The following is a 144179-nucleotide window of genomic DNA, read 5'->3' on the forward strand; positions in this document are numbered from 1 at the left end:
GGGGTACAGCAAGGACATAAATGTAAAACAGAGAGTCAGCAAATGTCTTCTGCAAGGGCCAATAGTAAATATTTTAGGCTTTGTGGGCCATATATGGTCTCTTTTGCATATTCTTCTTTATTTTTATTTGTTGCTTTTGTTCTTTTTCCAACACTTTAAATATTTAAAATTAATTTTTAGCTTCTAGGCCCTAAAAAATAGGCCATGGGCCAGTTTTGTCTTGGGTGTTGTTTGCTGAGCCATGCAGATAGCACAAGGGAGTCTGGGGTGGGTTATGTGGTATCATTGTTCTGTATCCTAACTGTGGTGGTGGTTACACAAATCTATAGTTGTGTTAGAACTCACAGAAGTGCATGAATACAAAATGTCAATAATACTGTAGATTAATTAAGAAAAAACAGTTACTTATCAGACCAATTCATCTGTCACAAGAGAGATCAATGATTGACTTTTCCCTAACATACAGAGATCAAGAAATCTTTTTAAAAGATATGACTTCTATCTATTCTACTTACAAATTATTTACTGTAGTAATTCCCTCAATGAAAATGACACCCTTGTGTGACATAATGAATTCAATGAATTCAGTTATGATGATGACAACTGTTTCTTTGAGGACAGGAAAAGTATGTATTATTCTCTGTCACAGAGAGATTAATATATTTATTTATCAATTACAATAATGTCCAGTTTATTAGCAGAGCAATGAACATTTAAGCTCGAAGTGGTATGAGTGTCAGTCTTTAAACAGCAATTTAAGCTGAACTGTTTTAGAATAAGGTGCTCTTGTCTCAGAAGTTATAATTTGTGTTATAGAGAATATGGTCTTTCTTAAGTTTTCCAAACTAGAGAAGAGAACCTCGCATTTACTTAAATGCTCTCTGGACAAGAGGCTCACTGTCCCACAGCAGTAGCACTTTTCCCCAGACCTCGGTTACTGTCACAGAGAATACTCAGCATACAGTATTTAAAGACTGAGAGTACTGACTTCTGTGGCTGGCCAAATAAATGAATTTTAAATGCTTCCTTAAAAATGGTCTTTAAGAAAATAAAAATATTTAATCTTTAGTAGTGATCCTCATGTGGTGGGTGTGGGTACTTCAGGGTTGGGGATGCTTTAGGAAATTATATGGCCTAATTCCAGAATCAGTGACCTGGTAGGCCCTAGATGAAAGGTTCTACCCAGATGAAAGGTTTTGCCTTTCATTTAGGTAGTCCTTCAAACTATATTTTTAAAGTATGCACTTTAAGTAATCATGATAGAGGATGGAAAGTTTTCCCTGCATTTTACTCTGGATGCAAAAAAAAAAAACTAACCATAAAACCTGAAGCAAAGAAGAACAATGGATTTGTGTCCCCATAGGATAGTATGATAACTAATGGTTGAATTGCCATTTCTCTCTGCATTTAATCTGGCACCATCTCTTCCCATCATCCCCAAGTACTGCCCCACACTCCAAGTGCTTATGCTTATGTGACAGACCTTCTACTCCTCTATGCCCATAAAAGTGTTTATGCAGCAAGAATTTTGGGGGCACCTACTATGTTCCAGGTAATAGTTTGTGCTTTGCATACATAAGCAAACAAAAGTCTCTGCCCTCATAGAGCTTGCATTTTAGTGGTAGGAGGTAGGAACACATACAATAAAGTAAACAAGTAAATTACATAGTATGTTAGATACCTTTGGATTTCTTAAGAAGACTGGTTAGCTAGGTATCTTTACTAAGTTGCTGGTAAGTTATAATTCTCTATTCTCTTTTATATAATCAATTTCCCCCTCTTTATAGACTATTCCACTAGTATGCTTGTAAAGAAGCCATCATTTCTCTAATCTTAAAAGTAAAACTTCCCTTTAGTCATTCTGTTCTTACTATAGCAGTCAGAGTGATCCTAGTAAAACAAAAGTCAGATGATTCCCCTCCTCCAAACCTTCAGTACCTCTACAGCTCACTCAGAGTCAAGTTCTAAGACCTCACGGTGGGCTTGACATGCGCTGCCCTCAAGTATACCTCTGTGGCCTCCTTCCTCTCTCTCTCTCTCCTTCAATGCCTTTCCATAAGGTCGATTTTATTTTTTTTTATTTTTAAGAGTTTTTAAATTTATTTTTTAGAGATAGGGGGAGGGAGAAAGAGAGGGAGAGAAACATTGACTGGTTGGCTCTTGCATGCCCCCAACAGGGGACCTAGCCCACAACCCAGGCATGTACCCTGACTGGGGATCAAACCAGTGACCTTTCAGTTTGCAAGCCAGTGCTCAATCCACTGAGCCACAACAGCCATGGCTGTTGGATTTTTTAATTATATTTTTTAACTTTTTACTCTGAAATAATTATATACAGATTCTCAAGAAGCTGCAGGTACACTTCACTCATTTCCCCCCAATAGTTATATTCTCTCTAATTGTAGAATAGGATCAAAACCAGCAAACTGACATTGGTACAATGTGTGTACAGTTCTATGTCAGTTAATCAAGTGTGCAGATTATTGATTAACTGACACAAGTGTGTCAGCTAATCAGTGTAGCCATCACTACAATCAAGATACAGAACACTTTTATCACCATAAAGAACTCCCTTTTACTATCCCTTTATAGACACACCCACCTATCCTCCCCACCCTACCCCCCACCAACTCTAGTCCCTGGCAACCACTAATTTGTTTTCCATGTTTATAATTTTGTCACTAAAGAATGTTATATTAATAGAATCATGCAATATGTTAGCTCTTGAAATTGGCTCTTGTTCAGTGTAATGCCTTCAGAATTCATCCAAGCAGTTGCATGTATCATTCGTCACTTCGTTTTATTGCTGAGTAGTATTCCATGGCACAGATGTGCCACACTTGTTTAACCATTCACCTGTGAAAGACATCTAAGCTGTTTCCAATTTTAGATTATTACAAATAAAACTGCTATGAATGATCATGTACAGATTTTGGTGTGGATATAAGTATTTATTTCTCTAGGATAAATGTCCAGGAGACAAATGCCCATTTATTTCTCTAGGATAAATGCAATTGCTGGGCCACATGGTAGGTGTATGTTTAGTTTTTAAAGAAACTGCAAAACTGTTTTCCCGAGTAGCTGTACCATTTTAGATTCCACCAGCAATGTATGAAAGATCCAATTTCTTCACATCCTTGCCCACACTTAGTGTTGTCATTATTTTTTCCAGCTTTATTGAGATATAATTGACACATAACACAGTATATGCTTAAGGTGTACAACATAATGATTTCATATATGTATATATTGCCAAATGATAACCACCATGAGTTTAGTTAACATTCATCATTTATTCATTGGTCAGACCACAGAAGTCAGTTCAGTGTATACTGTATACTATATACTGTATTATCTTACTTATATGTGGCATCTAAAATACCAAACTAATATAAACAGAGATCATATTTGCAGTTGCCAGAGGCAGGGGATGGAGGGTAGAAGAACTGAGTGAAAGTGGTGAAAAAGTACGGAATTCCAGTTATAAGATAAATTCTGGGGATGTAATATACAACATGATTACTACAGTTTATAAAACTGTATAGTATATTTGAAAGTTGCTGTAAGAGATCTTGAAAGTTCTTAGCACAAGAGGAAAAAAATGTAACTATAAGAGGTGACCTCATCTCTTATTTCTCTTCTGTTAGCACTAACTCTGCTCCAGCCACACTGGCCTTGTAATTCATCTAACACATCAGATAACCTCCTGTCTCAACATCTTGGCATTTGGTTTTCTGTTTGTCTGAAGTTTTTCCACAGATACCTGACATCCTTTGGATATTATTTAATTTCACATTCTAATTCATCTCCACATCACCGCCATAACCTCTGCCCAAGATGTCTCATCCCCCTTCCTAGCTTTATTTTTCCTCTTTTGAATCTAGCAGTATTGATACAGCTCTCTTCCCCTTTCTAAAGGTTTACACGTTTTGTATTATGACATTATAAAAATGTTGTAGACACATTTCCAGCCAAGACAGAGGTGTAGGTAGATACACCTTGCTCTTCACACAACCAAAAGAAGGACAACAACAAATTTAAAAATAAAGACCAACCAGAACTTCTGGAAAACTGAACTATATGGAAGTCCGACAACCAAGGAGTTAAAGAAGAAACATTCATCCAGGCTGGTAGGAGGGGTGGAAACAGGCAGCAGGGGCACAAAGGACACACAGAAAGGTGGTGGCTGGCAGTCCCACATTTGCAAATGGATAAACAAGGAGGAACAATTACAGAGCAAGACAGACCATGCAACCTAGGGTTCCGGAATGGAAAAAGAAAGCCTCAAAACCTGTGGCTGTAAAAATCTGGGGGGTTACAGTGGTGGGGGAAACTTCCAGCCTCACAGGAGAGCTCATTGGAGAGACCCACAGGGTCCAAGAAAATATACAAAACCACCCACCCAGGAATCAGCACCAGAAGTGCCCAGTTTGCTTGTGAGTAGCGGGGGAAATGACTGAAAGCCAGCAGAGAGCCAAGTAAGCAGCACTGTTCCCTCTCTGACCCCTCCCCCACAGGCAGCACCACAACACAGCAAAGAAGGTTGCCCTGCCCTGGCAAATACCTAAGGGTCCATAGTCCCTTAAAACATAATGGATGAGTTGAGACAACAAAATATGGCCCAAATGAAAGAACAGATCAAAGCTCCAAAAAGAGAAGTAAGCTATGAAGAGATAGCCAACCTATCAGATGAAGAGTTCAAAACACTGCTAATCAGGATGCTCACAGAAATGGCTGAGTATGGTCACAAAATAGAGGAAAAAGTGAAGGCTATGAAAAGTGAAATAAAGAAAAATATACAGGAACCAACAGTAAAGAGAAGGAAACTGGAACCCAAATCAATGATTTGGACCAGAAGGAAAAAATAAACATTCAACTAGAACAGAATGAAGAAACAAAAATTTTAAAAAATGAGGAGAGGTTTAGGAACCTCTGGGACAACATTAAGCACTTCAACATCCGAAACATAGGGTACCAGAAGGAGAAGAGGAAGAAATTGAAAACTTATTTGAAAAAATAATGAAGGAGATCTTCCCCAACCTGATGAAGGAAATAGACTTCCAGGAAGTCCAGGAAGCTCAGAGAGTCTCAAAGAAGTTGGACCCAAGGAAGCACTCACCAAGGCACATCATAATTACATTACCTAAGATTAAAGATAAGGAACCTTAAAAGTGGTAAGAGAAAAGGAGGCAGTTACCTACTAAGGAGTTCCCATAAGACCATCAGCTGATTTCTCAAAAGAAACCTTGCAAGCAAAAAAGGGCTGAAAAGAAGTATTCAAAGTCAAGAAAGGCAAGGACCCACATCCAAGATTACTCTATCCAGCAAAGTTGACATTCAGAATGGGAGGGCATAAAAAGTGCTTCCCAGATAAAATCAAGTTAAAGGAGTTCATCATCACCAAGCTCTTATTATATGAAATGTTAAAGGGGCTTATCTAAGAACAAGATGATAAAGAACTATGAACAGTAAAATGACAACAAACTCAAAACTATCAACAACTGAGCCTAGAAACAAAAACAAAATCAAACTAAGTAAACAACTAGAACAGGAACACAATCACAGAAATGGAGATCACATGGAGGGTTATCAGCAGGGAGGGGGAGGGGTAAGAATGGGGGAAAAGGTAGAGGAAATAAGAAGCATATATGGTAGGTACAAAATAGACAGAGGGAGGTTAACAATAGAATGGGAAATGGAGAAGCCAAAGAACTTATATGTATGACCCATGGACATGAACTAAGGGGGAGGAATGCTGATGGGAGGTGTGGTGCAGGGCAGGGGGAATAAAGGGGAGAAATAAATGGGACAACAGTAATAGCATAATCAATAAAATATATTAAAAAGTAAAAACAAAAATGTTATAGATACAGATAAGAAGTAAATAAATTATTGTTAATCAAAGGCAATAACTGTTATTATTTAGGTATCAGTGCAGATTTTTTAAACAATATTATAGTATACACTGTTTTTAACTTGCTGTTTTTACTAATATACATTCTACATTTTTATATAATTTCATATTCCATAAAATTATTTTTATAACTGTGATTTATATTTATTAGACTTAATTTATTCAGATAATTTTTTTCATGGACATTTTCCATTTTCTAGTATGGCAAGCAATGTAGCTAGGGCATCATGGTGATTTTAAAAATGTTCCTTTTAGCCCTGGTTGGTATAGCTCAGTGGATTGAGCGTGGGCCTGCGAACCACATGATTGTGGTTCGATTCCCAGTCAGGGCACATGCCTGGGTTGCAGGCCAGTTCCCAGCAGGGGACTTATGAGAGGCAACCATACATTGATATTTCTCTCCTTCCCTTCCTCTCTAAAGATAAATACATAAAATCTTTAAAAATGATTAATTAAAAAAATGTCCCTTTTATATCTGTATCTATAACTTTACTTATTCATCCTACTTTTGTTTTCTCAACCAGAATTCAATCTTATGAAGGTATGAATTTTTGTTTCATTTTTTTCTTTAGTCTCAGTGGTTAGAACCATCTTGGCATGTAGTAGGTGTTCAGTAAGTATTTTAAATGAATCATGTTGCCTGCTCCAATTAAGTGCATTTCAACAGGGAATTATTGGCTGAATATTGTGCTTCACAAACTATAATACTGGTCATTTGACAGATATTTTCTATAGCTATTTCTTTCTCTTTTTTAAAAAAAGATTTTATTTATTTATCTTTAGAGAGGAAAGGAAGGAGAGGAGAGAAACATCAATGTACGGTTGCCTCTCGTGAGTCCTCTGCTGGGAACTGGCCCACAACCCAGGCATGTGCCCTAACTGGGAATTGAACCGCGATCGTGTGGTTCGCAGGCCCACGCTCAATCCACTGAGCTACACCAGCCAGGGCTATAGCTATTTCTTCCACATCCTCCAATCACAACATTTAGACTACATCAATAGTTATAGTTTTAAATAATAAAAGGTAATACTGTCTATGAGGTCCCCATTCAATGTATTCATGAGCTGTGAATGTGGGCTCCTCCTTCAGAATTGATAGATCTTAATAAGCCAGGGTTTTGTTTTGCTCTTAGGAATGTATTCTTTCTTTTCTTAGCTCTCTTTATGATCTCTTTATGATCTCTTTCTTTCCACGTATAATTCATCTTATTCCACCACCTCCCTACCCTAAAGTATTTGGGAGATGGGTTTACATTCAGGAAAACCTTTCACTTTTTACCTTAATCTTTTTCATGTTATCTCAATTTTGAACAGGTTTAAATGAAATAAATTAAGTATTTCTTAGATACAGATACTATTACATATACAGTTTTATTCATCAAGCTCTGCTTACTGTAAATGTCCCTCCATTGACAACACATGTAAATTGCATTATTAAAATGAAGAAGGAAGCAGGGATGTCTTCTCGAAATAGCATTTGTGTTCTTCAAATATCAGAATCACTTGATGGAGTTTAATGAGGCACTTGCCCATTAATTTTAAGTTGGATTTTCAGATTACTTGAAAATTATTATATTTCAATTATTACCATCACTCTGTAGTGTCTTTTAATTTTCCTGAGTAAAACCTTAAACTGTTCTTCCTATTCTTTTATTTTTTAATATTTTATTTATTTATTTTTAGAGAGGAGGAGGGAGGGAGAAAGACAGGGAGAGAAGCATGAATTGGCTGCCTCTCTTAGCTGCCTCTCAAATGCCCCCAACTGGGGACCTGGTCTGCAGCCCTGACATATATAAGCCCTGACTTGGAATCGAACTGGTGACTTTTTGGTTTGCAGGCTGGCACTGAATCCACTGAACCACACCAGTCAGGGCTCCTCCTATAATTTCAAAGTATAGCCAGTTATTAGGATGTTTAATTGGAATATACTAGGCAGTCAGAAAAATACTTGAAATTAGATGGATTTAAAAATTAAGATATGCTGTACAACACAGGGAAAATAGTCAATATTGTAATAACGTTGTACAGTGACAGATGGTTACTAAACTTATTGTGGTAATCACTTCATAAGGTATACAAATGTAGAATCACTATGTTGTACACCTGAAACAAATATAATATTGCATATCAACTATACTTTAATAATAAATAAAATTTAATTAAGATTTACTTTCAAATGTATGTTTATTAAAAATATTTTACAAGTCTGTGAATTGCCTTCTATGGACCCTACACAAAGTGTATTAACTAGAGAAGTATATCCCCTACTTTTTATTATGAAGGTTCAATATTCAAGACAAATGCTTTTTGTTAGTCTGTACTTTTTTGATTATTTGTAATTTTTAAAAAGTTACTTTCAACTAATGAATGGAGTTATACTTCTTCACTTGGACACCATTAAATTACTAAGTGTAGTAGGGACTTTTTTTTAAGGTTGAAAATGTATAATTTTAAGCATTTGGGGAATTTAAGACAAAAATAAAAAAGTTATTTGTGGAAAAACTTTAAATGTTACATGATGGCTGAAATAAAATTCTTAGGGTGAGAACAGTGTGTGTGGAGGTGGAATTGAAATATCCAAAAGATCAACATTTTACTTTTTAAAAATGGTAATTTCCTATTTTAGTAACTGAGAACTCTAATCATATAGCATGTCAGATTTTTAAATATTTATTTTTAAAATTGAATCTGTGTGCTTACCTTCTGATAAATCATTTTAGGGCACAATCAAAGTTGTTTGGTTTAGCCCTGGCTGGTGTGGCTCAATGGATTGAGCCACACTTCCCAATCAGGGCACATGCCTGGGTTGCAGGCCAGGTCCCCAGCAGAAGGTGAAAAGAGGCAACCACATATTCATATTTCTCTCCCTCTCTCTCTTCTTTCCCGTCTCCAAAAATAAATAAAATCTTTAAACAAAACAAAACAAACAAACAAAAAAGTTGTTTGGTTTAAAATTATCCACCCAGAACCTCTAGAATACTTTTATTGATTTCACATTTTTTTCACTTTAACTTCATTGAGTAATCATATATACTTAAATCCTGCTTGTTTTACTTGTCCACTGATGGCAATTGGGAGTAAAATCCACTCTCAAGGTCTCCTTCCTTGTACAGAGAATACACTGTAATAAGAGATCTCATTATCATACTGATAAAAATCTCAAAGATCTTTACTTGAAGTGTTCAAATTACATCTTTTGCAACACAAAACCACTAGCTCATTAATCACCTTTCTTCTCCACTCATAACTACATGCATAAAATATAGTTCTAGGTTCCATAATATAATTTAATTTTTCATTAAGTTGCTTGTTTTGTTGTTTACTCCCTGTCCATTCCCAATTATGTTTGCCACTTGGTGCATAGAAGATGTGCTTCAACCAAATGGATTATCACACACACATATGTACACACCTATCACAGTCCTGGTCCCAGGAGTTGACATACTTCACTTTTGTTATTTGGTTTCCCATTATCATGTTCAAGTTATTCAGCTGTTAGTTTTCTTTTTAACTAGGAGTAGTTTGTGTAATAAAACTAGGTGATAAATTATCTCCCCACAAAAAAACTCCACAAAATATGAGCAAGTAGGGACTTGACTAATGACAGCTACAGTACCTACAATATCAGCTTTTGTGCAGAAGGAACATAGGAAGAAATAGGGCCTCTCACTGACCTGAGAACAACAAAATAAACAACAGGTACTCATTGAAAGCTCATAGAATCAATGTGAAGACAAGAGCTAAAACTGCAAGGAGTTTAACATTCCAGAGGCAAGTGAGTAACATGGGTCTGAAATAAGGTCTAAGAAGGCTAAAACATATGAGCTCTTGGAATTAGCCAGCTAAAGCATCATCTGAGGATAAAGATCCACAGTGAGGAAATCTGCTGTTTATATAAATTGAACAGGATAGTGACAATTGAGACAAAGGAAAGACAGGTCCAGAAAAAGTATGGGAGGGGAACAAAGGCTGGAGATCTCAGAAATAAAGGCACTATAGTTTTGGACACTTCAAAAAAACAACAGGAGAGAGCTCTAGCCATAAAGTTATAAAGTCCATATCTCCCTTCTAAAAGTTCAGGAAAGTTAAATTCAGTTGAAAATGAACAACATAATATAAAGAAATCATCTGATCATCTTGGCAGACCCAGAAAAAAGGATTTCTGGCATTCATAAGAAAAATTCTCAACAAACCTAGAAGGGAAATTTCTCAACCTCATAAAGACATGTACAAAGGCCCTGCAGTTAACACCACACTTAGTGATAAAATACTGAATGATTGGAAACAAAACAGGGACACCCATTCTTAGCACTTCACTGTTGCCACTTCAACATTGTATGGAAGATTCTGGCCAGTGCAATCAGGTAAGAAAAATGAAAGGCATCCAGATTGTAAAAGGAATACAACTATTTTTATTTGCAGATGACATGATTCTATATGGAGAAATTCCATATAGGAATCATGCACAAAAACTATTGACTAATAAGTATGTTCAGCAAAATTACAAGATACATAATCAGTATACAAAAATCAATTGTGTTACTATTTATAAGCAATGACCCATCTAAATATTAAGAAAATAATTCCATTCAAAAGAGCATTAAAAAGAATAAAAATACTTAGGAATAAATTTAACAAAATAAGTACCAGACAATAAGTACAGTAAGTACACTGAAATTTTTAAAACGCTGATGAGAGAAATTAAAGAAGTTCTAAATAAATAAAGATATCTTTTTATGTTATTCTTTTCTAATATATTTTATTGATTATGCTATTACAGTTGTCCCATTCCTTCCCTTCATTCCCCTCCACCCTGCACGCCCCTCCCCCCACTCCCCCCTTTAGTTCATGCCCATGTGTCACAAGTTCTTATGCTTCTACATTTCCCATACTATTCTTGCCCTTCCCCCTGTCTACTTTCTACCTACCATCTATGCTACTTATTCTCTGTACCTTCTCCCCCTTCTCCTCCTCAAACTCCCCTGTTGCTAAACCTCCATGTGATCTCCATTTCTATGATTCTTCTCCTGATCTACCTGTCCTTTTAGTTTGCTTTTGTTTTACGTGTGGTTGTTAATAACTGCGAGTTTGCTGTCCTTTCACTGTTCGTATTTTTTATCTTCTTTTTCTTACATAAGTCCCTTTAACATTCCATACAATAAGGGCTTAGTGATGATGAATTCCTTGAATTTAACCTTATCTGAGAAGCACTTTATCTGCCCTTCCATTCTAAATGAAAATTTGCTGGACAGAGCAATCTTGGATGTAGGTCCTTGCCTTTCATGAGTTGGAATAGTTCTTTCCAGCCCCTTCTTGCCTGTAAGGTCTCTTTTGAGAAATCAGCTGACAGTCTGACCGGAACTCCTTTGTAGGTGACTGTCCCCTTATATCCTGCTGCTTCTAGAATTCTCTCCTTCATTTTAGTCTTGGCTAATGTAATTATGATGTGCCTTGGTGCATTCCTTCTTGGGTCCACCTTCTTTGGGACTCTCTGAGCTTCCTAGATTTCCTGGAAGTCTATTTCCTTTGCCAGATTGGGGAAGTTCCCCTTTATTAGATAAGTTTTCCACTTGTTGGTCTTCCTCTTCCCCTTCTGGTACCCCTATAATTCGGATGTTGGAACATTTAAAGATGTCCCCAAGGTTCCTAAGCCTCTCATTTTTTTGAATTCTTATTTCTTCATTCTTTTCTGTTTGGTTCTTTCTTTCTTCTGGTCCACTCCACTAATTTGAGTCCCTGTTTTTTTCCATCACTATTGGTTCCTGTGCATTTCACTCCATTTCACTAGTGTAGCCTTCATTTTTTCATCTAATTTGCAACTAAAATCAACAAGTTCTATGAGCATTCTGATACCCAGTGTTTTGAACTGTGCATCTGATAAGTTGGCTATCTCTTTGTTGCTTAGAAATATTGGCTCTGGGGCTTTGAGCTTTTCTTCTGCTTGAGCCATAATGTTTTGATTAGGCCGTGCCTGTTACATATGTGGGGCAAAAGCTTAGGTGTTCTCCAGGATAGGGCAACCCAGTCATTGGGCAAGGTCAGAGAGGGAGCAATGACATTTGTTCTGCTCTCTCGCAGATTTTGGTCCCCTCTGCCGCTTCCCACAAGCAAATTGGGCCCTTCTGGTGCTGGTTCCCAGGTGGGTGGACTTGTATAAGTTCTTGGACCCTGTGGGTCTCTCCAACAAACTCTCCTGTGAGGCTGGGAGCCTGTCCTGGCACCTCAACCCCTGAAAGTTTTTCCAATAGGTGCTTTTAGGCTTTAATTCCTGTTGCTGGGGCCCTGGGTTGTGTGGTCCAACTGTCTGTTTTTTGTCTGGTTTATCTGCGTGTGAATGTGTGACTGTGGTCAGCCAGCCACCTTGTGCCCTCACTGGGTCTGCCCATTGCCACCGCACACCTGGGATCTGCCAACTGCTGCCTGTGTGCCTGGGTTGGTCCGGCAGCCACTGCTTTTTTCTGCCACAACCCCTCTCCACTGGCTGCCGACTTGGTCCCTCTTACTGGTCTGGATGAGTGGTTTGTTGTTGCTGGACTTTGGTATAGTTCAATTTTCTGTCTACTTTGGCTGTGTTTTTGTTTCTAAATCTTTTGTTGTCCTTAAATTTGGTTGTGCAAGGAGGTACAGTGCTTCCACCTATGCCTGCATCTTGGCTGGAAGTCCTCTGGAAAGATATCTTATATCCATGGATTATAAGAGTCAATATTATTAATATGTCAGTTCTCCCCAAATTGATTTATAGGTTAACACAATCCCTACAAAAATTCCAACAGATTTTCATTTGCAAAATCTCACAAGCTTCTAGTTGGTAGGCAATTCTCCATGAATATTTCACAATTCTGCACAACCTAGGTCTTCTGAGTAAAGTACATGTTTGAAAAAAAAAAGGCCATGGAAACTAGAGATTTAGAGATAGAGATAGGTCTCCCTTAGAGATATTTGTTTAAAGTTCAAGGTGATGCCTAAAACAAAAGCAAACTAAGCAGACAGCTAGATCAGGAGCAGAACCATAGAAATGGAGATCACATGGAGGGTTAGCAACAGGGGAGTGAGAGGAGGAGAATAGGGACAAGTTATAGAGAATAAGTAGCATAGATGGTATGTAGAAAATAGATAGGCGGAGGGCAAGAATAGTTTGGGAAATATAGAATCTAAAGAACTTGTGACACGTGGACATAAACTAAAGGGGGGAATGGTGGGGGAGGGAGTGTGCTGGGTGGAGGGGAATGAAGGGGGGAAATAGGACAACTGTAATGACATAATCAGTAAAATATATTTTTAAAAAATTGCAAGGTGATGAATCTACAGACCTTTCCCAAGAAGATTTCTTTATATTCTAAAGATGAAGTCATTATATCTCTCCCTAAAGGGTAGAATGGGCAGATGTTCTAGAAAACTTTATAAAAGCTTAGAGTCTCATAATTTGGGGGGGGGTCCTTTCCTGCAGTGAAACCCACTGCATATTCAGGTAAATATCTGACCCACACATGTGCTGCACTGTGGAGAACTGCCGCATAGGGAACTGATGCAAGATGCTACTCTGGATGTTGCTTTTACCATGAATAACAAACCACGTGTGTCCCTGATATTTTCTGTTAGTACATGCATGTGAAACTGACAAACTTAGTTTGAAACTAGGGTAAAATCTCAGACACTCACAGTTGCTGACTTAATATTGATCTTAAATTAAATGGAATAGACCCAGAATACACAAAATAATTTTGAAAATGAAAACCAAAATTGGAGGACTTCTGTCTCAATTTTAAAAGTTTTTATAAACTATAGCTATGAATACAGTATGGTGTTGGCATAAAAATAGACATAGATATATAATTGAGAATCTAGAAACACACTTTGTATTTATGGTCAACTGATTTTTGACAAAGGTTCTAAGGCATTTCAGTGGGGAGAAGGATAGTTTTTTCAACAAATGGTGCTGGGAAAATTGAATATCCACTTGTATGCTTCTATCAAAAATTAACTTGAAATGAATCAGAGACCTAAAAGTAAAAGTTAACATTATAAAACCTGTAATAAAAAAACACTGTGGTAATTTCTGGGGACAGGGGATATAAGGGGACTAAAGACTAATGAAAAAAGATAATAAAGATTAAAATTTTTTAAAAAAGGAGAAAATTGAGACTTCTGGCCAAGATGGAGGCATAGGTGGAAACACTGTGCCTCCTTGCACAACCAAGTTTAAAGGCAACAGCGGGGTGGAAATGGGAGGGAGGTGGGGAGCACTGGGGGGGCAGGGCTGGGAATACAAGATAGAAAACTGTACTTGAACAAGAATTAAATTAAAAAATTAAAAAATCAAGGCAATGAACATTTTAAAAAAATAAAAAAATAAAGGCAACAAAGTTTTAGTAACAAAAACGCAATGCAAACACAGAAAATTCAACTGTACGGAAGTCCAACAACAACGAACCATTCAGCCAGACGGGTAAGAGGGGCGGGGCCAGTGGCTGGCAGAGCAGGGCTGCACAGGAAAAAGCAGCTGGACCAACCACAGGCACACAGGCAGCAGTTGGCAGATCCCAGGTGCGGGGTGGCAACAGGCAGACCCAGTGAGGCCGCAAGGTGGGTGGCTGACCACAGTCACACATTTGCACGCAGATAAACCAGGCAGAGGAGTGAGCCGTGGGATAGACAGCGCAAACCAGGGCCCCAGCGCTGGGAAATAAAGTCTAAAAGCACCAATTGGAAAAATTTTGGGGGCCGAGTGCCGGGAGAAGCTCCCAGGCTCACAGAGAGTTTGATTAAGAGACCCACAGGGTCCTGGAGGGTGCACAGGCCCACACACCCGGGAGCTGGCACCAGGGGGGCCTGGTTTGCTTGCGGGAAGCAGCAGAGGGGACTAAAATCTGAGAGAGAGCAGAACAAATGCCATTGCCCCTCTCTGACCCCGCCCCCGTATACATCATCACAACCCAGCAACTGGTCACCCTGCCCTGGTGAACACCTAAGGCTCCACCCCTCATATGTAACAGGTGTGAACAGACCAAAACATTATGGCTGAAGAAGAACAGCTCAGAGCCCCAGAGCCAATTCTTCTAAGCAACAAAGAGATAGACAACCTATCAGATGCACAGTTCAAAATACTAGCAATCAGGATGCTCACAGAACTGGTTGATTTTAGTCACAAATTAGAGGAACAAATGAAGGCTAAACTATTTGAAATGAAAGGAAATGCGCAGGAAACCAATAGTGATGAAAAGGAAACTGGGACTCAAATCAAGGGAGTAGACCAGAAGGAAGAAAAAATGACCAAACAGAAAAGAATGAAGAAACAAGAATTCAAAAAAATGAGGCGAGGCTTAGGAACCTTGGGGACATCTTTAAATGTTCCAACATCCGAATTATAGGGGTACCAGAAGGGGAAGAGGAAGACCAACAAGTGGAAAACTTATCTAATAAAGGGGAACTTCCCCAATCTGGCAAAGGAAATAGACTTCCAGGAAATCTAGGAAGCTCAGAGAGTCCCAAAGAAGGTGGACCCAAGAAGGAATGCACCAAGGCACATCATAATTACATTAGCCAAGACTAAAATGAAGGAGAGAATTCTAGAAGCAGCAGGATATAAGGGGACAGTCACCTACAAAGGAGTTCCGGTCAGACTGTCAGCTGATTTCTCAAAAGAGACCTTACAGGCAAGAAGGGGCTGGAAAGAACTATTCCAACTCATGAAAGGCAAGGACCTACATCCAAGATTGCTCTGTCCAGCAAATTTTCATTTAGAATGGAAGGGCAGATAAAGTGCTTCTCAGATAAGGTTAAATTCAAGGAATTCATCATCACTAAGCCCTTATTGTATGGAATGTTAAAGGGACTTATGTAAGAAAAAGAAGATAAAAAATACGAACAGTGAAAGGACAGCAAACTCGCAGTTATTAACAACCACACGTAAAACAAAAGCAAACTAAAAGGACAGGTAGATCAGGAGAAGAATCATAGAAATGGAGATCACATGGAGGTTTAGCAACAGGGGAGTTTGAGGAGGAGAAGGGGGAGAAGGTACAGAGAATAAGTAGCATAGATGGTAGGTAGAAAGTAGACAGGGGGAAGGGCAAGAATAGTATGGGAAATGTAGAATCTAAAGAACTTGTGACACATGGGCATGAACTAAAGGCGGGAAGGTGGGTGGGAGGGGGTGTGCAGGGTGGAGAGGAATGAAGGGGGGAAATGGGACAACTGTAATGGCATAATCAATAAAATATATTTGTAAAAGGAGAAAATCTTAAGGACCTTGATTGGGAAGATTTGTTAGATTTGACCCCAAAAGCATGATTCATAAAATAATAAATTAATAAATCAAATATTATCAAAATTCAAACGTTTTACCCTGGCATGTATTGCTTAGTGGATTGAGCACCAGCCTGCAAACCAAAGAGTTGCTCGTTTGATTCCCAGTCAGGGCACATGCCTGGGTTGTAGGCCAGGCCCCCAGTCGGGGGTACATGGGAAACAACCACACATTGATGTTTCTCTCTTTCTATTTCTCCCTCCCTTCCCCTCTCTCTAAAAATGAATAAATAAAATATTTTAAAAACTTTTGAATTTTAAAAAGATCACTAAGGAAATGAAAAGCCATAGACTGGGAGAAAATACTTGTAAGTCACATATCCAGATAAAGAACTTGTGTATTCAAAATATACAAAGAATGTTTATAACTCAATAAGAAAGCAACCAAGCCAATTTTATGAAAGAAAAAAAACTGGACTTCTTCCCTACACCTAAACAGGATTGTCTGTTAAGAATGATTAAGTAGGATCCAGAATCTCACAACATAATACCCAAAATATCCAGGATACAAATGAAGATAACTCATCATACCAAAAACCAGGTCTACTGCAACAGTTGTCAACACTAAGATGATTCAGATGTTGGAATTATCTGACAAGAATATTAAAACATCAATCATAAAAATACTCCAATGAGCAATCATAAACACTCCTGAAACAAATGAAAAATGAGAAATTCTCAAAAAAGAAAACAAATAGAAGATACTTTAAAAGAACCAAAGAAATTGTAGAACTAGAAAATACAATTACTTAAATAAAGAAATCTCATTGGATGGGTTCAATAGTAGATTGGAGAGGATGGAGGAAATAATCAGTGAACTCAAAGACAAATAAATGGGGAAAAAGGTGAGACAACTGTAACTGAACAACAATAACATAAATTTTTTAAAAAGGACAAATCAATAGAATTTCCATAATCTGAACAACAGAGAGCTCTTACATTTAGGTCTTTGGTACTCCAGAATTAATTTTTGTATGTGGTGTGAGATTGGTCCAGATTCATTCTTCTGCATGTAGATATGCAGCTTTCCCAGAATCAATTGTTGAAATGGCCAGTTGATTTTTTGACAGAGGTGCAAAAGCAATTCAGTGAATGACAGTCTTTTCAACAAATTGTCCTGGAACAACTGGTCATCATAGAGAAAGAAAAGAAAAAAGTGAGCCTTAACGTAAAAATCACACCATGTACAAAAATTATTCAAAATATATCATGGATTTAAATGTAAAACGTAAAACTATGAAACTTTTAAAAGAAAACATAGAAGAACTTTCAGGACCCAGGACTAAATGAAGAGTTCTTAGAAATGACACTAAAATCATGTTCATAAAAGAAAATCATGTTCATAAAAGAAAAACATTAAATTTGACTTCAGATTTTTGAACTTTTGTGCTGTGAAATACTCTATTAAAAGGATGAAAAGGCAAGCTACAGTATAGTTGAAAATATTTGCAAACCACATATCTGTTAAAGAGCTTTCTTTGTGGAATAAGTAACTTAGGAAAAATCCAATTATAAAGTGAACAAAATATATGAACAGACATTTCACCAAGGAAGAGATACAGATGACAAATAAGTACATGAGATGTTCAACACCATTAGTCATCAGGGAAATGCAATTTAAACTACAATGAATTATTATTATAAACTTATTAGAACAAGGGGGAGTTCCGGCCAAGATGGAAGTGTAAGTAGAAATGCTTTGCTTCCTTGCACGATCAAAAGAAGGATAACAACCAATTTAAAAACAAAGTAAACCACCAGAACTGCCAGAAAAGCAAACTGAATGGAACTCTGACAACCAAGGATTTAAACATTCATCCAGACCAGTAGGAGTGTGGAGACAGGCAGCTGGGTGGATGGAGAGGACCTGTGGCAAGGTGGGCGAGGAGGGGCTGGTGTATTAAAAAACCAAAGACTCAAAACCTTTAGCTATAAAATACTGTGGGGGTTGTGAAAGCAGGAAAAACACCCGGTCTCACAGGAGAGTTCATTGGAAAGTGGGGTTATAGTGGAATGAGGCAGCGGCATTGTTACCTCTCTGACCCCTCCCCCACAGATAGCACCACAGTGCAGCAAAGAGGGTTGTCCTGCTCTGGCAAATACCTAAGGCTCCATTGTCCCTCAAAACATAACAGGTGAGCTGAGACAAATAAATGGCCCAAATAAAACAACAGATCGTAACTCCAGAAAACGCTAAGTGATGAGGAGACAGACAATCTACCTAATGCAGAGTTCAAAACACTGGTAATCAGGATGCTCACAGAATTGATTGAGCTTGGTCACAAAATGAAGGAAGAAATGAAGGCTACACAAAATGAAATAAATCAAAATACACAAGGAACCAACAGTGAAGGGAAGGAAACCAGGACTCAAATCAACAATTTAGAACAAAAGGAAGAAACAAACATCCAACTGGAACAGAATGAAGAAACAAGAATTCAAAAAAAAAAAATGAGGAGAGGCTTAGGAACCTCTGGAACAACTTCAAGTGCTTCAACATCTGAATTATAGGGCTACCAGAAGGAGAAGAGGAAGAGCAAGAAATTGAAAACTTATTTGAACAAATAATGAAGGAAAACTTCCCAACTTGCCAAAGGAAATAGACTTCCAGGAAGTTCAGGAAGCCCAGAGAGTCCCAAACAAGTTGGAACCAAGGAAGCCCTCACCAAGGCACAACATAATTAAGTTACCCAAAATTAAAGATAAAGAGAGAACCTTAAAAGTAGCCTGAGGAAAGGAGAGAGTTATCTACAAAGGAGTTCCCATAAGACTAACATGATTTCTCAAAAGAAACCTTATAGGCAATAAGGGGCTGGAAAGAAGTATTTGAAGTCATGAAAAGCAAGGACCTACACCTGAGATTACTCTATAAAGCAAAGCTATCATTTAGAATGGAAGGGCAGTTGAAGTGCTTCCCAAATAAGGTCAAGTTAAAGGAGTTCATCAGCACCAAGCCCTTATTATATGAAATGTTAAAGGGACTTATCTAAAAACAGAAGAAGATAAAAAAAACTATGAACAATAAAATGACAACAAATACAAAACTATCAACAACTGAACCTAAAAAATGAACAAAGAAAACTAAGCCAACAACTAGAAGAGGAACAGAATCACAGAAATGGAAATCACATTAAGGATTATCAATGGGGAGAGGGAGAATGTGGGGGGAAATGTACAGGGAATAAGAAGCATAATTGGTAGGTATAAAATAGACAGGAGGGGGTTAAGAATAGTATAGGAAATAGAGAAACCAAAGAACTTCTACATACAACCCATGGACATGAACTAAGTGTGGGAGGAATGCTGGACAGCAGGGTGGTACAGAGTGGAGGGGGGATAATGGGGAGAAAAAAATTAAGACAACTGTAATAGCATAATCAATAAAATATACTTAAAAAATAAAAAGTTTTAAGAAAAAATAAACTTATTAGGACAGCTAAACAAAATATAACAATAACACCAAATGCTGGTGAGGATGCAGATAAACTGGATCGCTCATATCCTTGTGGTAGAATGTAAACTGGTACAGCCTCTCCAGAAAACAGTTTGGCAGTATATTAGTTTCCTAGTGCTGCCATAGCAAATAACCATACACTCGTTAACTTAAACAGCAGAAATTTATTCTCTCACAGTTTTGAAGGCTAGAACTCCAAAATCAAGATGTCAGCAGGGCGGTGCTCTTTCTGAAGACTGTAAAGAAGAATCTTTCCTTGCTTCTTCCAAGCTTTTGGAGGCTCCTGGCAATTGTTAATGTTCCTTGGATTGTATCTGCATCATTCCAGTCTCTGCCTCCATCATCACTTGGCCTTCTTCCCTCTGTGTATCTCTCTATCTAAATCTCCTCCTCCTATCTTTTATTAATCAAATCTAGTCATTAGATTTAGGACCCACTCTAATCCAGTAATCTAATCTAATCTAATCTAATCATTTCAACTATACTACATCCTGATTAATGAATGAACCTTAAAATACTCTACCTCCAATACCCCCTTCCAATTTTAGATGTCATTGCCCATATTCTAATTTTATCTTGTTTTTAATACACTCAAATTAATCATTATTGTATCTTTGTTTTTAGTAGTCAATGCCTATTCATATTCATCTGCACATTTACCCATTTCTTTCCCACATATTTACAACTTTATTTGTTTACTTCCTGCATCCTATACTGTCCTTTATGACTAAAAATATTTCTTTCCAAAGTGAAACCTTCAGAGGTTCTTAGGGTGGCAGTCTGTGAGTGGTAAGCTCCTTCTTTGTCTAGAAAATGTCTTTATCCTTCTTTGAATACAAAATTTAATCACATGGTGTGGCGGCCATAAAAACATGCCATTCAGATCTCTTGCTATGGGAGTGTAATTGACAGATGGCCTCAGCTGCTGCACTCTGAGTCTACCACCACATTAGCATGGAGGCCATCAAGGCCACACTTCACACAGGCTGCTCTCAATCAATGATTAAGCATAGCAAGGATATTCAGACAGACCCGTTCCTGCAAGACACGTGATGCTTCTGAATGGCTGCTTTGGCTGGAGGACTCCTCATCAGCCTGGCTGAATCTTTCTTAGAACTGCACTGATATCTTTAAATCTGCCTATGCAACCCTTCCTCATTGCCACCTGTCAGATCTGCACTGTGATCTGAAGACTGTTCCTGCCTTCTGGGATTTCCTCCCCTTTTACACTCCCAGGCATTTCCTCCAATCAGTCTCTTGCATGTCCAGTCCCATCTTAACTGTACTTCTCAGAGGACCTGGATGAACGTACATGATTTACAAATTTACATATTTGCAAATGAAAACAATATAAAATATATACAGTAATAAAAGTGTAAGTCCCACCTTTGCCCACATCTACTGTTTTTTGCACCACAACCACATTCACACAGATGCATTACTTTTTTATAAAATTTTCAAGTATCATATATTGTTTGACTTTTTAATGAAAATATTATAAAAGATGAATACAATCTTATTTTCCTTTTTCTTACACAAAAGGTAGCATACTATACATACTGCTCTGAGTCTTGTATATTTTATCTTTCAGATCTCTTAAACGTCTTTAAATATTTTCAATCTCAGTGTCACAGAATTCTGAAACATTTCCTTAAATGTCTATAGTTCATTTACTCTTTTTCTTTGTGTCTAATTTGATTTTTAACTTATCCATTGAGTTGCTTTTCAGTACCTGTATTTTTTAATGTGATGATTCATCTTTATTTTGTTTTTTACATTTTTTAATTTTAGTTGTTGTTCAAGTACAGTTTTCTGCCTTTCACTCCCATCCCAGCCCACCCCCATCACTTCTTGGCCTTTTGGCTAAGCTCAAGTGTAGTATTTTTTTAATCTTTATGTTTCTATGGTAATTTTTCCTAATCTATCTGTTTTTTTCATAGTGTCTTGTTCTTAGTGTTTTGAACCTTATTTTAGGTTTCTAACTATCTAAAATATATTGATTTCATATTCTCTTTCAAATGTTATTGTATTCTCTCTTGTTTGAGGAGCTCTAATCTTTCTACTTAATATGTCTGCTGATTTCTGTTTGTTGTAAGTTATTTCTTCCTTGTAAGGCCTTACAATTTTTTATTGTAAGTTCAACAATGGATATTTTATTTTTCTACGTGTATCTGATTCTTTGCACTTTTCCCAGGTGTATCAATTAGGGTCCAGTCAGCAGTCAGAGATGATACCAATAATTTGAACACAATTAATAAAAGAATTAATAAGGAGTTAAAGACGATTACTAAAGGGATAAAACTCTGAAGAACACAGAAATAGCATTAGAGGGAGCAGCTACCATCTCTAAGTTGAGGGAGAGGATCCAAGGATGCCAAAACACTTTAAAAAGCACTGCTCCTCAGGGCCCTCCCCCCAAGGCTTCGACTTAGGCCTCATCAGAGAGGGTAGGTTGCAGCCCACTGGATGGTGGAAAAGTCTAAGGTGTAACAGAGCAGAGCTGGTCCACAACTGGCTGTCCAAGGCTGGTGATCAAGGAGCTTCTCACCAGGGTGCTGGTGAGTTGGGGCTGGTGAGTTGGGGCTAGTGAGCTAGGACTGGAGAGCAGGGAGCTGCCTGTTTGAATACCAGGGAAACTCATTATGTGCGTGTGTTTGTGTGTGTGTGTGTGGGGGGGGGTGACACTTGCACACTACTGGCAAAGATGCTGCCTGCTAGGAATCTGGTCGAAACTACTGAATGGTAGGCACTACTATTTGGTCTCCTGCACACCAATGACCATTGCATCATAGATTCAGGGAAAAAAACACAAAATCACCAGACCAGAAAGAGGAGCTCCTGCCTCTGCCATGCTTTGCACTGTTCCTCTAGCACCCTCACCTGACAAAGCCTGACATTACACCATCTGGCAAAACAAAAATGTTTAGAGGGCCAGTATTACAAAGCAGGGCAAAGAAAGGCAGATTTAGAGCTGAGAGGCAGCAAACTGGTAACTGGTACATCAGGTTCTTGAGGAGGTATCATAGGATCAGGACCAATATTTATGTTACTTTTATAATGTTAGATTACCGAACATGTGGGTAGTATAAATTTGGACTTCAAATGCAAAAGAGGCATATCCCTTCCATTTTGACTTTTGAGGGAGATCCTCTCCCCTCAAAACCTCCCATATAGCATTGTCTGCTTGTAAAGGTAGCCTCACTCCTATGTGGCACATAATAATCATATAGTCATCGCAATGTCCACGCAAAAGTACTTATGTATTTTAGTACTGAAAGAATTACATTACAGATTAATTCAGATAACTGAAACCTATCTAAAATCTCTCATTGCTCACAATGCCAAATTCATTACAGGAGCAAAAACCCATAGAGAGAATAATAAAGTACCTCAAAGAAATATAAGCACAAAACCAAGAACAATCATAAAAGAAAGTTAGCACACTCCCCACATGAAAGAAACAGTTAACAAAGAAGACTTTAAAATTAGGTATAATATCCCCAGACACATTCTACAGGAAAGTGGATGAGGGAAAAGATGTAACTAGATCTTTTAGAAACAAAATATATGACTATTGAAATTTTAAAAACTCAAGAGATATGCTAAAAGAATAACAAATATACCCTAATGATATTAAAAATATTTATTGACTACTATGGCACAAGTATCAAACAATCAGAATGTACCCAGTAAGACTTAGAACAATATGCCCTAACACTGTATGCTGGCTTAACTTCAGCCTTAAACACAGATGAAGACTGAGCCAGGAGATTTTTCCAGAATACAGTACATAGGAAGAAAGAAATGAAAAGTATAAAGAGACACATCAAAAGGCATGCAATATGGATCCAGAAAAATAAATATCCACATGATAGTGATTCTTCGTGAGTAAAACAAGATAGTGGAAAGGAAGGAACAAAGAGTAAATGTTATCAGACCTCAAAAGAGACACCAGTCTTTAGGCCACTAGGTATCACCAAGTACACAGATGGATTTATTTCTACAAAATCCTTTACCTACATACGTTAAGGTGAAAATTTGATCTTATCATTTAGAGAAAATCCCAAAAGCACTCAGAGAAAAAACAGACTGGGTACCCACAAAGAAATGAGATTAAGGCCCTGGCTGGTGTAGCTCAGTGGATTAAGCGCAGGCCTGCAAACCAAAGTGTTGCAGGTTTGATTCCCAGTCAGGGTACATGCATGGGTTGCACACCAGGTCCCCAGTAGGGGACACACGAGAGGCAACCACACATTGACGTTTCACTCCCCCTCTTTCTCCCTCCCTTCCCCTCTCTAAAAATAAATTTAAAAATATATATATTAAGAAAATAAATGAGATTAAATGTGCAACAATGGATATTGCAAGGCAGTATATTGAAAGTTCTGAGGGAAAATTGTTTTTTTTTAATTTATTGATTTGAGAGAGAGGGAGAAACATCGATTTGTTGTTCCACTTATTTATGCACTCATTGATTCTTTCTTGTATGTGCCCTGCCTGCAGATCAAAACCGCAACCTTGGCATATCAGGATGAAGCTCTAACCAACCCGCCAGGGCAAGTGAGGAAAAAAAAAAATTTTTAAGATTTTATTTATTTATCTTTAGAGGGGAAGGGAAGGAGAGAGGGAGAGAAATATCAATGTATGATTGCCTCTGGTACGTCCCCTGCTGGGAACTGGCCTGCAACCCAGGCATGTGCCCTGACTGGGAATTGAACCATGATCCTTTGGTTCGCAGGCCCGTGCTCAATCCACTGAGCTACACCAGCCAGGGCTGGAAAAATTGTTTTGATACTAGAATTTTATACCAACCCTCACTAGCATTCAACCTTGAGGGCTAAATAAAACACTTTTGCTTACTACCTCTAAATTGTTTTTCCCAGACCCCAACAACTGCAAAATTTCTCAGTGTCTAGATATGTAAACTATTTTTTAAAGAATTATTTGAAGATGTACTATGGCAAAATAAAAACTGGTCAAGAAGGAAGAAAAAAGAAAACAAATCTAAGGAAACATTGCTGGAAAAAAACAACAGTCCCATTGAATACCCAGGTGATCTCAACATGTGAGGAACACAGGTAGAAAACTAAATGCATGTTAAGGTTCTTTTTAAAAAATTCTTATTCAAGTACAGTTTTCTGTTTTATATTCCCTGCCCTGCCCCCCCCAGTGCTCCCCACATCCCTCCCATTTCCGCCCCCCACCTTAATTATTGTCCATGTGTCCTTTATACTTATTCATGTGAGTCCCTCCCCTTTTCCCCTATGACATGTTAAGGTTCTTATTTTGGTGGGATAGGGCGTGGAGTTAGAGAAAAAGATGCAGATATTTACTAATGTTACATGCTTTTGAAATATACATTTAAATAAAATAACAAGAACAATTGTATGAAACACACAGAATTATTCAGATTTGTAGCACTATATTCACATTATGGCTAGTTAGGTAGGGCCGTCAGAAAATGGTCCTTCTATTTTTAGGATCTTTAATCTCAATTTGAAAAAGGGCTATTGGAAAAGTAAATAATAGCTAACATTTATTAAATAGTTATTTTTGTGCCAAATTCTGTTTTAAGTATAATTGTCTTCCTCTTCTTTATCTCACCAGAAGCAGGAGACACAGATGGGTGTTTCTAGACATAATGGGATGTGAAAACACAATATACAAAAAATGCTGGCAACATAGTACACTGCAGAGCAGCAATTTTCAACTGGTGTGCTACAAGAATTTTTAAAACATGCAACACCTGACCATTTTTTCAGGGCTACTGACCTCTTTTCCCTTAGATTTTCAAATTAAAAAGTGACAATAGCTACTACAACAGCCATCTTGTGTGAATGAATCAAAATTATACCTATTTTTGTCAGATAGGCAAAAATGTACTTTTTGATGTGCTGCATGAGTAATTAGTTTATGTGTGTCATGAGATGAAAATGGTTGAAAATCACTACTCTAGAGTATTGGTTGTTTACTCTCTTGATCATGTGTCTGGCATATCACTAACCCAGGAAAAGAACAAAATTCAAAATTCGAAGTATAGTTTCTACTGAATATATATATATATATCATTTCGCACCATCATCAAGTTGAAAAATTGTACTTGAACCATTGTAAGTTGGGGACTGCCCATATTTTATATGTATTATTTCATTTAAACCTAATAAAATTACAAGAGAGAGAAAGGGTCCTTATTCCTATTTCACTGGTGAGAAAATTGTGGGATAGGGTATGTATATAATGTGCTCTGATAAGTCAGTATTTGAACCCAGCCAGCCTGACTTCTAATCTTGTACACTATTTTGCTGCCATATTGACAAAGCCTTCAGCTTTACTAATTTATTTAATAACTTTTTGAGCACCTCTGAATTCTAAGGCAGTGGGTGAGTAAATGAGGGGAGGCTACTAGAGGTAAATAAGACACTGCCCTCTTGCAGTTAGTGGGTATATAGAGAAAGCAGTATGATACAGTGTTAAGAGAATGGATTTTGGCATCAGACAGAGCTGAGATTGATTCTTCACTCTAGCACTTACAAGCTGTGTGCTCTTAACTAGTTACTTAATTTTCCTAAGCTGCCATTTCAACAACTATAGAATGAGAATAATAATAGTACCTACCTCATCAGGTGGTTGTGAGGTTTGAGATATCCTACGTTAAAGTATTCAAGTTATTGCTATTTAAGACAATAATACCATATTTTGCCATGTATAATGTGCACCGCGTTTTTGGCCCAAACTTTCAGGAAAATAATCTTGTTTTAATTTTTAATTCAATTACTTATGTATTTTTAGATACTTGTTTTTTTGTATTATAAAGAAATTTTAGCATTTATTTCTGAACATATTATGGTACAAGAAATTTAATAAATAATTACAAAAGACAAGAACAGGTACAAGGTATTTCAGGTACTACCCATGTATAATGAGCATCCTTTTATCCCTCGAAAATGTGGGCAAAAAGTGTGCATTATACATGGCAAAATATAGTAATGTGTCTTGGGAGTTCACAGATAATTTTCAGTTGGGGAGATTAGGGAGCAGTTCATGGGAGAGATTATATTTGAACTAGGTTGTGAAGAACAAATAAAATGTTTAATATGTAGAAATGGGAAAAGAGGTCTATTCAGGCTGAGCTAACAGCATGAGCAAATGCATGGAGGCAGGAAATTAAATTGAGTCAGCTCATACAGTACACTAAAAGAAATATTAGCAAATAAAGCTTGAACGTGGCTTTGATTTGTATTTTGGTAAAATAAATGAAAAAAAAAGGAATCCTGGCAGACAGAATTTCTTTTACTACCTCCTTAATTTTGCTACCCCATGTCTCACTGAATAGAACAGAAGTTACACACGTGTTTCACATGTGTTGGTAGGCTAACCCAATTTTTGTACCCATTTGCTTTGTGCTTGCCTTGTCTGCATTCTAGAGGCTACAAAAAGCCTTGGTTTCCCAGTCTCCCTCACAAATAACGGCCATGCTTCACAGTCTGACTAATGAATGAACTGTAAGAGGAAATTTGTTGAAGGGCTTCTGAGAAAGTTTTGTTTAATAATAAAAAGGACAAAGATCCTGGTAGCATTTCTTTTTCTCTACTTCATGCCATGTCTGGAATTGCAGCAACCATCTTGTGACCACGAAGTTATGAAGCAAAGGATCTTAATCTCCAGATACCTTCTCTGTTCTTGCAGCCAAAATCATTCCTAGCCCATACAATGGGAGATAGGAGGTCTGTCCAGAAGGTATCCAGCCATGTAATATGAAAAATAGAGAAATTTATTGAAGAAGACACAAGATAGAAGAGACACTGTACACAGGACAATAACGCATCAGTCCCCTTCAAAGTAGGTACCTTGGGACCTCACATAGTTCTCCCAATCACCATCAGCTTCCCTGTTGTATTTTCCTGAATCTCATCAATGGTCTGAAATCTCTCCTCTTTCAAAGGAGAGATTTGAAAGATGCAGAAGTCACAGGGTGCCAAGTATGTGCTGTAGGGCGGCTGAGTCATATGGGTGATTTGATGTTTTGCCAAAAAACTCTGCACAAGATGTGATGCATGAGTGGGCATGTTGTTGTGATGAAGCTGCCAATCACCAGTTGCTCACAGCTGTGGCCTTCTGAATCCTCCAAATAGTTTCCAAAGAGGAATGATCAGGCTTAATGCAAAATCTTATGCAGATTCACTGTTCTACTTACTCAGTCATGTTGAATGCAGTGGCCACAAGTACACATGCTCATTCAACAGCATCTACTACCCCCATTGACTAGTACAATGAAGTTGTCATTGTTCATGCATGTGCATTCCAGTCCACTCTCCTTGGCTGTCGGGTTGCATCGATGTTGCACAAACCATTCTCATTATATTAATAATGGCTGGAATTTTTCCGGACAGACCTCTTATTCTAGCTTTGAGTTTTTAAAAATAAAATAGAACATCCTGGCTGGTATCTCAGTTGATTACAGCATCATCCTGATATGCCACGGCTGCAGGTTCTATTCCTGGTCAGTATACATGCAAGAATCAATGAATGTATAAATAAGTGGAACAAATCAATGTTTCTCTGTTTTTTCCTTCCTCTCTCTCTCTCTAAAATCAAGACATTAAAAAAAACCTAGCTTTTACTCAGGCAGAGTTTCATTTATTCGTTTTTCACAACAGTGCACAGTCCCAATGAATTTGAAACCTAATCTAGTATTTGGCTGAGGTCAGTCTAGAACTGGAAACGTCTGTAAATGGGCTGTGACAATTATATACCAGAAACAGATGAATTTAGTGTTCGGTGTCACTATTCATCAATACAGGTTTCTGCATGGTCTCTTAAACCTACTTATTATGTGTTCTATCTGGAAAAGTGTTCTGTTGTCAAAGAGAAAAGGCTTTGACATAAATAATAACCTATAATATCAGAATAATTGAATGCAACATTCATAAGGAGGAAATAACTGACTGATATTGAAATTCAGCATGACATAACTGTTACTTTGCTGCCAAATAAAAGGCAATGTAGGATAAATTTTCTGCTGTGAAAAAAATGGTTATACAATGATTCCAGGAAATGACAAAAGGTTACCCTAACGCCAGATTTCAAGATATAGATTCATCCACATGTATTTTTATATCTTGGTGGCCCTAAAAGTCAAATAGTTTGGATTCAATATAGTCTAGGTCCTAACACAACAACTATATTTCCAGTTCTTTGGTTTGGCAAAAAGAGATAACTCTGAAAAATTGAGAAAGCGTATATAAATGAAATTACTGAGGAATTAACAACCTTCTAATTTTTGGCAATCTTATTTTGGACCATGACTTAGTGAATATTCTGCAAACCATTACCTATCCCTTAACAGTACCTAATTCAGCAATCTTTTGATAACATTCACAAGAAAGAGTTTTGGCAAATATAAAATAAAAACCAAAGTTGTAATCCACATTTCCTTGAGGAGCATTGTTTTCTTCCCAACTTTGCTCTTAGCTTAGAATTGGGAGTTTCCTTCCCTTTTGGCTCACTGTATCTTATTTAAAAATCTCTAGAAATAATGCACTAAATTTTTCAAAGTAAGATTAATTTTATACAAATCTTTCCATTGGTTTATGGGAGAAGTGGTCCACCACAGTCTCAAGCATCCTTGCATGGCATTGCTAAGTGTGCCACTCTAAGACCTAACCATCCCCTGATACTAAATAGTTCTTAATAGAGTCACAGATAAACAAGTTGGTCAAGGTGACCAACAGATGACTGTGATGCAGTCATCCCCCCCACAAAAAGGGGACTGACTTATTTGATGCTTGCTACAAAACATGCTGAGCCCTTTGCCCTGGGGTTCTCAGCTGTAACACAATCCACTATGTGTGTAGCCTATCACAGCCTCCTGAGATTTGGGGGCATAAAAAGTGGCACCACCATGCTGATGCTCCTACTAGTTTGTATGCTGTAATAAAACGTTTATTCTGATTGATTGAATCTCGCTGTCTACTTTTACAGCATCGGTGGAAACAGGAATTTTATACTGTGTTAACCCAATCACACTACAAGGATAAACCTGTACTGCAACAAAATCAGGTTCTTTGACCCACTGCAATTTGGAAGATCACCATGAGGCACCATGGGGCATTTCATCAAATGAAGGAAAACACAGAGAATTTTGGGAGGAAGAGTAGAGTTTACATGAAAATTAAATGAAACCATGTTTTCATAGCCCAAAGCAAGGTTGTGTGTAAAGGGATCAAGATCAGCTCTAAGTGGCAATGTAAACTCTTGGATTCCTTAGAATCTACAGAGTTAAAATATATGTAGAATATTGAACCCAGAATCCCTACCTGAAGCTCTGTACCCAGGGCAAAAATTACAGCTGCTTCTGTAAGTCAGAGTGACTTATGTCATTCAGGTAAGGGAGGGATGTTTTAGTTTTAAAGATATCTTTTTAGATAGTGAAATTTCTGCTTTTAGAGAATAAAATTTCTCAGTGAGTATCAAAGCAGTAGTCACCCAAAGAAGGTAGTTATTATGACATTTTACATCTGCAAAATGTCCTTGGGAGAAATATTGTTTCCTGTTAACTGTGTAGTCACAATTTTTAAACCCCAAACCCAGCTATATACATATTAAAACCACGGTAATGATTAAAAGTGATTTTTAGGAACTTAAAAAAAAGAGAAACTTTTGTCAAAATTATTCAAGAGTTTTACTCTTTGTACTTAGGAGTACAAAGACTAAAAAGAATATTTTTGGTCTTAACAAAATAAGTCATGATTTTTAAATAGGTCATATCAGAAACCTCTGTTATCTAGGTAGAGAATTACTTGGTTGTTTTACAAAAGAGAAAACTGAAATCTAATTTTGCTTGTTTTGTATATCATCTATATAATAATTTTCAAGGTACTTATATACCTTTTGAAATAACTAAATCTATCAACATTTACTAAACCCTTAATAATTTTTACCTTTCATATGCCCTTTAAAATTAAACTTAGTATACTTTCATAACAAGATAAAATTCATATAACATAAAATTAATGATTTTAAAGTGTACAATTCAATGTCATTTAGTACATTCACACAGGTGTGTCCTAGTCCCACAGATGTGTCTTCCTCACATGAGGAGACTGTGGCCATACCTTTAAGGGCCATTGTAGCACCCTCTCCTAGAAGGAAACCCTGACACTTGTGACAACATGAACAAAACTTTGAGGACAATATGCTAAATAAAATAAGTCAGATATAGAAAGGCAAATACTGTATGATCTCGTAAGTGGAATCTAAAAAAACCAAACTCATTGAAACGAAGAGTACATTGGTACTTGCCAGGAGCTGGGGGCGGGGGAAATGGAGAGATGTTATGATACAAATGATGGCCAAAATGATACAAACTTCCTGTTATAAAATTAGTAAGTTTTAGGGATCTGATATATAGCATGATAACTATAACTAACACGTGATGTATACTTGAATGTTGCTAAGAGAGTAGATCTTAAATGTTCTCACCACAAAATTTTTAACAAGGTAACTATGTGAACAAAAACATACTGAATTTTAGCATAGTTAGAAATTTTTTAGATTATAAATTTGTATGTTTTTTAGACATTCTTATTTCAAAGCCTGAAAGCAAAATTATTAAAATATTTGATGCTTCTCTTTTATAAGCAGTTATAATTCAATTTTCCTTGTGTGCGAACAATGCCTGCCCCTCCACCTGAGGACATGCTCACTGATGCTAGAGAGGGCGAGGAAGGGAAAGAGGGAGAGAAACATCTATGTGAGAGAAAAACATCAACTGGTTGCCTCTTGCACTTGCCTGGACTGGAACTGGGAACAAACCCACAACCTAGGCATACGCCCTGATAGGGAATCAAACCTACACCATTTTGGTTTATGGGATGATACTCTAATCAACTGAGCCACACCAGCTAGGGCTGTAGTTTTCTTTATAAAATTTCATATTTAAAAAATTTTTTATTTACTTATTTATAGAGAGATAGGAAGGGAAAGAGAATGAGAGGGAGAGAAACATCTATGTATAAGAGGTATATGGACTGGTTGCCTCTCACATGCCCCCAATCAGGGACCTGGCCCACAATCCAGACATGTACCCCGAATGGGAATCAAACCAGTGACCCTTTAGTTCGCAGGCTGGCACTCAATCCACTGAGCTACACCAGTCAGGGCAGTTTTCTTTTTTTTAATGTAGGTTTTTAACACTCTATAAATTACAAAAATGTTTTTAAAATATGAAAGATTGAGTAGATATATCTTAAAGGCCGTTCATTAGGAAAGAAAAAAAGATCTGGGCCTTTAGCTGATTATCCAACCTCAATTTTAAAACTTTGTTTTATGTATATTCTCACACAGAGAAAAGAAGAGAAAAAACAAAGTATAGTGAACTCCTATCTGTCCATCATCAGGTTTAACAATTGTCCACATTCTGCCAAACTTACTTCATCTACATTGCCCAACTATTTTTCTGAAGTATTTTAAAAGAAATCCTAGTCACTTTATTTCACATGTAAATATACAAAGCCATTAAAGTGTTCTAATTTTTTCTAGGTTGGTCAAACCATACTTACAATATTGTGAGTTTCTTCCTTCAACTTCATTAAAGGAGCATCTGTACAATGAATGCAGCTTTTGGGTTTGTTCTCCATTTTAAAGGAATTGATTTTAATCTTCTAAGAAGAAATAAGAAACTACATTCCAATTCCTCTCCCTCTCTTCTGTGTCTGAGGTGTAGTTGTATGTTCCAAAATAAACTATATGTATCATAATTTCATTTTTCCATCAAAAGGGCTTAAAAGGAAATGTATTTTGCTGTCAATTTGTTCCTTTATTTCCCCACTCCAAAAATCTTTAAACCTTTTTTAAAGGTTTAAAGGTTATTTATTTACTTATTTTTAGACAGAGGAGAAGGAAGGAAGAAAGAGGGAGAGAAACATCAATGTGTGCTTTCTTTTCCCATGCCCTCTACTGGGGACCTGGCCTGCAGCCCAGGAATGTGCCTTGACTGTGACTAGAACCAGCAACCCTTTGGTTTGCAGGAGGGAGCTCAATCCACTGAGCCACATCAGCCAGGGTTCCAAAAATCTCTATACTATGTAACAAGGGAGGTTGAAACTTATCTCTGAAACATACAGATTACATATAGTAAAAACCTAATAAACCTGGTCAAAATTAATTGATTAAATTTGTATTTTTAATTGAAATCAGATTGACTGCATGACAGATCTAAAGTGTTTAGGTCAATTTAAGAGTTGAGAACAAAATAATATTCAATGTAAACTGTAATTGAAAAAAATTTTTTAAATAGCTGAAGAAATATCATGCTACACTGATAGCGTCTAGTGATGACCAAATAGAGGAACAATTGAAAAGTGTGAGGGCAAGAAGTATGTACATATACTACAGTACCAAATGTTGTACTGTATGCTTTAAAATTATAAATTACAGGGACTTCCACCAAGATGGAGGCGTAGGTGGAAACACTGTGCCTTCTCCTACAACCAAGTTTGAATACAACAAAGGTTTGGAGAACAAAGACACAGCCAAAAGAACAGGAAATTGAACTATATGGAAGTCCAACAACAACGAACCGTTCTACTGGACGGGTAAGAGGGGCGGAGCCAGCAGCGGAGCAAAAACAGGCAGGAAGGATCCCCTGACCCCAGGCACCCAGGCATCCGGTGTAGCGCCGGTGGACCCAGTGAGGGCTTGGGGCGGTGGGAGTGAGAAGTGAGACGGACCGTGCAGCCCCCAGCAACGAACCCAGCAGTGGCTGACCTTGGTCGCACATTGGAGAGCAGTGGGACAAATCGCACGGCCCAATCGCACACAGTGGGATGGGTCTCGTGGCCCATTCAAGAGCAGTGGGGCAAACTGCGTGGCCCGCAGTGACAGTGGGAGGAAGCAGGGGGTGCTTGCCATTGCCTTCCTTTGGCCCCGCCACCACATACAGCATCACAACCCAGCGACTGGGTTGTCCGGCCCTGGTGAACACATAGGGCTCTGCTCCTCATACGTAACAGGCACAAACAATCCAAAATATGGCTCAAGAACAACTCAAAGCCCCAGAGCCGATAACTCTAAGTGACCAGGAAATAGTGAAACTCTCAGATGCACAATTCAAGACACTGTTTATCAGGATGCTCACAGAACTGGTTGATTATAGTCACAAATTAGAGGAACATATGAAGGCTAAACTAATTGAAATGAAGGGAAATGCACAGGAAACCAATAGTGATGGAAAGGAAACTGGGACTCAAATCAAGGGGGTGGACCAGAAGGAAGAAAGAAATGACCAAACAGGAAAAAGTAAAGTTACAAGAATTCAAAAAAATGAGGAGAGGATTAGGAACCTCCAGGACATATTTAAACATTACAACATCCGAATTAAAGGGGTACCAGAAGGGGGAAAGAAACAGCCACGAGTGGAAAATTTATTTGAACAAATAATAAAGGAGAACGTCCCCAGTCTGGCAAAGGAAATAGACTTCCAGGAAATCCAGGAAGCTCAGAGAGTGCCAAAGAAGTTGGACCCATGAAGGAACACACCAAGGCACATCATAATTACATTAGTCAAGATTAAAATGAAGGAGAGAATCCTAGAAGCAGCAAGAGAAAAGGGGACCGTCACCTACAAAGGAGTTCCCATCAGACTGTCAGTGGATTTCTCAAAAGAGACCTTACAGGCAAGAAGGAGCTGGAAGGAAGTATTCCAAGTCATGAAATCCAAAGACCTACATCCAAGACTGCTCTACCCAGCAAAGCTTTCATTTAGAATGGAAGGGCAGATGAAGTGCTTCTCAGATAAGATCAAATTCAAGGAGTTCATCATCACCAAGCCCTTATTATATGAAATGTTAAAGGGACTTATCTAAGAAAAAGAAGATAAAAAATAGGAACAGTGAAAGGACAGCAAACTCACAGTTACTAACAACCACACCTAAAACAAAAGCAAACCAAGAGGACAGCTAGATCAGGAGTGGAACCATAGAAATGAAGAACACATGGAGGGTTAGCAACAGGGGAGTGGGAGGAGAAGGTGGGAGAAGAGACAGAAAATAAGTAGCATAGATGGTAGGTAAAAAATAGATAGGGGGGAGGGCAAGAATAGTAGGGGAAATATAGAATCCAAAGAACTTGAGACAGGTGGGCATAAATTAAAGGGGGGAGGGTGGGGGATGGAGTGTGTAGGGTGGAGGGGAATGAAGGGAGGAATAGAACAACTATAATGGTATAATCAATAAAATATATTTAAAAAAATATAAATAAATAAAATAAAATTATAAATTACATTATTTTCTAAAGTGTTTTGTGTGTGAGTCATTCTTTAGTAACTCAGCCAAACATTCTACCATTTTCTTTCCTCCACTCATTTCTTTAAAATTTTTTTTATTTATTCATTTTTAGAGAGAGGGGAAGGGAGAAAGCCAGAGAGGGAGAGAAACATCAATGAGCAGCTGCCTCTGGTGCACCCCCCATCAGGGATCTGGTGGGAAATTCAGGCATGTGCTCTGACTGGGAACCAAACTGGCAACCCTTTGGTTCGCAGGCCAGCACTCAATCCACTGAGCCACACCAACCAGGGCACCTCTATTCATTTCTTTTACTAGCACTTACTGTATTTTCCTGGTGGCTATACTCTTACATGACATTTCACTTATGTTAGCTGCCCAATTTCCAATTCAAGCATATCAAGTCTCACAGTCCTATTCCCATATTTTCACCTTATTTTCTTTTAGAACATCCTTTTAAGTAACTAGTTTTCAATTTTTAAAGATATCTATTCAAATTCAGAAATCTCAATGAAATCTAATCTGATGGGAGTGAGAGACTTTTTCTTTCCTAAAACAACCCACCCACCCATTCTTTTTTTCTATTGTTTGCAAGGTGGTTGTACTCTCTGTAAGTAGAATCTTACTGCCAAACAGAATGAACACCAAAAGGGATGGTGTACATGTTTAATATATGTGATCAGACAGAATTAAAATCCAATCAATATCACACAGAATCAGAATCTGAGTGTTAGAACAAACCTTAAGGACCATGTTGTAAAATCCCATCTTTTGTGTGTATGTGACCACCAGCTTTTTTTTCCCCCAAGAGGGCAAAAGCCTTCAATAAAACAAATCAAAACAACCGCACAAGAAATGATAATTCTAGTTAACTTGTAAAAAAAAAGTGTTTGTTCCCTTGAGGTAGCCTGTATAGGATGAATGAGTCTCTGTTCTGCAACAACTGCACCTGTTAGAGTTATATGTAATCCTAATGGTTTTCGACAAGTACCACGGTGACACTCTGTGGTAAATGTGCTTTAGGACCCCAAACAGGAGGAAGTAAGCAATTTCACTCCGTAGAAAACCAGGGAATGACCTTCAAGAATGACTACACAGGTAGAGACCAATGAGAGTATTTTAACTCTAGGGACAGCAACAGCGTGTCTGATACCTGAGTGTTACCGATAGGAATCTGCAAAAAGCTGTTTGAAAGGGGTCGCAGCAATGAATGTTTTTTAACAGTGGATTTCAACTTAAGCTGCACATTAGAATGACCTAGGAAGCTTGGAAAATATGACACCTGCCAGACTTCTCACATCAAACCAATTAAAATCCAATCTGTGGAACCAGCATAGTATTTTTTAAAGCACCCTCCCTCCAGTCCAACGTGCAGGTGAGGTTGAGATCACCATTTTAAAGCAGAAAGCAAAATATGAAACGTGGATTTTGAGAGGGAAAAAGTGGCTGTGGGGCATACAAGACGAACTGAAAGCCCGTGTAGGGCAGGGCAGCTATTGCAAACAGCAGGGAAAGTCAGCAGGAGAGGATTTAAAGGCTGTTTTCTGTGTACACTTGCCGGGATTTGGGGGTCGGTAATAAGATCTGTAAGCATCCAACTCCATTAAAGTGGAGTTATTCTGCCATTGGAAGTAGAAGCATACTTCCAATCATATTTTCTCACATCTTTTCCCACAGTTAAAAAAAAATGACGGAAACGTTTTCTATCCCACGAAAGGCGCATGAGCAGACTGTGGGAGGTGCAAGACCTGAGAAGTCACAAGTACGCAGCCGTTACAATTCTTTCGCGATTCCGGAACGACAACTCACGAACGTCCAGGAGACAAGCTCCCCTGCTGCATTCGCATCTCACTGGGGAACGCGGATAGTTACCTTAAGGGAAATTGGAGCCTTTTAAACCCTGAAAGCCTCAAGGGCAAGGGTGGGGCAACTACTAACGTCTGCGGTGACGAAGCCGGCTCCTCCCACACAGCCGCTTCCGGTGGCGCGCAGCCGCGCTTCCGTTATCCTAGCCCGCGCGCCGGCCCCGCCCTACTCAAAGCACCCTTGCGCGTTCGGGTGCCCCAGTCTTTGGTTGAGACGGTTAGGTTGGTGTCGGAAGTCCCCCTGCAGGTTCCCCTTCCGTTCTGCCTATCGACTTCCGCTTTAGGCCGTCAATGTGGATGCTGCGGCTGCCTGCAGAAACGGACTCTGATCCTAGGCGTAGGCGCACCTTCTCTGCGCCAGCCGTCCCGCTTCCCCGCCCTCCCCCGCCCCCCCCTCCTGCTGTTCGCTCCAGTCCCTGGGGCTGGCGGGCTCCTCACTACATGGGGGCGGGCCTCCGCGTCCGGCGCTGGGCTTCCTGTACAGAGGCTGTCTGGCGGTAGGCGGCAGACTCGGTCGGTGCCTACTTCGGCGCGGTGAGCGAGCGCTCCGGAGGCTCTAGGGCCGCTGCGCCAAGCCCGACCCTGCTCCGCCATGGCACCAGTACAGCTGGAGAACCACCAGCTGGTCCCGCCCGGAGGCGGTGGCGGAGGCAGCGGCGGCCCCGCGTCAGCCCCAGCGCCTCCTCCTCCTGGAGCCGCCGTGGCGGCGGCTGCTGCCGCTGCGGCTAGCCCTGGCTACCGGCTGAGCACTCTCATCGAATTTCTGCTGCACCGGGCCTACTCGGAGCTTATGGTGTTGACGGATCTGTAAGTGCCGCGAAACCCCATGTCTGCTCCCCAGCTTCCCCCTTCCCGCCCAAGCTGCTGACTACTCCTCCCTATCCCCTAGAGGCTGCTGTTTTCGCTTCTCTGCGGGGCTGCTTACTCGACAATATCTGAGCTCCTGGGGTTAGGCGGAGGTGGAGAAGCGTTGCATTTGTAGTCTTTCTGGAGAAGCAACCTAGACTAGTTAATTATATATGTTGTTAGTCTAGCCTTGAAAATCTTATCTTTGGGATTTTTGCTCAAGTTGCCCATAGAACTCTATTGATTTCTTGGCTGGAAGCTTTTTAGTTCAAAGCTCAAAATTAGGGTTTAGGAATACCTAATACTCGAGCTTTTAAAAAAAATCCCGAAGATGGGAAATCTGTTTTACAGCATCTTGATGGTACATTTGAATGTGGATTGTAATTGCTTTTAAGTTTGAACTCGGGAGATGTATATAAAATAATCCAGAATTTTGGACTTCGTTTTTTTTCTGGAACATTTGGAATCTTAATGCATTTAGTGTAAGTAAAAGATTTTGGGACATGATTAGAGTGTAATCCCTTCAGAATAGGATCAGAATACACTAATGATTTTTAGTGTGTGAAGAAGAGGCACCATAAAATTTGGGATATATATACTTTAATTGCCGTCATATGTGTTTTACTCCAGGTTCAGAAAGAGTAAGAATTATTACTTTTTTTGGTTTTTGTGTTGCTAGACTCCAGATCAGTGTTTTCAATGGAAATAATAGTATATAGATAGTAGGCTGTAAAGTGTCATAGTAATTTGTTACTAGAGACTGTTAAAATATTTGTTTGCAGATGACTAAAAGAATTTGAAAAGATTCCTCTTATTTCTTTAAAACGTCATTCTCACTCAATTTTAATACACTGTACTTTATTGAATGGGACAGAAAAAAGTCAACCCCTGTCTGATGAGAAGCTTAAGTAGTTGTCATGACTAGGGATTATTGTAGTAATATACTTCTCTGCATCATTTATCATTGGATTTCATAAAAATCCAAGAGTGTCCATGAGAAAATTGCATATATGTGAAGGTTACATTTCCTATGTTTAACTATGTAAATGTGTTAGAAACTATTGTTATCAGTGAGGGTGTAATTTGTATATTTTTTCCATAGGGATTTGTAGAAATTCATTGAACACATTGTGGTGTTCTTACTATTTTAGGGCTTAGGTATGAAGAGAGAAACATTTATTTTATCACTGTAGAATAAGTGTATAATTTTAATCCCCTACCCTTTATATGATGATGATTCCCACACTTATGTCTCTAATATAGACCTCTCTACAGAATTCCAAACTCTATAGCCAGATGCCTACATTTAAATCCCTAATAGGCTTTTAAGTGTACCAAGTCCAGAAGCAAATTCCTGCTTCCACTCAATCCCCCAAACCTTTCCCATCTCACTAAATAGTATCTCCATTGTTTCTGTGATTACTTAGGTCAAAACTAATGGAATCATTACTGGCTCCTCTTTTTTCTAGCCCCACACCCAGTATGAAAGCCAAGTCATCTCTGACTTCAGAATCTGACCAGTTTTCAACATTTCCATCATGTGTTATTCCTTTGCCAGTGTTACTGCAGTAGTCTACTAACTGGTATCTGTACTGCTTCCCTTTCCCTCTACAGTTTTTCCTCAAAAAAAAAAAAAGCCAGGGTGGTCTTTTAAACCTGCTCACAGCCCTCCAGTGGTTCTCCATCTCACTTGGAGTAAGAGTTTTTATAGTCATCTATTTGTTGGGTGACCATAAAATTTGTGGTCAAAATCGGAACACTTTTTTAAAAAATGGATTTATTGGGGTGACATTGGTTTGCAAAACCATACAGGTTGCAAGTGTACACCTCAATAAAACATCTGCACACTGACTGCATCATGTGCCCACCTCCCCAATCAAAGTCTTTTTTCATCCTCCATTTTCCCTCACTTTGCCCACCTCCACCTAGTCCCCCACCTCCTTTTCCCTTTGGCTATCACCACACTGTTTGTGTCTATGTGTTATGTATATACAGTTTTTGGTTAATCCCTTTATCTTCTTTCATTCAGTCCCCCATCCCCCTCCCCACTGACAGCTGTCAGTCTGTTCCATGTGTCCATGCCTCTGTTTCTATTTTTGTCAGTTACTTTATTTTGTTCATAAGATTCCACATATAAGTGAAATCATATGGTATTTGTCTTTCTCTGTCTGGCTTATTTCACTTAGCATAATAATCTCCAGGTCCATCCATGCTGTCACAAAAGGTAAGATTTCCTTCTTTTTTATGCTGTGTAGTTTTCTGTTGTGTAAATGTACTGCAACTTTTTTATCCACTCATCTACTGATGGACACTTGGGCTGATTCCAAATCTTGGCTATTGTAAATAATGCTGCAATGAACATGAAGTGTATATAGTCTTTTGAATTAGTTTATGGATTTCTTAGGATATATTCCCAGAAGTGGGATTGCTGGGTCAAAAGGCAGTTTTAGCTTTAATTTTCTGAGGTAATTCCATACTGCTTTCCATTGGCTGCACCAATTTGCATCCCCCTCCCCCCAACAGTGCAAAAGGGTCCCCTTTTCTCAACATCTTGGCCAATACCTGTTTGTTGATTCATTGATGATAGCCATCTGACAGGTGTAAGGTGGCATCTCATTGTGGTTTTAGTTTGCATCTCTCTGGTGATAGTGATGTTGAACATTTTTCATATCTATTGGCCATCTCTATGTCATCTTTGGAGATGTATCTATTCAGGTCCTTTGCCCATTTTGTAAATGTGTTGTTTGTCTTCTTGGTGTTGAAGTGTGTAAGTTCTTTATATATTTTAGAAATTAACCCCTTATCAGGTATATCATTGGCAAATAATGTTCTCCCATTCAGTGGATTCCCTTTTTGTTTTGGTGATGGTTTGTTTTGCTGCACACCAAAAAAAAGCTTTTTAGTTTGATGTAGTCCCATTTGTTTATTTTTTTCTTTGTTTCCTTTGCCCAGGGAGATATATAAATTTTTGGAATATTTGTTTTAGATCTGTGAAATACATCATTGGTGTTTTAATAGGAATTGCTTTGACTCTATAGGTTGCTTTGGATAATATGGACATTTTAATGATGTTAATTCTTCCAGTCCATGAACAAAGTATATGCTTCCACTTCTTTGTATCTTCCTCAGTTTCTTTCTTCAGTGTCCTGTAACTTTCCAAGTACAGGTTTTTTACGTCCTTGGTTAAAATATTGCTGGGTATCTTGCTATTTTTTGTTGTTGTTGCAACACTAAATGGAATTGTTTTCTTAATTTCTCTTTCTAATAGCTCATTATTGGTATATAAGCATGCCACTGATTTCAAAATACTAATTTTGTATTCTGCCACTTTGCCAAATTCATTTATTAGATCTAGTAGTGGGTGTTTTTTTTGTGGAGTCTTAGGGTTTCCTATGTACAATATCATGTCATCTGTGAATAATGACAGTTTTACTTTCTCCTTTCCAATTTGGGTGCCTTTTATTTCTACTCGGAAATCGGGGCACTTTTCAGCGTGAAAGATGGGTGATGTTAGTGATAATATCGAAGCAACAGTCATAAACTGAAAGTACCTTGGGCAAACCAGGACATGTGGGTCACCTTAGCTTTAAGGCCTTACACGATCTGTGTCTTCTCTCCCTTATCTCTTTAACGTCATTTCCCAATACTCTCCTCTTAATTAATTAATTAATACTCTGCTTAATTCTTTTTCGACCCTCTTGATGTTTCTGGATAGTGCCAGGCACACTTCTCCCTTAGAGCATTTGCTCTTCTAGAACTCTGTGTGGTTTGCTTTCTCATTTCTTTTAGGTCTTTGTTCAGATATAACTTACGAGAAAGACTTTCCCTGACTATCCATGAAAAGCCCTCTGCCTCTTCCTTCTAGCCTTCTTGACTCACTGCTTTGTTTTTCTGTAAGCACTTACTGCCACCAGACATTATTTATTGCTTGTCTCCTCCCCACCGGAAACTCGGTGAGGACAGGGATTTTTATTTGCTTGCTACTTTAAACAGGGGGTAGAACAATGCCTGGCACGTAGTCGGGATTTAACTAATTATTCATTGATTTACTACATCAATGAATTACTTTTTAGAATTGTCATTGTAGACCATAGAAAATTTTATAGGGACATTCACTGTTGCTCTTGATAGGTATATACAAAGTAACTTTTTTCTCTTTTGATTTGTGGTAACCAAAATTAGTTTAGGGACCTACCTTGGAAGTTCCTAAATTATGTTTTTCCTTATTCCGGGTATAAACTGTCAGGATAAATGTATTAATAATGTAAAAGCCGTATTCTTATTCTTAATAAGACACTTTATAAGAGTTTTATTTCTGCCACATTTGATGCTTGTCTGTGAACTATCAACAGAAAAAAGGACAACCTTGGCATTTTAGGTAGTTTGGTTTTGGCCCCAGATTTTTTTTCTTTCCTTATACACTGCCTGCTTCTGCCACACTCCCTCCCCCAATATAAGTGCTCTCATCTTGGAGTTTACACTCTGCCTTGACTTAAAAAAAAAGATTTTATTCATTCATTTTTAGAGAGGTGGGGAAGGGAGGGAGAAAGAAGGAGAGTAGCATTGATCAGTTGCCTCTCACACTCCGCCATCAGGGGACCGCCATCAGGGGACCAGCCGGCAACCCTGGCGAGCTCCAACCAATCAAACTGGCGACCTTCTGGTTAACTGGCTGGTGCTCAATCCACTGAGCCACACCAACCAGGGCTGCCTTGACTTCTTAGGGCCTTAGCATCTGTTCTTTTTAGAAATCTCTTTAAATTAAAATCAGAAAATGCTGGAATTTCAGTCATGTACACCTAACCACCCTTACATTAGAAATAAGTTTCTGTGACTTACCATTTCCAAAAATTAGCATTTTAAGGCTTTTGCCCTAAATGGTAGATTTGTTTTCAATAAAGGAATTTTTAAATCGATTAGGAAGAATTTGGGGAAAAGGGATACAGACCACAAAGCCTGTTTTTTTGTCCCTGAAATGGCATCACCTCTGACATGAGATGACCCTTTCAGGGCCCCTGGGGCAGGTGGGAAGAGCTGGAACAATGGTTCCTGTTTTTTCTGTCCCCAAAGGCTCTACTCTATTTCTCTCTCTCTCTTACACCTATGGTTCTTACTCTCTCTGTCCCTTGAGGAGAAAGATTGTGGCTTCTCAAGGAGTGATCTGAGGAACTTGACAGCTGCTTTTACTTCCAATCTCACAGTAAAGCCTTTATTTCTGCTTCATCCTCTAGTCTTGCTGGTCCTTCCAGCTCCTACCTGATTTCCTTTATTATTTGGATATCTTTAGCATCCATCCCACTGTCTACCATGAGGATTGTAGGTAACTATAAGCCAGAACTCATTTTAATAGTTTTCCCTCCTTGTACCTTGAATCTTTGGAGTTGGTCTTATTTTTTCTGCGCCTGTGGCATATGGGTAAGAGAAGAGGATCTAAGGGTCTTGTTGTGTATTCTTCAGGAACAATTAAATGCTAGGGGAGGTTTTAGTAGAGTTGAGTCTTCAAGCATGGGATAGAGGTTTACGGAATAGGACGATTCAGGAGGCAGATCAGGACCTTTGTAAAAGCACAGCAGATGTGTGAGTACCATATGCCATTATTTGTCAGGGGAAATGATGACATTGGTTGCTAGCTATTATCAGTTCTGGAGAACTAGCAAAAAAAAAAAAACTGTCCTGGAGCTGTTTAAAGGTAATAGAAATCATTTACGTCTAACCATGTGCAACATTGTAAATACTGTGAAACCTTTGCTGACACTGGCCCTTTCGTGTGCTCAGCTTCCACTTTTGCCCACTGTAACAAAAGAGGGAAGGGTTACGGCTTGAAAGCAAGGTTCCACTGGATATGGGGAGACTAGCGACTAAGTAGTATTCCACATCTGTGACCATTTTGGTCTTAAAAGAATATTTTCTCTGACTCCCTGCTATAGTGTGCTGATGTGAGACTCAGGCATTTTAAATGCCTAAGGTTCATGAGTACCTTTTGAAGCATTTCAAATGGAGATAAATGTTCCTTTGTTGGTTTTTCCCTTATAGCCATATTGCTGGAAACTCATAAAAGTAAAAAAAAAAAAAAAGAGAGAGTTGGTAGCCACACAAACCTGCAGTGGCTATTTTTCTGAAACACTAAGGTCAAAGTCAATAGAGTCAAAGTAAAGACTTATGTTTTGATGAAGGTATACATATATTTAGTCAATTTCTTTTGTTTTATTTCTTTTTAGACTGCCAAGGAAATCTGATGTGGAAAGGTGAGTATGAAAAATCCTTAAATCTGTGTCTCTGTTGATATATCTATAAGAGTGTGTGTGTGTGTGTGTGTGTGTATGTGTGTATGAGAGAGAGACAGAGACAGAAAGTGTGTGAGAGTGGGTGTGGGTGTGGGTGTGGGTGGTGGGCTGTAGGTCAGAAACCTAGGTCCAGAACGCCTAGGGTGATTTTTTTCCCACATTGTTTGTTTGTAATTTCCTCATCCTTGACAATTCTTGATGTGTGACCAGCTTTGGACCCGAGGTTCTAGAAAGCTTTATTTAGTCACTGACTAAGTCCAGTCCCTAGGAGCATAGGAAGATGTGCGAGTAGAAATACAGAACTTAATGAAAGAAACTGAGGAGTAAGTAGACTGATTGTGGCAAGTTGGCTGCTGATTTACCATTTGCTAGAACGATGCTATTAGATTTCTTTAGAGAATTAACATTTGCCTAGTGCAATTACTGTTTTATAAATGAGAGAGTTTTGATTCAGTTGGAGTTTGGGGCTTAGGATATAATTAAACACTATTGTGTTTCCATAGGCCAGATGAGGAATACAAATTAAGGTTTCAAAGAAATTGTATAATTAAGATTTAAATTATGGCTACAGCATAGGCTACTTAACTATATCTTTGACACTACTTATGCTCCTTGGTTGATTTTTTCTCTTTTTCTTGAAAGCTGCTAATCTAGAATTCTATATCCAGTGAAATCAATTCTTTTTTTTAATCCTCACCCAAGGACATGTTTATTGATTTTGGAGAAGGGGGAAAGAGGGAGAGAAGGGGAGAAACACCCCTGTGAGAGAGAAACATCGATTGGCTGCCTCTTGTACGTGCCCCGACAGGGACTGAACCACAACCTAGGGGTGTATCCTGACTGGGAATCGAACCTGTGACCTTCTACTTCACAGGATGATGCTCTAGCCAAGTGAAGCTCACCTGCCAGGGCTGATTTTTTTTTTTAAATACCAAGTCACTAGGGAGGATTTTAGCATTTATTAATGACAGTGCTCCACCCCTACCCCCAACTGACCTTTCTGACAGGATTAGACATAGATCAAAAAGGTGGAGGTGGAAGAAACAATTGAAGCATGCCTGTGTTATGGTTTGGTTGGTCAATTTTAAAGGAAGAAAATAAAAAAGTCAGGGTTTGTGCTGTTGACTCTCAGGTAAGAAGGGAAACTGGGCTCTGGAAAACCTATCACTTGAGATAGCATGGTGTCAACAAACAAACAAACATCTTACAATAGTTTGCAAAGCGGGGTGTCTTCTTTCCAGTAGAGGATCTCATTTGGGAAATTGAATTAATAACATACAAATATAATTCTTCTGGAAGAGAAGCAGAGACCTCTCGTCCTCTGTAAACCGTCCCTGAGTTAGAGTAACAGTAATGAGGCTCCTGGCACTCAGGTGGCTGCCAGATCATAATTCACATTTAATATTTCTATTGTGTCCCCTTCTTGCCTTGAGGCTCTACTTATTTTATCTCTTAGGATCCTTCACAGACACTGGCAAAGAGTCATAACTGTCTCTGTCTTCTTGATGATGTTACTGGCTGATCCTGAAGGAAGACTGTCAGGTTGTTTGTGGGCTATGTATGCTGTCGGTAGGAGCTAGATTCTGTAGTCTCCAGTCAGGATTATACTTCAGCAAAAATTTTATTTTGGTACCATGATATCGGTGTTGTCGAGATGCAGAGATGTGCACTGGATCTGTAGATCATTGAACAGGAGTACTAAGATTAATAGGTCAAAAGCCACTTGGAGGGAGGTTGGTGTCCTGTTCAGTCCCTGCCATTGTCACAGTGTATTGAGAGTTTTTTTCAGTGTCTTAAGGTGAGCCATGAAAGGTATGATTATCAGTTTTTTAGATGACAAGAAGTTGAGCGGTCTAGCTAACACATTGTTTGATAAGGTAAAGACTTTAAAAGGAGATAATAAAAATAGTGATGAATAAGTATTGGGAGTAAAAGCATTTCGAGTATAGAATAAAAATAAATATGGACAGACCTTCTAGTTTTTACTCTTAGTACTTAACTTACCTTCTTTGCTTGGCTAATTTAATATCTAAGTTTATCATTTAAATTAGTTTGATAAAGAGTTACATAGTTAAGTTCTTTCATTACCTAGTTTTTAAAATCATGCCCTTGCAAGATGTGAATTGTGCCCTTGCTTTTGTAGAAATAGTACAATTTCAAGCTCTATTTTAATTCTTTTCTTTTACCAAAAAGGTTACTGATTCATAACTCATAATTTCAGTGATGAAATTTATAAATTCTTATTTGGTCCTCTATGTGACCCTGTTAACTTCTGTATAGTAACTTTATATCTGTGAATTTAGTATACTTTAGCAAGCAACTTTTATTACAATATAAAATTAATTGTTAATATGTGATTTATTGCTAAAACATTCTTTTGGATTAATTGCTGTGAGATGAAAAACAGCATATGCAGATGATATACGAAATTTGACTATATAAGTAGTTAGATAAATATTGTAGGTGGTTCATTTTATTGTAATGCTTTTAAACAAAAAATGAGTCATACTTTAGCTCAGATGAAATAAACTGTGAAATGCTCTTTTAAATCTGTTGGTTCATTAACAATTGTTTTATTTTATAGGAAAATAGAAATAGTGCAGTTTGCTAGCCGGACACGTCAACTCTTTGTTCGATTACTAGCTTTAGTAAAATGGGCTAATAATGCTGGCAAAGTGGAAAAATGTGCGGTGAGTTGAACTTTTGATTTTATTTTGTATAAAATAACTTTGTGGAATGTTAACTTGCAATAGACACAGTTTCTAATTCTAGCTTTAACTTCTATCTGGTGATTTGTTTTGGGAGACATTACTTATATGAGTAATCATGTTTCTTGTGATAATGTATATTTCTTTAGAAGCTTAGTATTTGTTATGGACAGAAAGAAGAGTGGGCAATATGGGAAGACATCATTACACTAGAAGGCATTAATTAGGAGACTTGAACTAAGGGGAAAGTAGTTAATTTACATTTGTATGATCCCTTAGAGTTTACAAAGTATTCCCTTAAATTTTGCCTATTGATTCTGGACAACCCTGTATGAAAAAGTCGGTGTTTTGTTGTTTCATACATGAGGAAACAGTAAGATTCCTAGAGATTAAATGGGTTCTTCATGGTCATAGAGCAAATAACAATGTTTATCTGTTTTTTTATTTGTTTATTCATCTGCTCATTCTACAAACATTTATTGAGCACAGGTTATGGGATGTGGTGGGTGGAGACTTGAATAATATTAGGCACAGCTCCTGCTGTCAAGAAACTCATAGTTTTTTGCCCTGGCTGGTGTAGCTCTGTGGATTGAGCATGAGCCTGTGAAGCAAAGGGTCGCCGGTATGATTCCCACTCAGGGCACATGCCTGGGTTGCAGGCCAGTTCCCCAGTAGGGGACACATGAGAGGCAACCACACATTGATGTTTCTCTCTCACTCTTTCTCCTTCTTGTCCCCTTTCTCTAAAAATAAATAAATAAAATATATTTTTAAAAAAGAAACTCATAGTTCTTTGACTGTTGAATCACTCTTTTGAATTCAAAGGAGTGGCATAGAGTGAAGCATACCAAAGATGCTTTAACAAAGATGCTAAAACCTGCCCCCCTCCTTCCAAAAAAAGTCTTAAGCTATTTTCAAGAAATGTTCAGAGGAAAAATACCAGTAGAGATCTTGTGTTAGCCTATTGAGCTCATAACTTGGGGGAGAATGGTGTGGTGTTAACACATGAGATGCACAATTATTCCTTCCTATTTTGCTTCAGTCACTTCTAATGAGAGAAATGGGAGTTCATATTGAAAAGGGTAGAGTAACTGTCATAAAAAAAATAAAGTCCTAATATAATGAGAGCATTTACCCACTTTAATTGAGGTCAGCTCTCCAGGCCCATGTTTCAACAGGCAAGTGGCCTCCTAGTCACTGTTTCTTATATTTGGAAAGTGGGGGATGGGGTAGATTCTCTAAGTAAATTTGACATTGATGCTAAAAATTCTTTTTTTATTTGGTTATGTAATGACATTAAAATTTTTTTATTTTTATATGTGAAATCAGAAAAACTTTATTTTGGTTAGATTATATCCAAGTCATTTAAAAATTCTTTTAAGTTTATCAGGCTTCCTGGATAATTAAAATTAGCAGCTACCCATTATAGAGATACCATAATAAATTTATTTTTGGCACCCTGAGACACTAAATTAGAAATACTTTTATAGAATTTTATATTTGCAAATCTGTTGGGGTTTGCATATGCCATAAAATTGCACTTCAGAAAGAAATCTACAACCCAGTTATGTTCCTCTTTTTTTGTTTAAAAAATCGATTTTAGAGAAAGGGAGAAACATTAATTTGTTGTTTTACTTATTTATGCATTCATCGATTGCATCTTGTATGTGCCCTGACCAGGGATCCAACCGCAAACTTGGTTTATCAGGATGATGCTCTAACCAACTGAGCTATTGGGACAGGGATGGGATAATCTTTTCTTAAAGATGTTCAAACTTTCAGTGAAAAGTTAGGTATTACTAAAGTATATCAAGTCCAAGTCTGCAGTTTTTCAAATCTGGTGTTAAATCCCAGATTATACCATGGGTATTTAAGTTACCTATTTGATACTGAGTTGCGCTTCAGTGACATTATATCAAACAAAAACCAGAACTCTTGGTTTTGATATTGAGCTGTATTGCATTCATCTCTTATTAATTCATAGCACAGTGTTAGTTTTTTGAATTGGCTATTCAAGTAAGTGATATTCTGATGAAGTCTTACTAAATTTATATAAAGTTTTAGTATTTATGTTTTGTGAATGCAGGTACAGATGTGTTTATGTCAAAGATAAAGTTCATCAGCTGGAGAATTAGAGGATTATTCATGTTTTGACACTTCTGTTCTCAACCTAATGATTATTTAACTCAGCAGGTGGCAGACACAACATTTGCGTGCCCAAATCGGCCTTCCACCTTGTTTTATCCAGCCCGGCACTGTGTTTCTACCCTGTGGCGCTGAGCTCTCACTGAACTGTTAAGGAATAGTTACATTTACATTTTGCCCTTTGAAGGCAACCATGAGGCTGATGTGACCCCCGGTGAAAATGAGTTTGACACCCCTGATTTAACTGATATTTTTAGAGGTGCTTAATAGATAATGATCTTTAGCCATGCCAGACATAGCACATGTTTAGCTGAGTGTATAAATACACAGTTTATAGAACTCTGACTAATGACTTTTGTCTGGATAATGTTTTATTTAAGAAAAAGAAAATGTCTCTCACATTCTCGTGGAGCTTTTTAGAAAACAGCTTTATTGAGATGTAGTTTACATACCATCCCATCCACCTTTTTAAAGTGCACAATTCAGTGGTGTTTAGTGTATTCACCGATATGTTACAACCATCACCACAGTCAATTCTAGAATGTTTTCATCACCTCAAAAATTAAACCTTCACCCTATTAACTATTCCTAAGGAAGCAGCAATCTGTCTATAGATTTGTCTATTCTGAACATTTCATATAAATGGAATCATGTGGTCTTTGTAACCAGCTTCTTTTACTTAGAATGTTTTCAAGGTTCATTTACATCGTAACATGTAGTAGTACTTTGTTTTTACACCTGAATTGTATGGATTTTGTTTATTCATTCTTCAGTTAATGGCTATTTAGGTTATTTCCAGTTTTTGACTTTTATGAGTAGTGTTGCTGTAAACATTCTTATACAAGTTTCTGTGCGGACATATGTTTTTATTTCTCTTGGGTAGATACCTAACAGTGGAATTGCTGGGTTATATAGCAAGTCTATGTTTATTCATTTGAGGAACTGCCAACCTATTTTCCAAAATGACTGTCCCATTTTATATTCCCACCAGCAGTGTGTGAAGGTTCCAATTTCTCCCTATCAGTATTTGTCTGACATTTTGATTCCGGCTGTTCTACTAGGTGTGATGGGCATCTCATTGTAGTTTTTTGCATTTCTCTCATGACCAATGATGTTGAACATCTTTTCATGTGCTTTTGATCATTTGTAAATATTTCTTAGAGAAATGTCTATTTGTTGCTCAGTTAGATTGTACAGGAATCGGGGGAACACTTTGTAAAGTATGATTGTCAAGTACAGCTGAAACTAATAGGATATTCCGTAGTAGTACTGGATATAAACTGTAATTGAGAAATAAAATTTAAATTAAAAAATGTAAAGAAGATTACTAGTCATATTAACTGCTGTACTTAAAAGGAAATAAAGAACATTCTGATCATTAGGGACCTATATGGATTCACTAATGAGTTACTCAAAACTAAAGGTTTTTTTATTTTTTAATTTAATTATTGTTCAAGTACAGTTTTCCATCCCCCACTCCCATCCCAGACCCCCCCCCCGTGCTCAAAACTAAAGTTTTAATCTTTATTTATTTAATTTCTAACTCAAAGGAATATAGCTGAAGCTAGTATATTTTGAGTTGAGCAAGGTGGTTTAGAGTGTTTCATTGATTACCCATGTTTAAGGCAGAGGGCCTTGGGATGCATAAACTGTGGCACCCTGCTAGGGCTAATGAATGTTTTCCTTGAGGGCGGTCTTTACTACTGTTTGGCCTTGGCTTTATTAGTTTGATAAGTATTTTTGCAGTGTCTTGAGTGAAGGGAGGTTTGGGATAACCTAACTCCGAGTAAAAACCAGTTCAGAAGTTCAGAGAAGTGGGATTCAGGAAGGTATATAAATATGTTGAAATCAGATTCCAGTCCTGCTTTAAGTTAGGATGGGGAAGTGGATCTTGCCTGTTAGAGAATCATGAACAAGAGATCAAGGCCTTTTAGTTGCGTCCATGCTTACTATGTGTTAGCTGTGGCTTCTAATAAGAAGTTAGTGTTGGTGGCAGTGATAAAAATCCATTTTATTAGTGTGGGGGTGCAAAAAATGCCCCTCCCAGATTTCTAAGTTCTTCTGATTAAGGTAAAATAATCAGAGTAACATGAGAGATTAATAGGTGAAAATATCCAAATTTATTACATATGCACACATGGAAGTTTCATAAGAATATGAGACTTGAGAGTGCACCTTATATGCCATTTCTGACTGAAGAGAGGGGCCGGGGGTCTGGTATTTCAGAGTGAAAGCAGGCAATTCACAGGTAGCAGAGAAAGAGCAAACATGGTAAACAAATTCTTACCTCACCACTCAGAAACAATGGGACACAGAGGGGAGTCCTGCTAATGGCCCCTACCTAATTTTACCCTGTCTGCCACATTTAGTTTATATTATTATGCTAAGGTGATGCTCCCTTCCTTTAAACCGGTTTTTCTGTGTGAATTCTTTCAGGTACGTAAGGAGGAGGAGCAAAGATTTTTTGGCATCTTTGTATCTTAAAAATAACCAGCTTAAAATATCCCAGAAAATATATTTCAGAGTGGCAAAACTTTGGCCCCCTTTACTAGTCATGGAAGGGTAACACTTGCACTGGGCTTTGTTGGTCTAACGAAGAGTTAGAGGAAACATTTTTTGGTTCCAGCTTCTCTGATAATTAATTTTCTTTGGGCAAGTGTCTTAACCTAAGCCTCAATTTTCTTATCTCTATGGTGATGGTAATTATCTGGTTTTTGCCTACTTCTTTGTGAAAATCAGATAGTAAAATGAGTATTGAAATGTGAGAAAATGTAGGGCATTTTGTGTGCATGATGTAGTATTAATTCTGGATACCATATTTTAAGTTGGCCACTGGTGCAGGAGCATTTCTAGGCCCTGGGACAAGGATGACAAGTCAGGAATTTGGAGATGGAAAGACTAACTAAGGTGATGTGGAATGTTTAGCTTGCAGATTGGTTGGGCATCCCCTTTTTGAAGGGCATGAGAGACTAATTATTGTTCCAGAATAGAAGTAGAGGATAAAAGTTTCAAGGAAATACAAGGTCTGTCCAGAAGGTATCCAGCCATGTAATATGAAAAATAGAGACGTTTATTGAAGAAGATACAAGACACAAGAAATATTGTACATAGGACAATGACACCTCAGTCCTGTTCAAAGTAGGCACCTTGGGATCTCATACAGTTCTCCCATTTGCCATCAGCTGCCCTGTCGTGTTTTCCTGAATCATATCAACTATCTGTGATCTCTTTCCTTTCAAAGGTGATTTTACTTTTGGGAAAAGCCAGAAGTTGCAGGGTGCCAAGTTTGGGCTGTAGGGAGGTCAAGTCACCTGGGTGGTCTGATGATTTGCCAAAAATCTCTTCATGAGACATGATGCATGAGCAGGCACATTCTCATGATGAAGCTGCCCATCACCAGTTGCCCATAGCTGAGGCCTTCTGAATCATCCTAATAGTTTCCATGGAAGAATGTTCAAATGTACAAAATTTGATGCAGATTCGTTGCTCTACTTGTTCAGCCATTTTGAATGCAGTGGCCACACAGTACACATACTCACTCAGTGGCATCTACCACCCCCACTGACTAGTAACAGTGAAGTTATCATTGTTCACACATGTGCATTTTAGTTCACTCTCCTTGGCTGCCAGGTTACATCGATGTTGTACAAACAGTTCCCATTATATTAACAATGGCTGGACTTTTTCCAGACAGACCTCACAGATTTCAGATCTGTGAAGAGCTCTACTAGTTCACATGCCCTTATGAAATGCACTAAGTCAGGAAATTGGTGGGAAGGATCTCCATGTTGGGCATGAAGTTGACCTAGATCTTATAAGAGGCAATGTTTATTGAATGTTTCCTTGTTCTAGGCATTGTTCCAATTCTCAGAACAACCTATGAGGTTGGAAATCATCTCTGTTTTACAGTTGAAAAAAACTGAGGCACAGAGGGATTAAGTAACTTACCCAAAGTTATAGGGTTAGTAAATTGCAGAGCTGAAATGGAGACCAAGGCAGTCTGGGTTCAGGAATCCACACTTCATTACCAGCTATTAAACAAAAATTTTAATTGAAGGTCTCTTTAAAAGAAAGGGCTCATTAGGCCATTGCCAGCAGAAAAAAAAAGATGATGACTGGTCTTGGGGCATGGAATCTAAATCACCATGGCTTGGTAGAAAAGACAGGTATGTCCATCCTTGTAGCGTTTTGCAAGTATTTTCATACATCAAGTGTGTGTGTTGTGAGTCAACGTAAGCCCTGCTGAGAGGACTTACGTTAGCTCTAGACAAAAGGGGTGGGAGAAGGAAAATGGGGGCTAGTTCTGGGATAGGTGCAAAGCTTATATGTAAACAAGAAGCTGAGGCTCCTGGGGTTCAATTGTACCAGGATCTTCTCTTTTTAGATAATCTCAGAAATAGCCACCTGGGAGTTAATTTAATAATTCCAACCTACACTAAGGAGTGTGAGCAGTCTTTTGTTGGTTTTGCACTGCATTTAACAGATTGACCCATTTTGTCTCTTCCTTCCACCCTCTGCCTGCTGTAATTTGATTTAGGACTTCTCACAATTTACTCTTTGTCACCAACTAACTTGAGGAGTCTGTAAGAGTAGTTAAAAGCATTTTATTTTATTTATTTTTTTCTTTTTTCAAGTTATTTTTTTATTGTTGTTCAATTATAGTTATCCCTATTTTCCCCCCATTACTCTCCCCTGCCCTGTCTACCCCCCTATTTATTTTTTCCAACTCATGATATTGTGTATCTGTAATGTTAAGAATGAAGAAACGAATTAGAAAATATTTTCGTGAAATTGATAGAAAAATTATTGTTTTTAAAAATATTTCTTCAAATAACTGGGAATTTTTTTGAAGAAATATTTTGCAATATGGAACACCTGTATTAATTCCCCTTGAAATTTACTTTGAAATGAATCAATGATATTTGAAGTGAAAAGTGGCTAGTTTTCAAGGAAACTTATTTAATACATTTATCCTTTGCTTTAAAGATGATCTCGAGCTTTTTAGATCAACAAGCCATCTTGTTTGTGGACACTGCTGATCGCCTTGCTTCGTTAGCTAGAGATGCTCTGGTTCATGCGCGCCTGCCTAGTTTTGCTATCCCATATGCCATTGATGTGCTGACTACTGGGTCTTACCCACGGCTGCCAACCTGCATTAGAGTAAGTACATTCTCCTCTACCCACCCTCGTCTTAAAAGTTGAAGGCTTTGGCACTGAATCTACTATATTAGTAAGTAGACCAGCAAAAACTTTTATATTTTTAAAACAAATATTTTGTGTAGTTTGTTTTTCCCTCTGTAACTAAAATTGTGTATTGTTTCGTTTGTTTGTTTTTTAAATCAATTGGGGTCGGAATGTGAGTAGGTATAAAAATGGTGGAGGGTTTTGTTGGTTTTTTTGGGTGAGGATAAACAGATGTGCAGATGTAACTTAGATCTATTTCAGATATGAAAGTACTGCATTTAGTTGCTTTTGGGAAGTATTTTTAAAGATATATTGTGTGGTAGTTTACTGCCTTGGTACTCTTGTATTTTCTACTTTTAAGAAGTGGAAGTCATCTAGTGAAATTAAGTTGGTTTCATAAACAGCATGAAGATCCTGTTGCATGACTCTGTTAGGTGGGTAACTGTTGGAATCATTTGGCACTAATGCATGATAGTAAAGGTCACTATTATTGATATAGACTGCAGAAATGAGTGTTGATACTCTCTTGGGTGAAGTAAGAAAGTACTGTGTCAAGATAGGCACAGCTAAAAATTACGCCTCTTTGTATGTTATTTTAAAATTGCTTAAATTCTTTTGAAGGATAAAATTATTCCTCCAGACCCAATTACCAAAATTGAGAAACAAGCCACACTTCACCAGCTGAACCAGATTCTTAGACATCGTCTTGTAACCACAGACCTTCCTCCTCAGTTAGCAAATCTTACAGTTGGTATGTACTTGAAGGTTATTTTTTTAACAATTGACTTGTTAGAATATTTTAAAAGCTTTGGGGTTTTATTCAAAGAAATATCATTATGAAGTTTTGACCTGCCGTTCTAGTTGTGTTTGAATCTGTCACTTGTCAGCCCTATCATCTGTCTCTATTACCTGGAAATACAGTGCTGGTATTTGAAGCTGGCGAGTGGGTGAGAGTGAGTGAGATCACTCCAGCCTAGGGGTGGAGGAGAGACAAGTCTCAGGGTTGAGCCTCAAGAAAATATTGTTCGTTGAAGTTAGAAGAGTTGTCTTTGATTTCTTTTTCTTTTTTTAAAAAAATTTAATTCTTATTTAAGTACAGTTTCTGTTTTGGTTTCTTCCCCCCCCCCTTTTTCTTTTTACTGTAGAGAGAGGAGAAGAGAGGGAGAAACAGAGGGAGAGAACATCAATGTGAGAAACATCCATTGGTTGTCTCCCATATGTGCCCTGACCTGGGATTGAACCCACAACTCAGGCATGTGCCCTGACTGGGAATTGAACTGGTGGCCTGTGCTTTGTGGGGTAAAACCCAGCCAACTAAGCCATACCATCTGGGAGCTGCCTTTGGTTTCTCAGTGATCTGGAACCTGGCTACTGCTTATGCAGAAACCACTGAACTGTTTGAACACTTAATAAAAAAATATTCAGTCTACTTAAAATTTCTTATAAGCAAGACTGACAGTTCTGGGTTAGCAAAAAGCTTTTTTTTTTTTTAATTCTCACCCAAGGACATGCTTATTGCAGGTGAAGGGAAAAAGAGAGGGAGAGAAACATTGGTCACTTGCCTCTCTCATGCATCCCGACAAGTGATAGAACCTACAGCCTAGGCTTATTCCCTGACCAGGAATTGAACCTCTGACCTTTTGGTCTAGGGACCAATGCTCCAACCAACTGAGCCATAGCAGCCAGGGCGAAAAGCTGCTCATTTTTAAAAATAAAGTAGACTTCTTTTCTTTTTCTAAAAGCAAATGGTCGGGTGAAGTTTCGAGTTGAAGGAGAATTTGAAGCCACCTTGACTGTAATGGGAGATGATCCTGATGTTCCATGGCGTCTTCTCAAGCTAGAAATTCTAGTAGAGGATAAGGAAACAGGAGGTAAATAACAAATAATGGATTTAAATCCTAAGTATTGATTTAAATATTTGATGTTTTTATATCATTGAAACATTTTTGCAGACTAATAAATGTGTTTAGCAATTTGTCATGTAATTTGAAGTAGATTTTATGATAATCATAACTACCGACTGACCTTAGGGATTTAAATATAATATTCTCTAGTTTTCCTAGATAGTTTCAGTTCTTTTAAAAAAATTCATTATTAGTTGGTACTGTGACATGATCTGTATGCTTTTCTGATTAACCGCTGTCTTGTCTTCTGCTAATGGAAGATGGGCGAGCCTTGGTTCATAGCATGCAAATCGACTTTATCCATCAGCTGGTGCAGTCAAGGCTATTTGCTGATGAGAAACCTCTTCAGGACATGTACAATTGCCTACGTATCCTTCTGCTTCTAGTCTTGAACTGTAGTAGCCTAAACTCTCCCCTTCCCCTTCTTTTGGTAGAAATGGGGCAGGGGGACTTAGTCAATGTGAAGAATAGCGATAGATGTATAATAAACCAAGTTTTAAATTTTATTGTTGACTTTGCAGGTAAAAACAAAAAATGATGAATTAGAAATAGTACTACTTGGAGAAAAAAAAGTAGTACTATTTGGTCTACTCACATTCTCTAAACTATGATGAATTAAGGGGCAACTTGGACCTTATGGTTTGTTTATAATTAGATCAAAGTTAAGTATACCTTTTTCTAAGATTATACCACAAATTATATCACTTTTTAGGATGAGTCATTGGAGAAATGTAATTTCAGAAATGTCTTTTATAACCAGCTTTTGATAATAAAGCTTTTACTAAATGAAGTTTGCTTATACTTGATTAGCTGTTGTAGTAATGTATATTGTATTTGCTTAACAAGATCCATCAGATTCTTTCTGCTTATCACTTCAGTTAGAAGTGCTACATTCCCAAACTCTAATGTTAATCCGAGAGCGGTGGGGAGACCTTGTGCAGGTAGAAAGGTATCATCCTGGAAAGTGCCTCTCCCTCTCAGTTTGGAAGTAAGTAAAGTTGATTCTGGTGAATTCATGCTATGACTGTAAATACTCTGTTTCTCTTTGTCTCTTATACATCTGATTTACTATATGCTGATAGCTGTGTACCTCTAACAACATGATTTTGTATAGTAAGGTCCCGTGATAGCATACAAACTTCATAGGACATCCAAAATCAACACCTTTCTTAGAATGTGGCATGTTTTAAATATGTAGACATCTATCTGCTTCTTCCAAGACTTATTCTAAAAAAGATTACTCTGGGTTAATACCAGATTGCTATAAAACTTAGGTTGTTGGATATTGTTTTTTAAAAAACATGCTTGCTTATCACAGTTTTACATTTTAAATTGCACCTTTTTAATATCTTTTGGGGGTAGGGTTTTGGGGGAAAATAGTATCAGGCTGTTCATAGTGCTTAATTCCCTGTTTAAATTTTGCTTGAGTCCCATTTTCTATAAAGCAATCAGAGATGAATAGATACCACTTAGAATATGGGTTGTTTTGTTTTGGATGTTTGTGTGCATGTTTTAATTTTAAATTCTGTGGGGGTTTTTAATGCAGTAAATCAAATGCTGTGTTTGATTACAGACTGGCTCTCTTCCCAATATTAATGTATTCCCTCCACAAACAGTGAGGGTCTGTCATGTTCTAGATTCTGGCTAAGGCACACAATAGATTGCCTCTATTTCAATCCAAAAGTTAATAGTCTGTATTGAAAAAAAATTGTATATTTCTTTTTTTCTCTTTAGTCAACAGGTCCTTGGGAGAAAAACAGGGATGGCATCTGTTCACAAAGTTACAATTAAAATCGATGAGAATGATGTCTCTAAACCTTTGCAGATTTTTCATGATCCTCCTTTGCCAGTTTCTGATTCCAAATTAGTAGAAAGAGCCATGAAGGTAGATGATGTCAGTATATTTTAATATTGATTTAATGAAATGAATATAATATAACTTACCATTTATAGTTAAACTTTTAGTATATATTCTTTAAAATACCTAATTGTTGGGGTGGGCTGGGATGGGAGTAAAAGACAGAAAACTGTACTTGAACAATAATTAAATTTTAAAAATGTTTAAAAAATACCTAATTCCTAAAATCCTTTGTGAAACTTGTTTTAAATGATTGTTATGCTTCTACATTTGTTATTTGTTAAAGTCTCATATTCTGAGTTTTAAAAATATTCTTCATATTTTAAAATTTAAATCAGATCATTGTTTTATTTTTAAGGTTTGTCATTTAGTCTTTATAATAACTGATACATATTGTATCTTGATCTATACAAGCCAAAATGTTATCTTTAGTCTTTAAGTCACCCATACCATGTTTATTTTTTTAAGTTTAAGTTTGCACTTAATCATTATGATTCTACAAGGAAGTATCTTGAAGCACAGTAAGCTACTCAGGCTTTTAAAGTAAAAATGTTTAAATTACACACATCATTCTATTGTTCTTGTCTATGCAGATTGATCACTTATCAATAGAAAAACTCCTGATTGACAGTGTCCGTGCACGAGCTCATCAGAAGCTCCAGGAGCTGAAGGCCATTCTTAGAGGCTTCAATGCCAATGAAAACTGTAGGTTCTTTAAATAGGCATTTCTTTCTTTTGTTTGAATTTGTATTCACTTTTATTTTCTGAAGGGTCTGTCTGAATATGACTTCTTTCTTGATATACTGGTTTCATTATGGAGGCTGGGCATTTTTGCATTTTAACTTGTGATCTACCAAGCTTGTCCTAACTTTTCCCTTCTTTTTATTTAACTTGGCCTTATTTTGAAATGTCTACACACTGACCCTCCTTAAAATTCTTTTTTTCCTATTGAAATGGAAGCTATTTTAATGTTTTGATATGAATCTTACTACTTTTAGTTTTTCTTCTACAGTTAAGGCAGCTTTGCAGATTTTTATGATGTAGTTATAAAATGTGCCTTTTTGAAGCAGAATATATGCTTTGTCTTTTTAAACATTATTTTGAATTATTAATATATTAACAGGGTTCAAAATAAATACAGATGTACACACATAGTGAAAAATCTATTGACCAAGTAGATTCAGAGCTTTGGGGATAGTCAGTCATTTAGAAAGTAAGCACTGCCATTTTAGGAATATAATTTCACAATATTATAATGCACATATTTAGTAATATCACTACCCCAGTTGTTCTTGGCCTTGATTACCTTGTTCACACAGTGAACACCCTTTAAGTCAGATGATGTAAGTGAAGTGCCATATAAATATGAAGTCTTAATAGTGCCAGTAGCAAAGACACTGCCTTTCATCATCACAGAGCCCACCTCAATCCATTATACTTAAAAAGCAGCTTCTTAGGTATGGACTAGTCACAGTGGATTAAAACTTCTTTGATGAAGTAGATAAAAACACTGCCTTAAGAATAGACAGAAGGTCAGGAAAATAAATTTATATTTAGAATACAAGATTTTCAAGGATGATGAAAGAATATAGGTTAAAAAGCTAAAGACTAAGAGGAAGGGCAGCTCAATTTAAAAATGTAAATGTGGGCCTTAAAGAAATAAGGGGTACGTCAGACATCTGTTGAATGTAGTGGTTAAATCTGTTTTGAGGGTACACGTCCAGTAGCTTCATCCAGGTTTAACATTAGATTTCTTGGGGTTTTTTTTTAAAGATTTTATTTATTTTTAGAGGGGAAGGGAGTGAGAAAAAGAGGGAAACAGCAATGTGTGGTTGCCTCTCATGCGCCCCCTACTGGGGACCTAGCCCACGGCCTAGGCATGTGCCCTGACTGGGAATTGGACTGGTAACCTTTTACTTTGCAGGAAGTGCCCAAACGAGTGAGCCCCATTGGTTAGGGCTAGATTAGTTATCTTTTTATTATTGAGTTATAACATTTCTTTATGTGTACCTTTTCATATATCATGATTTGCAAGAATGCTTTCATTCTGTGAGGTTTTTCACTTTATGGTATCGTTTGTAACCAAATTTTTAATTTTGACAATGTCAAATGTGTCTTTTTTCTTTTTGTTGCTTGCACTTTTAGTGTCATACCTAAAGAATCCATTACTTAACCAAAGGTCATAAAGATGTATGCCTGTGTTTTCTTCTAAGAGTTTTATAGTTTTATTTTATTTTATTTTTTTAAAGATTTTATTTATTTATCTTTAGAGGGGAAGGGAAGGAGAGAAGGAGAGAAACATCAATGCATGGTTGCCTCTTGTGAGTCCCCTACTGGGAACTGGCCTGCAACCCAGGCATGTGCCCTGACTGGGAATCGAACCGCAATCCTGTGGTTCGCAGGCCCGCACTCAATCCACTGAGCTACACCAGCCAGGGCAAGTTTTATAGTTTTAGCTCTTACGTTCACATTCCCTTTAGTTAATGTTTATGTTTGGTGTGAGATAAGGATCCAACCACATCCTTTTTTATAGGGATATGCAGTTGTTCCAGTAACTTTGATTTAAAAAAACAACTTTTCCCCTACTTAATTGTCTGGGCACCCTTGTTGAAATGCTCCTTCTTTGTTCTTAACAAAAACTTTAAAATTATTTTTGCAATCTTAATTTTTCTAATTTCTAATTTTTCAAAATAGGATAATTCTAAAATTTCATTTGTTGAGATTCTAGGAAAGAATGTTTTGTGATTTTGTGATAGACTCTGGTTTACTTCAGTATCATCTGTAATCAAGGCTTAATTTTAAAAAAACTTAGCATAATTGCCCTGAGGATATTTAAATTACTTTGAAAAACAGACTTTAAGCATATGTTTACATACAAAGTTTTGTATGCTGTTCATAAGTTACAAAGCTTTTTCTTTAGCAGCATTTTGTAGCAATGTCACTACTTGAGTAGCCAAAAGATCTGAGTTCAACCATGTGCTCAAGTGAACAAGTCACAGTCTTTGGACCCCAGTCTCCTCATCTGTAATTAGAGGATGCCCAGGTTCTTCCTAGATCTCTAACTAGTAGAAATGTGCTACTGTAGTGGTTTGCAAGCCCTAGGTGTCTGTAGAGTCCTCAGTGTTAGAGAAAGGTGCTTTGAAAGCTATGTTATGGAGTGGAGGGGGGGAGTGCTGGCATATGGGGTTGGGCCTCTCAGTTCTGGAAATGAGGACGGCTGTAGGAAAGGGTCTTCTGACCCACCGTTTTAGGGCATATGCTTTAACTTTTTAAAATTCACGTGTATGCATTTAGGCTCTTCATGTAGTCTTAATTCATCCCTTTTGTGATGGGAAAGCATACTTTAATCAGATCTTTACTGAGACCAGGGGCTGTTCTTGGAATCCCTTAATACAGTTACCCTTTCTCCCCTGGCTTTCCTTCCAGCTCCTCACTGGAATGAACTGAAGACATGAGTAGCCAGCCCCCCAAATGGAGCATTTCAAGGGATGGCTAGGAGAATGTATAGACAGTGGGTTTTGTATAGCCCAGGTGGCAGTATGTGGTTGCTTTTTTATTTTTTAAAAGATTTTATTTATTTATTTTTAGAGGAGGGGCGAGGGAGGGAGGGAGAAATAGAGGGAAAGAAACATCAGTGTGTGGTTGCTTCTCACATGGCCCCCACCGGGGACCCAGCCTGCAACCCAGGCACATGCCGTGCCTGGGACTCAACCCTACGACGACCCCTAGCTTCGCAGTCCTGGTGCTGAATCTGCTGAGCCATGCCAGCCAGGGGATGTGGTTTCTTAAGGGTAGAAAAAAGGCTCTGGGGAAAGGCAGTGAAAGGTACTAAAGGTGACTTGCCATGTGGCCCCATTTGTCACATTGCCTGATTCTTGAAAGCAGGGGTGCTCTGCTTGGGTTGTGTTCTGTCAGCACTGAAATTGGGGTATCTAAGTCAGTTCAGAAACCGTGAACTACATGTAGCCATTCCTAATTGTGCCCAGTGGCTTGTCTTTAGTCTTCACACTTTATATTACTGTCTATTGGTGCATTTCTCATGTTGTCCTCAATAAATAGGGACAAATAAAAAATATGTATTTATGTATATATATTCCTGCTGCAGGAGAAAATAGTATACAGTCCTCTTGCATAGCTTTGAATTCTCCCTTCTATACTTTATTCACAAGTTTCTCTGTTTTTGGATACCATAACACCTGTTGCTTTTAAATGCTTAGGGCCTTATATGTTTTATTTTATGGACATTGGTGGTGATAAAATATGTTCACATATATACATCAAAGTATTTTCTGTCTTTTTGACCGTGTTGTATGTTCTACTTTGATGCCCTACCTTTTCAAGAATGCTCAATTTTTATAATTAGATTGAAATTATAATTGTTATCCTAATTGTCAGAACTAGTTTTACTTCATTGCTACACTTTAAAAATGTTTTTGCTTTAAGGAATACATTTCTATCCTGTTAGGAATTTTAACAGTACAAATCAGTTTTAAAAATCAGCAACAGTGCTTCAAATCTGTAAGTACTTTTTATTATATTAACATAGTCAATTCGGCGAAACATGAACTCATTTGTCACACTCCTCTGAATTGTAAAACACTGTAAAAGCAGTTCCTGTTTGTGCCTTTTTCTGTTTTTTTTTTTGTTCTATTTTGTTTGTTTTTAGGTGACAGTTCTGCTGGATCTGCATGTTAGACATTCATATACAAATATATATCAGATGTATTTTCAAGCAGTTTGTTTTCATCTGACTAAATAGGTCTCCTTCATTTTTTTTGCTTTATAAATTTGATAATTTGATAATCTGATAGATAGTACCAGTGGTATCCTCACGTATTTTAATAATTGCAAAACCATAATAAAAGGTTTGGGTATGTCTTTGAGTTATAAAGGAGTATAGATAATGTATATTGTTAAGCACTTTACTTTTTAAATCACCCTTACAAAGTTGTTGTTTCTTCCTCCTAAGGATCCATGGCATGGACAGCAAGATACTACTGTCCTTATTTAATCAAGTAGCACAGAGAAGTCACATCTGGTGAAAGGCGGGGGCTCCATTACCACTCTTCTTACTGCCTGCCTTTCTTCTCTGTGTAGCTTTAGAGAAGTGTGGTAACCAAAAGAGCATACTCCTTTTACAACATTTCAACCTGATCAGCACCTGTTACACTTTCAGTGCTCTGCTCCTTTACTTACTTTGTTACGCCAACCTGTGGGACTAAGGGAAAAGTTAATTGGGCCTGGTAAAAATACTGTGAAATTCTAGAACAAGAATATTGGCAGCTTTGGGAATTTGTATATCATAGTTGCCTATGTCTTATTTTTCTGTAACTTGAAAATGAGTTATATAAATAATGGAAACCATTTTCCTATATAATCATTAATGTTTAATAATTCCCAAGTATTTTTTAAACACATGGGTCCTAATTTCTAGAAAACCTTTCTTTATGAAGAATGGCATTGAGAATATTTAGGCCATAGATGAAACTTATTTGATTTACCAAACAAGTGATTTTCTTCCTACTATATTAAAAAGAAAATCCTTAAAAATTAACTTACTGGTAATTACTGAGTGAGAGTAAAACTAGAACCTGGCTCACCTAGTGAAGTTCAATTTCCACGAGCTGTGTAAACCTTTTTTAAGGCATCTTGAAATTTTTTTGCTGTAGTATTTGAGACAGGCATGTTTGTTTCAAGTTACCTTGAAGATTACACTCTTCTGAGCTACTAATTGTCTTAATAATACTATTCCAGTTTTTCAAAAATCTTGTTTTTCTTCTGTCTGGATTGTTCAGTAGTTGGTTTGTTTCTAGTCACTGAGAAATACTTTTCTTAGAACTATTCAGAAATATAATTTTTAATTTTTAATTGTTCAGCTTCTATAGAGACTGCACTTCCAGCTCTTGTTGTTCCCATCTTGGAGCCCTGCGATAATTCGGAGTGTCTACACATTTATGTAGATTTGCATTCTGGAATGTTCCAGCTGATGCTTTATGGACTCGGTACGTTACTAAATGATATAGTCATTCGGTGTAAGGAAAAATATTTTTAACAGAATCAAAATTAAAATTTTCTGCCATTAGATATTGAGAAGAGTGGCATAAGCAAGTATAGAGAGTAGATATGGAAGGAATAACTCACTGATACCTGAAATGGTCCCTAAGGATATCTTCTATTCCTTGGGGCCCATTTTAACTCTAGTTTGGACTTTTTTGTACCAGAAACTGAGCTTCCCAATATGAAGTACATTCCTGTTCTTTCTCTTATGTAAAAGTAATACTGTTGATGGCTGATGTTTTTTTAGGTGAACTGTTTCACCACTAATAATTGGACGACATGGAGATGATGAAAAGGTATTCTCATGTCATTCCTGGCTGAAGAACATATTTAATGACTGTATAAATATCTATGATAACTTGGGGTACAGAATCCTGGAGGAAAAGACTTTTTTTTTTGGATTAAATACAATAGAAATTAAAGTTTGATTTCTTACATGTTCTATTACTGAGTTGTTCTGAAATGATGAAATACTAGGAACTTAATGGTTTTGTATTGCTAATAGCACATTTGCCATTTGAAATTTATATTAAACTAGATTGATGAAAATAAAGGGTTTTTTAGTTATATGGCTAGAAAGACTGTTCTGTGAATTTCTCATGGAAAACTGGCCACATTACTTTGAATCACATCACATTTATGATGACTAAATGATAACTGACACATTTATGAATTACCTTTTAACTATGGTTCATACCAACTGGCAGTTGTTTGTTCCTCAAAACTTTATTTAACTGTTTTCTTGATTATTAACACAGGACATACTCAAATGAAAATAAACATATAAAAATGAGAGAAGAAGCAAAAAATAGTTACTCTTGGCCATTGTTATTTTCAGCTCAGGCTTTTATAACAAAGAACCAGAATGGGTGGCTTAAACAACAGAAATGTATTACTCTTTCAGCTCTGGAGTTTGGACTTTTGAAAGCAGATTGCCAGCATGGTCCCCTTATGGTCAGGGCCCTCTTCTTGGCTTGTAGATGTCAGCCTTCTCACTGTGTGGTCACGTGGCAGGAAGAGAGAGCACAAGAGATCGCGAGAGCGAGAAAATTCTCTGGCTTTTTTCACAAGGGCACTAATCCCATCATGAAGCCCCCAGCAGTGTGGCTTTGTCTAAACCTAATCATCTCCCTAAGGCCCTACCTCTAAATACCATCACATGAGGAGTTAGGGCTTCAACATACGAATAATGCAGTTCAATCCATAGCAGTGCTCTTCCTATTTTTTATTTCAAATCATTTTATATTTTGCTTTTTGTTGAACATTCTCTTATTAGCATTTTCGAATGTCATTAAAAATTCTAAGTGACATTGAGCATACTAATCTTCAGATAGCGGTACTTGCTTATGCCAGAGACCATTTGTATTTAATAAATAAATAAATGTTATAATGGAATTTAATAGTTTTTATAATTTTTAAGTTTTTAACTCTAGTAATACTGTGAATTTTTAAAATACATACAAGTTAAAAATACTGAGTAGACTAAGAGTTTTGGGAATTAAAATACGGGCAAAGAATGAATTCATGTACTTGTTACTTACTCTTCCTGCAATTGTACATTTGCCATTAATTACTTGTCTTAACTGTAACTCACTAAATGTTAAAGAGGGAATACAAATTAGGTTAATTTATGCCTCATGACACAGTCAGTTTAGTTTTTTTCTGACTAAAAAATAACACTACTATTTGCCTAAAACAATAATTTCATTTAAGTTTTGGGCTACCTAGATATTTTGTGTCTTGTGTCAGCCATTAATTAATGAAATGCTTTATTTTATAGACCAGGCCACTTTGGATGACATGGAGAAGTCTGTGAATGAGGATATGAAACGGATCATTCCTTGGATTCAACAACTTAAGTAAGCTTATTTATTTAGCTTGAGACTAAAAATGGAAACTTATTTTGACAAGATATATTTTCTCTTGATCACTTTTAATGTTTATGACTTGAAACTTGAGCGCCTTTTGGTACTTAAATCTAAATTCTCTTGGAATAGGTCCAGGATGGGAGTGCTTCGTATTAAATTCCCCTCTAGAGCAAATACAGGTATGAAGGGCATGACACTCAACTTTCGTTCCTTGCCACATTTTCTCTTGTACAAGTACTCTCTTAAGTACTCTACACAATGAATTTTATTGTATCTAGTCTTCTCTGCAATAGTGTCTTACTTCTTCTTGCTTAGGATAATCTTCAAGGTATGAATCTACCAGCTGGCACTTTGAAAATTATCATTTCTGCTTCTCTAATAGTGTCATTCATTTTGTCTCAAAATCCTTTGAATGCTTCATATTATGAAACTAAATAAAACTGAAAATTGAGCTAGAGATAATTGTGAGGTTGGTTTCATTACCACTCTAATTCACAAGCGTACCTTACAGCAACTCTTAACAAACTCTCTTTTAAAATTAAGAAAACAAAATTCCAAGTGACAAAAATAAATTTTAAAGATTAAAATGAAAGCTGGCAAATGGAGAAAGGGTGGGATCTATTAATTTTGTGATCTTTTAGCCTACCTCTTCTCCTTTGGCAAATTTTAGTTTTGTAAATATTTGAAGATTTTGATATCATCAAGTCATTTTTTCATTAACAGGACATGATTTTAAATGTCAGTAGATAGATAATATTACATGAGCCTTTTAAACAGCTGTTTAGTTTATCTGTATCTGAAAAATGATAGTCATTACTCTGGATAACAATTTCTAAAATTTTTGTGGACTGGCATCATTTGTTGTGCATTTTGGCTCAAGAAGCAAGGTTTAAATACTTATATGATTAATTTACATCTTGTATACCTTGAGGTTGTTTATCTGGCACTTTCAGCTAGCAGAAATATAACCTAAAACCAGAAAGCTAAGCCCCCAAAACCTTAAGCTCACATAATTTATTTATAAGAAAGGTCCCATGGTTGTCAGTTATTTTAGTGCTTCTCAAATGATCTTTGATGAATAACCAGTTTACCACAAATTTATCGTGGGGTATTAATTTTTAAAATAACTATTCAAGTATTATTTACCTAGCATAAAATTTACCCATCTTGAGTGTACAGTTCCATGACTTGTAGTAAATTTACTGAGTTTTGCAACCATAACCACACCCCAGTTTTAGAACATTTTCATCACCTCAAAGAGGTACTCATTTACTCTTAATCCCTATTCCCAGCCTCAGCTTCAGGCATGAATCTACTTTCTGTTTCTATAGATTTTCCTTTTCTGGACATTTCATATAAATGAAATAGTAAATTATGTGATCATTTGTGACTGGCTTCTTTTACTTAGCATACTTTTTCAGAATTTGGAGCATGTATATCTCAGTACTCCATTCCTTTTTTTTTTTCTTTTAAGATTTCTTTAACATTTTTTTGTTTTCAGAAAGAGGGGGAGGGAGGAAGAAAGAGAGTGAGAGAACCATTAATGTGTTGTTGCCTCTCGTGCACCCCCTACTGGGAGCTGTGACCCTTCAGTTCACAGACCTGCATTCAATCTATTGAGCCTCACCAGCCAGAGCAGTACTTCATTCCTTTGTATGGCTGAGTAATACTTCAATGTATAGGTAGACCACATTTTGTTTATCCATTGATCAGTTGATGGACATTTGGGTTCGTTTGTACCCTTTGGCTAATGTAAATAATGCTTCTATGAATATTCACATGCAGGTCTATGTGTGGACTTATATTTTTATTCTAATATGAATGAGATTACTGGGTCATACAGTAAATTTATGTTTAACTTTTTAAATAAACAGCCAAACTAGTTTCCAAAGTATTGTGCCACTTAATAGTTGCAAACACTTAATCAGTGTTTGAGGGTTTTCATTTCTCTACATCCTTGCTAACACTTGTTACTGTCTTTGACTATAGCCATCCTTGTGAATATGATGAGGTATCTCACTGTGGTTTTCATTTACATTTCCCTAATGGCTAATGATATCGAGCATCTATTCATGTGATTACTTTTTAAATAATATACAATGAAAACAAACTTCAGAAAAAACAAATCAAACATATAAAATAAAGCCCGAATTTTTTATTATTAGAGTTAACAGACAAAAAAATTACATTTCCATAAATACCACAATGAATACTACAACAAAAAAGATAGTTTGAAATCTGTGCATGCTTTTCATTAAAAGTACATGTATTGGTCACTTTGGGGGAGTGTTCTAAGATGGCGGCGGAGGACAAAGGATTTCGCTTTCCACTGCGCGCTGGAGAAAAACCAGGCTGATCTGTGGAAGAGCGCAGCAGATAACCAAGAGGGACCCAGCATATAGGAAGGTAGGACCCCAGAAAGTGTAGCGGACACTGAATGACCAGAGGTTGAGGAGAGGAGACGACCGCAGGTCAACAAGGTTCGAGGAAACAGCTCAGAGGCTGCAGGCCCTCCACCGGGCCACGCCAGGACCCTGGCCGATCTGCCTTCTTCTCTGGGAGCTGAGAGTGGGCAACAACAACCCTGGGAGAGAGCCAGTCATCGGCACCCTCCCTATCCGGCAGGGTGGAGATTGGAAAACACCAGGAGAGATTGGTTTGCCTGTAGTGGCAGAGAGAGGAGTGGGCCTTAGCAAGCAAACCAGAGAGCTCTGATAACCTGTGGAATCAGGCTGTGGTTGCCGGCTTGGGAGGACTGAGAGTCGCCCGTGCGTTCCCTGTAGCACAGGGCCTGAGCCAGGTCTGCCACAAACTCTGGGAGCCTCGGGCTGCCAGCAAGGCCCCTGGAAGAGAGCCAGTCATCAGCTCCTTCCCTACCCAGCCGGGTGTAGACTGAAAAACGCTGGGAGTCAGGCCGTGGTTGCCAGCTTGGGAGAATTGAGAGTTGCCCTGTGCATTCTGCCATAGCACTGGGAAAGGTCCTCGCCCAATCCTGCGCAACCAGGAAAGCCTGGCTGGGAGCATGCGCCCTCATGCCAGGCCAGGGCTGGGAAGCCTGGGGAAAAATCTGCTTTCAGTGGGGCACTGGAGAGCTGCGCCAGTCTGGATCTTGGGAGGGCACTGGTGAGACTCATTGAGTTCACCAAGAAGCAAGGAAGGCCACACTAATAGCCCCTCAGGCTGCTACAGCTAGTGAGAACAAAAGAAAAGGCTAGACCAGCTGGAAACCAACAAGAGGAGTAGGTGGAAGTGCAGAACACCAAGATACCTGCAGGAGGCTGCACCACAGAATTTCACAGGCATCCTACCACAGAAGTTCACCAGAACCCAGGGAACCAGAAGAGATGAATTTAAGAAGTTGGGGCCAACAAGAAGAGTATCACAAACAATGGGAAGACAAAGAAACAATCCCCAAATGAAAGAAAAGGAGGAAGTCTCAGAAACAATGTTAGATGAAATAGAGGCAAGTCAACTATCAGATATTGAATTTAAAGCACTGGTTATCAGGAAATTCAAAGAGCTTATAACGAGCTACGAGAAACTACAGGGGAGCTACAATGAACTCTCTGCAAACTAGATCAACATGAAAAAGGAAATAGAAACCAGCAGCAAAGGCCAAGAGGAAATGAAGAATACAATTTCTGAACTGAAGAACACAGTAGAAGGAATGAAAAGTAGGATCGAACAGGCGGAAGACCGCATCAGTGAGCTAGAGGACAGAGTAGAAAGAATCTCCCAGACAGAGCAAGTAAAGGAAAAGAGAATCAGAAAGAATGAGGGGGGATTAAGAGAAATGGAAGACAATATGAAACATAATAATATCCGAATAGTAGGAATACCAGAAGGAGAAGAATAAGAACAAGGGATAGAAAAACTATTTGAAAGAGTAATAACGGAAAATTTTCCCAATTTGATGAGAGAAAAAGTCACACAAATCCAGGAATAGCAGAGAGTTCCCGGCAGGTGGAACCCAAAGAGGCCTACTACAAGACACATCATCATTAAAATGGCAAAACTCCAGGCAAAGAGAAAATCCAAAAGGCACCAGGGGAGAAAAAGGAAGTAACATACAAGGAAGCCCCAATAAGGTTGGCTACTGACTTCTCAATGGAAACATTCCAAGCAAGAAGAGAATGGCAAGAAATATTCCAAGTAATGAGAACCAGAGGCCCACAACCAAGGCTACTTTACCCAGCAAGGCTCTCAATCAGGATAGAAGGCCAAATAAACAGCATCCAAGACAAAAGAAGTCTAAAAAAATATGCCTGCACCAAACCACCTCTACAAGAATTACTAAAAGGGCTGCTTTAAGGAAAGGAAGGAAAAGAGAGAGACGGAGAGGAGCACAGGTACACAAATGGCAATGAACAAGTACCTATCAATAATAACCTTAAAGATAAATGGATTAAATGCACCAATTAAAATACATAGAATAGCTGAATGGATAAGAAAGCATGACCCACACATATGCTGCCTACAGGAGACCCACCTCAGGACAAAAGACCATCACAGAATAAAAGTGAAAGGCAGGAAACAAATTTTCCAAGCAAATGGTCAAGAAAAAAAAGCCGGGGTAGCAATTCTAATATCAGACGAAATAGACTTCAAAAAAAGAGCCATAAAGAGAGACCCAGAAGGTCACTTCATAATACTCAGGGGAAGAATCCACCAAGAACACATTAACATCCTAAATATGTATGCACCCAACATAGCACCCAAATATATAAAGAAAGTCCTAGAGGACCTCAAGAAAGATATTGACAGCAGCACAATTATTGTAGGGGAATTTAACACCCCACTGTCAAAAATGGACAGATCTTCCAAACAAAATATCAACAAAGATATAGCTGCACTAAACACCACCCTAGGTGAAATGGACTGGACTGATATATATAGAGCCCTTCATGCCAAAGAAGCTAAATACACATTCTTTTCAAATGCACATGTAACATTTTCAAAGATAGACCACATGATAGGACACAAAACGAGCCTCGACAAATTCAAGGAAATTGAAATCATACCAAGCATTTTCTCTGACCACAATGGACTGAAATAGGAAACTAACCCCACAGGACAAAACCCAAAACACCCAAAATCATGCAGACTGAATGTTATGCTATTAAACAATGAATGGGTCAAGACTGAAATTAGGGGAGAAATCAAAAAGTTTCTGGAAACAAATGAAAATGACCTCACAACAACCCAAAACTGATGGGACACAGTGAAGGCCTTCCTGAGAGGGAAGTTCATAGCAATACAGGCTTACCTAAAGAAAATAGAAACATTTGGATCAAACAACCTAACCCGATGCCTGCAAGAACATGAGGAACAACAACAAAGACAGCCCAGAGCAAGTAGAAGGAAGGAAATAACCAAGATCAGAGCAGAATTAAATGACATAGAGAGTAAAAGCACAATTCTAAGGATCAGTGAATCTAGGACTTGGTTTTTTGAAAAGATAAATAAAATAGACAAGCCTTTAACTAGGCTCATCATGGAAAAAAGAGAGAGGACCCAAATAAACAATCAGAAACGGAAAAGAAGTGATTACAACTGATACAACAGAAATAGAAGCTATTGTAAGAAATTACTATGCAGAACTCTATGCCAAGAAATTTGAAAACCTAGGTGAAATGGACAAGTTTCTAGAAAAATATAATCTTCCAAAACTCAATGAAAAAGAAGCAGAAAACCTGAACAGGCCAATAACAGCAGATGAAATTGAAGCAGTAATCAAAAAACTCCCATCTCACAAAAGCCCTGGACCAGATGGTTTCACAGGAGAATTCTACAAAGGATTTAAGGAAGAGCTAACCCCTATTCTTCACAGACTATTCCAAAAAATCCAAAATGATGGGAAACTCCCAAACTCTCTGTGAAGCCAGCATCATCCTGGCTTCATATATTCTCCACAAAAAAATTCCAAAACCAGATAGAGACACAACAAAGAAAGGAAACTTTAGGCCAATATTGCTGATGAACATAGATGCTAAAATCCTCAACAAAATACTGGCAAATCGCATCCAACAATGCATCAAAAAGATCAGACACCACAACCAAGTGGGATTCATCCCAGGGATGCAAGGATGGTTCAATATTTGTAAATCAGTAAATGTAATACATCACATAAACAAAAGTAAAGACAAAAGCCACATGGTCATATCAATAGATGTGGAAAAAGCTTTCGATAAGGTACAACACCCATTTATGATAAAGGCACTCAGAAAAATGGGAATAGATGGAGCATTCCTCAATATAATAAAGGCCATATATGAAAGACCTACAGCCAACATCATACTCGATGAGCAAAAACTGAAAGCTTTTCCACTAAGATCAGGAACAAGACAAGGTTGTCCATTTTCACCACTTCTATTTAATATCGTATTGGAAGTTTTAGCCACAGCAATCAGATAACAAAAGGAAATAAAGGACATCCAAATTGGAAAGGAGGAAACAAAACTTTCATTGTTCACAGATGACATGATAGTGTACATGGAAAATCCTAAAGCCTCTAGCAAAAAACTGCCTGAATTAATAAATGAATTTGGCAAAACAGTGGGTTAGAAAGTCAATATCCAGAAATCAAAGGCAGTTTTGTATACTGAAAATGAAACAGCAGAAGCAGAAATCAAGAAAAAAATCCCACTTGATATAGCAAAAACAAAAATAAAATGTCTGGAAACAAACCTAATCAGGGAGGTAATAGACCTGTATGCAGAAAACTACACAGCACTGAAAAAAGAAATCAGGGAAGACTCAAACAAATAGAAACATATACCATGTTCATGGATTGGAAGAATTAACATCATCAAAATGTCCATACTACCCAAAGCAATTTACAGATTCAATCCAATACGTATTAAAGTACTAATGGCATATTTCACAGATGTAGAAGAAACATTTCAAAAATTTATATGGAACCATAAAAGATCCCGAATAGCAGCCACAATTTTGAGAAAGAAGAACAAAGTAGGAGGGATCACAATACCTGATATCAAACTGTATTACAAGGCCACTGTAATCAAAACAGCCTGGTACTGGCACAAAAACAGGCACATAGACCAATGGAATAGAACAGAGAGCCCAGAAATAAACCCAACTCTCTACATTCAATTAATATTTGACAAAGGGGGCAGTATCATAAAATGGAGTAAAGATAGCCTCTTCAACAAATGGTGTTGGGAGAACTGGACAGCAACATGCAAAAAAATGAAACTCGAGCACCAACTTACACCATACATCCAAATTAATTGAAAGTGGATAAAAGACTTAAATATAAGCCATGACACCATTAAAGTCCTAGAGGAGAGCATTGGCAGGAAAATCTCAGAAACTCCACATACCATTATTTTTACTGATACGTCCCCTAGAACAAGGGATATAAAGGAAAAAACAAACAAATGGGATCTCATCAAAATAAAAGGCTTCTCCATGGCTAAGGAAAACAGGATCAAGATAAAAAGAGAAGCAGCTGTTTGGGAAAACATTTGCCAGTGATTTGCCTCAGACAAAGGTTTAATTTCCAAAATATACAAAGAACTCGCATGACTCCACTCAAAGAAGATGAGCAACCCAGTTAAAAAATGGGGAAAGGACTTGAACAGGCAGTTTTCCAGGGAGGACATACAGAATGTCCAGAGACACATGAAGAGATACTCAATATTGCTAGCTATCAGAGAGATGCAAATTAAAACCACCATGAGATACCACTTTACACCAGTCAGAATGGCCATCATAAACAAAGCAACAAACAACAAGTGCTGGAGAGGTTGTGGGGAAAAGGGAACCCTAGTTCACTGTTGGTGGGATTGCAGACTGGTACAACCACTATGGGAAACGGTATGAAATTTTCTAAGAAAACTAAAAATGAATGTGCCTTTTGACCCAGCAATTCCACTGTTAGGAGTATATCCTAAGAACCCTGAAGCACCAATCCAAAAGAACCTATGCACCCCGATGGTCATAGCAGCACAATTTACGATAGCCAAGAGTTGAAAGCAACCTAGATGCCCATCGGTAAATGACCGGATCAAAAAACTGTGGTGCATTTACACAATGGAATTCTATGCTGCAGAAAGGAAGAAGGAGCTCCTACCCTTTGCAACATCATGAATGGAACTGGAAAGCATTATGCTGAGCAAAATATGCCAGGTGGTGAAACACAAATACCGTATGATATCACCGTTAACAGGAATGTAAACAACAAAACAAACAAGCAAGCAAAATATGACCAATGACACTCAAATATGGAACAGACTGACAGGAGAGAGGGAAGAGAATCATAAAGGAAAAGGGGAAGGAGTCACATGAACAAGTATAAAGGACACATGGACAATAACTAAGGTGGGGGGTGGAAATGGGAGGGAGGTGGGGAGCACTTATTGGAGGCAGGGCTGGGAATATAAGACAGAAAACTGTACTTGAACAAAAATTAAATAAAAAATAAAAAAAAAAGTGCATGCATTGATTTATATAGGAAATTTATTAAGTATATTTTACTGATTTTGGTGTTACAGTGGATCCAATTTTTGCCACTCTGCTTACATCCACCCAGTACTCCCACTACTTCCCACAATTTCCTTCCTTAGTTCATGTCCATGGGTCATGCATGTAAGTCCTTTGCCTATTCCATTTCCTATACTATTCTTTACATTCCCTTATTTTGTGCCTCCAATTTGTACTTCTTAATCCCTGCACCTTTTCATCAATTCTCCCCCTCCTCCTCCCAGCTGATAACCCGTCAAATGATCTCTATATCTGTCATTCTGTTCCTTTTCTGTTTTTTTGCTTAATTTATTTTTCAGATCCAGTTGAGAGTTGTGCATTTATTGCCATTTTAGTTTTTATAGTTTTGCTCTTTTTCTTATGTAGTTCTCTTTAACATGTCATATAATAATGGCTTCGTGATGATAAACTCCTTTAGCTTTACCTTGTCTGGGAAACACTTTGCATTCTAAATGATCGTTTTTCTACCCTTCCATTCTAAATGATAGCTTTGCTGGATAACATTCAGCAAAGTCTTCTTGGGTGTAGGTCCTTGCCTTTCATCACTTTGAATACTTCTTGCTAGTCCCTTCTACCCTACAAAGTATCTTTTGAGAAATCAACTGGCAGTCTTATGGAAACTCCTTTGAAGGTAACTCTCTGCTTTTCTCCTGCTGTTCTTAAGATTCTGTACATATCTTTAACCTTTGGCATTTTCATTATGATGTGTCTTGGTGTGGTTCTCTTTGGGTTCAACTTGTTTAAGACTGTGCTTCCTGGACTTGCATGTCTGTTTCCTTTGCCAAGTTAGGAAAGTTTTCTTTTATTATTTTTTTTCAAGTAAGTTTTCAATTTCTAGCTCTTCTCCTTCTGGCACCCCTATGATTTGGATGTTTGAAGATGTCCCAGAGGTTTCTTATTCCATTGTTTTTTTATTCTTTTTTCTTCTTTATATATTGAATGCTTTTTTCTTCCTTATGTTCCAAGTTGTTCTTTTGACTCTCAGCTTCATCCCCTCCACTGTTAGTTCCCTGTGGATTTTCTTTATTTTACTTAATGCAACTTTCATTTCTACCTTGGTCTTTTTTATGGTGTTGCAGTACCCAATGAGTTCTTTGAGCATCCTGATAACCAGTGTTTTGAACTGTGCATCGGATAGGTTGCTTATCTTCATTTCATTTAATTCTTTTTCTGGAGTTTTGTTATGTTTTTTTATTTGGGCCATATTTCTTTGTCTCCTCAATTCAGCAGCTTCCTGGTGTTTGTTTCTGTATATTAGGTAGAGCCGCCTTGACTTTCTGTCTTAGTAGCATGGCCTACTGTAGATAAGGTACCTGTCTGGATGAACGTGGCTTCTTTAAATCCTTGGTTGTCGGACTTTTCATACAGCTCGATTTTCTGATGAATCTGGGTCATGTTCATTTTATTTTATTTTATTTTAATTTTTTAAAGGATGCACCTTCTTTTTTTAATTTTATTTATTTATCTTTTAGAAGGGAAGGGAAGGAGAGAGGGAGAGAAATATCAATGTATGGTTGCCTCTCGTGCATCTCCTGCTGGGAACTGGCCTGCCACCCAGGCATGTGCCCTGGCTGGGAATTTAACCGCAATACTCTGATTCCCAGGCCAGCACTCAGTCCACTGAGCTACACCAGCCTGGGCTTCATTTTATAGTTCAGTTGTAATTTTTGCTGTAGTTGTGCACAGAGGCAAAGTACATTTACCTATACCTCCATCTTAGCCAGAAGTCTCTTAATCTATATAGAGTGAAAGCAAGATATTCTCTCCCTGACATCCACTGGCTCCCAAGCTATCTTCTAACTGAAGATTTTCACTAATTTCTAACCGAAATTGATAATTTTCTTGTCTGCAGCCAGCTGGGTGGTCTGGGTGGTGGCCCCTCACATGTGCCATGTCACAGCCAGGAAATTTCCTGTTAATGCTCAAATTTTTTGTTCCACTAAGCCATGACAAAACAAAAAATTAAAATAGCAATTTCATATACACTTTGAAAAGAAGTCTTTTTTTTAATTTATATATATTTGTAATTTATACTTACATTGTACTTATATGATATGTTTTTAAAATTTATTGAGAGAGAGAGAGGCAAAGAAGGGAGGGAGAGGAAGTAAGAATGAAGTATCCATTTGTTTCTCCACGTGTTTATGCATTCATTTGTTGATTCTTATATGTGCCCTGACTCGGGGTTGAACCTGCAACCTTAGTGTATGAGGACGATGCTCTAACCAAGTTAGCTACCTGGCCAGGGCTATTTATATCTTGTATTTAGAATTTTTAATGTGACAAGTGAGCTTGTCTCTTGTTTGTTAATTTGCCTAATCTAGGTTAGATTGAGCATAATGCTCATTATAGGAGATCACGTATATCTTAATTGTTTCTAGGTTATTCTTTTCTTTCATTCTTCGAATAACATACATAATAGAGATACCAGTCCCACAAAGGTATGTTAATGGGACTGGGAGTAGAGATTTGAAAGCAATTTTAGCAAGTTAAGGACATTCATTTTTTAACTTTTACCTGCAATAAAGCAACTATTTGGTATATTTTCTTGAAGGTTTTTTATTTATTTTTATTTTTAGAGAGGGAGAAGGGGGCGAGAAAGGGAGAGAAACATCAATGTGTGGTTGCCTCTCATGCACCCCCTGTTGCTCGCACACCCCTTACTGGGGACCTGGGCCACAACCCAGGCATGTTCCTGGACTGGGGATTAAACTGGTGACCCTTTGGTTCCCAGGGCAGTGTTCAGTCTACTGAGCCACACCAGTCAGGATGGTATATTTTGAAAATTTATCTTTATTCCTTTATTAGTAGCCAGTTCTAGCAATTGGTCCTGTGAAGTTATAGTTAAAGGTTTTCAGTGAAAAGAAATGGTTTCCAGATTTTATACTTTACTGTAACATGCTTTTACTGCACAACTAGTACAGTTCGTGCCACATGCAGCCCACCACAAAGCAGTGGCAACTGAATTGGACTATACCCTGTTCAGCAAGGCAAGCCTACTGATATGTGCTTGAATGTGTGGCATTATTGTGTAGCTATGAAAAGTTTCTAAATTCAATATTCTTATTTTATGTAGTTATATCATTGTGGATCAGTGACAGTTTGTGAATTCTACACATACTCCTTTTTTCACATATGTGGTATCCTAGCACTAAAAGAAATAGTATAAAAAACATCAAAGTGAAATCTGGTGGCATAACTGAGAAGAGGGAAAGAAGGTAATTAATACTTACTGGCACCTGATAGGTATACCCATGACATACACAATACAAAAACTGGGACTATATATTTCCAGTCATACCAGAAAAAATGAGATACTTTTATATTTATTGTTTGTTCTATATGTTTTATAAACACTTCAGGCATTTTATAAAGGATGTTGAGATTAGTTTGTGCTGTCTTATAAACCGTAGGAAATCTGTCATCTCCTATAATAAACTAATATAGTGTTTCTTCCTTAATGCTAGTTAATTCCACCTTATAACTAATCAAAATCATTCACATTGCAGTTTAACTCCTTAAACTAGAACTAACAAACCAGTGCAAAAGTGGAAAAATGATTCACCATTATGGTCATGTGTCCTTTTTACTAGTTCAATTAAACTTTAAATTAATTATCTTTTTAGTGGTCTTCAGTGATCTATTTATAAATCAGTAGTATGCAATCAATCAGAAAATTCTATGATTTTATGATGTGGTCTCTTTTTTAAATTAAGGTTTTGGCTTGGACAACAGCGTTGCAAACAGTCTATAAAACATCTGCCTACAATAAGCACTGATACATTGCAGCTGTCCAATTACTCAACTCATCCTATTGGAAAACTTTCTAAGCATAAGCTGTTCATTAAACTTACTCGTCTTCCACAGTACTATATTGTAAGTATGCCAGGGTGTGACTTGGGTGATCAAGTTCAGTAATTCTGTGTCAGTATCTTAAATGATTTCTTGCTTAATTTAATTTGCAAATGTATTTCATTGGATAGCTAACTTTTGTATAGTGATTCCTGACTCAGGAGAGGAGGGAATGGTGGTAGGGGTGGGGGTGGGAGAGGGAGGAAAATTATGTGTCTTAAGAAATTATGTAATTATCAGGCAGGTTTGGGGAATATAATATATGCTCCGGTTCCTTAGGATCTCCTATAGTGAAGCCTAGTTTCTGCTTGGGATGAGGCATCATCTTTGTATAAGAAGAAAACTTTTGAAAACAACTACTGTGAAGGTTTGATGTTTTGGTGTCAGATAAATTTGGTTGTTTTTAATTAAATGTTAACTTGCGTAATGCAGTCTTAAATATGGACTGGCTGAAGGAGCTTTATTTTTTCATCCTTAATTGATTGAAGGCATATATATCCACTTTATTGATTGCATGTACCTTTAGTGCATACTAAGATCCTTTCTTACTGCTTTCTCACCTTTCTAGGTATTTTCCAGTTAGTTTCTTTGAGATCTTTGAATTGGTTAAAATTTGCAAAAATTTGAAATATGAACTCACCCTAAATACATGTCCCTACTTAAAGAAATTTCTCTGTACACCAAGTAGGTATCTGTGGCTAATAATCTAAGGTATTTGAAAAATATAATTCAGGATAGTTGGTTGAAGATAGTGGGAATGAATTATTTTAAAGCTTTTGAGCTTTACTTTAAAAAGATATCTTTAAAAAGTACCTTGTGAGCCCTGGCTGGTGTAGCTCAGTGGATTGAGCGTGGGCCTGCAAACCACACAATCGCGGTTCGATTCCCAGTCAGGGCACATGTCTGGGTTGCAGGCCAGTTCCCAGCAGGGGACTCATGAGAAGCAACCATACATTGATGTTTCTCTCCTTCTCTCCTTCCTTCCCCTCTAAAGATAAATAAATAAAATCTTAAAAAAAAAAAGTACCCTGTATAGTCTGACATATCTTAAGTTAGTGTTATTTATGTAAACTGATAAATCTCATCGATATGAATTTCACCTGTTTTCTGAATTTTAAAACACCAGCTGTGGAACTAGATTTGACATGTGACAAAGCATTAGTGTTTCAATTCTCAGCTATCTGCTTGGTCGATATTTGAAATGATAAGTAGAATACACACACAATAGTCAAACCTGTGAACATGCACGTTACCTCTTATGCTCAGCCATATGTAAGGGGGGACCCACAAAAATCAGAATTATCTTCTGGAGGGCAGGCCCCTTGTAGTATAGGCTTCCCTCACTTAGGTGAGTGTTCTGGGAACCCATCTGTGTCAGTGTGCCAGTGGGCATTGTTTTGAGAGGTTGTATTTGGCTCCAGGGGATTTTTTGTTTGAAGACTCTTTCAGCGCATTTGTCCATTTAATGATGGGTGATTTACGAGGGCACCTGCCCACACCACGATGAGTGTTCAGCAGTTTTTGACCAAAAGCAGCATGACCCCTGTGCCCCACCCTCCCTATTCACCCAATCTTGCCCTACCCCCTGTGACTTTTTTGTTTCCCTGGATGTTTTGTTTATGTGGAAGAGGTGAAACAAAAAATGGCAGAAGCACTAAAGGGCATCAAAACAGTTTGAAAACTATTTTGAGCAGTGGAAAAACATCTGGATAGATGTATTTCATCAAATGGAGAGTGCATGGAAGGTGACTGAAGTTTAAACATGTATGGAAAAATACAGTTTTTTAATAAATAAATTCTGGGGTTTTTTGGGTCCTCCCTTGTACAAAATAAAATGGTTGTAACTTACTTTCTGACCTTATTCAGTATCAACAAAAAGCTAGGCTTTAGTTTCAATGAGCAGTGATTTTATTATAAAGCAATAAATAGTTTGTATAACATAGTGTAGACCAAAATTAAATACATGTTATTCTTTAGCCATATTTCTCACTTATGGAGGACATATTCACAAAAGTGGAAAAACTACTACCATGTAAATTAAGGAAAACTGAGGAAAGCTTTGCTGCCTTTAAATGTCTGTCATACTTTTCTCAGATTTACTAAGATATAATTTACATACAGTAGAAATTCACTTTCTTGTGTCTTGAGTTTTAATAAATGCAGTTTTGTATCCTCCATGTCAACATGATGCAGCACACAGCCATCACCCCCCCTTCCGAAATTCCCTCATGCTGCCCCTCTGTAATCAAGCCCCGTCCCCACACTTTGAATTAATGACCACTGACCTATTTTCTGTCTCTTTAGTTTTGTTTTTCAGTTTAGTTTCTTTCACTCACCATGATGCCTTTGACCTTGACCATGTTATTGTATGTATAATAGTTCACTCCTTTTATAGCTGAGTAGTATTCCATGGTATAGATGTGCCATAGTTTGTTTAACCAGTCTCCAGTTGGAAGATATCTGAGTTGTTTACAGTTTGGGGAAATTATCAGTAAAAGTGCTATAAGTATTTGTATATAGTTTTTTTGTGAACTTAAATTTTTGTTCCTTTTTTTTAAAAGATTTTATTTATGTTAAGGGAAGGGAGAAATAAAGAGAAGCATCAATGTGTGGTTGCTCCCCCTACTGGGTACCTGGCCTATAACTCAGGCATGTGCCCTAGACTGGGAATCAAACTGTCAATGCTTTGGTTTGCAGGTCAGCACTAGATCCGCTGAGCCATACCAGCCGGGGCTAAATTTTTATTTCTTTGGGATAAGTAACTAGAATTGGGATTGTTAGGTCATCTGGTTAAGTGTATGATCAGCTTTATAAGAAAATGCTAAACTTGTCCAATGTGGCAGGACTATTTTGCATTTCTTCCAGCAAAACACCTTTATTAGCACTTGGTATTAATAACTTTTTTGTAAATTAGCCATTCTGGTATATAATAGTATTTTATTGTAGTCTTAATTTCTGCTGCCCTCATAACTGATGATGTTGAATATCTTTTCATGAGCTTATTTGCTATCCATATGTCTTTGGTGAAGTGTCCATTTTACTTTTAATTCTTCCATTTCCTCGGGTGTATCAGTATGATGGATGCTTAGGTGTTGTCCAAACAATTGTCTGAAGAGAGTATGTAGGAAGGAGGATGGGAAGGAAAAAGAGAGGTACAGGGAGAGAGACAGGAAAATGTGTTGGTCAAGAGTCTTGCCTAATGGCTTTTATTTCTCAGTTACTAAGTATTTAGGGGACTTTTCTTAAATTTCAGGTAGACCTTGAAAATAGTAAGCTGGTATAGTGGGTGAGAGCAAGGTCTCTGGAGCCCAACTTCTGGGGTCAAAGCATGAATCCATCACTTCTTACCTCTGAGACCTTGGGCAAGTAACCTGCAAGTAACCTAACGTTTTTGTGCCCCCATTCCCTTATCAGAAAATGAAGATAATTCTACTTCACAGAGTTACTTAGGAGAGTTAAATATGTTAACTAACACCTGTCAAGTAATTAGGACAGTACATTGTGCATAGTAAGTGTTCTGTCAGTATTAGATCTTGTTCTTATCTTCACAGTGACTACATTTTTCTGTTGAAAAATCAGGGTTTTTTTTTTATATAATTCCAAGTAAGAGAGAGTGTTATCATTTTTCTCTACCATAATAGTGCAATTTTTAGGATGATTTAATGGTTAAGGGAGACAGCAGGGCAATTTAAAATAGATAACATTTTGAAACAGTCTAGTAGACCCACTGGACTTCAGCCTAAAATTTTTTCAGTTTATAAGTTAAGGTATGAATATTAAGAGCACCTAATGCAAACAGTCTCAATGTCCCATTTGCTGTAGTTTACAGTTACTTTTATTGTTATTGTTCTCCTTTACCCTCATTTATTTTTTAGGAGATAAATTGTTTGTTTACTAGGAATGCTTTTTTTTGACATCACAATTAATTTGTCCATGTTTAAAGAAAAAAGACATCGATATTTGATTTATAATTTTGACCCCTAGTTGATAGAAGGAGGAAAACATGCCACACCTATTATTTCTCTGAATTTCTTTTCTGATTTGGGCCTTTTTAGGTTGTAGAGATGTTAGAGGTTCCCAATAAACCCACACAGCTGACATACAAGTACTACTTCATGTCTGTGAGTGTTGCGGAACGGGAAGACAGCCCTGTCATGGCCCTCGTGCTGCAGCAGTTCAAGGACAACATCCAGGAATTGATTTTACGTACAAAAATTGGGAAACAGCCTAGAGCCAGTACTAAGCGCAAGGTATTGATCGCATGTGGAAATGAGCAAAGAATTTGTATGTATTAACTTTGTTGTATTCTTACACTGTTTTTAATATGGAAAAGAATAAGATCCAGCCTTTAAAATACTGGGTAGCAATAACATTTAAGTAAAAATTATCTACATTTTCTTGAAAATGCTTCTCTTTTAGTTTATAATTAATTATATACCCTTTCACACAAGAGAGCTTGTTAAATATACAATATTTACTACTAAATTTCTCTTGTTTAGACCAATATTTACTCAATAAATATTTGTTAAATGAATAAAATTTTTGGTTAACCTTGAGCTTTGTTATAATAGTTTCACTGCCTTAACTAATTGCATCACATGTACTTTTTGCTGTGTTCTTTACTTAAATTCTAGTTGTCTGATGATTCATGTCCAGTAGAACCTAAGAAAACCAAACGATCAGGAGAAATACGTGCCTTCAATAAAATTCTAGCTCATTTTGTTGCTGTGTGTGATACAAATATGCCATTTGTAGGACTTCGAGTGGAGGTAATTTTTGGAACAATTTTGGGTACTCTATATATGAAAGGGTAATTTTTTAAATGCTTTGCTAAAAAATTAGCTCCTTTTTAGCTAATTTGTAGCTAAAATTTTAGCTCTGCTAAAGCTACATGGATTCCATTAGGTCAATCTGAATGATTGTCATTTTGTTCATTTTGGGAGGGGTAGGCTTGAAATCATAGTATCTCATGGTGTGCACTATGAGACACAATAATTTAAAATGACTTACATGATTTCATCTCTCTGATTCAAAATCGTGGCCTTCTGCTGTTTATGGAAATTGAAAGTAAATTATTTCCAGTTAAAATTTTAAAAACTGACAAGTTTTGAAAATTAGTATCCTGCATTATTTAACTGCTAGACATGGTCAGTTGATAAAGGGTGGCTTAGTTTTGAGTTGGGGAAACCATACATATTGCTTACACACTAATAAAATTGGGTTCCTTTCTGAGAAGCAGGTCAGAAAGAATATTAAACTGAATTTACTATTGTCGCATGGAAGAAACAATAGACTTAGGCAGAATTAGTGTTTTTCAAGAGTATACAGTTGTGATAGTCCAGCATGATCTCCACACATGTAAGAAAAGGGGGAGGTAACAGATGGAACCTGTATTTTTCAACAAGGGCTTTAGACAGGATTTGTCAATCCTTAAAAGTGATATACTAAAACCTTAATTATTTTGCTCTAGTTTAAAATTTTACTCATTGTAAGACTCCTTCCCTCTGTACATTATCATGAATTAAGAGATCTGAAAATGTGGAAGTGGATTATCTCAGTTGAATTGATGATAATCTCGGGAAGACTTTTAGAAAACACTTTCATGCTTTAGAGCAGGAATCAGCAAACCTTTTATGTAAAGGGCCAGATAAATATTTTAAGCATGTGGGTCATATGGTCTCTTACCACAACTACTCAAGTCATTGTGTAGTGCAAACCAGCCATAGTTCATATTCAAACAAATGAGTGTGGCTATGTTCAAATAACCCTTTCATTTAAAAAACAAAAAAACAAAAAACACAGCAGTGGGCTGGATTTGGCCATGAGCTGACCCCTACTTTATAGGGCTTTGGGATCTGAGAGTGTGGGATCAAGTGTGTCATCTTGAAGAGCATCAGTAGCCCAGAGAAATCCGAGCCCAGAAATGGGAGCCTAAAATAGATATTCCGGTCCTCAGTGTTCCAGCTCCTATGAGCCTGATGAATGTCCGTGTCTGGGTATTGGCCATGGCTCCTAAACTATACAGTCTATGTCCATACTTCCTATTAGCTTAACTGTGTTCTTGGGCTTTTTCATAGGGCCATGTGGATTGACGGTATGAATGTCATTCAGTACTACCTTTGCAGTAGGAAAAGAGGCTACCTGGTGCCCAGGGACAGTGTAATGCAATTATTTCTTCTCTTTTTGCATGGTCTCTCTTCCCCTACCCACAGGCTAGAAATTGCAGAAACTTGTATCTGCAATGCCCACATCGACTAATACCTATAGACATATGTCTTCTCTGTCTCCCTTATTTGTGCTCCTACACTTGTTGCACACGTGAGACATGTCAGAACATTGTATAATAATCTTGAACTCAGACTCTTAAAAACTTATCTAGTTTTTCTTCTCTCAATGAAAAAAACATATTAAAGACAAAAGCAAGCACATTTCCTGCCTAAAGCAAGTGATGCCGAGATGTGAATAACTAAATCTAGTTTTACCAGGGATGTTTATTTCTCTGATCCATAGAATAGAGACATTTTCCACCCCTACTACACTTTGCTTCCTTTTGAATCTGAACCCCTACTGTCTATTTGGTTAGGAGTTCTTTTTCTAAACCTCTGCCCTTCCAAGGCCAAAAGAGCAGGGTTCAGTCAAATACTTAGGGCTGGCTTAAATCCTTTCTGTAACAAGGTAGATATAAATAGTCTGCCATAGAAGACCTGGGAAACACTGCCAAAGGCAAGCATTTCTGTGGTAGATCAGATAACTTTCTGGCATACCTAAAGAACCTGTCATTCCACTGACAGGTTCTCGGGCATTCACTTTTTAAAAAATATTTTATTTTTTATTTTTAGAGAGAGGGGAAGGGAAGGAGAAAGTGAGAGAGAAACATCAATGTGTGATTGCCTCTCATGTGTCCCCTACTGGGGTCCTGGCCTGCAACCCAGGCATGTGCCCTGACTGGGAATCAAACTGGTGATCCTTTGCTTCACAGGCCCGTGCTGAATGCACTGAGCTACACCAGCCAGGGCTTAACTCACTTTTTAATTCATCCCTGCATTCATTCATCTTTCTGACTCTCTCTGAATCCTCTAATGGGGACAGGTACCACATTTGTGTAAATGGATAAATTGCAAATATTCTCTTTTGGGGTTTCACACAGGAAATAATTTGTTAAAAATAAAAATGTATTCCAGAAAAGTTCTGAACTAAAAAATATTTGTGATTAGAAGTGAGATATGACTTATTGTTCAGTGTTTCAAACATAATTGAATTACACAAGAAAACCAATATTATTTTAAGGTTTCGTCCTTTGGGACCACTGGAATTGATTATAGATTACTTTTGACTTGCTTCAAAATTAGATCAGTCTCCTGAATTCGGAAGATTTGCCACCTATGGAGGTATTTTTTAATAGAAGCTCTGGGTCATTTTGGAGTTTCATTGTACTTAATATAGTTCCCAGAAAACCAAATGGTGTGGACAATACTCATGCTTAGTATGTTGTAATTTTGGAAAAGAGTGGCCCTAGAACAGATGCTACAAGAATAAGCAGTAGTACTTAGAAAAGGTAGTTTCCTTTGTAAAATTGATAATGTGATATAACTGTTTTTTTCTTCCAAGTTATCCAATCTGGAGATTCCGCATCAAGGAGTGCAAATGGAAGGTGATAGCTTCAGCCATGCAATTCGCTTATTGAAGTAAGTCCCTGTAATGTGTGTCATTTAGCGCCATACAGTGCCAGAGCTGCTCCTCCTTTCATGAGACAACATAAAGCAGAGTTCAGAACCTGTGGTTGTTACAGATTTATGCACAGATTTACTAAGGTCTGGGACAGGATTGTATGTGTGTGTGTGTGTCTCTCTCTCTTTCTCTCTTTACTAGATTCACTTCTTTTTTACTGTTATTCTATTATAGTTGTCTCAGTTTTTTCCCCTTTGCCCTCCCCTGCCCAGCCTACCTCCCCACTCCCACAGTCAATCTCCACACCATTGTCCAAGGCCATGGGTCATTCATACATGTTCTTTGACCAGTCCCTTCTCCTCCTTTCTACCATTATTACCCAGCCCCTGCCCCTCTGGCTACTGTCAGTCTGTTCTATGTTTCTATGCCTCTGGTTCTATTTTGCTAATTTATTTTGTTCATTAGATTCCGCCTATAGGTGAGATCATATGGTATTTGTCTTTCACTCACTGGCTTATCTCACTTAGCATAATATTCTCCAGTTCTACCTACGCTGTCGCAGAAGGTAGAAATTCCTTCTTTCTTCCTGCTGTGTAGTATTTAGAGAGAGGGGAAGGGAAGGAGAGAAACATCGATTCTATAGAGAAGCATTGGTCTGTTATCTCTCGTATGCTCCCCGACCTGGGACTGTAGCTGCAACCCAGGCATGTGCCCTGACCGGGAATCAAACTGGTGACTTTTTGCTTGGCAGAAAGACGCGCAACCGAGCCATACTGGTCAGGGCAGGGGCAGGATTATCTTTCACTTGCTGAGTGGCGATCCAGCACCACTTGGTATTTTAGGTTGCCTTTCCTCTGCATTTCTATCATTGATTCAACAGATGTTTCCTGAGTGTGACTGCGTGTCATGGTTGATTTCTGGTGGAGCCCTTCAGTATGCTCTGGGTTCACATAGCAGGGGGAACTGGGCTAGTTTGGAAGTCAGGAAAGTTATCTCTGATGAAGTGCCAATTGTATGTACTCTGACTGCAAGAGATGTGAGACACAGAGGAAAGGGAGCAAGGGTGGGAGTAAGTGGTCCTAACCACAAAGGATTGCTACTTCTGTGAAGGTTTGGAGGCAAGAGAGCTCAGCCTCCTGGAACTGAGAGAAGCTCAGTATGGCAAGGGTTGGAAGAGGTGAATCTAGACGTGTAAACAGGAAGGGATCAGGTCCCATGAGGCTTTGTAAGTGTCCTTAAGGAATTTAGACTTTATTCTAATGGTAGTAAGAAGCCATCAGATGTTTTTAAACAGAAACTGATGTCATATATAGGTGTTTTTGAAAGCTTACCCAGATAGCAAGGTGGAGAATAAATTGCAGAGAAACAAGACTGAAAAGTGTGAAACCAGTTGTTGAAATGCTTCACATGACAGTTGTCAGTAGGTTGGGTTAGGGAAGGTTCCACAGGGACTTAAGAGATGAAACATCCAAGGCTTGGTTGGTGATTAGATTGATGTTGCAGGTGAGAAAGAGGAGATGGTGACAAAGATGGTTCTTAGATTTATCTTGGCCAAATGATGATTGTTGTTTTCTGAGATTAGGGACACTGATGATGTGCATTCGAAGGGGCTTTCCTAGGTTTGAAGTGCTTATACATCTCTTTGGGCAGGTAAGGAAATATCTTAAACTCAGGTGACAGTTCTGGACAGGACAGGTGGATGAGTCATCACCAAGGTGATAATCATTGAGCTGGGATGGTAAATTACATCACCCGGGTAGAGTATACAGAGGGAGATGGGCAGAGGGCTTGGTTCTAAACGTACAGGACAAGGGGCCAAAGGATACTTAGAAGGAAAGCTCGTGGACGGTGTGTGCTTCATAACGTGACCAGGATGGACTTGCAAAGGTGGTGTGCCATTTAAGAGATCAACCTTCCGGGAGCAGAAAACAGTTTGTGTAGGGTGGGGGGGGGGGCATTTGTATTATTTCTTAAATGTTGCTTAATAATATAAATCATGTAAGCAGTTTTTATTGATTCAATTTCTATGTCTACTAAGACATGGCAGCTCTGCAGTTTCAGCCAGCGGGGCTTTAATTTTTGTTCCTTGGGAATCAGTTTGTTTCTGTGGAAGATGGGAAGTGTTAGCAAATGGCATACACTCCGCCCATGTGTCATGGTGCTCACACTAGGTAAAGGGTTGAAGAACTGGAATAGCTTCCCTTCCTGGCTGTCTTAATACCATGTCTATGAAATGTTCTTTTCAGGATTGGGAGAGCTAGTCTTACGGAGGAAATAATAGGAAAGTGTCGCACTTTTAACTCAATTGCCTTTGGTTTTGAATTACTTCTGCTTAAAATACAGGGTTTGGGGGTTTTGTTTTGTTTTCACTCTTTTTGGCAACTGCAGATAAGTAGATGATGTTAGCATTTGTGTTCTATTCTGTTAGTTACTTATGTTTTTCATATTTTTTAATCTTCACCCAAGAATGTGTTTTGATTTTTGTTTTTTGTATTTTTAAGAGTTTTACAGTACCTTATGCTTAGCTTTTTTTATGAAAGGCACTTTAGTCCCTTTTCTTCTTGAACTCAGGAGGACTCATAATACTCCTCAGACCTAAGAAGGAAGCACTTAATATATTTTTGGCTTCATTTTACAGTAGTTTTTTAGAAAGTCTTTACATCCTGGATAATGTTTTCTATATTTAAAACATAAAAGGAAAGTATATAGAAGTAAATTAACTAGTACATGCTGTCCATTATGCGTGTAGGATATGTAAGTGAAGAAAGAAAAAGTAAACAGTAAATGTCTAAACATGATTTACTAAATTTATAACCCTGCATAGATCTATTAATAATTAGTAGTTGCTCTAATGCACTTAATCTTCAAAAACTCTTCCTTTATAAAGTTTTTAGTCCTAGATATGTTTATATTAAATGGGAATATAAGATGATACTTCAAAGCTTTTAAAAGTAGCACATTTTTCTCCCCTTTGCTATAAAATATGTTCTGTTTTTGTTCGCCGTATCTCCTTGAAAATCCATTGAACTGGCCTCCTTGATGTGCCTCTGAAAGTATCATGGCAAACACCTTAGCTCACTGCGGTCATGGACCTATTGCCTTGTGCAGACTCAGAAGAGCCTTGAGCCTACAGCACAAAATGACATAGGTCTCGAGAATGGCCTGCTTATGGTGCCTAGTTTTGAACTCTTGAGTAAACCTCCCGCCTTCCCCAGAACTAACATTATAGTAATGGGCAGTGGTGCTGGTCCTCCAGCCACATTCACGAGGGGGTTTTTTTTGGTTTTTGGTTTTTTTTTCCATTTCCTCCATTGTGTTTTCTTGCCTCTTACAACTTATGCAAGTAATACATAGGCCTGTCTCTTTTTTGTAAGTTTTTTTTAATTTATTTAATTATTTTTCAAGTACAGTTTTCTGTCTATTACTCCCATCCCATCCCACCCCCCATATGTGACTCGGCTTATGTCAGTTGAGTGACTCAGTCCTTCTGCACATGCAAGTGCAAACTTCATAAAACCCTCTTCCCTTTCCTTACTGGCGTAATTGTGCTTCTTTTACTAGCACTTTCAGTGATCACATCGTTTTTGCACTACAGGGTCATAATGTTGTTACAGATATTTGTAAAACCCCTCAGAATGAAACTGACACACAGCACATAATAGCCAGAAAGGAGCAGCGCTGACATATATTTGCCCTAGAAGACCAAAGCCTAGTTCCTAAATTTGTTCGGTACTCAGAGTTACAGGAGAAAAATCAGTCAGGAGTAGCTGTTTAGATAAAAAAACTTTTCTGAGTTGGTGAAAATTTTCAGTTAAGGTTAATTCATTGACCTGGAAAATATAGTATTGAGTTGGCCAAAAGTTCATTTAGTTTTTACTGTAGTTGTCATTAACTTAATTTGAAACAATTTTGCTAGATTGTATTGTGACAGTTGACCTATCAGTGTGCATTTTTAAAAAAACTCACCAGAATTGGTGAATTTTTGTACAGCCATTGTAATATTGAAGATGAAAGAAAACATGCAACATTTTTGGCATATTATGCATTTATTCAAGAAAGGTAAAAATGCAATTGAAACAAAAAAGATTTGTGCAGTGTATGGAGAAGGTGCTGTGACTGATCAAATGTGTCTAAAGTGGTTTATGAAGTTTTTTGTTGCTATTGACATCTTGGACAATTCTTTGCTGTGGGTCTGTCTTACACATTGGAAGATGTTTAGCAGCACCCCTGGCCTCTACCCACTAGAAGGCAATAGTGGGAGATAGCAAACATACAAGGTCTGTCCAGAAAGTATCCAGCCGTGTATTATGAAAAATAAAGGCATTTCTTGAAGAAGACACAGTACAAGAAACATTGTATATAGGCCAATGATGCCTTGGACTTCTTCAAAGTAGGCACCTTGGGACCTCACACAGTTCTCCCAATTGCCACTGGCTGCCCCAGCATGAATCTCATCATCTGTCTGAAATCTTTTCCCTTTCAAAGGCAATTTTACTTTTAGGAAAAAGCCAGAAGTCACAGGATGCCAAATCTGGGCTGTAGGGAGGGTGAGTCACCTTGGTGGTTTGATGTTTCATCAAAAATCTCTGTACTAGACGTGATGCATGAGCGGGTGCGTTGTTTTGATGAAGCTGCCAGTCACCAGTTGCCCATAGCTCTAGCCTTCTGAATCATCTGAATAGTTCCCTCAGAAGAATGTTCAAGCTTCACACAAGTCGTCATCGTTCACGCATGCACATTCCAGTCCACTCTCCTTGGCTGCCAGATTACATGGATGTTGTGCAAACCAGTCTTGTTATATTAACAGTGGCCAGATGTTTTCCAGACAGACCTTGTACTCAAAATATCCAAATCAGTACAGTTATTGGTGAAAATGAAATATGTGTCTTTTTACAGAAAAAAACTAAATGGACTTTTTGACCAACCCAATGGTATTTTGAGTTTGTAACAGTTGTCGGTTTTCTTTTGGGGAACCTGTTCAGTTTTATTTTTTTCTTTCCCTCACATGATCATGTGTGGAAGAGTAAAACCTGTAGTTTACTTTTATTTTTTCTGTTATATTTATAACCGTAAAAGCAAGTAAATATTTTACAAGTTTCTTGAAGTAGAGCCAATTATATTTGTGTCACAGATTAAGAAAGTGACATGGAATGTTTTTTCAAGGTTGTGTGATGCCTGAGAGCATAAATTGGAAGAAGTCTTGCTTGAATGTGTCCTGGCTTCGGTGTGCCCCTTTTCTAACCATTTGGATGTCATGAAACACCTATTTTATACGAGAGGAGAATATACTACATATATATTTTCAAAATCAAGATTTAAAAATTTGTCTGAATTAGTTGCTTTATAACTCTTATGGGTTATGGTTATGCTTTGAAGGGTAAGGGCAGGCAAGTCCTCAGTACACCTATAATGCTGAAAAGCATATATACAATGTATGTGATTCCTATAATATACTCCAACTAAAATATTGTATAAAATCTGTATGGTAGTGATAAAAGGTAACATGAAAGATTAACTTTTGAAAAACTTAAAACCTGCACATTTATTTAAGAGGAGCGGTGATGTATTTTTAATTGAGAAAATTTCAGTACTGTGCTTTTTTTGTTTGTTTGTTTTTACTATAATTTAATCAACCAATTTTATTTTTCTATTTAATAATTAAACAAAGACTTCAAAAAGGCTGTAATTTCAGTACTATGTTAATTCTATTTTTATGAAAGCTATATAGACTTGTTTCTCCCAACCAAGTTTTTTTTTTCTTTTACCATGTGCAAACTGTCTCTTGTTCGCTCTCTTAAGTTGTTTATACTAGGTCAGTGGTTGTCATCCACAGGGTATTTTTGCCCTCTAGGGGACATTTGGCAATGTTTCGAGATGTTTTTGGTAATCATTAACTGAGTAGAGGGGGTGGAGGTGTTCCTGGCACCTGGTAGGTAGAGACCAAGGCTGCACTGGACAGCTCTTTACAACAGAGTTATCCACCCCAAAATGTTAATTTTATTTTAGGTGCTACATACTGAATAAGAGGTGTGAATCAATATTCCAGGTTTCCAATTATATTAGTTGTTTTTGCATTAGATATTGATAATCATACCAAGTCTGAGAATTAATCCACCTTCCCTATGAGTTACAGGATAATGTATAGTTAAATAATGTTATCTCATTATTTCATCCATTACTGAAAAAGCAGCTAAACTGTATTACTTCTTAATGTTTTCTGACAAATAAGATAGTCATAAATCTGCAAGAGGAAAATAGGTATTTTAAGACACCAAAACTAATACATGTGATATATGTAAGTGATAATATGTATGTTAAATGAATTAATACATGTGAGGCTCATCACAATGTGTTACCTTTCCAGCAGAAGAAGAGAAGGGGGATAAAGAACCTGGAAATTATCATTGGCAGTGGGTGATCAAGGCTTGGTTTACTGCAAGGGGGAATTAAATATATGAATACTTGCTATCGCAGCCACCATAAACATTTTATATATTCTTTTGGCATATTTTAAAGTCATTGACACATGAGATAATTTTTATCTACATTTTATACTTGGGAAACTGAAATTCAGAGGGTTTAAATGTGGCTGAGTTCAAAATAAAATATAGGTTTCTGCCCTGGCTGGTGTGGCTTAGATGGTTGGGTGTCATCCCACAAACCAAGAGGTCGCTGGTTTGATTCCTGGTCAGGGCACATGCTTGGGTTGCAGGCCAGGTCCCTGGGTGTGGGGCATGTGAGAGGCAACTGACAGGTTTCTCTTACACATTGATGTTTCTCTTCCTCTTTCTCTCTTCCTTCCTTCTCTCTAAAAATAACTAAAATCTTAAAAAAAAAAAAAAACAGGCCCCTGACTCCATCATCCTTGTTCTTTCCACTGTATCATCATCCTGCCTTCAAAGAGTGACTTTACAAGTATTTTGTCCCCCTTAGTTTTTCTAAATAGATTTTGTAGAAAGCCAATATCCTTGATTGTCATTCTGAAGAATTATACTATTTTTCTAATAAGATTAAGGATGAAAACAAACATCACTTTGGTAAAGTGAAGAGTCCTCACCTATGTTGAAATGAATGGAAATGAGTTAAACAACTATTAATTGCCGTGAATTGCTGTAAATTGCTTCCTTCTTTTACAGAAAGTGCCTGGTAGGGGCGTTTGAACTGGAGCTCTAATGTAGATAACCTTCCTGTCATTGTGGAGATTGTGCTTTTGTCTTTCTGTGATGTGAGGTACACTTCATATGCTCTCATTTATCACCAGAATTCCTCCCTGCAAGGGTGTAAATGAGGAAACCCAGAAGGCTCTGGACCGTTCTCTCCTCGATTGCACTTTCCGACTACAAGGTAGAAATAACCGCACATGGGTAGCAGAGTTAGTGTTTGCAAATTGTCCACTTAATGGCACTTCTACTAGGGAACAAGGTAAGATGCTTCACACACTTTGCCTTTGCATATTTATTAATTTATTTTCATATTGATTGCAATTAATCTCTTTTTTAATCCGGTAGGACCATCCCGGCATGTTTATCTAACATATGAAAACCTGTTGTCTGAACCTGTTGGTGGTAGAAAAGTGGTTGAAATGTTCCTTAATGACTGGAATAGCATTGCACGATTATATGAGTGTGTGTTGGAATTTGCACGTTCTCTACCAGGTACATGAGATAATCTTCCTTTTGGGGGGGAAAAAGCATCCCCCTCTTTAACCGAAGAAGTAAAACACATGCACATTGCAAAAAAAATATTCAAAAGTATATCTGTTGAAAAATAATTTTCCCTTTCAACTTAGATTTCAGTTTCCTTCCCTCAGAGACAACTACTGTTAAGTTTCTTATGCATCTAGAAATTTTTACACACAGGCATACCATATATATAATAGGTAGTACCTCACAGGAAGATTACTATGTGCCATACAATGTAATAAACAGTTTGCGTGTGTTAACTCATTTACTCCTCATGATCACTCTGAAAGGTGGGTAAATTATTATTCATTTTAAAAATGAAGAAAACAAGTCACAGAGAGTTAAAAAAAAATTTGTTGAAGGTCACATAATAGCTAGTAAATGTCAGAGCTGGAATTGAAACTTCTAACCACTATGCTACATTGACTCAATGTATCTCCAGCCTTGCCCAGTCCCCATTTATTAGAAATGGAAACGGGACCTGGCTGGTGTAGCTCAGTGGATTGAGTGCGAGCCTGCGAACCAAAGGATCGAGGTTCGATTCCCAGTCAGGGCACATGCCTGGGTTGCAAGCCAGTTTGGGAACTGGCACAGGGGACACATAAGAGGCAACCATACATTGATATTTCTATCCCTCTCTCCTTCCCTTCCCCTCTAAAAATAAGTAAATAAAAAATCTTTTTGAAAAAAAGAAATGGAAATGGAAGCGTACAGTGTGTTTATGCTGTTGCTTTCTTTTTTTTTTAAATTAATAGCATATTTGGAGACCTTTTGATCTATGAATATATTGCCAGAATATTCTTTTTCAAAAATATATGTTTTAATTTTGCATGTATACTCTTACTCTCCTTTTGTTTCCTTTCTATTTAGACATACCTGCTCATCTAAATATTTTCTCAGAAGTTCGTGTTTATAATTATCGAAAACTTATATTGTGTTATGGAACTACTAAGGGAAGCTCAGTAAGTATTGTGAATTCATTAAAACTCCAGTTCCTCTCATAAATCTTTTAAAAATCAAGAATTCAAAAATTATAAAAACTATCTTGAGATAATTGAGGGCTCAAGTAAAAATTGGAGATAAAATGGTAAATTTTAAATACTTGTTGGCATAAACATAGTGTACTATAATATTTTACTCTTTAAAATTGAAAGCAGAAATTAATACTGTCTTTGATAGGTATATAATCTTGAGTTTTAGACAGGGTAATGTACTTTTGGTATTTGTATTTTGTTCTTAACTGATTTCAAATCTGCTTAGCAATGTGATTACTATAATGAAGTATATGCCTCAGGGGTTTTGAACAAAATGATATATCAGTGCTTTTGGTCACATGATCTTTTCCCACCTCATATGTTAAAGCTCTAGAACTTTAGTATGAAAATGTAGCCAGCTGGCTTCTTTCTAGCCTCTCCACATCAGGTAATATCAGAAATAACCTGAGTGTTTAAAAATCTGTTAACAAATACACCTGTGTTGGGTGTGGCTTCTTTTCCCTTTAGGACAGTGTGCACCTAAAGGGTGATTCTTCGTCAGTTCAAAAGAAAAGTGAAAATTAGGAACACCAATGATCATTTTTAAGTTTAGTCCAAATATTTTCTTTAAGACTTTCTGCTTTATTTAGAGCTATCTGTTTTATTTAGGGCTATCTAACACACATGCTCAGTGAGGGTACTGGTCCATAGAAACAGCACATCTGGAATTTAAAGTGTCCAGTCTCACGCATTGCTTTCACAAAAGATCTAATTCAGATCTGTTCTGATTCTTGAATCTGTTACTTTCTCAGTTTCTGAAACATGTATTCTCTTTGATTTAGATTAGTATCCAATGGAATTCCATACATCAGAAATTTCACATTTCTTTGGGAACTGTTGGTCCAAACTCAGGTTGCAGTAACTGTCACAATACCATTCTCCATCAGCTTCAAGAAATGTTCAACAAAACACCAAATGTGGTTCAGTTATTACAGGTAATGATGTTTATTTTCTATTTAAAAATAAGATTAAGTCAGTGTTAGTGATGAGGGTGGGTGTCTTTGTCCTTTTTTATGTTTTTCACTTTTCTTGGGGAATTCTTATTCAAAGTCAACACAGTGGTCTAGTTTGCATTCTCTTCCAGGGAAAGTTTTATGGCATGTGTCGGAAGGACATTGTCTTATTTGTTAAAGTTACACATTGAAAATTCTGAGCTTTTAGCATTGTACAGAAACCAGCTGCTCTCACTGTGTTTGTTTTTCACTGTAGGTACTGTTTGATACTCAGGCTCCATTAAACGCTATCAACAAACTCCCCACTGTACCGATGTTGGGCTTGACCCAGAGAACCAACACTGCCTACCAGTGCTTCTCCATTTTGCCACAGTCATCCACGCACATCAGACTGGCCTTCAGAAACATGTATTGCATTGATATATACTGCCGGAGTCGAGGTGTTGTGGCAATACGGGATGGTGCCTATAGTCTTTTTGATAATAGCAAGTTAGTTGAAGGATTTTATCCCGCACCAGGACTAAAGGTAACAGACTTTAGTGTTACAGCATGAATAAACATAAATATGATCTCAGACATTCCTGTGAGGGGGAAATAATGGGGAAAAGCAACAAATTTGTGTTTAAATTTAGTAAGTAGCCACATTAACACATTATCTCTGCCACTTTATTCTGAAGGCGCTAGAAGTTCTAATAAAGTGTTGTGCGTATGTTTATGTGTGTTATGTTTATAAACAAACACATGTTTGTTTATTTATGATCAAATGTCTTCCTTTATTTCCTTTCTGTGTGATGAGCAAGGTAGAAGATACTGAAGAGTCCTCTGTTTACTATTTGCAACTCTGAAGAACTTTAAAAGTAGTCTTTATTGTTGATTATTGAGTAGGTTTGATTCATCAGTGGAAGTGTAATGCTTTTTTAAATGTGGGATCCCGGGCCCCCATCCCTGGAGATTCTGGAGTCAAACAGTTCCAAATGGCTTGTTTTGAAAATTAGTCCCACCCTGGCTGGTGTAGCTCAGTGGATTGAGCTCGGGCCTGCGAACCACCCAATCACGGTTCGATTCCCAGTCAGGGCACATTCCTGGGTTGCAGGCCAGTTCCCAGCAGGGGACCCACGAGAGGTAACCATACATTGATATTTCTCTCCTCTCCTTCCCTTCCTCTCTAAAAGATAAATAAAATATTAAAAAAGATTTTTAAAAAAAGAAAGAAAATTAGTCCCCTGCAGCCTCCTCTTGCCCATTTTCCTGCTGTCTTTTCAACTCTTATGTAGCAGATTCTTTTGGTCTTTATATCTTATCTCTAAATAGATGCTTACATTGCAGTTTGTCGAGGCATTATCTGATTCTTACAATGAAAGATGAGGATTTAATGCTTTTTTATATGCCTTTTCCACATTCTAGGTTGCTGTTCCCAGTACACAAATACCTTCTTCCTTTCCTCCTATCTTTATAATATGGTTAGATAGCGATTTTGATTGGGTGATATTTCATTGTTCACATTATTGTGGATATGTAAACACTATTCTTCCAAGCTTCCTTCAGTACTTTACCCTGTGAGATATCTTACCAGTTACATCTTGAAGAAATGTCTTCCATGGTCCTCTGACCTCTAAACTGGAATGGTAGTAGTGCTCCAGACCTTTTGCAAAATTTTGACCTGGGAATCTACAGAAGGATAACAAAGGGAGAGGTTTCTTCAATTCTCTCTTGTGTTCTGTGTCTTGGACCCCATATCTTTTTCTTGGTTTACTCCATTGTTTTGGTCAAATGCTTCTAAGTAGTTTCTGGGAGAAAGTACATGAGAGATTAATCTGAGACTGTGTGTGAAAATGTCTTTAGTTTACCCTTATCTAATTGAGAGAGTGGCTAGGTATAGAATTCTAGATTGCAGTCATTTTGAAGATATTGTTCCATTGTGTTTTAGCTTGTGTCGTGACCAAATTCTTGAACTTCATGGGACTAAGTGGGCTCTTACAGTTTGGAAACGTACATCCTTTTGTTCTGGGGAAATTCTTTGTATTGTTTCTTGATTCTTCTTTGTCTTCTCAGCTCTTTCTGATATCCCTACTCTTCTGGTGTTGGACATATTTAACTCATCCTTTAATTTTCTTTTCTCTTTTTTCTAATTTCTTTGTTTCTGGGAAATTTCCTTCATTTTTCCTTCTATTTTTCACTTCTGCCAAGATATTGTTTTGCTGTCTTTTAAAAAATTTCCAGGAGTTTTTTCTTGTTTCTAAGTGTTCATTTCATGACATACTGTTGCATGTGGTTAACTTATCTTCTCTTACCTCTTTTCTTCCTACAAAACCTCCATTTCATCCATCTTGCTTTTTTGTTTTGATCTCTTTCATATTAGCATCTTTCTTCGAATATTAAGTGATTCTTAACCGTGCTCTTATTTAAAGTGAGGCTTGTTGACCGTGGTCTTCACTACAGGGTATTCTCCTTGTGCCATTTCTCTGAGTGACTCCCAGTGTCAGATCTTTTGGTTGGGCTGGTTTGAGCACCAAGAGAAGAGTTTCCAAGTCTCTGCATAGATGGTGTGCATCTGACATCCAATTTTTGGCAAGTCAAATAAGAGAATGAGACTGGTGTTTTCAGCAGTCAGTATGTAAACTTTAATCTCCCTTTTAAATATGGTACCCTTTCTTTCAGTTATTCTAGAGGTCAGCCTAACGCAGTGGAAAGTGACAGGGGCTCTTAGGAGGGTTTTGGTCTCTTTTTTTAAAAGATTTTTATTTATTTATTTTTAGAGAGAGGGCAAAAGAGGGAGAAAAAAATATCAATGAGTGGTTGCCTCTTGCATACCCCAGACATGTGCCCTGACTGGGAATCAAACTGTGATCCTTTGGTTTGCAATCCCACACTCAATCCACTGAGCTAAACCAGCCAGGGCCACAAACAGGTTTTGAAATTAGTATTTTTGGTTTTTTTGAATACCCAGAAATGGTAGTTGCTGGGTCATATGGTAGTTGTATTTTTTACTTTTTTGAGGCACATCTGTACTATTTTTTGCATTCTCCCAAAAAGTGCATGCCGGTTCCCTTTTCTCCACATCCTACCAACTCTTGTTATTTCTTATATTTTTTATAATAACCATTCTGATAGGTGTGAGGTAGTTATCTCATTGTGGTTTTGATTTGCATTTCCCTGATGATTAATGATGTTGATCATCTTTTCATGTGCCTTGTTGGCCATTTGTATACCTCTTGGTTTTAGTGTCTCTTAAAGAAGCTTTCATCCAGTCCTTTGGTTTTTTTGTTTTACCTTCATTCCTATTTTCAGCAGTATCTGGTGCTGCCGGTTCCTAAGTGTTTTAGGGATCTAGTTGGAAATAGCTTTGCTTCTTGGCTTTCCCTGCTGCTTGCTTAGGATACAACCTCCTCACATTGGGTAGTTCATTTACCACTCAACCATCTGCTCTGCTGCCTCCAGAATTTATTGCTATTTTTTCTTTTCCCATTCTTTGTTTCTTTGTCACTTACTGCTTTAAAAATATTTTCATAAGTGCTTCAGGTGGAGTACTGGGAGATGAAATGTGTGTTGTGAATTCATCATATTTAATTAGAAATCAGACCATGTACTTTTAAAAGCTTTCACGTGATTCTGATAAACTTACAATCTATATTTTTGAAGAATGAAGAGATAAAGAGTATTAAAAGAAAGAAAATCTGCCCCTGGCTGGTATGGCTCAGTGGACTGAGCATGGGCCTGTGAACTCAGAGGTTGCCAGTTTGATTCCCAGTCAGGGCACATGCCTGGGTTGGGGGCTAGGTCCCTAGTCGGAGGTTTGCAAAAGGCAACTGATCAATGTACCGATGTATCTCTTGCACATTGTTTCTCTCCTCTTCCTCCCTCCCTTTCCCTGTCTAAAAGTAAATAAATAAAATCTTTAAAGAAAAAAAATGTTTAATGAAAATCTGTACTTGACACAAATTTGGTAGCCTTGCTTAGTTTTTGATGACATATCTTATAAAACAGACTGCCCCATTCTTGATGGTTCAAGATTTAGTCATATTAGATAGAAAGGGGAATAGAAGGTTTAGTTCTAGCTTAAAATGTGAGAATTCTCACTAAAAAGGGAATTTTCTAACATACAACTTTTGATTTTCCCCCCATTTTTGGTTCAGAAATTAATAAGAAAATGTTTCGATGTCTTGTTAAGAAGTGCCAGGGTGTAATTCTTTATTCACCTTTTTGCTTGCACAGTACTTTTTCGTTGATACAATTTTTTAACCTAGATGTGTTGATTTTGTTTTTATGATTAACAGTTTTCCTCAGTATCCCCCCTCAAAATTATCAGTATTTCTTTTAGGTTGTCCTAGTAATGGTGATCATGTGTTAAACTTACATTTCAGAGACAGACATATGTTTATTTCTGTTAAAATATTATAAATAATTAAAAGTACCATTTTAAAGTTAGGTAAAATAATCTCAATTTTGCCTGTTTATATCCATAGACATTCCTGAATATGTTTGTTGACAGCAATCAGGATGCTCGAAGAAGGTCTGTAAATGAGGATGATAATCCCCCTTCTCCCATAGGAGGAGATATGATGGATTCTCTAATCTCACAACTCCAGCCACCACCCCAGCAACAGGTATTGGTATAGCTGAAATTCCGAGCAGCATCACATTTGTTTAACTTAACAGGTTCTGCAGATGTCTGGGCTTCTTTCTTAAAAGGCAAAGAAAGGGTCCTTGGTGGGCCCAAGATGCTCATGAAAAAATAGTAACAGAAGGTGATGAGGACAAGGCTTCCAGTGGTGGGAAGTAAATAGTACCAGAAATGCCATCAACCATACCAGAAATACTATTAACCTCAGACTCATGTGCTTAAAATGATTCCAGGTGACCACCCATGTAATCACAAAAGAGGATGTACAGATAACTAATAAGCACAGAAAAGATGTTCAGTATCATTCAGGATCACAGAAATACAAATTAAAAGCACACTGAGATAAAACTCCATAGCCACAAATGTGTCTTTAAGAAAACAATTGATAAGCCTCATCAACATTTGCTGTTAGAGGCAGCTGCGTCTCTCATTTATTGCTCAAGGATTTGTGAAGTGGTATACCTATCTTGCAGTGAGGTTTAGCAGTATTCCAGAGGGCTAGAGCTGAATGTTATACATACCTGTGATTTAATGATTCTGCTCTTATAAGTGTACATGTGACAGAAATGCATCAACACAAGAACGTTCATAGCAACAGTATATATTCAAATAATTGTGAGCACCCCAAATACCCAGCAACAGTAGAATGAGTGAATAAATTGTGGTATGTTTACACAGTGGAATACTTTACAGAAATGAGAAAGCAAACTATTACTACATCCAACAGCATGATGAATTTCGCTGACATAAAGTTGAACAAAAGAAGCCATGTATGTAATGAGTACTTCGAGTATTTTTATGAAGTGCAAAACCAAGCAAAAACCAAACTTGAGTGATGGAAGTGAGAGGAGTCTTACCTTTAGGGAGGTGGTAAAGGCCAGATGTACAAGGGATACGTCTGGGGTTCTGGCAGTGTTCTTCAATATCTTGATCCATGTGGCAATTACGTTTGTAAAAATTTATCCAACTGTACATTTAAGATTTGTACGCTTCGCTATATGTGATTCGTACCTCAAGTTTTTAAAAAAGTGTAGAAAGGATTACATTGTCCTAGGGTTTTCATTACTGCAGCTGAAGGTAAAGGTAAGTAGAGGTTAGATTGAACTACCATATTTCATTGACTCTAAAACTCCACCAAGTGAAAGGTGCACTATTTTTTATATACAGCCAGAAATAACACTGCCAGTTAAACTAGGACAGATAAAAATAAGCAAGAAACATCTTGAGAAATACAAGCAATGGTATTGCAAGGTCAGGAATGAGGATGTTGCTATTGTTAAAACATTTGAAAATCAGGGAGTTTTTAAAACCTGTGTCATTAGTGTGTATTTTGCACATTTTCATGAAATGTGTAAATGTTAACACTGGAGCTATATATTGGGGAAAGCCATTGCACTCATACTATACGCAGTTGGCCATTTTACATTTAAATTTCTTCTTTTCAGCCATTTCCAAAGCAGCCAGGATCATCAGGCGCTTATCCTCTTACTTCACCTCCTACATCCTATCATAGCACAGTTAGCCAGTCTCCATCTATGATGCACACACAGTCCCCAGGTAAGATATTACTTATTGTCTTGTTGTGTTCACCTTTAAATCTAGAATACACACGTGTAGCCTCGACTCCAGAGAGAACTCCCTTTCTAGTCTGTGGCTAGATATTTGCCAGTCATTCATTATGGCAGCGTTGTGAAATCTGTGTTCATGATTCCAGAGCAATTTAAAAGGTTTCAACTGAATGGAGGTGTTGTCACCCAGAGCTAGACTCATGGCCCAACTCCAGGAAGTGCTAATTACATGATCCATGTCAGAAGTTGACAACAGGACCTGTGGGACTAGTCCTGTCCACCACCTGGTTTTGTAAATAGTTTTATTGGAACACACCACACCCATTTCTATAGTGTGTATGGCCGCTTTCCTGCCGCAATGACCGACCCCTTACAGAAAGTTTGCCGAGCACTGTTAATACGTGAACGGTGCCTGCCCCTTTGAGTCGGGCAGTGCACAACCTGTTTGTCCAAACAAAATGACTCTGTTGACAACCCCATGAAGCTCACTGTAAAATTACTTGAGGATGCCAAAATTTACTTTTAACTGAACGATTCATTGGTGTTGCCTAAGCACTTGCTCTGTGCCGAATGCTGCATGGTGCTGAGGATTCATCCTTGAGCCAGATACCAGCCCCGCTCTCCGAGTTTATCATCTAGCAAGGAAGGCAGGTGTCAGATTTCTTGAGTAGATGATCTCCCACCTGCTCATCAGAGATGGGTTGGACCACAGAGAAAGACTTGGAAGTTGTTTTCATGTCATCACAGGTCACTGAAGCCCAAGTGGGTGGGTGAGCTCAGTTCCCAAGGAGCGCTGGCAGTCATAGTGTGGGAGCTTGAGAAGGAGCAGCCAGGGAGCAAGGAGGAAACAGGAGACACAGAGGCATAGAACGCGAGGGGGATAGAGTTTTCCTAGGATAGACTTGAGTGGTTTTACATAGAAGGGAAGAGAAATCATTATTTTGAAGTAATGATAGTAATAGGCCTATATAATACTTAAAGTACTTTAGCTGTTCAATCCCCACGGCAGACCTGTGGCGGAAACCTGTTAGTCCTATTTTATAGAGGGCAGCTGAGGTCTGGAGAAGTTACTTGTCCATGTCACACAGCTAAATAATCAAAATTACACTTAAAAGTTAATCAGCATATTATATTGAATGTAAGGCATTGCATTAGATATTACAGAACACGAAAATGTGAAATTGTTTTACATAGAGATAGAGAATTTGAAACTTGATATTGAGGATAGTTATGGTAATGTAGCAAGTATCGTAATGTTGAATTTATTCATAGTTTTGGTAGTCACAGTTCCCCTCTCATAATTCTAAGTTAAAACTACTCCTGTGGCTAAATACTCTCTTTAAGCTTATGTCTCCCAGTTGTTGTTTTGCTTCATTTTTTTAAATCTCCTATCTAGGTCTCTCCCCTGAACTCAAGTCCTGTATTTTCCAGCTACCTATTCAGCATTTCCATTTAGCTGTCTAGTTGACATCTGAAACTCACCATGGCTGAAACTAAATTCCTAACCAGCCCAGCAGTATCACCCATCCCAAATTGCTCCTCCCACAAGCACCCCCTCTCAGTAAATTGCATTTCCTTCCTTCCTGCTACTTGAGCCAAAACTGTTAGAGTCGTGTTGGACTCTGTCATACCCACATTCGGTCAGTTACCAAATACTACCACCTGTACCTTTAGAATTTATGTGGTCTAACTACTTTCACCATCTCAGCCTGTGCCCTTGCCCAAGTCACTAATTGTCTCTCACCTGGATGATTGTACTTAACCTCTAACTAGTTTCCTTGTCCCTGTCCCTGTCCTATAGTCTGTTCTGCACACAGCAGCTAGAGTGATCCTTTTGGAACAGAAATTAGTTCATGACTCCTCTGCTGCAAACTCTTAACGGGTAAAGAAGAGTTTATCCTCCCATTTCATTCAGGGTAAACCCTAAGTCCTTTGAGTGGCCTACAAGTCCCCATGTAATTAGGACCACCCCCTGCCTTTTTGACTTCCTATCTTCCCACTTCTCCCTCGCTCACACTGTTCCAGCGGCACTGGCCTCTTCCATGTTATTTATAACTGCTGCTACCTTTGGGGCCTTTCCCCTAGCTCCTCTGTTTGCCTGGAATATCTTATCCCCTGGATATCCTCATGCCTTTTCCTTCACTTTCTTCATTTCTCAGCTCACAAAGTCTTCTCTGATTGCCTTATATAAAGAACAGCACCCACCACAACCACTACACAATATTGCCCCCTTATGTTGCCCCGTTTTTCTCCATAATAGCACTCATTATTACCTGAATAGCACTCATTATTTGTAAGTCTTTCTCATTCTACTAGAATATAAGTTCCACGAGAACAGGGATTTTTGTCTCATTATCTGCTACATCCCCAGTGCCTACCAACACAATACTGGGCATGAAGTGTACTTTCATGCCTAGTCATTGAATGAGTGAATGAGTGAATAAAAAGTACACTGGATATTTTTTTTAATTAGCCAATATAAGACCTAGAATTTGGGCCCCATGGAATTGATCTCTTTCTTTTTCAATATTAAAATTATTCTAGTTTTTCTTTGTGCTGCTTATGGGAGCTTTACTACTTGTTTCTTTAGTTTGTAGGGTCTTAACTTGGGGTCCTTGAACAGGACATGATATGTGTCCTGCAAGATCATCTATAATTATTTTCATTTATTAGGAAATCTGCATGCCGCAAGTTCCCCCAGTGGGGCTTTGAGAGCCCCATCACCAGCGTCATTTGTTCCAACTCCTCCCCCATCCTCGCATGGACTCTCAATAGGACCAGGGGCCAGTTTTGCTAGTCCACATGGTGAGTCCGTACATGGAAGTTGCTGTAGCATAAGAGTTTGACGTGAAAGTAGTTTTTGTTAAGTAAACTATTTTCTTATTGCAAACTTAGCACTTGTTTATTGGGGAAATAGCAAAATAAAATAAATATTTCCTAATCACACCATGCAGAGACCTACCAGTTTTTCTGCTTTGGACTTCCTCTCCCTGTCCCTCTCCCTCACTCTTCCTGTCACACATCCCCTGCTTGCTGATCTGCTCAAATCTTTTGCTGTTGCTTGCTCTCTGCCCATCTACTTGTCTTCCACCTCAAACACCCCCCCCCCAACAAAAAAATTGGGACCCTGCCTTATGTGTTATTTTGAGACCTGAATTTTTCTACTCCTTAACTCAAAAATTTTATTTCAGGTTGGTTCAAATAGATAAAGAATAAGTAGCCAGTGAAGTATTTCCTTTCTGTTCCACCAGCAGCTTAGTTCCTCTTCCCAGAGACATTTAGTTAGTGTCATTAATTTTTTATGGTTCTTGCATAGATGTTTTATGCATAAATAAACAAGTACATCTTAGTGTTCTTTCCCTTCTCTTTTACATACACATGGCAGACAGCATAGTGCACATGGTGGTTAGTTCCTAACTTTTTTCACTTAAATATATCATGAATACCACGTCAAATGAGAACATAATGAGCTTCCTCAGATTGACAGCTGGGTTGTATCTGCGGTTATTTTACTCTTTACTATTAATATTTGTGGAAATATATCTGACAGTAAAAACTCTACATCATCATACTAAATGGCTTCATAGTATTCCCTTTTGGGGGCATACCTGAGTTAACTGCTCTCCTATTATGATATGGTAGAATGTTCCATTTTTTCACAACGAAAAATGGTGTCATTTCTGCTCACATGATTATTTCTTTAGGTAAGTTCCTTGAAGTGGAATTGTTGTCCCAAAGGGTTTGAGAAATTCTAAAGTTCTTGAAACATATTACAGATGGCTCACCTGAAAGCCTGTCCCAATTTTCTCTAGTATTATAGAAGAATGTCTTTTTCTGCATCATTGCCAACATGGGGTATCATGATTATTTTGAATATCTTGGTCATTTTGATAGGTAAAAAATGGTATCTTGTTGTTTAATGTATGTTGCTTCAATTATTAGTAAAGTTCGTTAGCCTCTGGTGTTTCTTACGTGTGCCAGTTTATATCCTTTCCCTGTGTTCTTGTGGGGTTTTTCTTATTAATATGTAAGACTTCTAAGTACCATTTACCCTCTGATAATATGATAGAAGTATTTTTTCAGTTTGTCATTTAGTTACAAAGGGGTGTAAATGTAAAAGTGTCGGCAGGGTAAAATTTAAATAACCAAATTGTTCAGAAAATCACTGCTTTCAAAACCCAATTCTTTGGTTCATTTCTTACTTAATGCAGCCTTCACTAAATAAAGAAAATGGAAAAATATTTATCTTCTCAGCCTCCTCTGAGTAGAATGAAAACATAATTTGTGGGAGTTGGTTTTAAAGTGTAAGATTTCTTTCCTTAATGGAGCTTTGAGATTTTTTTTTTGCTTAATATTTTCAAACATATAGTTGATTATTATATGGTATAAGTTGGTAAATATTACACATCTTGAGGGTCATGTGAAGGTAAATTTTATCCTTTCTCGGTCTTGTTTTATATAAGTTTTATGCCATGTTAAAAAGTACATAAACTACACGAAATAGTCAGATGTGCCATGTTAAGAAGCATCATGCTTCAGTGAAATATCATACTGAAAGAAAAAAAAAGTATCGCCCTGTAGGGTATAAACATTTAAATGCTGTCGAATACTTTTCTGTGATTAAAATACAGGTTTTGAAAGCCTGTTGTTTACTTGTTTATAGGAACCCTGGACCCCAGTTCTCCATACACTATGGTGTCACCAAGTGGACGAGCAGGGAACTGGCCAGGGTCTCCTCAAGTGTCTGGCCCCTCACCAGCAACACGGTTGCCTGGAATGTCACCAGCCAACCCATCACTACATTCTCCAGTTCCAGATGCTTCTCATTCCCCTCGAGCTGGAACAAGTGAGCACAATCAACATTTTTATGTTTGCTTTTAGTATAACCAACAAATGGCCTATTTTATTCCATCCTCACATTTGAAGATCATGATCTACTTGTTGAATGGGGATGCTTAATAATTTCAACTTTTATCCATTTAGCAAAATGGTGACGATAAGAGTTAATTGTCAAAGTCAGGCAAAATTTAAGAGAAATGTCTCTTCCAGAAGTTTTCTGAGACCTGTGTTATGACTACTACCTTAGCTGCAATACTAGACCTGAAAAGATATGTAAAGTTTTTGACAGATTTATATAAATTCACACAGAAGAGAAACATTATACAATTATGTTATCTTTCGCTGTGTGACTTTTAGTGGCTTAAAGCAACAGTTACATGTTCACTCACCATTCTGCAGTTTGGCATTTTGGGCAGAGGCCAGCTGGGTGATTCTTCCAGGCTCTACTGGGCCCACTTGTGCATCTGTGGTCAGCTCCTGGGTTGGCTGGGTCCTGGCTGATCTGTGACCCCAGCCGCATGGCTTCTCTCTGCTCCATGCAATCTTCTAGTTAATTATGGGCTTGTTCACCTGATGGCTGGACGGGGAGCTCCAAGAGAGTGAGTAAAAGCCTAGGCTGGCAACTGGCAACTGTGTAACTGCCACTGCATTCTGTCGGCCAGGGCAAATCAGAAAGCCAACTCAGAATCCAGGTAGAGAAATAGATAGACTGCATTCCTTCTTGAAGGTGTTGTTTCAAAGTCTCATTGCTAAAGGAAGCTATATATGATTGTTACACTACAAGGAGCAACTAAAACAGTACAGATTACTGTAGAATGTCAAAGATTTATATTAAAAACAAATCAGGGAACAATGAGATAATATGTATTTATAAATGAAATGACATGTTTTCCTTCCCATAAGGTTCTCAAACGATGCCAACAAACATGCCCCCACCTCGTAAACTACCTCAGCGCTCCTGGGCAGCCTCCATACCCACCATCCTCACTCACAGTGCCTTGAACATTTTACTGCTGCCCTCTCCAACGCCAGGCCTCGTGCCTGGCCTGGCAGGTAGTTACCTTTGTTCTCCACTTGAAAGATTTCTTGGATCAGTCATCATGAGAAGACATCTTCAAAGAATTATTCAACAAGAAACGGTATGGGTACCTAGTGAACTAACTGATAAGTAGTGATTGTCAAAGGCAGATGCTAAGTTGCCCCTCAGATAGGATCTGAACTTAAAGTGATACTTCCTCGCCTCCTTTAACCAGCTTGTTAGAATTACACTTTGTACCCAGCCCTAGCATTACAAATGGACTCCACTATTTTCTTTTCCATTCTTATGTTAACATATCCCTTCATTTTATAATTTTTCATGCTGTGGCTAACATGGACCTGGAGATAGGTCCACTCAATATCATAGGACATGTGTACTCAGGACATCTGGCTCTGTAGAGCATAACATGAGTAGCTACTTGTCCTCTAGAGTGCTTTTGCAGGCAGGCTGACTTCAAATCTCAGTCTCCATTGAAATAAAATTATGATGATCACAAGGCTGAAAGCTGCTTCTTAAATACACAAACAGTTTGAATTGATTAAAAACCCTGGTAGAAAAGGAATTTTAACCTATCCTGTGGTGATACCCTTAGGAGATAGTTCAGAGTTGAGAGCACCTCTTCTAAAGTCGACCTGCCTGGATTTGTAGCCAGACCATGCCACCTGCTAAGATGAGCTTGGCCATTTTTCCACATCTCTGATAATAGTAGATAATAGTATCTACCTAGCTCGTGACAGTTGTGGGAATTAGAGATATTTCATATAAAGCTTGTAGCATAGTGTCTTGGTATTCAATACATATTAGTTACTTATAATTATTAGTGTTATTGAGGTGTATATGTGTTAATGAGGTAGACAGGATGATGGATATTGAAAATACCCATTTTATGGATGGCACCAAGCTATGTGGCAAGCTTTATTTTCAGATTCGAAAAAAGTAAAGGTTTTAACATAGGTTAAATAAGTTAGCATTTAAAATGGTAATCTGATCTAGGCTCCCTTCTACCACTTAAAAGCCATATACATGTTCAGCTTGTTTTAAAACTAATTTTTCTCATCAGCATAATTAACATACGGGATAGAGCAGAGGTCAGTAAACTATGAGCCTGGAGGCAAGTCCTGCCCACCACCTGTTTTCTGTAAATAAAGTTTTATTGGAATACAGCTAGACCCACTCAATACATGTTGTCTATGCCTGCTTCCAGCCACAATGGCATCATTGAGTGGTTGTAACAGAGACCATATAGTAGTCTAAAATACTTACCAACCCCTGGACTAGCAGAAAGAAGGTCCTAGTCCAGATCTTTTTGTTTGTTTGTTTTTCCTAATGTGCCAGTTTTCTAAAACTTGTTATTGTGGGGAAATGTTTAGTATATACACAAGTGGAATTGGATAATGAACCTCTCTGTTCCCATCACCCACCTTCAATAGTAACTCATACCAATATTGTTTCATTTGTAGTTCCTCCCAGATTGTTTGATAGCAAAATTCCAGATAGCATTTTATCCATAAATACAATTTATTATCAAATATGGTTGGTGTCCAGATTTCCCAATTTATCACCATTTTTACAGTTTGAGTCAGAACCCAAGCAAGTTTTTAAGTCTTTTTCAAACTATAGATTCCCCCATTCCTCCTTACATAATTTATTTGTTTAAGAAATATCATTTGCCTTATAGAGTTTGTTAGAATCTGGATTTTGCTGATTGCATCCCTTTAGAATCATTTAACATCTTCTTTTGACCCCTCTAGATCTATAATATGAATCGATCCTGTGGGTCTAACTACTGTAATTCAGGCTCAAGTTGGTTATTGTTTTGCAAGCATAGTATAGGTAGTGTTATACGTTCTTTTATCAAGAGACATGTAATGTCTGATTGCCTCTCTTTGCAGTGTTGTTAGCAGTTTTGTTGCTCAGCGCCTACATACTTTGTTTCAGAACAGGTAGCAACAAAGTTGTTTTCCTTTTGAAACAGTTTTTTGGGTAACGTCTCATTTTTTTCTTTGTCTTACATATTCTTTTACATGCTAATTTGATGCATCCTTGTTTTGCAGCTGCAGCTGATAAATTCTAATGAACCTGGGGTGATCATGTTTAAGACAGATGCGCTGAAATGCAGAGTTGCCCTTAGTCCCAAAACCAACCAGACACTTCAGCTCAAAGTAACACCTGAGAACGCAGGACAGTGGAAACCTGATGAACTTCAAGTTTTGGAGAAATTCTTTGAAACAAGAGTATGTGTTTATTAATGCATAATGTTAATGTAATCAGTGAAACAGAAGAGTCAAAGTGCAATGAAGAATAACCTGCTTTATTTGTCCCTGTAGGTTGCTGGACCACCATTTAAAGCCAATACATTAATAGCCTTTACCAAACTATTAGGAGCTCCTACACACATCCTCAGGGACTGTGTGCATATTATGAAACTAGAGCTGGTAAGTTACAGAGAAACACAAACTTTTATAGCCAGGTATGTTTGAGGATGTTGGAGTTGGTGGGAACAATGTTCACTGGTTTTTACCTGTTTAGGTACTTTTATTTTTCTCTTAAATTCTTCTTGATTTCTCACTTGAATATTATGTTTTGGGTAGGCAACATAATCCTCTTGAGTCTTTCGAATTTAGAATAAGAAAATACAGTGGGAAATTTCTCCTTTATCTCTGTCTAGCCATCTAGTCTCCTTCCCCACAAGCAACCTCAGTTACCACTGGCTTACCTCTTACAGAAACAAATGTATTTAATACACTCTTCCTACTCCCAGATAATGAAATAACTCTCCAGGGTTTCTTCTAATACCATATGGAGTCATTTTTAAATTAAATTACATATTTAAATTTTGGATCCATTTTAAATGTGTGTAGGTGTCATGTGTGTGAGGTATGGATCCAACTTTTTCAGATGCCAATTGCCCTAATGCCATTTACCTAAAATCTATCTTCTCCAAGAGATTTTAAATTTCTTTCCTATGAGATTATATAATTGTAAAGATAGAATCTAGGTGATAGCTGATTATATTTTTCCAGTCTTACAGTAGTCCTTTCAGTTTAATGTTTCTACTATTGCTTTGGGTGATTCCACATACCTCACTTTTGGGGGTTGGTATTTTAATATTGGGACAGTATGGCTTCTGCTCTGATAGGCCATAGGAAACATTATTTATGTCAAAAAGATATTTGGGTTTTTAAAGGAGTAAATATTTATGTGGCTATAAAAGCATCAGTGGATGTAGTTTAAAATTATTAACACACTCTGACTAGTTTGTTTTAGGGAAGGAATTGGAACTGAAACTGGGGAGTGTAGATTGGCACCGGTTAAGAAGGGCCTTGAATGCCGGGTGTTGATCCTTGGAGGAGGTGGGGGACAACATGTAGTGTTGCATGTCACTGAACATCTGTGAGCTAGATTAGAGCCATTCTCTAGAACAGCAGTCCCCAACCTTTTTGGCACCAGGGCCTGGTTTCATGGAAGACAGTTTGTCCATGGACCAGAGTGAGGCGGGAACAGGGGGAGACAGGAGGCTGAGCTCAGACAGTAATTCAAGCAAAGGTTCTCTCGCTGGGCTGCTGCTCACCTGCTGCTGTGCAGCCCAGTACCGGGCCACAGACTGGTACCTGTCCACAGCTGGGGGCTTGGGTACCTCGGGTCTAGAACATTGGCAGTGGTGTGAGGGTGGACTAGGAGAGGTGACCCCATTAAGGGGACATGGGAGAAGTAATAAAACCTGAGCTCCCTTGGTTCGATTCCCAGTCAGGGCACAAGCCTGGGTTGCAGGCCAGTTCCCAGCAGGGGACTCACGAGAGGCAACCATACATTGATATTTCTCTCCTTCTCTCCTTCCCTTCCTCTCTAAAAGATAAATAAATAAAATTTTTTAAAAAACCCTGAGCTCCATGGCATCAGTGAAAATAGAACAGATGCCAGAGACACTGAGGATGCAGAATTCATAGGAATTAATGAAGTGAGAGGAGAGAAGGGGAGACATCACATAAATGCATAGTTGACTTTTCAATTAGTAACTTTACATACATATTTCTTTTGAAAACACGACAGTTACCAACTTTATGTTGTTTGTTGATAATTTGGCATAAAATAAAGTTCTGTCTAACTTTCTCCATTTCTAGTGCTCATATCATTTTATCTTGATTTTTTTTTTCCAAAACAGTTTCCTGACCAGGCAACACAGCTAAAATGGAATGTTCAGTTTTGCCTGACGATCCCTCCCAGCGCACCACCAATCGCACCTCCTGGGACTCCTGCTGTGGTGCTGAAATCCAAAATACTGTTTTTTGTAAGTACCACCCAGCATATGTGTATGTGCAGAGCTTTTGAAGAAAAAGCCATGTGAGGATAATACAGCACCTTTTGGATAACTACAGAAATTATCTGTTGCTGCCAATACTGATCCAGATTCCTTGTCAGTTTAGGCTTCATGTGATCCTAGTTCCTTTACTATTAGTAGAAAGTTGCTGAACTGCATAATCTGACAGTTGCATGTTAATCATAATATTCAGGTGTGTGTCACTTGTCATATTTAGTTTTCTTTTGCTTGGTGTATCTTAATTTGACAGTAAATGATAGTACCTTTGATAAATTTGCTCAAATGTTTTATCTTAACCGTTTTTATTCTTTGTGTGTGTTGTGTATTTACAGCTTCAACTAACTCAGAAAACATCGGTCCCTCCCCAAGAACCTGTTAGTATTATAGTTCCAATCATTTATGACATGGCTTCAGGTACAACCCAGCAGGCAGACATTCCCAGACAGCAGAACTCTTCTGTTGCTGCTCCTATGATGGTCAGCAACATTCTGAAGAGGTTTGCAGAGATGAACCCACCACGACAAGGTACATGACCAGTAGATGATGTTTAATTGCCTATGTGTTCTTTTGAGAGATTCCCCCTCCTCCCTGCTGCTCTCTCTTTACCCACCTCACCCCCAATCCTAGTAATAGAGTTCTGGTTGCTGTGGCCCTTTTAATGTCTGCCTGTCGCTTTCTTCCTTTCTCACTGGTTCTTTGTTTTTGTCCATGTCTCTGCTGCCTGGACTTTATTTTTGTCAGTGACTTACTATTGGGACTGACCCAGTTGCTAATGCCAGAAGCTTGTATTTATAGCACACATTGCCACAAAACCCTAGGTTAGGATGATAGAATTTTCCATGGCTGTGAATTTCTGCCCTACCATTGATACCTGCCACTCTGTACATCACCAAGTTGAAATGCATGTTGGTTTCTCATATTTCACGGTTCAATCATGAATAGAACAATATCATTCAAAAGTTCTGTATCTTCAAAATGTTTTGTGAAGAATAAAAGCTGATACAAATGGCATCACTGCTTTTTGGGCTTCTTATATAAGTTCAGGCGGGTGCAAGTGAACCTTTTCACCAAGTGCACAATGAAGCTCTCAAACTGAGCATTTTCAAGGGAACCAGAATGTTTCTGGCAAGACAAACAAGGTCTGTTCAAACTGTCGTAGCCTACGCTTAACACATAACTCATGGCAGTGCTAAATTCTTGGTTACAAAACATAAAGCTCAGCAAAGAGAACTTTTCTTCCAATTTGTTTATTTCTAATATTACAGAAGTCTGCTATCTTTCTGTTTAGAATAGTATGATAACAGAATTATGTTTTTAAATGAGGGAAAGTTGTTCTCTGAAACATTTTTATGTACCAGTGTCAACATTTTACTAGAAACAGGAGTCATGGGAGAAATTATGTTTTTAGCTGTTTGTTTGCCCATATTCTATGCATAGGCAAGTTCTCACTCAAGTTTAGTTTATAAGGAATGCACTGGGCAGTAGAGAAGGGTATGCTACTTTTGTTGTAATACTTCCACTTCTTAAAATTTTCTGCTTTCATCCTTTGACTTATCTCTTCTTTCAGCCAGAAGTAGGTCCTTAAGAATGAAAGTTTAAAGCTACCAGAATTTTCAACGTAGTAGTTCAGTAGAACTTTGATAATAAACACTATTCTTTCACAAACAGATGATTATTGTGTCTTGTGGAATTTAAAATTAAAAGGAAATAATGTTTTGATCCTATGGCAATCAAGCATTTTTCTGTCAATAATGAAAATGTGTTTTTAAAATGGAAAGAGAAAGATGTAATTTCTTTTAAGAAATTGTTGGGATATTTTGGAAGTCAGGTTTTTTGTTTGTTTGTTTTGTTATATTTCTAACTTAGATAGGTTAAACCTTTGGATTTTATTTTCTTTCTGTACCTTAATTTTCCAGTGCTAGAAGAGAAGAGTTCAGTAACTTGTCCAGGGCCCCTGCACATTCTCCCTTTTCAATTAAGTTCTCTCACTTTCAGTCACTGTAGTGTCAAGTTGTGCTCTAGGGAAGGGACCCAGCTTTTGGTCTGTAATATTTACGGCTGGTTTTGGTTTATTATGTTAAAATATATTAATACTTACAGGAAGGAAGAGGCAGAGTATTTTTTTTGTTTTTTGTCTTTTTTTTTCCAGCAAAGGGGAAATTGAGAGAATGAATCATTAGCTTCCTCGCTCCCCCAAGCAAATCTTGTTTTGGAATTGTTATTGTACCATAACTCAGTCTTCCTCCCCTCCTCCCAAAACCATCACTTCCTCCTCTGAAGTGCTTTTAAGAAAAATACACTTTTGAGAAGTATTCATTGATTTTTAATGTTGAACTCCAGAAGCTGATTGTTTCCTTCAAATTTGGGAGAAAAACTCCACTAGATGTCATAGATCTGCACTGTCCAACATAACTGCCAGTGGTCTTCTGTGGCTATTTAAATTTAATTAAAATTAAATAAAGTTTAAAAATTCAGTTCCTCAGTCACCCTAGCCAGCTACATTACAAGTGCTTGGTAGCCACAGTGCATATATAGAATATTTCCATCATCACAGAAAGTTCTGTTGGACAGTGCCATCATAGAGATTTTATCTGACCTTTAATGCAACATTAGAAGGACACCATTGGTGTACTTAATGCACAAATACAAACTATGTACATCTTTTCATTAGATTAAAAATACATAAACCAATTATCAGTAAGTACCCTTGAAGCCCAACTCAAAAGTTTACCCAATTCTCCTAATCCATTGTTTCTGTAGAGAAATTCTAGGCATATCTTCTTAAATTCAAACTTAACTGAGGCTTGCCCCAAATTTCCTCATGAGGAAAAAACAAAACCCAAACCAAATCATCTGATACTTAACACCAAAGCTTAATCCCCTGTAACCTGTACAGTTAAAATTTATTCTTTTATTTTGATCTTTGTAGTTTTTGCTAATTTTAGATTTAATTACCCTTACCCCACCGGTGTGTTGACATCATCTTTCCTGTATTGCGAATAGCTAATGACCATTTTTCTCTGTTGCAGGTGAATGCACAATATTTGCAGCTGTTCGTGATTTAATGGCTAATCTTACACTGCCCCCTGGTGGGCGTCCATAGACACTATTGTTTTTAAACCAGGAAGGCTGACAAATGAAAGTCTGAATTCAGCCTTCAGTTTTAAAAAGGAAAAGGACTTTTTGACTTAAAGAGCTAAATATTCTAAACTCGCAAAAATTTTCAGGGTGCATTTCTTTCATCAAACAGACCATCAGTCTTTTGTATAGTGAACTTGTATAGTGTGTTTAAATGGGACACGTTTCAAATTAGGTAATTAATACATCAGTGTCCGCTTGCCAATCATAGAGTCAATATTCTGTTTTATACTATAAAATTACGGAAATGCCAAACTTGTTTATTTAATTGTTTTCTTATGTTTTGGGTGTAATAGTCCTTTTTGGTTTCTGTTTTGTTTTTTTAAGGCAGGTCTGTCATTTTGAATACTGTAAAACTGTGATAAACTTTATATTGAAGCTGTATTTTACTATGACCGCTTTGAATCTTCACATGATAATGTTCTGGGAGTTGTTATAAAAACATCCCAAAGAAGCAATATTTAATAAAACTAGGTTTAAAAAAACAGTGACACTCACTTGTGTGTATATCAGCTCTATAGACTTCTCAGGGCCTCCCTTCTTCTTTAACCTGGTGGGGCCAGTAATTAATTTCTAATACTGTATGTCTGGAATTTGACCCAAAACATCTGCTTCTTTGTTTCAAGTTTATTTTCTTCAAACATTCCTAAATCAACTGGTGGTGAACATTTAGCACCTTGGTTGTCTTTCAGTTTAGGATTTTGGTGAAAGAGAAAGAAACCCAGTCTTTGAAAAGAGACAGTGAGTACTTCCTATTAGTCAAGTATCCCAAATACTTCCAACATCTGGTCTGTTGAGGATGTGGTAACTTTTCTGTTAGGCAAATTTAGTTTATAGGATACTTCTGCATACAGCATTAGTTAGGAAATAGATTTGAGTACTCTATCCTTACATGAAATTTCTGTGATGTTTCCTTATCTTGCTTAACTTCCCCATCAAAGTTGGGGTTAGTCTGAACAATCCCAGTTTAATTCATTATCAATAAAATGATTAAAATGTTTTTGCTTGAAAGAAACCTGGTCCAGTATCCTCACTTCGAAGAATCTAACATCCAGGGTCTGTCCAGAGTCAAATGGAGTTTCTGATACTGACACATCTCAGCATAGTTTCCTTTTGGAGTACTGTGCTGTCTCTCCCAATCAGTCAGGTACTTTGATAAGCTTGAAAGAATATAATCAGAGACAAAAGTCTTCTGGTGACTTGATGTTTTGGGGGAAGGTTTTTCAAATGACAACTACCATGCCAAGTTATCTGGTCACTGTAACATTCTCCATTAAATTTCAGATGTTTTGTCTAATTCCATTTTAGATGATTTAATTGAGCTTCTGTAACTACTCAAATTCTAGTTTTCAGCATCTCACTGTAGCTATATCATATCTGTTCTCAACTTTACTTGATTCTCTATTCATTTCTGGTCAGAGTTGAGGCCTTCTTTGCCTTTCTTTTATGACTTCTTTATGCCTTCATCTCCTGCTTCTCGCCCAACTCTGCCACTGTTCAGGAGCGAGTGACTAAACTTTTATCCTTCCTTTAACTTACCTTTTATCCTTCTGTGTCCTTTAATGCATCGGTTTGTCAATCTAAGATGTCTTTATCAAGGGTCAGTCCTTTTCTATTTAGAGCTGAATCATGTCTTTCATGTAGAAATCTACATGTAAAAATACAACAAATGTATTTTTATCTACAGGATAATATTGCCTCAAGTAATTTTATTAAAATAGTTAACTTTTCAGGTATTTTTCTTGTAAGTATGGTTGGTTTTGGAATGTTAATTGCATTTTAAGCATGATGCATTCAGTGGACACTTTTCCTAATTGTAACTTATTTCTGAATGCACTGTGCAAATCAAAAGTAAAATAGGATTCAGTGAACAAAATTGCTTTTGATGCTTATTTAAGAGTACACCTTTAAATCTTGATAATTATGCTTGGTACTTGGAATTGGTATATACTTTATTAAAGCTTGAACACTCTAGCATTCAAATTTTAGGCTTCATCACAAACCATGTGTTTTGCCTCTTTTGTTACCCAGTTTCAATCAAAGGAACTGGATGATGCCCATAGATTTTTTCTTATAGGGGGTTTGGGTCTTAACTTTAAGATGTTTTCAATGTGATTTTAGTAATAAATAAAATTTACACAAGTTTCAGAGAACTACCAACTCTCTAGTTAATTTTCATGAAGATGTTTGGGTAGTAGTATGGTTTAGTATTAATTTAACCTTGAAAGAAGAAATTGGTTCTGATCTGCCACCTTTTTTCTATCTGTTGAAATGCTGTTCCAGAATGTGTAAAAGCACTTTCAGAATTAGGAAAAAAATGAAAACTTCAACAGAACATGTCAAGTTATTAATAATAGTCTGAATCTTATATTTGAACATTAACTGAGTGTGCTAAGTACAGATATAAACTAAAATATATATGATTTGGAATTTGAATACCACTAAAAATTAGTGCAGTAACCTGTTCAGCCACAGGATACTTATCGTTAGTCATTCTTTGAACTGGTTTATTTGGTAACTTCAAGAAGCACAATTTTACTACTCTAAATTCAGATCCAATTTCAACGTAAAAAGTTTCATGATTTCCTCCCCCCCCAAAGAAATACCTACTACATTTTGCTTTAATATTTAGTTTTTACCCAAGTATTCTTGATATAAAATCAATATTCTGAAAGTTTTAAGAGAACTTATAGTTAGGGGACTTAAGGGACAGAAAGGGCAAATGTTAATGTGTATTTTATTGTTTCTTGTGAAATTTTGTTTCATTTGTTTTGATGGGAATGGACCGTGTGTCTTAAGGGAATGATACGAAATTTATTTAGTATGGATTTGGTATTGAGGTTAAGAAAAAAATTAGCAGATGCCAACCAGCATTTTACTACACAACTCCAGTAAGACCATGATCTTACAATTTTCTATAAATTGCCTCTGCTTCCAAGTGGCTGTGATTTGTTAAAATACCTTGCCCAGAAATTTGACTGATGAAAGGGCACATTTAGGTCAATATAAAGTAATAGCTAATGTTTACTGAGAGCTAGCTTACTGTTGTCAGGCACTATTCTAAGTATTTCAGTGTATCTTTAATCCTCACAACAACTCAAATGGTAGGTATTAGTAGCTTCCTTTTACAGATGAGCAAACTGAGGCCCAGAGAAATGAAATAACTTGCTGGGATCAAATTTAAGATTGCGTAAGATCAAACAGCTAAGAAGAGGCCATTTGAGTCCAGATCTAGTTCTGAACACTGCCATTTTGATGTGAAATAGGAAGTCAGGGGCAGGCTTCAGTGTTTAGACTCTTACTCTAAGGACCTTTCGACTACACACAATTTTAACATGTTCTCAAAACTCAGATGATGAAACCTAACTAAAACTGATGTGACCTCTTGTTAAGTTGATTTATTGCATTCTGACCCTCATGGCACAATTATTTGGAACCTAACTTAGACTCCCTCATAGAAGGAGCACTAATTATCGTATAATGAGTACAAAACAGTCATCTAAGCTAAATGCTTCAGGGCCAGAGATGTCCTTACCTGGCTCTGGGTGGTGCCACCTTCCAGAATCCAGGTGATGTCCACTTTGCCTCTCCTAGGTGGCCCAATGGCAGATGCTTTAGAGCTTTGTGTCACCTTGGCACACTGCAAACGCATAATAGGATACCATGGTCACATATCATTAATGCCCTGATTTGCTACAGCCAATCTGTGGGGTTTAAGAACCAGTTAAGTCAACGTCCTAGAATTGAGTAATGCAAGGAGCACGTAATAAAAGAAGTGTGCTTTGAACACTTACATCCCTACAAAAAACGACCCCGGACATCAGGCAGGGGGATAATATACGCCTGGGGCGGGGGCAGTTCTCAGTTTGGAACAAGGGAAAAGGGAATTAAGAGTTTCAAGCGGGCTTTCTGGGCAAGCTCCGGAGTCAGTATTTTTACGTCAGGGTCACGTATAGGGTGGAGCTGACCCGCCTCGGGAGCCAGAACACTGCCCAGGGGACGGTCTACATTTGGGGGCGGGGTACAGGCAGGGCCAAGCCCAAGAGGCTGCACTGAATCCGGCACCGCCCAGGATTCTGCGCCTGCGCACTGCTGCCCGCCCCCCCCCCCTCTCGCCCCAGGGCCTCCAGGGTAGAAGCGGAAACATGGTACTGTCTGAGCTGGCGGCTCGCCTCAACTGCGCAGAGTACAAGAACTGGGTAAAGGCGGGCCATTGCCTATTGCTGCTGCGCGGCTGCTTGCAGGGCTTCGTTGGCCGGGAGATGCGAGCCTTTCACTACGGCCTGCTAGCTTCCGCTCCCGGCCTGGGCCCCAGGGCAATGTGCCGCAGCGGCTCTCGGTGCACCCCGCACGCCCGCCAGGTGAGCGCCTGGGCCGGAGCCTTGATCACCACCTCCTGACCCCGTCCGTGTCCCGGTTCCGAGCACAGCGTCCCATGCACTCCCTGGTGGGGGGCTGCCCGCAAGGAGCGGGGCTCAGATGCCCAAATGCCCTTCACTCTGGAGCCCCTCCTCAACTCCGCCCTCTTTAGTTTCATCCTCAGTGTCAGGTGTGCGCAGAGTGGAAACGGGAGATTTTGAAACATCACACCAACAGAAATGGAGACGTCCACTGGGGAAACTGCCGGCCGGGCCGCTGGCCTGTGGACGCTTGGGAGGTGGCCAAGGTAAGCACCTGTCTGTAGGGTTGGAGGGTGGTGACACCAGGTAGGAGTCGTATGGAGCCTGGGACCTTATAAACAGATTCAGAGAAATTGTATATTTAAGGTCTGGTATCTAGACTATTCCTACTGGACCCATCCCAGCTTAAGTGAAGTAGAAGCTGGCTTCTGTCTGCTTCCTGAAAGCATTTTGAGTTTTGCTACCCCTGCTTGCAAAGCTATAGGAAAGATTTCAACAAGAGATACTAGGGCAGGATGTAGAATGAGGATCATGAGCACAGGCACCGAGAGAGAAATATGAAATGAGTTTTTGAGGGTAAGCTCCCTTAGTAGCTATGTTTGGGTCTAGCATACCATGAGGATGGCAAAATGAGGTTAGGAAAGGAAAGGCTAAACTGTGAGGACTTTTAAGTACCCATCTAAGAAATAAAACTTCGGAGATGGGGTAGGCAGCCAGATAGAAAGATACCATAAGGCCTGTTTTTAGATTTTGACAATATGACTGGTTGGGCCAACTGGAGGGAAAAATTTTTTTGCCTTTTTGATGTTTGTCAGAACCTGGCTAGGGGGTGTGGAAGGGCAAAGTGGCCTCCTAACATAAAATAGCTTTTGGAATCAGCCTTTGTGCAAGTTAGCAGCAGGCACAGGCTTGGTGCCTGGGAAGCAGAAGTCAGAGTCCCAGCTCAGCTGCTGTGGTGTGACACTGGGCCAGCCTGTGTTCCTTAACCTCAAAAATGAAGTTGGACTGTGCCAGGGACCCTAGACTTGGTGCTTGTGGACCAGTAAACCCACCACACCTGTACCCTTTTCTCCATTTTTTAAAGCCACTATAGAATTACCAACTTCTCTTACCTAGAAAACAATACAACTTAAATCTCTACCTTTTAGTATGACTGTCCCTCACTTGTTTGGTCTCTGTTGCTGCTTTCTCACTCTTGGAATCCTCTTGAAGCACAGGCCGCCTGTTTTGTTGCTATCACCTACAGATCTTCTCCACCCCTGTGTGAATATTCTTTTCTGACCCCATTCTCCTTTTTTTCTTATTTCTCTGAACTTGCCTGGACCAGCTCCAGCCCTGATGACATCATCACCTGTTTCAACTCAGGGGAAGAAGCTCACAAGGGAGCTGTCTGGTTTTATTGTTGGTTTTTCTTCTTTTTTTTTTAAATGAGCAATTATTTTTTTAGCCTATTCCCCCACCCCCTCCCCTTCAGCAACCATCAGTTTGTTATCGACTTGTATGAGTGTGTTTCTATTTTGTTTTGTTTATTCCTTTTCCTAGATGCCACATGTAAGTAAAAGCATATGGTATTTGCCTTTCTCTATCTGACTTATTTCACTTAGCATAATGCCCTCTACATCCATCCATGTTGTCAAAAAAGGCAAGAAGAAAACAGAAACACTAATTCAGAGAGTTGTGTGTCCTCCTATGTTCATTCTAGCATTACTCCTAGTAATAGCTAAGATGTAGAAGCGGCCTAGGTATCCATAAATAGATGCATGGATAAAGAATATATATGAATGTGTGTGTGTATACACATACGCAATGGAATATTATTCAACAATAAAAAATGAAATCTTGTCACTTTCAGTTCTCGCTCGAGAGCCCCAGCCATCTGACCACATCTCTGTATAGACTTCTGTTCCTGGAGACGAATGTCGCTGCCTTTCCCTTATCAAGCTCCCACTTGTGTTCTTCCACCCTCAATCCCAGCTGCTAACCTTGCTCATGCTTCTTGGAGTTGTTGAAGACCCCCAGATACATGCTTCTTCATCTTTACAAGACCTACCAACCTACCTCCATGTCCACCATCTTCTTTCTGCTACAAAGGAAGAAGAGTGTCTCCGATCACTACTGGCTATGTGACATCCTTGTCCTCTGGGTTTCCTCCTACTTCCCTGGTTACTCCTTGGCCTCTTTCTGAGTGTTGACTCTTCTCAGGCCTCTTCTGTCCCGTTCTCCTGTGGTGATACTGCCCAAGTCCATAGAGTTAAATATTAAATACTGCCTTTGTGCTGATGGCTCCCAGATGTGTACCCCTAGCCCTCCTTTCTCTTCTGAGCTCCATCTCTGCATCACAACTCCTTCTGTCCCTCTCCTACAGGCCTTCATGCCTCGAGGACTGGCAGACAAAACAGGACCCGAGGAATGTGATGCAGCTGCCCTTTTAAGCCTGATCAACTCCTGCGATCACTTCATGGTTGATCGAAAGAAAGTCACAGAGGTAAGAGCTGTCAGATCTCAAACCGCACAGTGGGAATCAGTCCTACAGGTACTTTGAAGACCAGCTGAGGAACACACCTCGAAATATTAAAGCAATGTGTAGAGGTAGCACATGGTCTCTCCCCAAAACAGTGATGTGCAAAGAAACAGACTTTGCTTCAAAGTTGGTATTGCTTAGCAGGTTAGCACGACCAACATCCCACGTACCTTCTGTGATGTCCACGAACCCTAGTGCAAATACAGTCAGCCCTTCAGTTGTCCTTAATTAACACTTTCTGACAACTTGTCGTTAATACCTTTCACTGCTAAACTAGGTGAACCTCAAATTTCTCTTCTCTGTTCTGCCATAAACAGAAGCAGTTAGTTTCAGTGTTATATATATATAACCGAGCAATACATCATTCTGTTCATTGTATGCCAGCATTCGAGCCCTGCCCTTCTAAATTTCATTGACTAAAAGTTACGCAGAAGTGGAGAAAATAGAAACACTAGTGAATAAACAAGGTCAGAATAGGTCATTATGGCAGATTTCCTCTGGAGATTTAGACTTCCTCTGTTTCACCAGAGAACAGCTCTGGTACATTTATTACTCTGAGGGTCTTTGAAGAGAGGGTGTTTGAATGGATTATGTGTAATATGTAGAGAAAATGTATGTATATTTTGCTAGGTTGCCAGTGGCTGAAAGGACTGAGAATCCTCTGTGACCTCAGCAGAGACAAAAACTACCACAGTACAAAGGTGATCGCTATGATATCCCTTAATGAAGATGTGGAAGACTTTACATGAATTTAGTATATGATTAGACAGCACCATCTGTCTTAGAATACAGGCAGAAGTTGTGGTCTTCTTTGCATCATGGTTTCTGTACTAAGAAACTCCCTTGGCCCAGCTTCCTGGAGCTCCAACAATAGTTAAAGGATTTTTGCATTGTCTGCTTCAGCCTTTGGGTTTATGCGGAGCTGGTAGCCAATACTCTTGCTCTTGGCAGGTTGTTTTCAGTTCAGACATATGGATCATTGTAAGAGAGATGCAGTCAGTCACAAGATTTCAAGAGCTAAGGGTAGTTGTAAGTTTCCTTGTATTTCATACCCTGATGAATTTATTATTCAAGTGGCAGGGGGTTGAACATTTTACAACTAACAATAAACCTTTCTGCAACTTTTCTTAGGAACTACAAAATCTTAGTTTTCCCCACTGTTTCACTTTGAAGCCTTTTATATTTCTTTGTCTCTCTGTAGGTAATTAAGTGTCGTAATGAAATCATGCATTCTTCAGAGATGAAGGTCTCTTCTGCGTGGCTTCGAGATTTCCAGATGAAGATCCAAAATTTTCTGAAGGAATTTCAGAATATCCCAGAGATTGTGGAGGTGTACTCCACAATAGAACAGGTAAAAATTAGATTGAACAGTTCTGACATAAAGAACTAAGGGAAGAAAGGAACCACAGCCACTTGTTTAGAATTCGAGGTTTATTAGGCTTAATCGAAACTTTAGCATGTAAATAGGGAAATATGTGTTGCTGTGATATCTAGAATTGTGCTGGTCTGAGAGGCTGTTTTGTGGTCACAGGATGTTTTTAAAATGGATCCAGTCAGTTACCCAAAATTGAGTAATCCAGTGGAGTATCTTTTCCATTCAGTCAGTTCATATATTTGTTCGATAATCCAACAGCTGTTGACATCTGACTGGGCTGTTCACATCCCCGAGGAAGATCATCGAGATGGGGGTGAATATGAAACAGGCATTTACCTGAGTGAGAGCCAAGTAAATGAAATAGAAATGGAATTTCTAAAGGAAAAACTTCAAGAGATATATCTTCAAGCAAAAGAACAAGAGGTGCTGCCAGAAGAGGTAAAAAGAAAAAAAATTATCATATCCTCTGTGTGAGTAAACAAAACAAAACAAAATGCCAGGGAGGAAGAGTTGCATATTTTAATACATTGCCAGTTATGTTTTGGACTTAAAAGACAAACCATTTCCAGAAATGAGTATTCTTTTGGCACAGATTAACATTATCTTTAAATAATTATCTTCACTTCATCAGCAAACATTTGAGTGCCTACTATGTACCACACAGCAGAACAACACAGAAAGGCCTACCATAGAATTTTGAACAAAACTTCTAGAGATTCTCTGGAGGTCAGGGAGGGGTTGCAAAAAAAGGGGGGGGGGTTTGCTGAGAAGGTCTGTTGAGTTGGGACTAACGGAATCAAATCAGAGTTGACAAACTGGCAAGAGAAGAAGGGCATTCTTGGCAGAAGGAGCAGCACCTGCCAAGGCATGAAAGAACAGCTTGGGCCTAGGCAGTGAGCATAGGAGGCATGACGCATGGTGAGATGTGAGGTGGTCAGGTTGAAGCCATATTTTGAAAGGTTTTCTGTGCTATATACCACGGGGTTTGGACCTTATCCCCAAAAAGTGGTAGGGAGTCAACAGGTGGTTTAGTTTTTAAGGTTTTATTTATTTATTTTCAAAGAGAGGGGAAGGGAAGGAGAAAGAGAGGGAGAGAAACACATCAGTGGGTGGTTGCCTCTCTCGTGCCTCCTACTGGGGACCTTGCAGGTAACCTAGGCATGTGCGCTGACCGGGAATTGAACCCTCAACCCTTTGATTCACAGTCCCATGCTCAATCCACTGAGCTACACCAGTCAGGGCTCAACAGATGTTTTTTAAAAGCAAGAAAGAGTAAATGAAATAGAGCAGATAGGGCTTTTGGAAAGTTAACTCTTGTGACATTTGGAGTTGGAGACTAGCTAGTAGGCTCCTGCAAGTCTTGGAAAGGTGAGAGAAAGAGGGCAGAAACTAGAGACATGGAAGAAGAGCCAGATTTGGGAGACATTGCTTGGGCAAAGCTGGTGGATCTAAGTGGCTGATTAAATTTCTTGGAGCATGGCATGGGACTGGAAGGAGGGAGTAAAAGATCAGTGAGGTTTCTAGCTTAGGATACTGCAAGGTAAGGATGAGTTTAAGTCCTAATCGGGAGTACAGGAGAAATGAATCCCATTTGTTCCATGTAAGTTATAAAATTAATTAAAAAAAAACAATTGTATTCTAGTAAGGTTCCGAAATATTCCAGCACTTGCTAGATTAGAATTCTAGATCAGCAGATCTTAGACAAATCATTTTATCCCTCCATTTCACCTTGTCCGAGGAAGGTAGTTTTGTTGGATACCTCGTTAAACACAGAGAAGATGTTTATGTACCACAAAGTATTCATTAAGTTGTGCTCCTTACTGGTCCATATGCATGTGAGAACTGTTTTGACCTTGACCCAGATGCTTCATTCAGCTTGGTGAGCTCCTTTAACATAGGGACTATGGATGGCTGGTTTTGGAGTGTGCCCTCCCTGGTATACCATAGGTATTTAAAATGAGGAATAAGGCTGTTAAATCTTCTGTTTTCTAAATCTATGTCTTTCATCTTGCTTTATTTGAAAATGCCATTAGAGCCCGGCTGGTGTGGCTCAGTGGACTCAGTGGATTGAACAAAGGGTCACCGGTTCCATTCCCAGTCAGGGCACATGCCTGGGCTGTGGGCCAGGTCCCCAGTAGGGGACACGGGAGAGGCAACCACACATTGATGTTTCTCTCCCTTTCTTTCTCCCTTCCACTCTCTCTAAAAATAAATAAATAAAATCTTTTCTTTAAAATAAAATGCCAGTAGAGCCAGCCCCAATTCTCTTTCTGCTACTGCTTTCAGAAGCAGAGTTGAACAAGAGAAGGCCATTAGAGGATTGGGCTCTTGGCCCCTGAGTTGTTCATAGTTTCCTCTTCTCTGTTGAGGGAGCTACAGTTCTTTCCTGTTTGTGGAGTGAAGAGCAAAACACAGCAGCAGCATCACCAGCCAGGAGTCTGTGTGGGCTGTGAGCTGGAAGGGGACCTGGCAGTCGTCATAGCCCCTGCTTTACGCGTGAGGCAGCAACATCAAGGACCAGGTGCTGTCAAGATCTAAGGCCACGGCTGAGTTGGAGGGCTGACTGTGGGTCTCCTTGCTCTGGTCCCGTGCCTTTCCATATGTCTCACTGCATCTTGTATCTGAAGAGTAACACTGTAAACACTTGTAACACTGAAGAGTTAGCAACTATAAATTTCAAACCCTCATTATCTCTGTTTTACAAAGAGGAAATCGGGGTTAATTGGCTTGTTCTCTGGGTTCCCAAGTCTCTAGATAGAGTTGATAAGTTCTCATTTTGCATGCTTTTGTTCAGTAGACCATGGCATTTCTCTTGATATTTCAACTGATCAAAATGTAAATTCAGATTGATTGGCATGTTATCTCTAAGAAGTTGAAGGGTGGCTGTCCATGATGTGTGGAACTTGACCTCACTTGGAAGTTCAGTACCAGATACGGTCATCCATGTTCTTCAGCATTAGTCTCCAAAGTCAGATGATTCGATAAACCAAATTTCAGTGACTCTAACATGCCATCAATTGTAAGACACACCATTATTTCATTTACTTCTAAGACAGAAAAACTGCCAATTTATTGTAAGACACTGTCAGTGGGAAGATGCATTCTCATTTAAGATGTTGAAATATGAAAAAAAGTACATCTAGGAATTAAGAAAAACAGTGATTCTATTATGACCACAGTACTTTTTTTTTTGCCAGTGTTTAACAAGATCTGTTTCTGGTATTCCTTAAAACAAAAGGAGAAGGATTGGAAAGCCAAGTTGAAAAAAAAAAAAGGTTAATGCCGGTAATTTATTGTGATGGTTCCCAAAAATGCATCGTGGAGCATGAGAGTGAGTGCTAAGGAGCACATAGTAGAGAGAGGTCATCATCTCTGTTCTTTTCTGCTCGAGTGTTAAGCCCTAATGATAAATAACATTATAAAAGGGGCTCCCATGAAAATACACTGTGCATGTAGAAGCGATTGTAAAATGTATTCCGCTCAGTAAGTGGCTAAAAAAAAAAACACACATAAAGAACTCGCACATTCTTGAAAATCATCACTGATTTCGTAAACCCTGCTGAGGGAACCACCTTCACAGAGATCCATGGGGAGGCCTGGGGAGAAGGGGCAGGGACTGTGTACTCAAGGCAGTCAGAAAGAGGATCAAAAGGTCACTTTGTTACATTCCAGAAAATTTACTGAGCAAGCACCTACTGTGTTGCAGGCACAATCCTAGAAGCTTGGTTTGTGCATCAGTGAACAAAACGAAGTTCCCTGTAGAGGGAGAGAGACAGTAAACAGCATAATAAATAAATTATGTGCCTTAGAAGAAGTACTGTGTTGAGCAGAGTATGGGGGATCAGGAAACAGAGTGGGGATGAGTATCAGGTTACAGCAGGGTGGTCAGGATGGCCTTACTGAGAAGAAGAGACTTAGCAACACCTTGGAGGAGGTGAGGGCTGGCCATGTGTGTATTTGGAGCAAGAGCATTCAGGCGGAGGGAGCAGCAGAAAGCTGAGCCAGGGTGGCTGGAGTGGGATGAGGGTGAGAATAGCCGGTGAGGAGGTGAGAGAGTAAAGATGGAGGAGGCAGGACACTTTGGGCCTTGTAGAGCCAGTGAAAGGTATCTAGGTTCTTTCTTCTGAGATGGGAGCTGTGGCAGAATTCCCAGCAGCAGAATGGCAAAAGGAGCACAACTAGCTGGTATGTTGAGGATACTGGGGAGGGGGAGGGCTGGTTGAAGATAAAAGCAGGGAGACCCATTAAGTGGCTGCTGCGGATACCAGGTAAGAGCGATGGTGGTCAGACCAGGGTGGAAGTGTAGAGGTGGGCAGATGTGGCATGTGGGAGAAAGAGGCATCAGACACAAGTCCAAGGGTTTGGGCTTAAGGGAGTAGAAGAATGAGGTGCCCAGCGTCTTTTGCCTAGAGTAGTCTCTGGCACATGGTAGACTGACTCATTAAACATTTGTTACATGGATGTGGGAAGGAAGGAACATACCAGACACAATGCTGTGTTTTTAGTAGGCTATTTTAATTCGCACAAGAATTCTTACGGGGTCGGTGTCATCGTCCTCTATTTGCATACATGAAAATAAGTTCAGAGAGGTCAAGTGTCTTCCTCAAAATCACATGATGATTAAGTGACAAAGTAGGGCTTCAATATCCCGGTCCATCTGACTACCTTCCATAATTTTCTTCTAGTACTTCAGTTTTTCCATTTCTCCTTTCTCTTCCCTCTTTACATATAATTCATAATTTTTAAAAATATTTTATTTATTTTCAGAGAGAGGGGAAGGGAAGGAGAGAGGGAGAGAAATATCAATGTGTGGTTGCCTCTCATGTGTCCCCCACTGGGAACTGGCCTGCAACCCAGGCATGTGCCCTGACTGGGAATCAAACCACGATCCTTTGCTTTGTAGGCCCACGCTCAATCCACTGAGCTACGCCAGCCAAGGCTAATTCATAATTTTTTTAAAAAAAACTTCTTTTGACTTTTTCTCCCCTCTCTCCATCTAAGCAAACTAAAATAATTGCCCCTCTTAAGCACATTTCAAGGGCAGAGAGGATCAGGAATTGATAGCACATGGTCACAGCTCCCAAGTCTCCAGACGGGGAGGGAGGACCCCACTCCATCTTGGAGCAAGTGTGTGGTACACAGTCACAGCCAACGCTATCACAAGGACCAGGGGAAGGACACCGGGAGTGCTTTTAGAGCACCAGGCACTGGCAATAAGTGTTAACAGTGCATTGCCCATGGTGTGCTGTGTTTGCTGTGAATAATGTCATTGGTATGATCTTCATTTTACATGTTTATGGTTTCCAGATTTATTATTTTAAAGCCCAGGTGTCTTTTGGGAGTTGTAGGCTTGTTTCCAGCCATGTAACAAGCAGCTCCAGCTGAAGGGCACAGTCGCTGCATACTTACTAACTTTTCTGAAGACCGTCTCCCTGGCCCTCCCTGACCCTCCCTGCTCCCTATTCAGCCAGGCAACAAGCCACAGCCAGTCTTCTTCCCCTCCCCTCGGTCCCTAGCAGACATCGCCCAGCATCTCTGGCTGTGTCATTTGCTGACATCACAATTGCCTGAGTGCTTGCTTAGTTTCCACCCCTAGACCTGCTGCATCAGAATCAATCATGTACACTCTAAAGTTTAAGAACCACCATTCTGTTAGGGGTAGGGTACTCCACCACCTTTCTTCATTAGATTTTGATCACCTTGACCTAGCTTGAACTTGGGAGTGCCCCATCAAAAAAATATATCACACCCCAAAATATGAGTAAATCTCATCTTTGTAACAAGCACAGTGACCAGTGTGGGTGTCCTGGGATAAGCCCTTGGTACATTTCCATGGTACTATTCTGAGTACTTTTATTAAATATCAGGTAGTACATTACTGGTGGGAGTTTAAATTGGTACATGCTCAGTAAATGGAAGCTTTGGCAAAATTTATTCATAAAACAGAAAACTCCATCAGAATTAAAACTGCATTTCACTTCTAAAAACACCCTACCAATGGACTTGTCTTTTATTCAAAATGATACCTATACAGCATTATTGGTCCTAATGGAAGGTTTGAAATATGTTAAAATGTGAAACATCAAAAACTGAAGTATTCAGCCATCAAAAAAGATAACAAGGCTACTCTTTGTAATCTGTTGTAGGAAATAGGAAAGATCAGTTGAAGAACAATGTCTAGTATGCTGGCATTTGTGTATTTTTAATGTGTATACAGTATATACACATGCTCACATGAAAATACATACAATATCTCTGGAAGAAACATAAATTTCATTGTGGTCACCTCTGGGGGAAGGAGCTAAGTGACTGAAGACAGGGGTTTGGAAGAGGACTGATTATTTCCTGATTATTTTATTGCACTTTTGTGCTCATCTTGAAGTTTTTACCTATATGTATATTACTATTAAATATACATAAACAGATACACCCATATGCATGCATGTGGATAACCATACACATCTATATGGATATATATGGGTATATGTTTAATAGTAATGCATGTATGGGTACAAAAATCAAAATGGAAAATCTTCATTTTATATACACACATACGTATATGTGTGTATGTCACAAAGGTTTTACTTATGGTTTTTTGGCTTTACGATGGTGCAACACAGATAACGTGTTTCAGTAGAAACCATACTTTGCATTTTGATCTTTTTCTGGGCTAGCAGTATGCAGTATGGTAGATAGTCTCTCATGGTGCTGAGCAGTGGCAGTGAGATAATTTTGCCCAACAGTAGGCTAATGCAGGTGTTCTGAGCACATTTAAGGTGGGCTAGGCTAAGCTGTGATGTTTGGTAGGTTAGGTTGTATTAAATGCATTTTAGAGTTATATTTTCAGCTTACAGTGGGCCTATCAGGATGTGACCCCATCATAATAAGTTCAGGATCATCTGTGTGTCGCAAACATCCCCTTGCATGGCCTAGAACCAGCTAGCCTGGGTCCTATTTTGTTTGAGTAGAGGATGCTTTGTTTTAAAGGGTTTGTTTGGTTTTGTTTTTCAAACTTTAACCTGTTTATGGACGGTCCCATGTAGCCAAGGTTTCTGTCTCGGTGGAGACATGAGCAGGAGCCAGTTAGCTTTCACCTGAATTACAAGCCTGCTATAAAATGATCTCAGCTGTAAACTGTATGGTTCCTTTTTGCAGATCTTAAATCAAGTGGAGGTGGTAAAAGAATTTCTAAGAAACAATGAAGATCTTAGAAATGGTCTTACACAAGATATGCAGAAGCTGGACAGCCTCTATCTACAGCATCAGAAACTGGATTCAAAGGAACCTGGGGCACAGGCATCAGAAGGGGAGGCCTGAGGTAAATTTAGGCATTTGATGTTAAATAAGGATACAATAGCCTCATCTCTTTGATGTCAGTTCTTTTATGTAAGGTCATAATGAACACACAGTTAGTCTCATCTGAAGTTTCCCTATGTCCTTATTGTTTGAGAGAAAGAGCACTGGGCTTTGTGCTCTTTCTAGTTGATAGTTTTCATATATGAAATGATTCAACAAGAACATCCTGCCAACTTCATGTGGTCAGTTATACCTGAAGTCATTGGTCTAGTCTTAAGGGATTCAACTTTATCACATAATCAGAGAGTATGTCAGCCCTGCAGTGATGCCAATGATGTCTAGCTCTAAACTGTGGTATTGATAGCACCTTGTTAATTTCCTTAAGTAAAACTTGTTAAATAAATAACTGTCTTCAGTATTTTACTTCCCCCCCAAATAAAATGAAATATTTTCTTTTATTTTAGGTTGCCCTTTGACAAAAATCAGACATGTCCTATGAAAGTCAGCACGGCTTCCATCTCAGCCATCCTTTTCTGTGCAAAAGGGAACACTTACCAGAGTCCTCTACCCAACCCAAAAGGCATTTTTGTTTTCTTTTCCTGGACTTTTCCTTTGATTCTTTGGGAGCTTTTTTAAATATTCAGAGGCTTAGTGTTGTGTGGTTTATACTGGCCAAAAAATATTAGATACTCTTATGCCAAATGTGTTATTCAGGGGTTTTGGGTGTTTTTTTCCTTTTGTTTGTATCATTTTGTTATGTTACTATTAAAGGTAAGATTTCTTCTCTGGTACTAAACTCTAGCTGCTTAACACAGTAAAGGCTGTGTTTGTCAGCCTGTGTGAAGGGTCATACAGAGTTCTCTGCCCCCTGGCACACAAGTCCTGCTCCACCTCACCCCCTTCTTCTTGAAAGTCTCATTCATGAGGATGCCCAAGGGGTGAGCTGTGATGTAAAAGTCAAGATATAAATCCTTCCTTTTTAGAAGAAGGTAAGAAAAAAATTGCCTGAAACGCCATTTTCTAGCCATTTCCAATTAGTTACAGAGCTATTTCAACAGGCTCTGGTAGCCTGAGGCAGTAGGACAAGGAAGTGAGTCCAAGCTGGTCGGAGGGAGGGGGAGTGGAGAAAACAGTGACTTGACTGACCAAAGTGGGGTGGGGGCTCTAGGCCAGCATCACAAACAGGGATGTTGGAGAAAGCTCTGCAGTTGCTGACTTGTATGTGGCACTTAGGAAAAGTCAACTCCCTTGGCAGTCACAGCTCTTTCTGTTCAGCTAGATCCCAGGTGCTGAGCACAGGGACTGGCCCTCCTGTGCTCAATGAATATTTGTTGACTGAAGGGTCAGCTGATAGCTTAGGAGTATTCGTATATAGATGTAAATGCTAGTTGTACTGTCATGTAAGCCTGACCTTTCCTTGCAAGATTTAAGAAAGAAATTTAACCATTCTTATGGGAATTCAAAGACATCATTTTCTTTCAACAGATTCACAAATTCATTCATACTTCCTTACTCCTTTTACCCCCCAAAACCATCCACTTCTGTTTTTGTTCTGTTTGTTTCTGGAACTGTGAAACCTCTGTCCCATTGTATGCAATGGTGCTCAACTGGGCCACGTTGCCTCTGAACCTTCAGGGATAGAATTGCCAATTGCCACGTTCCCCACTGCCTGGAGGAATAGCCCCACTGAAACTGGGCCCTTTTGCTTCCTCAGCTGCCCATCAAAAATGTGATCTATAGAGGATGGAGGTATATTTGTACATTAAAAGGCATTTAATGTAATTTTGTAAAACCTGGATGAATGCAGATGTGTCTATAACTTCCTGCTTTAATCTTTCCTGTTTCTATTTGGTCTTTTTTTAAAGATTTTATTTATTTTTAGAGAGGGGAAGGGAGGGAGGAAGACAGGGAAAGAAACATCAATTTGTGGTTTCTTCCCGCACGCCCCACACTAGGGACCTGGCTAGCAACCCAGGCTTGTGCCCTGACTGGGAATCCAACTGGCGACCCTTTGGTTTGCAGGCCAGTGCTCAATCCACTGAGCCACACCAGCTGGGGCACTATTTGGTCTTTAATCTTAAGTAGTCTTTCTCCCTTCATTACATGGCGTTCCTTCAAATGACTTTAGTAGTGAAGTAAGAAGAATTTTCATTCAGCTTGCAACTCCTCTAAACTAAGAAGCTTTGAATTATTTCCTATCTTCTAGATATAAGAGTCAAAACTTGGCATCAGATTAAATCTTGATTCACTAACCAATTTAAGACCTCATTTCCAGTGGGATTATGAACTCCTGATTTTCATACCTTCTTGTATCTAGTTAGTTTTTCCTTATCTATCCAACATTTATCAAGTGTCAACCATGTGCCAGGCACTAAGGTAAATGCAAATATGAGGATTTTAAAGGTAGGGATGGTGGTCTATGAGCCTTTATCTTATTGGACTTAATGTCTGCTTTGATAAATTAAAGATACTGTTCAGAAAACTATACTGGCAGTGTTTAATTACATTGAACTTAAGATAGAAAAAGGAAGACATTCCCAGAGAGGGCTTAAAAGCAAATGTGGTGTGTACAGGGACATCATCAGTCTGTGGGCCTTTCTTCTGTAGACCTGCACATGTGTGCACCAAGTATCCACAGCAGAATTGGCAGCCAGCCATCAGGGAAGGACTGGTTAAATAAGTCAACACAGCCATGTTACCGAATATTAAGCCACTGGTAAAAAGAATGAGGAAATGCTGCAAAGCAGTAATATAGGATAATCTCTAAGACCTATTAAATAGAAAAGCAGAATGTTTAACAATGTATAGCATGCTGTAAAACTATTTGTATTTTAAGATAACATGTCTGGAAAGTTGTGTGTTTTTCTCAAGAGTTTTTGCTGATCTGTGAAAGGAATTGGGGTTGAGTGGAGGGGTTCACAGGAATTTGGCTTTTCTACTTTGTGAAAATTTTACAACAAACATGCAGTTGTGTATTTTGAATTTTTTTACTGAAAATTTTAAATTTCAAAATAAAGAGATATGAACAATATAAATTCAGACTGTAAGAATTATGTGTCATATTTCCTGTAGTATGTCATAGCATCCATTTTTTGTGGAGATCAGCTCCACCTCTGGGGAGACGTGTGAGTTGTCAAGGTCAGAGTCCCCCAGGAAGTGGTTTCCTTTGCGCATGAGGCTTTGTTTCATCCCAGAGTGCCTTGTTTTCATCCAGCAATATGATTTGCTCTCAGTCTCTCCCTGAAACACAATATGTGGTTCATGCTTTGAAAGACTTAGAGGAGAAAAATGGCTTTTAGCATCATAGTTGCAAAGATAAGGCAGTTCTTTGGCTTTTAGCCTGTGCTTTGCCAGGAAGCTCAGAGGACCTAAGAAGGAAGTAATGACTTATTAAACTCAATATAGAAAACAAATTTTGGGAAATTACAAATGTGTGTTGGTAACAAAAACTTCTGGGAAAAAACCTGCCAATTGAGAAAATGTTATTGGCTTCATAAAGTACTGGTAGAGATCTGTAGACAGTTTAAAGTTAAATTGCAAAGGCCAGAAAGGATTATTTATGTTTGAGAGTTTAGGGGGATTATGAAATGATTGTTACCCTAATGGTTTTAAAGTTTCATTTTTATTAAAGTATTAATCACTCGTATGGCTTTAAGCATGAATATCCTAGGCAACAAAGGGTTAGATCTCTTAATTGACTGGGCATACTGTGAATTGGATCCTGTAAGTGTAGCACTGCATGAGAGTAGAGGTGTTATAACCTTCTGAATGTTTTCTCACCTTTTTGCCTACTAAATTATAAATGTAGAATAATAGGAAATTATCAGCAAAGAGTACCTCCAGTTCCCTTACCAGGTTTATTAGAAACCTACCCGCTCTGACATGTGTTCAACAGACAGTGGCCATTTATTGAAACATGGTGCTCAAATTACAAAATACATTTTGTAAGACAAGTCTCAAAATACATTAATTTCTACTCATGTAATAGTGAAGGGGGGAATCCTTCAACGTTTTCATAAAAATCTAGGTAAAAGGTTATTATGATTCAGTTGAGAGCTTTAAAAACAGCTTTTGACTACTGCATGATAATTTTTAGAACTATGTGTGTGGTTGCCAGCCTAGAAGATCACCCCCAGTGGTACCTGCCTCCTGGTATTTCCACCCTTGTATTGTCCTCCCACAGTGTATCAGCGTTGGTCCATGTGACCAATAGAACACAGCTGAAGTGATGGTATATCACTTCCCAGGATAGCTTCCACCTTGGGTTCTCTCTCTCTTGGAACACCTGCTGTGAGTGAAGTGTGTTGTAAGCAGCCCCCATGGCCCACATGACAAGGAACTGATTCTCTTGCCCCAGGCAAGTCTTCAGAGACTGCAGCCTGAGCCAGCAGCAAACACCAAGCTAAGTCATTCCCATTCCTGACCCTCAGAAATTGTGTGAGATAATATCTGTTGTTAATTTTAAATATCTGTTGTTTAAAGCTAAGTTTGGGAGTGATTTGTTATATCTTCGAGAGTTCCACTAATGTGCCTGTCTTATCCCAAACCTGATAATCTCAGAACCTTTCAGATGGCTGTTTTAAATTTCTTTGCATTTGAAATATCTAAACAAAAGCAGTCTGAAACACATTTATTGAGGTTCCCCAGTAGGCCACTCTGGAACTTCTGACATCCTCCAGAGGTAGTTGGAGATTTTGCATCAAATCCTAGAGGGGAGCCTCTGTGGCAGAATGACCTCACACCCACAGCCCCACCCTTCTCTTTTCTGTCCTCCCTGATGTAAGAAAACTCCTTAGCATCTATGAGATTCCTATGGGGGGAGGTGGATACTCAGGGCTAATACTGTTGACCACAGACCCTCATCCCCAACCGTATAGCTAGTGTTCAACACAGGGCAATAGGTAAACCAATTTCACAAACTGCCATTTCCCCATTTTTAGGCATAAGGAAAACAGGAAAGGATTCTGATGTTGTCATTTTTATTTCCTAGTTACCTAGAGTTCAGGGTTGACAGTAATTGACCTCAGCTATTTATTCTGTTTCTATGGAAGGTTCTGTAGTTGCTCAGTAACAAAGAGATTCTAGATTCTCTTAATAAGTACTCCTTAAAAGTCTCAACTTGATTTCACAGAGTTTATTTAAACTCACTTCCAAGTATGTCCATCAATAGAAATAGCCCCCAGACTTTTGTTTTGTTGTTAGGAGATTTGTGACCCTACCAAGGTTTAAAAGTCATGTGTGCTAAGCATCTTTATTTGGCCTGGATATACAAAACAGCTAACAGAACATGTTCCCAAGAGACCTTTAAGAAAAATTTTTAAAAAAGATCATTTGAAATATCATTCAAATAATCTTTCTCCCCTATATAAACTAAACCTTCAATTTGTGGGTACCATGAAGAAAAAAATCGAACAAGCTACCTTCCTCAGCTTCTACAAAACAATTTCTTTCTAGGGCAAGAAAGAGGCAGCACTCGGTTTCAGTTCTATGCTACTTTGCTTTTTATTAGCCACACTGCAGTTTTAAATGAGATTTGCACTGTTTTAGAGTCTAATTGAAACTGTTCATTGGTCTTTTCTTTAGGAAGAAAAACAGTTCAGTGCTTGCAAGCTGCAAAAGTTCGGTAGGGTCATCTCAGCCATTAATCTCATTTCGGGGACTGCAGATTGGGGCCAGTGGCCACCTACTCACAAGCTGTGTCTTTGGTGGTGAAGTGGGTGTCGTTCTCAGTGGCGGTGGGAGTGGTGGTGGCGCTGGTGGCAACGACGGTGGCAACAGCAGTGGTCTTCTCAGCGCCGCCGCCGTAATGGTAGGCTATGTAGCGGCTCGCCTGCATGCTCTGCGCCACCACGTTGGCGCCGTGGCAGGCCATCAGCAGCAAGTTTCGAGGCTGTACGCGGTAAGCGAAGCGCATGAAAGCCATCGAGTAGAGAATGAGCGCTGTTGTCATGCGGCCGCTGATGATGTCCGGAGACGCCTTCATGTCTCGAAAGGCAGCTATTGGTAGGCCCCAGTTGGCCACCGGACCCCAAAAGTGTGTACTAGTCACATAATCCCGGAACTCCTTGGTCTTCACGTAGTCTGCTGCCTTCCGCCACAGTGCCGCTATCGCCGCCATGATCACGGAGCCGCAGGACTGCCAAAGGATGATCAGCCAGCTCACAATGTTGTGGAACGTGGAGACGGTGCCATAGCAACCCGGATGTGGCGTCAATGCATTACCTCATGCCTTAGCTTGACTGCTGTAAAGTGTACCAGACCTCATGTGTCGCTATCTTGTGTGCACGGCAATGCCGTAAAGTGCGTCTGACAGCACCGGCTGCAGTTGTATGTGCCTTCATTCTGGTGAGTACCTGCAATGTGTGGAATGCACAAGTGTGCATGAATGTCTGTGTGTGCCCCTTTGGCAAAGGTGGAACCACCAGCTCATCATTTGCACCCATCAGGCTGCGGCCACCATAAAGCTCTCAAGGCTCTGCTTACCACCAGAGAAGGTGCAGGTTCATCTGCCTGATGAAGGAGAACTTTGATTCTCCTCTATATAACTTTGATTCTCTAGTCTGTGGACACAGACTAGAACAGAGAACACATCTGTTGACTAGATGCAGATACAAAATTCTTCAACCATGTAAAGAATTTTAGGCCTTACACAATTTGCCAGAGTGTTATTTGCAGACATGGTGGCAGCTCACCCCTAAATATTCCAGCATCTGGCTCCTAACAAGGACATTCTCCTAACTTAACCACAATACCATAATCCAGTCACATACTTAACACTTAATACAGTACTGATATCTGATATGCGGTGTATATTTAAGTTTTAGAATTTTATGGGGTTTTTTTCTTGTTGGAGTAGGAGACATCCAGGATCCAATCAAGGTTCATATTGACATATCATCTCTTTTAGATTAATCTCCCTTAATCTGGAATAGTTTTGCAGTGTTCTTTGTCTTTAGTGACTTTGGTATTTTTGAGGAATACAAGTCAGTGGTTTTTCAGAATGTTCTTAATTTGGACTTGTCTGTTTTCTCATAATTAGATTTATGTTAAACATTTTTGTCACAAATACTACACAGGTGATGTTGTGTCCTTAATGCATCACAGTGGCAGGCACTGTGTCATTTGTTCCATCATTAGTGATATTAAGTTTGATCATTTTGTTAAGGAGTTCTCTGCCATGTTCCTGCATTGCAAAGGCAGCTTTCCCTCTCTGTAATCAACAAATAAACCAGGGGGAGCCTCTTTGAGAGTGTATGGATGTTCTGTTCTCCAACAGTCTTTCATCTAACACTTAATATCCATTGATGAAAATTCTTAATGACAGCTCTGGCTAGTGTGGCTCAGTGGATTGAGCACTAGACTGCGAACCAAAGGGTCACTGGTTCGATCCCCAGTCAGGGCACATGCCTGGGTTACAGGCCATGTCCCCAGTGGGGGGCATTTGAGAGGCAACCACACATTGATGTTTCTCTCTCTCTCTTTCTCCCTCCCTTTCCCTCTCTAAAAATAAGTAAATAAAACCTTTAAAAAAGAATTCTTAATAACAAACTGATTATTATTTTCCCAGTGTTCTCTACCTTTTCCTAATAATAATTGTTAAAAAGTAAGTATACATTGAAATATTAATATTTTAAGTACTGATTTATAAACAAGCCCATTGTACCTTTAAAAGTTATTACGTTCATCCCTGGTCAGGTGGCTCAGTTGGTTGGAGCTTCATCCAGACACCAAAAGGTTGCGAGTTCAATCCCCAGTCAGGGCACATACATAGGTTTCAGATTCAGTCCTGGGTCAGGCATGTATGGGAGGCAACAAATCGATGTTTCTCTCTCACATTGATGTTTCTTTCTGTCTCCCTTCTTCCCTCTCTCAAATCTTATAAAGAACATGTCCTCCAGTGAGGATTACCAAAAAAGTTATTACATTCATTATGTTCATTTACATCCCAAATATTTCACAAATAAACCTTAAAATAAAATATAGTATGGCCATTGCTCAAAAGGAAAGCAGCATACTTTTAGATAACCCTTCTAAAATGCTAAGCTTCCAAATATGGATAAGTGGCATACTGGTATAAATCAGTCAGTGTAAGTTTGGATTAATAAATCAGCAAGCATGAATTGAATGACATTGTAGGCTTACACTGCCAGATGCTCTGATGTCCTAAAAGAAATGTACATTACCACTCCTTGTCCACAGAAGGTTTTACTACTTGTAGATCACAGGTGGCAAACACAAGGCCCGCAGGCCAAATCTAGCCCTCCACCTTATTTTATCTGGCCTGTACCTTGTTTCTACCCAGCGACAGCACCAAGCTCTCGCTTAACTGTTAAGGAGTAGTTACATATAAACAGTCCTAAAATTACATTTGGCCCTTTGAAGGCAACCACAAGGCTGTTGCGGCCCCTGATGAAAATGAGTTTGACACCCTTGTGTAGATCATCTCACTTGGGTTGTTAATTGGTTTCAATGATCTATTGCTGCATAACAAGTCATCCCAAATCTTAGTGGCTTAGAACAGCAATAATTCCTTCTTTTACTCACAAATTTGCAATTTGGGCTGGACTCAATAAGGATAGCTCATCTGTTCCGTGGACTGCCAGCTGGGCAGCTCAGCTTGAGGCTGGAAGATTGACTTTCAAAGTGACTCAGTACATGGCTGGCAAGTTGATACTGGTTGTTGGCTGGGAGCTTAGCTGGGACTATTGGTGGGCATGTGTCAGTTCCTCTCCAGAAGCTGCTTGTGCTTCCTCACAGTGTAGTGGCTAAACTCTAAGAACAACAAAACAAGATAATCAAACAGAAGCTCTATGGTAGACAGAATTCTAAGAGGGTCCCCAACGACCCTCTTAGAACTCAGTTCAGCCAACACCTTCATTTGATCTCATGAAACCCCAAGCATAGAACCCGGCCATGCTGTACCCAGAATTCTGACCTACAGAATGTGAGCCAATTAAATGGGTATTGTTTGAAGCCACTAAATTTGTGGTAATCTGCTGTGCAACAATAGGAAATTGATATAAGCTCTGTTGGCTTTTATGATCTAGCCTCAAGTCACATAACATCACTCATTTTCTCTAGTCACAAGCCTACCCAAATTCACTGAGAGGGAACATAGACCCACCCTCAAAGGCAGGAGTGTTAAAGTCACACTTTAAGAAAAGCATGTGGGTTGGGAAATATCGTGGCCACTTTTGGAAAATACAATTTACCATATTACTTAACTTGAATCACATAATTATAGAACATTGGAGTTGAAAGAATCTCATAGACTATCTGTCAAATGAGGATAATAGTGGTACGTACCTCCTAGCAGTATTGTGAGGTTTCAATATGTTAATCTTTGTTCGGTGCTGAGCTTTGGGCCTGTTAATGTAAGTGCTGAGTGAATTTCAGCTATTATCATCCAATCCAACTGCCTCGTTTTATAAATAGGTCAAGAAGCCTTAAGAGATCATGTTATTTGCCATGGTGATGCAGTGAATTCATGGTAGACCAGGATTAAGGTTTCCTATCTCTCACATAAGTCCTATGCACTGATCACTTGAATGTCTCATGTGTTTCTATCCTTCCGATTATGTTGTAAGCTTCCTTAGGCCAGGGAAAGTACCACCAAATGAAATATTCCTTCTCCCCACAAGCTTTTCTGATATGTTGACTGGATGTGGCCCAAACTGAACAAGACAAGATCTACCTTCTCAGAGGGGCATTTTACAGCTAGAGAAATGGAGGTATAGACAATGTGTAAGTGACTTTCGTGGTAAATTCCAAACTGGTAGATGCCGGCTAAAAGTAGCTTTCTGTAAGTTTTGTGCCTGGTAGATATACGTTGGTTGTTAGAGTAGCAATAAATGGCCCAAACAGACGGTAAGACATTGTAATGGAACTAAGCCAGCACTTGAAGAGAGACATGAGAAAGACACAGGGCAAGAAATGAGCAGAGCTGTAGAGAATTGAATGACTGAAGCAAAGAATGACAAAAAAGTTTTGAGGTTAGAGAACATCAGTAGTGCTAACCTGTGACTACCCTTCATTGCAGGTAAATTAGGGGTTTTTTGTTTGTTTGTCTTATTTTTAAATATTTTATTTATTTATTTTTAGAGAGAGGGGAAGGGAGGGAGAAAGGGAAAGAAACATCAATGTGTGCTTGCCTCTCACATGCCCTCTACTAGGGAGCTGGCCCACATCCCAGGCATGTGCCCTGACTGGGAATCGAACCAGTGACCCTTTGGTTCACAGGCTGGTACACAGTACAGTGAGCCACAGCAGCCAGGGCTTTTCCAGGTAAATTAGTACTGCTGTATATTTCACTGTGTTTTAAAACATGAGACTAAACATCTTTAAAAGATGAGAGCTAAAGGTTTATCAATACTTTAACTAATATTTCTTTTAATATTATTGGAAGTGGGATTTCTACTCTCTGTGCTGCATCTTTAATATAAGGCTGTCAGGGCCGACTGTGTGACTCAACCCAGAAACACTACCATGAACATGGTCAACAAGTTCACCATCATCTTTCAAAGGAAAAGGATGGGAGAAGACAAGCAAATACAAAGATAGATCCCAGTCTATTGAAAATGTGCCACACACACTTTCTTCTAACCAAGATTCTAAGTCACAGGTCCTGTGATATCCTGCTTGATATTAATGACGCTGAACCTACATGACTTGTCATTGAGTTTCAATAAAATGGATCATAGAGAGTGCATCTTTTTTATTTTAATTGTTTGGGTTTTTTAAAAGATTTTATTTATCTTTAGAGGGGAAGGGAAGGAGAGAGGGAGAGAAACATCAAAGTATGGTTGCCTCTCATGCGTCCCCCGCTGGGAAGCAACCCAGGTATGTGTCCTGACTGGGAATTGAACCTCGATTGTCTGGTTCGCAGGCCCACACTCAATCCACTGAGCTACACCAGCCAGGGCTATTTTAATTGTTCTTTTCAACTTTTTATGTTGAAATAATTTCAAACTCACAGAAAAGTGAAAGTAGTTTAAAACAAGAATAACAAAACAGCAAGTGTCAAACAACTTCCTGCCATATATCCTCCACCCAGATTTATCAACATCTTACCATAATTTATTGTTTTCTCTACCCTAAGGGTATTTCTTAAGAACTTCAGTATTTCCTAAGCATATGGACATCCATGGACTTTCTTTTGCGTTACCACAACACACCCATCAAATTCAAGGCACTTAACATTGGTGTAATACCATAATCTACAAGTCGTATTCAAATTTTGCCAATTGTCCCAATAATGTCTTGCATAATAATTTTGTTTTTCTAGTCCAGGATCTGGACCAGGATTGCACATTGCTTTTAACCGTGATGTCTCTTTAGTCTCTTTTAATCTACAAAGTCCTCTGCCTTTCTTTGGCATTCATGACATCAACATTTTAGAAGAGTACAGACCAGCTCTTTGATAGAATGTCCCTCAATTTGGGTTCATTTGATGTTTCCTTGTGACTACCTTCAGATGTTCCTTTTGGGCAGGAAACCCATGGAAGTAGTGTTCTATCCACACTTTATCGCACCAGGAGGGGCGTGATGCTGTGTGTCTGCCTACTAGTTATATTAAGATAGTGTTCACCAGATTTCTCCACTGTAAAGTCAGTATTTCCCCCTTTGTATTTAAAAAGTAATTTGTGGGAAGATACTTTGAGACTATGTAAATATTTATTTCCTTATCTAACATCTAACCAATTAGATTTAGCATCAGTTGATGATTCTTGCCTGAATCAAGTCTTACTCTAATGATGGCAATAATGTATTTATTTATTTATTTGGGTTTTTTTAATTTATTTTTTAATTTTTCAATTACAGTTTACATTCAATATTATTTCGTGTCAGTTTCAGGTGTATAGCATAGTGGTTAGACGTCATATACTTTTCAAAGGGTATCTCCCCGATATTTTCAATACTTCCCTGGCACCATACGTAGTTATTACAATACTCCTGACTATATTCCCTAGCCAAGATTTTATTTTTTAAATGATTTTCTGTCTTGTGGTTTAAAAATCAGAAATGTATTTCGTCAAAATTGCTCTGGAATGCTGGCCAACATTTTACAAAGCATGAGACTATTCCTGAATTATGGCTGTGAAAACTGAACATTTAAGATTTAGGTATTTTATGAATTTTTTTGCCACATCCTATGCTGATTTCCTTGGAATATTTGTTCTTAAACTCTACCAATGGGAATAAATAGCATAGTGCCTCAAGAGAAGCTGGATGAATAAAACAATAGGCGGATATATTGGCTCTGCTATTTTCAGTTACTGCTGAAAGTAATTTTAGAGCCATCTGTGGCTCTGATTCTAATCTTCTGCCTTCTTATACTGTTTTCCCCCCATGAATACAATGGCTGAAGGCTGGGTAGTTTATCCAGCATCTTTCAGTAGCTACCAGAATAGCAGTGAAATTTGTGTTCTATCTCATTTTCTCTAGCAATAAAATGCCCCTTGTGTTGTAATCTGGTCTGGGTCCCTCAGTGCAATCAGGTGCCAGGAAGGGATCGATTGGGTCCAGCCCCAGTAACCTGCTGTTTCATCCCAGTCTTTTGTTTATCTCTGCCTATTCCAGTGTCCTCAGAGCAGGCTAATGGTGAAACAAGCAGAAGGCTGCAAAGCCTTCCTCCACCTGCTGTCTTGGAGGACCTCATTTGGAGGGGGTCCTGTCACCGGAAGTAGGTTAGTGCCTACTCCACATACTTAATTTTTGTACCAGAAGTAAAAAATCTTTTTAAAAAACCTTGTAGTGGGAGGATCATTAAATATTTTAAATCATAAAAAAAATAAAAATTTATTTTGAAACTATGTCACACTTGCAAAAAAAACGTTGCAAAAATACAGAGAACTCTCACATACCCTTTACTCAGATTCCCCTACATCAGGGCTTTGTCAGGGAGGAAGGGCTGCTGTGAGTGAAAATTTGTTACAGGAAATAGAGGGAACAGAGCTGTGGAGGGTGCTGGGGGGTGATGACATGTGAAAGGGGAGCTGGAAGATGAGAAGGGTCACCAACAAGTCAGTTTGAGGAGCCAGGCCCATTCAACCTCCAGAGTGGGGCCTGGGGTCCAAGGGAAATGGCAGGGAGGTGGGGTGGGGTGGCTGTTGCCTTTGAGATGCCCTTGGCCAAGGGTCTGGTGATGGGCTAAGGGAGGGGGCACTAGACCAGCAGTCAGTCAGGAAGAGCTGGAATCTGAGAACACCTCTGCACCTGTTTGTCTTCCACTGCATTTCCTGCCGACTACCTTCTGAGAGTCATGTTTTATTTCCATATGCCAAATCTCTTACAGTAGTTTCTGAGCCAGCTCTTACCTGGAGCCATGTGGGGAAGGGGACTCTGGGAAACATGATTCCAGCTCAGCCTGGCTGACACAGTACGAACCACTGTAGCCCATTTTGAACTTTGCTATGTTTGTTTTATTCTCTTCATAGATTTGTAAGTGTATGTATGTATGTACGTATATGTCTATGATGCTTCACTTTATTGTACTTCACAGACACTGTGCTTTTAAATTTTATGTTTTAAAATATTTTATTTATTTTTGGAGAGAGGGGAATGGAGGGAGAAAAGGAAGGAGAAAGAGGGAGAGAAACGTGGATCAATTGTCTCTCACACAAACCCTAATCAGGGATGGAACCTGCAACTTGAGCATGTGCCCTGACTGGGAATCAAACCAGTGACCTTTCGCTTTG

General features: G+C 38.5%; 3 protein-coding genes across 5 annotated transcripts; 2 read left to right on the forward strand and 1 right to left on the reverse strand.

Moving 5' to 3' along the window:
- The first annotated feature begins 37080 nt into the window (after positions 1-37080).
- On the forward strand, positions 37081-115377 carry MED14 (mediator complex subunit 14). Of its 3 annotated transcripts, none has more exons than XM_037029392.1 (31): positions 37081-37626; positions 43884-43910; positions 46534-46639; positions 53789-53962; positions 54608-54737; positions 55729-55857; positions 56151-56258; positions 56746-56878; positions 57625-57784; positions 58342-58453; positions 63625-63750; positions 65586-65664; positions 77895-78054; positions 82086-82280; positions 82665-82799; positions 85639-85715; positions 92960-93120; positions 93207-93353; positions 94251-94342; positions 95197-95349; positions 95624-95893; positions 99831-99971; positions 101434-101545; positions 104230-104361; positions 106220-106402; positions 107299-107534; positions 109489-109668; positions 109762-109869; positions 111597-111722; positions 112085-112277; positions 114782-115377. In XM_037029392.1, exons 1-31 carry the CDS (start codon positions 37412-37414, stop codon positions 114853-114855), a joined length of 4374 nt encoding a protein of 1457 aa, XP_036885287.1. In that variant the 5' UTR covers positions 37081-37411; the 3' UTR covers positions 114856-115377. The 3 variants fall into 3 exon arrangements, with proteins under 3 accessions (XP_036885287.1, XP_036885288.1, XP_036885289.1); XM_037029393.1 differs by having other exon boundaries at positions 57625-57775; XM_037029394.1 differs by lacking the exon at positions 104230-104361.
- A 3597-nt stretch (positions 115378-118974) lies between these two features.
- Positions 118975-132006, forward strand: CUNHXorf38 (chromosome unknown CXorf38 homolog). The gene is made up of 7 exons (XM_037029396.1): positions 118975-119251; positions 119422-119556; positions 121656-121775; positions 123013-123162; positions 123445-123624; positions 130342-130504; positions 130947-132006. The coding sequence occupies exons 1-6, from the start codon at positions 119036-119038 to the stop codon at positions 130501-130503; spliced, it is 963 nt and encodes a 320-aa protein (XP_036885291.1). The 5' UTR covers positions 118975-119035; the 3' UTR covers position 130504; positions 130947-132006.
- Positions 132007-136165: 4159 nt separating this feature from the next.
- MPC1L (mitochondrial pyruvate carrier 1 like) lies at positions 136166-136774 on the reverse strand. Its single transcript, XM_037029452.1, has one exon. It carries the CDS (start codon positions 136598-136600, stop codon positions 136166-136168), a length of 435 nt encoding a protein of 144 aa, XP_036885347.1. The 5' UTR covers positions 136601-136774.
- Between the last annotated feature and the right edge of the window lie 7405 nt (positions 136775-144179).

Source organism: Sturnira hondurensis, unplaced genomic scaffold (assembly GCF_014824575.4).
Source record: "Sturnira hondurensis isolate 20B ecotype Veracruz unplaced genomic scaffold, ASM1482457v3 Scaffold0020288, whole genome shotgun sequence".
NCBI classification, from domain to species: domain Eukaryota; kingdom Metazoa; phylum Chordata; class Mammalia; order Chiroptera; family Phyllostomidae; genus Sturnira; species Sturnira hondurensis.

Excerpts from the sequence above, each read along its gene's own strand:
- MED14 (XM_037029392.1), top strand. The coding sequence starts at position 37,412 with ATGGCACCAGTACAGCTGGAGAACCACCAGCTGGTCCCGCCCGGAGGC. Across the intron at positions 56,259-56,745 it reads GGACATGTACAATTGCCTAC|ATTCTTTCTGCTTATCACTT; the intron begins GTATCCTTCTGC and ends AAGATCCATCAG. Across the intron at positions 65,665-77,894 it reads CCTTGGATTCAACAACTTAA|GTTTTGGCTTGGACAACAGC; the intron begins GTAAGCTTATTT and ends TTTTAAATTAAG.
- CUNHXorf38 (XM_037029396.1), top strand. The coding sequence starts at position 119,036 with ATGGTACTGTCTGAGCTGGCGGCTCGCCTCAACTGCGCAGAGTACAAG. Across the intron at positions 121,776-123,012 it reads ATCGAAAGAAAGTCACAGAG|GTAATTAAGTGTCGTAATGA; the intron begins GTAAGAGCTGTC and ends GTCTCTCTGTAG. Across the intron at positions 123,625-130,341 it reads AAGAGGTGCTGCCAGAAGAG|ATCTTAAATCAAGTGGAGGT; the intron begins GTAAAAAGAAAA and ends TCCTTTTTGCAG.
- MPC1L (XM_037029452.1), bottom strand. The coding sequence starts at position 136,600 with ATGGCGGCGATAGCGGCACTGTGGCGGAAGGCAGCAGACTACGTGAAG.